The 129,024-nt window shown below is 51.1% G+C and overlaps 4 protein-coding genes and 1 long non-coding RNA gene across 7 annotated transcripts in view; 4 read left to right on the top strand and 1 right to left on the bottom strand.

The window, feature by feature from the left end:
• Positions 1-19,497: 19,497 nt before the first annotated feature.
• LOC117999793 (protein sidekick-1-like) lies at positions 19,498-35,752 on the top strand. Of its 2 annotated transcripts, none has more exons than XM_034989163.1 (5): positions 19,498-19,591; positions 20,553-20,745; positions 23,864-23,999; positions 25,309-25,406; positions 35,677-35,752. In XM_034989163.1, exons 1-4 carry the CDS (start codon positions 19,587-19,589, stop codon positions 25,398-25,400), a joined length of 426 nt encoding a protein of 141 aa, XP_034845054.1. In that variant the 5' UTR covers positions 19,498-19,586; the 3' UTR covers positions 25,401-25,406; positions 35,677-35,752. The 2 variants fall into 2 exon arrangements, with proteins under 2 accessions (XP_034845054.1, XP_034845053.1); XM_034989162.1 differs by having other exon boundaries at positions 24,905-25,406.
• A 4,769-nt stretch (positions 35,753-40,521) lies between these two features.
• On the top strand, positions 40,522-64,938 carry LOC117999794. The gene is made up of 4 exons (XR_004676325.1): positions 40,522-41,246; positions 50,109-50,241; positions 54,062-54,158; positions 64,845-64,938. It is a non-coding gene; the product is annotated as an uncharacterized LOC117999794 (long non-coding RNA).
• Positions 64,939-65,838: 900 nt separating this feature from the next.
• Positions 65,839-72,520, top strand: DGCR6L (DiGeorge syndrome critical region gene 6 like). Of its 2 annotated transcripts, none has more exons than XM_034989161.1 (5): positions 65,839-65,943; positions 66,363-66,523; positions 70,584-70,684; positions 71,455-71,595; positions 72,061-72,520. In XM_034989161.1, the coding sequence occupies exons 1-5, from the start codon at positions 65,936-65,938 to the stop codon at positions 72,142-72,144; spliced, it is 495 nt and encodes a 164-aa protein (XP_034845052.1). In that variant the 5' UTR covers positions 65,839-65,935; the 3' UTR covers positions 72,145-72,520. The 2 variants fall into 2 exon arrangements, with proteins under 2 accessions (XP_034845052.1, XP_034845051.1); XM_034989160.1 differs by lacking the exon at positions 65,839-65,943 and adding an exon at positions 66,034-66,283.
• Positions 72,521-73,153: 633 nt separating this feature from the next.
• LOC117999791 (proline dehydrogenase 1, mitochondrial) lies at positions 73,154-95,385 on the bottom strand. Its single transcript, XM_034989159.1, has 14 exons — positions 95,102-95,385; positions 90,468-90,676; positions 85,138-85,172; positions 84,532-84,681; positions 82,987-83,051; positions 82,668-82,784; positions 82,183-82,262; positions 81,328-81,409; positions 79,811-79,903; positions 79,575-79,721; positions 78,538-78,713; positions 77,298-77,396; positions 73,816-73,904; positions 73,154-73,737 (listed from the first exon to the last, which is right to left on the bottom strand). The coding sequence occupies exons 1-14, from the start codon at positions 95,372-95,374 to the stop codon at positions 73,550-73,552; spliced, it is 1,803 nt and encodes a 600-aa protein (XP_034845050.1). The 5' UTR covers positions 95,375-95,385; the 3' UTR covers positions 73,154-73,549.
• A 30,285-nt stretch (positions 95,386-125,670) lies between these two features.
• The window catches only part of RTN4R (reticulon 4 receptor), a 25,634-nt gene continuing 22,280 nt past the window's right edge, over positions 125,671-129,024 (top strand). Inside the window, exon 1 of the mRNA XM_034989080.1 lies at positions 125,671-125,771. Coding sequence (XP_034844971.1) covers positions 125,750-125,771 — 22 coding nt within the window. The 5' untranslated portion in view covers positions 125,671-125,749. The remainder of the gene's footprint in view (positions 125,772-129,024) is intronic.

Genomic DNA, 129,024 nt, shown 5'->3' with positions numbered 1-129,024 from the left:
TTCATCCCTCCATGGACACGTAGGTTGTCCTCCTATCTTAGCTGTTATAAATAATGCTGCAGTGAACATGGGGGTTCATATATCTTTTCAAATAGGTGTTTTTGTTTTCTTTGGCTAAATGGCCAGAAGAAAAATTGCTGGATTGTAGGGTTGTTCTAGTTTTAATGTTTTGAGGAGCCTGCATACTGTTTTCCACAGTGGATGCACCTACCTACGTTCCCACCAACAGCTCACTGGGGTTCCCTTTCTGCCACATCCTTGCTAACATTTGTTATTTCTCATCTTTTTGATACTAAATATTCTAGCCAGTGTGAGGTGCTATCCCATTGTTGTTTTGATTTGCATTTCCCTGATGATTAATGATGTTGAGTATCTTTTCACGTACCTGTTGGCTCTCTGGATGTCTTCTCTGGATAATGTCCATTTGGATAATCCTCCCACTGGTTAAACACTTTCTTTTTTGTTGTAGTTACTGAGTTGTAGAAGTTCTTTATATGTACTGGATATTAATCTTTTATGAGATCTTTGGATCTGCAAATCTTTTCTTCCAGGCAGTAGTAGGTTGCCTATTTATTTTGTTGTTGATTTTGTTTGCTGGGTAGGAGCTTTTGAGTTTGCTGTAGATGTGCTTATTTATTTTTGCTTTTGTTGCCTTTGCTTTTGGAATGTGAGCCACAAAAATCACTACCAGGACCTGTGTCAAGCAGCCTTCCGCTATGTTTTCTGCTAATTGTTTTAGGGTTTCAAGTCCTATATTCAAGTCATGAATCCATTTTGAGTTAATTTTTATGTGTTTTGTAAGATACACAAAAGTAAGGTTCGTTCTTTAGCATGGGGCCGTCCAGTTTTCCCAGTACCGTTGATTACAGAGACTGTTCTTTCCTCCTTGTATATTCTTGGCTCCATGGTCATAAGGTACTGGACCATAGAGGTGTGGGTTTCCTTCTGGGCTCTCTCTTCTGTGCTGGTGATTTGCGTGTCTGTGTTTAACCCAGTGTGCCAGCAGTCACTATAGGTTTGTAATAAAGTTTAAGACCAGGGAGCCTGATGCCTCCAGCTTTGTTCTTTCTTAAGATTGTTTTGGTTATTCAGAGTCTTTTGTGGTTCCATACAAATTTTAAAGATTCTTTGCCTTATGTCTGTAAAACGTGTTTCGAATTTTGGTAAGAATTGCATTCAATCTCTAGACGGTTTTGGGTAGTATAGACATTTTAACACTTAATTCTTCTAATCCATGAGCATGGAATGTCTGTTTACTTGTGTTGTCTTCAGTTTCTTTCCTTAGCATCTTAACAGTTTTCAGTATATAGGCTTTCACCTCCTTGGTTAAATTTACCTCAAAGTGTTTTTTGGTTTTTTTTGATGCAGTTTTAAATACGATTTTTTAAATTTATTTTCCTATTCATTATTAGTGTATAAAAATGGAACATATTTTTATGTACTTTTTATCCTGCAACTTTATTGAATTTGTTTATTTTAATAGTTTTGTTCATGTTGTTTTTAGGGTTTTTTACATATAAAATGTCATTTGAATATAGTGACTTTTACTTCTTCCTTTCCAATTTGGCTGCATTTTATTTATTTATTTTTCTTGTGTAATTGTTCTCGCTGGTATTTCCAGTAGTATAGTTGATCCTTGTCCAACGTGGGTTTGAATTGTGTGGTCCACTTAATACATTTTTTATTCAGTAAATACAGGCATTACTTGTAAAGGTATTGTCCTTTTGGATTTTCTTTTTTTTTTTTCTTTTCAAATGATTATTTAAATTCTAGTTACTTAACATACAGTGCAATATTGGTTTCAGGATAATTCAGTGATTCATCACTTGCTTACAACCCCCAGTACTCATTATAACAGTGCCCTCCTTAATCCCATCACCCAGCTAGACCATCCCCCAAACAGCTCCCCTCTGTCAAATCTCTGTTTTCCAGCATCAAGAGTTTCTTACAGTTTGTTTCTCTCTCTGTTCTTTGTATTCCCCCTCCCATTTGTTCATCTGTTTTGTTTCTTAAATCCATAGGAGTGAAATCCATAGGAGTGAATGGTATTTGTCTTTCTCTGACTCACTTATTTTGCTTAGCATAATATATTCTAGCTTCATCAGGATTTTTTTTTTTTAAAGAATTTATTTTTTGACAGAGAGAGACACAGCAAGGGAGGGAACACAAGCAGGGGGAGTCGGAAAGGAAGAAGGAGGCTCCCCACAGTCTTTGGATCCAGTGCGGGGCTTGATCCCAGGACCCTGGGATCATGACCTGAGCCGAAGGCAGACGCTTAATGACTGAGCCACCCAGGCGCCCCAAGCTCCATCAGGATTTTCTTAATCACATTCTGTTTCTCTAGCTTACTTTGTTGTTAAGAATACAGTCTATAATACATGTAACATTCAAAATATGTCTGAATCACCTCTTTGTGTTATTGATAACTTTTCTAGTCAACAGTAGGGTATTAGTAGTTCAGTTTTGGGTGACTCAAAAATATTCTCAGATTTTCAACTGCACAGGGGTTTGGCAACCCTAATCCCTACATTGTTCAAGGGCCAACTGTATGTTGAATAAAAGTGGCGAGAGTGTGCATCCTTGTCTTGTTCCTGATCTTAGAGGAGAAGCTTTCGGCTTTCACTCTTGCATAGGACGTGGCTTCTCAGGTATGGCCTTTATTAGGTTGAGTTACATTCTCTGTATACCTGCTTTGTTGAGAGCTTTTATCAAAATGCGTTGTTGTGTTTTGTCAGATGCTTTTTCTGCATCAGTGGAGATGATCATTTGATTTTTACCCTTTGTTTTGTTAATGTGGCCTATTTCTTTGATTGATTTGTGGATGTTGAACCCCTCTTGCATCCCTGAAATAAATCTGACTTGTTCATACCTCTTCGTGTATTGTGGAATTTCGTTTGCTGTTATTTTTTTGAGGATTTTTATATCTGTGTTCATCACAGATACGGGTCTGTAATTTTCTTTTCTTGTGGTATTTTGGTAGGGTTTGATAAGGGCAGTGCTGGCCTCCTAAAAGGAGTTGGGAAGCATTCCTTCCTCTTGTATTTGTGGAAAAGTTTGAGAAGGATTGGTATTCATTTTTCTTTGAAAATTTGGTAGAATTCACCAGGAAAGCCATCTGGACTCCTGACTGTTGAGAGGTTTTTAATTACTCATTTTATTTCCCTACTGGTAATTGGTCTGTTCAGAATTTCTGTCTCTTCATGATTCAGTCTGGGAAGGTTGTGTGTTTCTTGGAATTTATCCTTTTCTTTTCGATTGTCAATCTTGTTGGGGTGTAATTGTTCACAGTAGTCTCTTATGAGCCTTTGTCTATGGTATCAATGGGAACATATCTTTCATTTCTGATTATGTGTCCTCATTCTTTTTTTTTTTACCTTGAGTGTAGCTGAAAATTTGTCAGCTTTTTTCTTTTCAAAGAACCAGCTCTTTTGTTGATCTTTCTATTGCCTTCATAGTCTGTATTTGATTTATTTCTGTTTGATATGTTACTTCCTTTCTTCTATTAACTTTGGGCTTCCGTGTTCTTTTTCTGGTTCCTTGAGGTGGAAAGTTAGGCTGCTTATTTGAGACGATTCTTGTTTCTTGATTTACACCTGTATCACTATAAACTTCCCTCTTAGAACCACTTTTTTTTTTTTTTTTTAAGTAAACTCCAAGGGGTGCCTGGGTGGCTCAGTCAGTTAAGTGTCTGCCTTTGGCTCAAGTCATGATGTTAGGTTCCTGGGATCGAGCCCTGCGTAGGGCTCCCTGCTCAGTGGGTGGAGCCTGCTTCTCCCTCTCCCACTGCCTGCAGCTCCCCCTGCTTGTGCTCAGTCTCTCTCTTTCTGTCAAATAAATAAATGAAATATTTAAAAACAAATATATTGAACTCCATGCCCAATGTGGCACTCAGACTCACAACCACAAGATCAAGAGTCACAATGCTCCACCGTCTAAGCCAGCCAAGTGCTGCATTCTTGGAACCCATTTTGCTGCATTCCATAAATTTTGCTATATTGTATTCCATTTTCATTTGTTTCAAAGTATTTCTTGGTTTCTCTTGTGGTTTGCTCATGGACCCATTGGTTGTTCAGTAGCATGTTGTTTAATCTGCATGTTTGTGAAATTCCAGTTTTCTTCTTGTAATTGATTTCTCGTTCCATACCACTGTGGTTGGAAAAGATGCTTGATCTGATTTCAGTCATCATTTTGGAAAATTATAGGCTTCTTGAATTTACTGACTTGTTGTGTGGCCTAACATGGTCTAGCTTGGAGAATGTTCTCTGTGCACTTGAGAGGAACGTATCCCATGTGCTGCATTTGGACGGAGGCTTCTGTATGTATCTCTTAACTCCATCTAATTACCTAGTTGTCTGAGGCTGATGTTTCCTTATTGATCTTCTGTCTGGGTGGTCTATCCATTGATACAAGTGAGGTATGAAAGTCCCCCAAGATATTGCTGCTTATTTCTCCTTTGAGTTGTGTTCATATATGCTCTACATATTTAGTTGCTCCTCTGTTGTTGGGTGGGTAAATATTTACAAATGTTGCATCCTCTGTTTGGATTGATTCCTTTATCATTATGTAATGCCCTTCTTTGGCTCTTGTTACAGTGTTTGGATTTTTTTTCCCCCTCCGTTAGACTGAGAATCAGAAGATCATGTGTTACCTCTGCAGCCTTGAACAAAACACAGCCCTTCTCTTAGCCTGTTTTTTTTTTTCTCTCTATAAAATAAAAACAATAAATTCTTCTCCTAGGACCATCTCATGACTCAAATAAGAGAATGTGTATAAAAGTTCTTTGTAAACTATAGATAATGCCCAAATATGAAAAGTTACAATGCTTTTGATTATACAACAGCCAACTGTTCGGGATAAGATTTTTTTTGACATATGTATTTACTTTAGAGAGAGAGAGCATGCGCAGGCATGTATTAGAGAGGGGAGGGGTAGGGGCAGAGGGAGAGAGTGAATCCTCGGGCAGACTCCCTGCTGAGTGCAGAGTCCAATGTGGGGCTCTGTCCCAGGACTTTGGGATCATGACCTGAGCCAAAATCAAGAGTCTGCTGCTTAACCTACTGTGCCACCCAGGCACCCCCAGAATAAGATTTTTTTTTTTAAAGATTTTATTTATTTATTTGAGAGAGAGAGTGAGAGAGAGCACGCAAGAGGGGGTAGGGTTAGAGGGAGAAGCAGACTCCCCGCCGAGCAGGGAGCCCGATGTGGGACTCGATCCCGGGACTCCGGGATCATGACCTGAGCCGAAGGCAGTTGCTTAACCAACTGAGCCACCCAGACGCCCCACAATAAGATTTTTAAAAATAATATTTATTGAGGGCTTACTGGTGTAGGAGTATTCTATGTGACTGCTATCTCATTTAATTCTAAAAACAATTTTTTCTTAAAATAAATAAAAAATAAAAGCTATCCTAAAAATAAATTTTCATATTATCCTCAGAGCTGGGGAAACACAGGCACAAGAGAGGTTAAGTAGGGGCACCTGGGTGGCTCATTTGGTTAAGCTTCTGCTTTTGGCTCAGGTCATAATCCCAGGGTCCTGAGATTGAGCCCGGTGTCGGGTTCCCTGCTCAGCGGGGAGTCTACTTCTCCCTCTCTCTCTCTCCCCCTGCTTTTGCTCGCTTTCCCTATGTGTCTCTCTCACAGATAAATAAAATAATAAAAAGAAGTTAAGTAACTTGCTCAATGTCATAGTAAATATTAGAACCAGATACAGATCTGAGTGTGTGACTCTGAGGTTCATGTTCTTTCTTTTTTAAGTTTACCAAATATACACATAGCCCTCAAAATACCGTAGATTAAATTAGTTTAGCCTTTCTCAAAACATTGAGCACTGGAAGATGCTATAATTCAGGTCACGTGGCTGGCTCGGTCGGTGGAGTATGACATTCTTGATCTCACAGTTACGAGTTTCAGCCACGTTGGCGATACAGCTTACTTAATTAAAAGGGAAAAAAAATGATGCTGTAGTTGGGCTTGTTTTCTTTTCCCTTTTAACCTCTTCACCCATTTCTCCCACCTCCAACACCCTACCTCTGGCAGTCACCCATCTGTTCTATCTCAGAACCCATTTTTTTGTTTTTGTTTTTGTTTTGTTTGTTTTAAGGTTCCACAAGTAAGTGATTTATAGAATTTGTCTTTCTCTGTCTGGCCTATTTTACTTAGCATAATGCCTTCAAGGTCCATCCATTTGGCAAGTGGAAAGATTTCATTCTTTATCATGGCTGAGTAGTATTCCATTGTGTGTATCTACGACAATTTCTTTCTCCATTCAGCCACTGATGGGCACTTAAGTTGTTTCTGTATTTTCATTGTTGTACATAATCCTGCCGTGAACATGGGGTGCATATACCTGTTTCAGTTAGTGTTTTCATTTTCTTCAGATAAATACGCAGAAGGGGAATTGCTGGATCCTATGGTAGTTCTCTTTAATTTTTTTGAGGCACTTCTGTACTGTTTCCCATAGTGGCTTCACCAATTTATACTCCCAGTAACAGTGCCCAAGAGTTTCCTCTTCTTCACGTCTTCACCAAAACTTGTTACTTCTTGTCTGTTTGATAATGGCCATTCTAACAGGTGTGAAGTAGTATCTCATTGTGGTTTTGATTTGTGTTTCCCTGATGGTTAATGATGTTGAGCATCTCTTCATATTCATGTTGACCATATGCATCTCTTCTTTAGAAAAATGTCTATTTGGATGTGCCCATTTTTTGGGGGGGGGCTTTATTGTTATGTTAATCACCATACATTACATCATTAGTTTGAGATGTAGTGTTCCGTGATTCACTGTTGGTGTATAACACCAAGTGATCCATGCAGAACGTGCCCTCTTTAATACCCATCACCGGGCTAACCCATCCTCCCACCCCCCTACCCTCTAGAACCCTCAGTTTGTTTTTCAGAGTCCATCGTCTCTCATGGTTCATCTCCCCCTCCGATTTCCGCCCCTTCATTCTTCCCCTCCTGCTATCTTCTTCTTCTTCTTTTTTTCTTAACATATATTGCATTATTTGTTTCAGAGGTACAGATCTGAGATTCAACAGTCTTGCACAATTCACCACGCTTACCAGAACACATACCCTTCCCAGTGTCTATCACCCAGTCACCCCATCCCTCCCACCCCACACCCCACTCAGGCAACTCTCAGTTTCCTGAGATTAAGAATTCTTCATATCAGTGAGGTCATATGATGCATGTCTTTCTCTGTTTGACTTATTTCACTCAGCATAATACCCTCCAATTCCATCCACGTCGTTGCAAATGGCAAGATGTCATTCCTTTTGATGGCTGCATAATATTCCATTGTATATATATACCACCTCTTCTTTAGCCATTCATCTGTCGATGAACATCTTGGCTCTTTCCACAGTTTGGCTATTGTGGACATTGCTGCTATAAACATCGGGGTGCACGTACCCCTTCGGATCCCTACTTTTGTATCTTTGGGGTAAATACCCAGTAATGCAATTGCTGGATCGTATGGTAGCTCTGTTTTCAACTTTTTGAGGGACCCCTATACTGTTTTCCAGAGTGGCTGCACCAGCTTGCATTCCCACCAACAGTGTAGGAGGGTTCCCCTTTCTCTGCATCCCCGCCAACATCTGTCATTTCCTGACTTGTTAATTTTAGCCATTCTGACTGGTGTGAGGTGGTATCTCATTGAGGTTTTGATTTGGATTTCCCTGATGCTGAGTGATGTTGAGCACTTTTTCATGTGTCTGTTGGCCATTTGGATGTCTTCTTTGGAAAAATGTCTGTTCATGTCTTCTGCCCATTCCTTGATTGGATTCTTTGTTCTTTGGGTGTTGAGTTTGATAAGTTCTTTATAGATTTTGGATACTAGCCCTTTATCTGATATATCATTTGCACATATCTTCTCCCATTCTGTCGGTTGTCTTTTGGTTTTGTTGACTGTTTCTTTTGCTGTGCAAAAGCTGTTTATCTTGATGAGGTCCCAATAGTTCATTTTTGCCCTTGCTTCCGTTGCCTTTGGCGATGTTTCTAGGAAGAAGTTGCTTCGGCTGAGGTCGAAGAGGTTGCTGCCTGTGTTCTCTTTTAGGATTTTGATGGACTCCTGTCTCACATTGAGGTCTTTCAACCATTTGGAGTCTATTTTTGTGTGTGGTGTAAGGAAATGGTCCAGTTTCATTCTTCTGCATGTGGCTATCCAATTTTCCCGACACCATTTGTTGAAGAGACTGTCTTTTTTCCATTGGACATTCTTTCCTGCTTTGTCAGATTAGTTGACCATAGAGTTGAGGGTCCATTTCTGGGCTCTCTGTTCTGTTCCATTGATCTATGTGTCTGTTTTTGTGCGAGTACCATACTGCCTTGATGATGACAGCTTTGTAATAGAGCTGGAAGTCTGAAATTGTGATGCCGCCAGCTTTCTTTTCTTTTTCAACATTCCTCTGGCTATTCGGGGTCTTTGCTGGTTCCATACGAATTTTAGGATTATTTGTTCCATTTCTTTGAGAAAAGTGGATGGTATATTGATGGGGATTGCATTGAATGTGTAGATTGCTCTAGGTAGCATTGACATCTTCACAATATTTGTTCTTCCAATCCATGAGCATGGAACGTTTTTCCATTTCTTCGTGTCTTCCTCAATTTCTTTCATGAGTATTTTATAGTTTTCTGTGTACAGATCCTTTGCCTCTTTGGTTGGATTTATGCCTAGGTATCTTATGGTTTTGGGTGCAATTGTCAATGGGATCGACTCCTTAATTTCTCTTTCTTCTGTCTTGTTGGTGTATAGGAATGCCACTGATTTCTGTGCATTGATTTTATATCCTGCCACTTTACTGAGTTCCTGAGTTCTAGCAGTTTTGGGGTGCAGTCTTTTGGGTTTTCCACATAAAATATCATACAATCTGCAAACAGTGAGAGTTTCACTTCTTCTTTGCCGATTTGGATCCCTTGATTTTTTTTTGTTGTCTGATTGCTGTGGCTAGGACTTCTAGTACTATGTTGAATAGCAGTGGTGATAGTGGTAATCCCTGCCGCATTCCTGACCTTAGGGGGAAAGCTCTCGGTTTTTCCCCATTGAGAATGATATTTGGTGGAGGTTTTTAATAGATGGCTTTTATGATACTGAGGTATGTACCCTCTATCCCTATACTCTGAAGAGTTTTGATCAAGAAAGGATGCTGTACCTTGTCAAATGCTTTTTCTGCATCTATTGAGAGGATCATATGGTTCTTCTTCTTTCTTTTGTTAATGTATTATAACACTTTGATTGATTTGCAGATGTTGAGCCAACCTTGCGGGCCAGGGATACATCCCACTTGATCGTGGTGAATAATCCTTTTAATTACTGTTGGATCCTATTGGCTAGTATTTGGGTGAGAATTTTTGCATCCATGTTCATCAAGGATATTGGTCTGTAATTATCCTTTTTGATGGGGTCTTTTTCTGGTTTTGGGATCAAGGTAATGGTGGCCTCATAAAACGAGTTTGGAAGTTTTCCTTCCATTTCTGTTTTTTGGAACAGTTTCAGAAGAATAGGTTAATACCTAATTCTTCTTTAAATGTTTGGTAGAATTCCCCTGGGAAGCCATCTGGCCCTGGGCTTTTGTTTCTTGGGAGATTTTTGATGACTGCTTCAATTTTCTTAGTGGTTATAGGTCTGTTCAGGTTTTCTGTTTCTTCCTGGTTCAGTTTTGGTAGTTGATACATCTCTAGGAATGCATCCATTTCTTCCAGGTTATCGAATTTGCTGGCATAGAGTTGCTCATAATATGTTCTTATAATTGTTTGTATTTCTTTGGTGTTGGTTGTGATCTCTCCTCTTTCACTCATGATTTTGTTGATTTGGGTCCTTTCTCTTTTCTTTTTGATAAGTCTGGCCAGGGGTTTATCAATCTTGTTAATTCTTTTTTTTTTTTAAAGATTTTATTTTATTTTATTTATTTGAGACAGAGAGAGAGAGCACATGAGAGGGGGGAGGGTCAGAGGGAGAAGCAGGCTCCCTGCCGAGCAGGGAGCCCGATGCGGGACTCGATCCAAGGACTCCAGGATCATGACCTGAGCTGAAGGCAGTCGCTTAACCAACTGAGCCACCCAGGCGCCCCCAATCTTGTTAAGTCTTTCAAAGAACCAGCTCCTAGTTTCGTTGATCTGTTCTACTGTTCTTTTAGTGTCTATTTCATTGATTTCTGCTCTGATCTTTATTATTTCTCTTCTCCTGCTGGGTTTAGGCTTTATTTGCTGTTCTTTCTCCAGCTCCTTTAGGTGTAGGGTTAAGCTGTGTACTTGAGACTTTTCTTGTTTCTTGAGAAAGCCTTGTATTGCTATATACTTTCCTCTTAGGACTGCCTTTGCTGCATCCCAAAGATTATGAACAGTTGTGTTTTCATTTTCATTGGTTTCCATGAATTTTTAAAATTCTTCTTTAACTTCTGGTTGACCCATTCGTTCTTTAGCAGGATGCTCTTTAGCCTCCATGTATTTGAGTTCTTTCTGACTTTCCTCTTGTGATTGAGTTCTAGTTTCAAAGCATTGTGGTCTGAAAATAGGCCAGGAATGATCCCAATCTTTTGGTACCGGTTGAGACCTGATTTATGGCCTAGGATGTGATCGATTCTGGAGAATGTTCCATGGGCACTAGAGAAGAATGTGTATTCCGTTGCTTTGGGATGGAATGTTCTGAATATGTCTGTGAAGTCCATTTGGTCCAGTGTGTCATTTAAAGCCCTTATTTCCTTGTTGATCTTTTGCTTAGACGATCTGTCCATTTCAGTGAGGGGGGTGTTAAAGTCCCCCACTATTATTGTATTGTTGTCAATGTGTTTCTTTGCTTTTGTTATTAATTGCCTTATATAATTGGCTGCTCCCATGTTAGGGGCATAGATATTTATAATTGTTAGATCTTGTTGTTGGATAGACCCTTTAAGTAGGATATAGTGTCCTTCCTCATCTCTTATTACAGTCTTTGGTTTAAAATCTAATTTGTCTGATATAAGGATTGCCACCCCAGCTTTCTTTTGGTATCCATTAGCGTGGTAAATGGTTTTCCACCCCCTCACTTGCAATCTGGGGGTGTCTTTGGGTCTAAAATGAGTCTCTTGCAGACAGCATATCGATGGGTCTTGTTTTTTAATCCAATCTGATAGCCTGTGTCTTTTGATTGGGGCGTTTAGCCCATTTACCTTCAGGGTAACTATTGAAAGATAGGAATTTAGTGCCATTGTATTGCCTGTAAGGTGACTGTTACTGTATATTGTCTGTGTTCCTTTCTGGTCTATGTTGCTTTTAGGGTCTCTCTTTGCTTAGAGGACCCCTTTCAAGATTTCTTGTAGGGCTGTTTTCATGTTTGCAAATTCCTTTAGTTTTTGTGTGTCCTGGAAGCTTTTTATCTCTCCTTCTATTTTCAATGACAGCCTAGCTGGATCTAGTATTCTTTTCTATTCTATTCTAGAATAGAAAAATATTCTAGCTGCATATTTTTCTCGTTTAGTGCTCTGAATCTATCCTGCCAGTCCTTTCTGGCCTGCCAGGTCTCTGTGGATGGGTCTGTTGCCAATCTAATGTTTCTGCCATTGTAGGTTACATATCTCTTCTCCTGAGCTGCTTTCAGGATTTTCTCTTTATCTCTGAGACTCGTAAGTTTTACTGTTAGATGTCGGGATATTGATCTATTTTTATTGATTTTGAGAGGGGTTCTCTGTGCTTCCTGGATTTTGATGCCTGTTTCCTTCCACTAATTAGGGAAGTTCTCTGCTATAATTTGCTCCAATATACCTTCTGCCCCTCTCTCTCTTTCTTCTTCTGGGATCCCAATTATTCTAATGTTGTTTCGTCTTATGGTATCGTTTATCTCTCGAATTCTGCCCTCATGATCCAGTAGTTGTTTATCTCTCTTTTTCTCAGCTTCTTTATTTTCCATCATTTGGTCTTCTATATCACTGATTCTGTCTTCTGCCTCATTTACCCTAGCAGTTAGTTCCCCCATATTTGATTGCACCTCATTAATGGCCTTTTTGACTTCGACTTGGTTATATTTTAGTTCTTTTACTTCTCCAGAAGGGGTTTCTCTAATAACTTCCTTGCTTTTTTCAAGCCCAGCTAGTATCTTTAAAGTGATGATTCTGAACTCTAGATCTGACATTGTACTAATGTCCGTATTGAGTAGGTCCCCAGCAGTCAGTACTACCTCTTGTTCTTTTTGTTGAGGTGAATTTTTCCGTCTTGTCATTTTGTCCAGAGGAGAATAGATTAATGAGAGAACAAAATGCTAACAGGGTAACAACGTCCCCAGAAAATATACTCTAAACAAATCAGAAAAGACCTGAAGCAGGGGGGGAAAAGAAAGGGAAAGAGAGAAAAAAGAAAAAGAAAAAGATAAAGATAAAAACAAAGAGAAAGAGAACAAAACAAAAACATAATATGATCAAATATGATCAGGCTGGTACATAGATCAGTGCCACACACTAGATTTTGGGCGTATTTTGATCTGTTAGTAGAAAGTGCCTCCCAAAATTTTAAAGAAAGAAAAATTTATGTATGTACAAAAATAAGGGTTGATATGAAGGGATGGAATATGAGTGTAAAGATGAAAATTATAAAAAATTTTATAAAGGAATTGATAAGAAGTTGTTTGAAAAAAGAAAGAAGAGGGTTTAAAAAAGAAAAGGGAGAGAATGTGATCAGGCAGGGGAGTAGAAAAAAACCATACACTAGAGATTTAGGGTATATTTTGATCTGTTAGAAGAAAATATCTCAAAATTTTAAGGAGAGAACAACATGTATATATATGCCAAAAATATGGGTAACTACTATGAAGTGATAGAATTTGACTCTAAAAATGAAAAATAAAAATTTTTTTTAAAAAAAGGGATTGAGGGGCGCCTGGGTGTCTCAGTCGTTAAGCATCTGCCATTGGCTCAGGTCATGATCCCAGGGTCCTGGGATTGAGCCCTGCATCAGGCTCCCAGGGATTGATAAGATTTTGATTGAAAAAGGGAAAAAGAAAAATTAAAAAAAAAAAGTTAAAAAATAAAATTAACTTTGAAAGACTAAAGACTCATGGTAAAAACGCCATGAATTCTATGTGCAGTATTTCCCTAGCTCTGGAGTTCTGCCGTTCTCATCGATGGGTAAACTTGGTCTTGGCTGGCTATTCTTGCTGATCTTCTGGGGGAGGGGCCTGTTCCCGTGGTTCCCAAATGTCTTTCCTGGAGGTGGAATTGCCCCGCCCTTGCTCGGTCTGGGCTAAGTAATCTGCTCGGGTTTGCTCTCAGGAGCTTTTGTTTCCTGCAAGCTTTCCGTACAGCTTTAGAGGCCAAGAGTGAAAATGGCGGCCTCCCAATCTCCGCCCGTGGAGGAGCCGAGAACTCGGGGCCCCGCTCCTCAGTGCGCCCCCAGAGAAAAGTCGTCAGTCACTCCCGTCTCCCCAGTCTTTGGCCACACTCTGTGCTCATCCGGCCTGTGACCGAGCATTTCTATCTCTGGCACCCGACCCTGTGTGGAGTCTCCAAACCCAGCAGATCCCTGCGATGTGCTCCCAGGGAGAGGAAGGGGAGTCTCATCGGATCTGCCGCTTGTTGGGTTCCTGCTGGAGGAGCAGTGGCCTGACTGTGCCCCGGATCACGGTTTATGGCAACCCCGAGCTGAGAGCCCGTGCCTCGGCTCCATCTCTGCAGCCGGCTCTCCTGCTCCGATACCCGGGAGCTCTGCTGCACTCAAGCACCCCCAGTCTTTCTGTGACCCTGAGGGTCCCGAGACCACACTGTCCTGCAAGGGTTCGACCCCCAGCTTAGCCACTGGAGCGACATCCCTCAGCAGAGCAGACTTCTGAAAGTTCCGATTTTGTGCTCTGCTGCTCTATCACTTGCCAGAAGGGGCCGACGGAGGCCCCTCCCCCGCCGTCTATCCTCCCGAATATCGCCTCAGATTCACTTCTCCGCACGTCCTACCTCCCAGAAAGTGGTCGCTTTTCTGTTCAGAGAGTTGTTGCTATTCTTCTCTTTGATCTCCTGTTGAGTTTGTAGGTGTTCAGAATGGTTTGATCTCCATCCAGCTGAATTCCTGAGACCAGATGAAATCCAGGTCTCCTACTCCTCTGCTATCTTGCTCTGGATGTGCCCATTTTTAAATTAGACTGCTTGTTTTTTTTTTTTATTTTGTGGTTTTGTTTTGTTTGGTTTTGCTTTTGAGTTGCATGAGTTCTTTATATTTTGGATAATAACCCCTTATCAGATATATGATTTGCAAATGTTTTCCCATTCAGTAGGTTGCCTTTTTTTGTTGATAGTTTCCTTTGCTATTTGGAAGCTTTTTAGTTTGATGTAGTCCCACACTTTTTTTTTTCTTAATTGTTTTTACTTTTGGTATCATGTTACATAAATCACTACCAAGACCTATGTCAAGTAGCTTTTCCCTGTGTTTTTTGCTAAGAGTTTTATGGTTTCAAGTCTTATGTTCAAGTCTTGAATCCATTTTGAGTTAATTTTTGTGTATCGTGTAAGGTAGTGGTGCAGTTTCATTCTTTTGCATGTGGCTGTCCAGTTTTCATAGCACCGTTTATTGCATGTGGCTGTCCAGTTTTCCCAGCACCGTTCTTTCCCCGTATATTCTTGGCTTCTTTGTCATACGGTCCTGGACCACTGATGTGTGGGTTTCCTTCTGGGCTCTCTCTTTTGGTGATCTGTGTGTCTGTTTTTATGACAATACTAGATTGTTTTGATTACCCTAGCTTTGTACTATTCTGAAATCAGCCAGTGTGATTATCATTGTCCTTCTTTCCCCAGATTGCTCTGGCTATTCAGAGTCTTTTGTGACTTCATACAACTTTTTGGATCCTTTGTTCTATTTCTGTGAAAAATGGAATTAGAATTTTGATAGGAATTGCATTGAATCTGTAGATGGTGTGGGGAAGTATGGAGATTTTAACACTATTAATTCTTCTAAATCTTGAGCGTGGAATGTCTTTCCATTTACGTGTGTTGTCTTCAGTTTCTTTCCATAACATCTTATAGTGTTCAGTATATAAGCTTTCACCTCTTGGTGAACTTTCTTCCTGGGTATTTTATCCTTTCTGATGCAACTTCAGGTGGGATCATCTTCCTAATTTCTTTTTCTGATGATTCATTTTTAGTGTATAGACACACAACAGATTTTTGTGTATTGATATTGTATCCTGTACCTTTACTGAATTCAGTCATTAGTTCAAACAGTTTTTCCATGGAGTCTTTAAAGTTTTCCTTATATACTCTGCCATCTGCAAATAGTGACAGTTTTTCTTGTTTCTTTCCAATTTAGATGCTTTTTATTTATTTTTCCTGCATAATTGCTCTGCCTAGGTTTTCCAATACTATGTTGAATAAAAGTGGTGAGAAAAGATCAGGGAAGTTCCTAACATAGAGGATCTTAGAGGAACTGAAGAAAGCTGGAACTTTTCACTGTTGGATGGGATGTTATCTGTGGGCTTGTCATATGTGGCCTTTATCATGTTGAGGTATGTTCCCGCTCTACCCACTCTGTTGGGAATTTTGATCATAAATGGATATTAAATTTTGTCAAATACTTTGTCTGCATCTCTCAGGATGATCACATGATTTTTATTCTTCATTTTGTTTATGTGATGGATCACTTTGATTGATGTGCACACGTGAACCCTCCTTGCATTCCTGGAATAAATCCCACTTAGTCATAGTATATGATCCTTTCAGCATTTTGGTGAACTTGGTTTGCTAGTATTTTGTTGAACATTTTTCCCTCTGTGTTCATCAGGGATATTAGCCTGTAATTTTCTTTTCTTGGGGGTCCCTGTCTGGATTTGGTATCAGGGTAATGTTGGCCTCAGGAAATGATTTTGGAAGCTTTCTCTTCTGTTTTCTGCAAATGTTTGAGAAGGATTGGTATGAATTCTTCTATGAATGGTAGAATTCACCATTAAAGGCATCAAGTCCTGGAACTTCGTTTTGGGGAGGTTTTAAATTGCTGATACGATGAGCATTGGGTGCTTTATGTAAGTGTTGAATCACTAACTTCTATTCCTGAAACTAATATTATACTGTGTAGGTCACTAATTAGAATTTATTTATTTATTACTTTATTTTTAAGATTTTTTTTTTTACTTTTTTTAAAAGATTTTATTTATTTGACAGAGAGAGACATGGCAAGAGAGGGAACACAAGCAGGGGGAGTCGGAGAGGGAGAAGCAGGCTTCCCACCGAGCAGGGAGCGCAATGTGGGGCTTGATCCCAGGACCCTGGGATCATGACCTGAGCCGAAAGGCAGACACTTAACGACTGAGTCAGCCAGACTCCCCTAAGGTTTTATTTTCTATGAGAGAGAGAGGGACAGACAGACAGCACAAGCGGGAGGGGCAGAGGAAGAGGAGGAGAAAGAGAGTCTCAAGAAGACTCCATGCTGAGCTTGGAGCCTGACAAAGGGCTCAGTCACATGACCCTGAGATCACAACCTGAGCCAAAACCAAGAGTCCGACGCTCAACCGACTGAGCCATCAGGTGCCACAACGAACTAGAATTTAAATAAAAACTTGAAACATAAGTATAAATAAATAAATTGCTGATTCTTTGAGGTTGTCCAAATTGTTACTGTTCACAGTAGTCCCTTTGAGCCTTTGTTTTGGTGGTGTCCATTGTAACATCTCTACTGTCATTTCTGATTTTACTCCCCTCTTTTCTTTTCTTGGTGTGTGTAGGTAAAACTTTATGAATTTTGTTTATATGTATATATATATATATAATTTTTTTTTTTTTAGATTTATTTACTTAGTTGAGAGAGAGAGAGAGAGTGCACAGGGGGGGAGAGGCAGAGGGAGAGAGAATCCCAAGCCGACACCGCACTGAACACAGATCCTGACACGGGGCTCGATCTCAAGTCCCTGAGATCATGAAGTGAGCCAAAATCAACAGTCAGGCCCTTAATCAACTGAGCCACCCAGGCGTGCTGATTTTTTCAGTCCCTCCTTTATTTATTTCTGTTCTGATCTTTGTTGTTTCCCTCCTACTGACTTTGGGCTTTGTTCTTTTCCTGGGTCACAAGGTGTCACATTAGGGTGTGTGTTTGAGACTTCTCTTCCTTCTTGAGGCAGGCCTGTATCGCTCTAACCTTCCCTCTTAGAACCACTTTTGGTGCCTCTCACAAATGTTGGTATGTGTTTAAATAGCATTGAATTCTATTTTGTCTGATTATAGCCCTTCCAGCTCTGTCTTGGTTCCCACTTATGCAGAACATCTTTTCTGTCCCGTCACTTTTGGTCTGTGTTGTCCTTAGGTCCAAAGTGAGTCTTTTTGTGGGTGGCACATGGATGGGTATTGTGTTTTCAACCACTGTATGTCTTTTGATTGGACATTTCACCGAGTTCATTTTAAATCACTGTCGACTGTTCTGCTCTGGGGTTGCGTAAGCCCGTTGACTTGAATAAAGAAAGCCCAGACACTGGTTTTGTCTCTCCTTTTACTTTCACCTTGGAGTTATTTGTAATAAGAAAGACTGTTTATTGAATCCCTGCTATGTGTGAGGCCATTGCTGCATGTTGACCCACTTGATCCGTTCTGTAACTCTGCGTAAGAGGGACGATCCTTTTCCCCATTGTAGAGGTGAGGAAACTAAAGCTCACAGAGGCTCAGTCTGTGCGTCTAGCAACTATCTATGGAGCTCGGCCTCTGTGCCTGGCCGTGATGTGGGCCTAGGATACAGAAGAGGCCCAGAGGGGTCCTTGGGAATCGGGATGTCCTCTAGCAACCCTTCTGTCCTCTCTGATCGCTGGCCATACTGGGCTGGCTCTGGACACGCACACTATGGACCCTGCTCCTGCCACTCCAGGGCAGGCGCTGTGTGCCCTGTCCGTGAGGGCGATCCATCCTCCCCGCATCCAGCTCATGGTCAGGGGCAGGGTCACTGAGGGAGCGGACGGGAGAAAGTTGGGAGATGACCATGCCTTTTTCTCTTAACAGGAAGGACCTGCTTCTGTCTGAATTATGGAGTCTGGCACTAGGTGGGTACCAGATGGCCAGGGCTGGGGTGGAGGGTGTGGGAGGAGGGCCTGAATGTGGACAAAGAAAGGAGTCCAGTCCATATTTGGTGATATTTTTGTTCACAGAGTTGGGTTTTAATTCTGACTTCCTGCTCACAGCTGTGTATCTTGGCACTTCCTAGCCCTGACCCTCAGTTTCTGTATCTGTGAAAGGGGTTATTTGAGGATTAAATGATGATACGGGGAGGGAATGTAGAGCAGTTAGAATTTTTATTGAGAGACATTGAGTTTGTTTCCTTTGTCTATTTAGTTCTTACATACAACTGTTCGTGAGCACCTTTATGCATAAAGCTCTTTACCAAATACAGGATGATCCTCTCAGGACATATTCCCAGAAGTGGACTTCCTCAGTGACAGGCAGTGACCAGCTTGATATCTGCTGTCAAATTTCTTCCAAAAACCTTCCACCATGACTTTCAGCAGCAAGGACTGAAAGAGCCAGTTCTGCAGTTCTGCATGAAGCCTCTCCAAGCCGGGGTTCTATTTTGAAATAGCTTTGCTATTAAGTGAAAATCGGTTTCTTACTGTAGGAATGTATGCGGCCTTTTGCTTTTTGTTTTGTGTAGATTGGTTCAAATAAATTCAGTGTCCGTGTAATAAAATGAGAGAGAAGAGAACCCACTGCCATGTGAGAAGATTTAAATGAGTGTATTTTGTTAGACTCCCAAGAGCCCCAGCCTTATTTTTCTTTGAACTTTTGACATTAAATATTGCTATTCCCATCCTTTTATAGTATGATTTTGAGAGCTCTGTTCCTCTGTTCTTTGTTATAATCAAAAAGGAGGTTCTTCAGAGTGTAACCTGCATTTACCAGGTACGTCCTACTAAATTAGACACAGTTCACATTACAGTTCTAGGTGGAAACTGTGCCCATAAATGAAGCCTGTTTTTTGCTGGAATATTTTCGGGGGTTGCAGGCATGGGACCCGGGACAGCCTGTGGTGCTGGTGGGCCTGGCCGTACCTCCCAGGCATGTTTGGGAGTGAGGCCCGTGGCCTTCTCCCTGAGGAGCTGAAGCATTTCCCGACTTGCTCTTTTTCTCCCTGGGTCTGTGGACTTTGGTGAAGGATTTGATTCACAGTGTCAGAGCACGCCCTCTGACTGTGTTCGGGGGCCTGCTCTTTCAGAAACCATCAAGGGCTGTCTTAGAAAACATCTGGAACAATTGAAGGCCCCTGAGGGGACTTGTTCGGAAGCCCTTGGAAAACTGCATCTTGACTCCTCGTCAGATGAGTCTGCTGTGACTGCTGGCTCCATCCCAGGGCAGTCCCCAGTCCCGGGAACCTGCCATTTGAAGTGTGTATGTTACGCCATAGGGAACTTTGCCACCTGAGTCCTAGCTAGACACCAGCTCACATTTTTGCTTCTCTTTTTGGAAAAGTGCTAGGTACATCTTTGGATTCTTCTTGATCACCCCCTGCTTTGGTCTTGCACACAATCTGCACACAGATCATTGGGTTGATAGAATTCATTCTTCCCTTCCACAGATTCCCAGAAGACCCTGCTGTGTGTATGACTCTCTGTTTAGCCAAAAAAGAAGTCGTGGTTTTGAATAGCCTCGGTGTGACTGTTCTCAGTGAGAATGAGGTGAGTGGCTTGGGGAAGGGGAGCGGGAAGGCCGTGTGATTGCTGACCGAGGGGGACCCCAGGCTGTGCCCCATGGACGCACCTGCTCTGTAATAGCCATCGTTCCCTCCCACTGCTCACTTGTGTTCGTGCCGCCGGTCACAGGGGACCCGCCAATGCCCCACATCGTGGGCTAGGTGGTGCCCGTCACAAAAACACCAAATGGAACAAATGGCTTGGCCTGAAACCTGTTATATTTTCAAAATTCTAGTGAGAATCCTGTGTCCAGGATCCTCTGGTAATTTCCTAAGCTGGTACTTACTGTTGGTGTTAAAAAATAAAGGGGTACGCAGTCTCAGTGCCTCACATGACGGCTTTCTGGTTGGGATTTACCCTGTGCTAGGGGAGGTCATAGAAGGGGACAGAACATCTCTCTTTGCATGGTAGCCCGGTCACGCATAGGATCTGGCTGTGAGCTGTGGGTAGATCGTGTGCCCTGGGGTCAAATTGTGAGACCTGGAACAAGATCATCTCACCAGCAGGGGCCTGAAGCCAGTGTAGGGACACACCGCTGCAAGCTGCTTTGCATTGCTGGGGGGATTACAGAATGATCATTTGATCCCTGTCCGTGTTCGAAAATGGCCAAGTCATTATTGTGAAACCTGAAAATCAGGCCCTGCTGAGAGAAGAGAATCCTTCACCAGTGTTGGCGGGGACCTGAAACCCTGCCCCTCCATTCATGTCATCTTTCCTGAGTGCCTGCCCTGGGCAAGGCAAGGGCTTTGGGGGGAGGCCAAGATAGATGCAGTCCCGGTATCCAGGGGCCCAGGTTCCCATCAAGGCGTGTGGCCTGTCAACAAGTACGTGGTGAGCAGAACAGAGAGGGGAAGTCACTCCGTGCCATTTGAGGGGCTGGAGGAAGGTTTTCTGTGCCATTTGAGGGTGATGTCACTGACGCATGGCCCTCCTGTCCCCCCCGCAGGACACCAGATCGCCACCGCCTGGCCGGCAGCAGCCCCAGCACGTTCACCACGGTGGAGGTGGGTGCCACGGTGAGGCAGTTCACGGGCACCGAGCTGGCCCCAGAGTCGGCATACATCTTCAGGCTGCCGGCCAAGACGAGGCAGGGCTGGTCGAGCCGCTGGAGGGCCCCGTCATCACCACTGAGAAGAGAGGTAAGGCCCGAGGCCCAAGTCCACTGTCATGGTGCTATGGGGAGGAGAGCTGGGCAGGAAACGGAGCCGGGTACTTGTAGGGTCCACGGCTTCCAGGTCAGGCCCTGTACCGTCGCGTGTCTACACAGCCTGACGTTTATCAGCCAGGCAGGAATGTCCCCGGTTTAATGCTGGAGACTGGGCGCAGAGAGGTTGTGTAACTGGCCCAGGGTGGCTCTGAGTCACCGTGTTGGAGGGCAGCTCCCTGAAGCCAGGCACTTGGTCTCTGATGTTCAAAACCACGTGCCCAGCTGAGCAGGTGCTCAGTAAAGTTTCCTGTGGAGCAGTCCTCGGGAGATCTGTCTTCATGGACGCCGCTTCTGTCCCAAACACTGGCGAGGTGCTTATTGTACATTGTCTTGCTTTATCCTCACCAAAGCCTGGGGAACAAAGCACTGTGAGCCCCAGTTCTACAGAAGAAGTGGGGGCCCAGACAGATTCAGTCAGTTGCCGGGGACGCAGCTGTGGGGCAGTGATGTGAACACCCTCCACACCCCCCCCAGACCCCCTCTTCCCACACCAATCTTCTGTGAGTTCCCATCTCGGCAAGTCCCTGACGTGCCCTTCAGCCTCATTCTGGAATCTGCCTCAGCAGGCTCCCTAACCAAGGCCACCCCAAGTCCAGGTGTGGAGGTCAGGGCCAGGCCCAGAGGTCTGAGGGAAGAGGACGACTGGAAGGCACTTGAACGCAGAGCCGACGGGTGCGCTCGGAGAGATGACCTGTCCTACCTCCCATCTGGGAGTGCCTAGCACCAGGCTCTGGAGCTGTGTGACCTTAGGCAAGGCCCTTCCCCTCTCTGTTCCCTGGCGCCCACCTGGTGGCACTTGGGAAGCACCGAAGGCCAGCACCGTCCACGTGGTGCCATGGCCTTGCTCACAGTGTGAGCCAGTGTCCCCCCCGTGTGATCACTCTAGGACAAGATCTAGAGCAGATGGTTTAAGTGAGGCAGGGGTTGAACCCAGAGTCCATGAAAAACAATCCAAAGGGCTGATTCAAAACCTACCAAAGATAGAAGGCAAAAGAGGCCGGTGTGCACTGAGCTCTTGCCACGTTCTGGCCACCTTCCAGGCATTGCAGCCCATTGCTCTCTCTACTTCCACACATCAGGCCGAACCTGTCCTCTAGGGTTTTTGTGGAGGCTTCATTCCACAGGCTAGACTGATGAAAGCATTGGCCATTGGCCATCGATTGAACCTCCAGCCCCTCTCCCGTCCTCAGAAGTCATGGGTGGGACCAAAACTTCCAACCCTCTGATCACAAGGTTGGTTGTCCTGGTGACCAGCCCACATCCTCATTAACATGACGCGACACCTTTGTCACTCTGGACAAGGACACGTATATGAGAAACAAGTTTTCTCATCTGAATGGCTAAATAGATATTCTTCTTCCAAGTCACAACATTGCAAACATGGCTCCAGTCTCTGCTTCTGTGCTCACAGGACGCCCTCCCAGGGGTGTGTCCAATCTCTCTCCTCTTCTAAGGATGTTTGGATCATCTTATTGCCTCAGTATTTGTCAAATGATTACTGGATCCTAAATTGCTTCTCAAACTATGCCTTTTCTTCATGTTCAGCAACTGATCATGTGGAACACTTGGGCTCCCCGTGTGAATTAGCTATTATAATACCTTGCTCATGCTCATCTGTCCAGACTTTGCAGTTACATTTGCAAGCAGCTTTGCTGTTAGTGACCTTCAAGCTTGAAGGTGGTCCTCTTGACTTTAGGTGTCATTGAAAAGACCCCTAGATACTTTGTTTTGGGGTTTGGGGGGCATCGGTAGGTTTAGCTTGTATTTGTAGGACCCAGGACTCTATATATGCATTTATGTCAGGTAGATCTCTAGAAGTTGTAATTGTTGGGTTAAAAGGCAAATGCATTGAAAACCTTGATAAATAAAACCAAATTGCCTTCCAAAAAAGAAACCAGTCCCTGGATTAGAGTGCTTCCTACTGCACCGTGACTTGCTCTTAACTGCAAGGTCTGCAAAACCCTGTGTCCATATAAGCTGGCATCCACAGGTACCAGGGGTTAGGACACCAACGTATCTTTTTGGAGGACACAGTTCAACCCACAACAGAGGAGTTTTCCTACAACAAAGCTGTGGTCTCTACTCTGGCACCAGGAAAGCATTTCCTAAGACGCTGGCGGCATCCTATAGACAGCGGCTATGTAGGCATAACGGGGAATTCAGCGTGCATCCCTGTCTCTGGACAAGCTTCACCACCCTGCTGCGGCCAGGGGTCCTGGGCGTGCCCTTTGTCCATCTGTCTGGTCACAGCTTGAGCGGTTCTTGTCCTTATTTGCTGAGTATTCCAGAGGAGACCCGGGACCCAGAGCCCCTGGCCCCCTGGCCTGCACTCTGGCTGCTGCAGCCCTCCCCAGACTAATTAACCAACAGAAATTGACGGGAGGGAGAATGTGAGCTGGGCACCCCTGTGTGCATCCTGGTGTGGGTTAAATTCTGAGATTCAGGGCCTGGCTACCACCATTCATGTTCCACAGGGTGTCTAAACATCGAACGAGCACCTACCCTACCCTAGGCCCTTCCTATGCCACCTGACATTGGAGGGACCACGGGGCTTCCAGCTTAGGTCTGAGTCAGGGCAGAATAGGGGTGATCTGGCGTGCAGAGCACTTACTGCCCACCCAGGGTGAGTCGGCCACGAACCTGGGTGGCTGTCAGGGACAGGGTGTGGCCAGCCAGTAGATGATGCAGAACCAGCCCACATGCATAGTTCCCTTAGAGTTCTGGGTTCACTAGGCATTGGGCAGCGTCGTCACCCACCTGCTACCTGGGCCGTAGTCCCCGCCTTAGCCTGGGGTCCTTCAAGTATTTGGGATAAGATGCTCAGTGTCCACATACCACACACCGGCATCAGGAAACCCGGGCTCTCGGGGTCTGATCCTCTACCTGGGGGCCCCTGTGCTCCTCTTCATGAATGTGGCACCTGCCTTTTGTCTGTAAACAACCAAGAACCCCTGTTTGAATTAGTGACTTCCTCCAGCGCAGTTGGCTGATTCAACTTGAAGCGGAGGTCTTGAGACCCCGTGGGCGGGCTGACCTTGATGTATTTGCAGCCTCCAAGAGACGAGAGCCTGAACAGCCTTCTTCAGGAATACCAGATCTACTACTGGGAGCTGGAGTCAGAGGTATCCTCAGCCACCGTGTCCAAGATGCTCAAAACCGCTTCGGCTTTACAGGCTGAGCTCCCAGGTGAGACACTTCCCTGTCCTGACACAAGCGCCGCCCTGAGCACCCAGGAGAGGAACCGTTGTGCATGTTCTCTCTGTGCAAGGCATTGTGGGAGATGCCCTGGAGGGCCAGAGGAGATGGGGCTCACCTCCAGGGGGCACAGCCACTGGGGTGGACAGGTCTCTGTGGCAGCCCAGGTGTGCATGGAGAGGGGTGGCCCATGGAGAGCTCCTGGGCTTTGGGGACTTGCACCCAGTGTGGCGATCAGGGGGGGCTTCACGGAGGAGGAGCCATTTGAGATAGGTTGTCAGGGAAAAGGGATTTCACTGAGGACACAGGGAAGGTACACCAGAGAGTTAGTCAGCAAGAGGCTTCCATCTAACCTTGGAAATCTTTCCTGCCCTTCAAGTCAGTGAATAGAGACAGCAGTAGTTCAGGGGAAGCAGGTGAGTGCTCTTGTGGTTGCTCTTATGTTTTGGAAGTGGGCCTTTAGACAACATTCATTGACCTGGACAATATTCATTGACTAACCAGGACCTGGAGAACACTCTACCTGTCCACACCATCTGGTCTTTAGAATAGAGGCATCTCAGTGAGCCAAGGGATAGCAGCAAGCTGAGTACCCATTACAGCACTTACTCCATCCAGTGTAGTAGCAAGCAATTAGAGAAAGGAGCAGCAATTGCCTTGGCGATATCAGATACTGATTGTTCTCACTTAGCACAGGACCAGAATGGAAGCATGCCACCAACCATTAGGTGGTGACTGTGTGAGTGACAGCTACATATCCCATGAATGTGAACCAAGATCTAGTTGGAAATACTGCAAGGTTATGAGAATGGCTACTAGGAGGGCCAAAGTTCCCCATTCCAATGAGAATGAAATAAGTCTGGGAAGATGTTTAATTTTGTTTCCCTTTGTTACAGAAATGTGGCCCTGCCTACTGACAAACATCCTATGCTGGCATATTAAAATGCCCTATGCCTCCCAATGTCCATATATCTCTGAACCCAAATTATAAGTGATCCTTTGGCCCAACATATTGCTCAGGCCGTAGGACTCAGCCAGACTCGCACTTTAAAGAAGAGAATATTTGAGACACAGGATCCTCTGAGACACAGGATCTGAATGGCCTCAAGGCTGAACCTAGTATGGAAAAAGGGCCAATGGATGGAAATGGATACAGACGGCCAGAGTTCTTCAATAGAGATGAGAATGTGATTATGATGAAAATGAAGTGACTAGGACAATTTCCTAGCGAGCTAACCATTTCAGGAACAAGAAACATGTGTGGGCTTGGGCAAAGGGAACCTTCCTTGGCTACCCCTAGGAACCTTGTCAGCAAGAGGCCTGAATTCTTCCTGCCGAAAGAGAGAGGATCCTTCTGGCCTTGCCTGTTTTTCCTGTCCTTCACATCAGTGAATACAGGTAACAGTGGCTCAGGGACTGCAGGGGGGCTTTGGGGTGAATCTCAAGTGATTTGAACTGGGCCCCGGTGCAGTATTCTACAAATGGGCTCTTTCTGTGCAGGCCATGCCATGAAGTGTTCTGTACATTGGTGAGGTATCTTCTCTTCATAATGAAGGCTTGTCCATCAGCCAGGGGAGGGAGACAAGCTGGCTACTTATCAGCATTCGTAGACTAGCCAACAAAGAACTAAGCAGATGTGTGTGTATGTGTGTGTGTGTGTGTGTGTGTCTGTGTTCAGTATATGTGTAATGTGTGGTGTGGTGTATGTGTGTATGTAGTCGGTGTTGTTTCAGTGTGAGGTAAGTCTGATTGGCGTGTCTTGCTTGTGTGGTGTATGTGTGGTGTGTTTGCAGTGATTGAGTGGTGTGTATGGAGTGTGTGTTTCCTCTGTTGTACGTGTGGCTTGTGTGTGATGGAGAGGTGTTTTTTTATGGTGTCTATTTGGTGTTTGTGTAGTGTATGTATGTGGGGGTATGTGTTGTGTGTATGTATACGTGCAGTGTGTTTGCGGTGTATGTGTTGTGTGAGTGACAGCTTTTTATGTGGTGTAAGTGTGGTCTACTGTGCTGGGTTTATGAGGTGTGTGCACTGTGTATGTTTGGTCCGTTTTTCTATGGTATAAGCATTGTGAGTTTCTGGTATATATGTGGCATGTATTATATGTGATCTGTGCATATGTAGTAGTATATGCATGTGATTTAGGTTGCGTGTGTGGTGTGCGTATATATTGAGTATAGTATCTTTGTGTAGGTTTTTGTGTGTGGTGTGTGTGTGTGTGTTTGGCATATGTCCGGGGTGTGTGTGATAAATATGTTCTATTCCTGTGGTGAGTATGGTCTGTGTGAGGCGTATGTGGGTGGTAGAGGGGTGGAGTGTGCATGGTGTATACGGCGTCTGTGGTGTTGGATATGAGGTGATTTTTGTTGCGTGTGTGGTGTGTGAGGGGAATATGTGGCATGTTTTGGGATAGGTCTGTGTAGTATGTTTGTGATGTGCTTGTGTTTTGCACATGTATGTTTTGTTTTTGAGATACGGGTTAGGTGTGGTATATGTGTGTGCATGTGTTGTGTGTGGCTTATGGGAGGTGTGTAGGCATGTGTGGCATATGTGTCATATGCGTCATGTATGTGTTGTTTGTAATGTACATGTGGTAAATGGGTCAACTGTGTGGTATGAATCCGGTGTGTGTGTCTGTGTTCTACAGATGGTTTAAATGTGGGGGGTAGGTGGTGTTTTCTGTTGTATATTGTGTATTTAGTGAGTGTTTGTGTCAAATGTGTGGTATGTGTCCTATGTGTGGCATGTCCATGGTGTAGGTGTTGTTAATGTCTGGTGTCTTTTTGGTGTGTGTGTGTACTCTACGTGTTGTGTGTGGTGTTCATGGGTTTGCGTGCTGCATGTGTGAGTGTGGTGTACGTGTGGCCCCTGTGTGTCATTTACATGTGGTGGTATTGAACGTGCGCTGTGACTCTTATGGGGAATCTGTGTTCGGTTACTGGGGTTTATTTGTAGTGGTGTGTTCGGAATTTCTGTGTGTTTGTGTGGTTAATGCGTCTGTGAGCTGTAAGTGGGTTCATGAGGCGTGTGCATTGTGGAGGAGGTGGTGCATGTGTGGTGTCTGTGGTGTGCATCGTAGGTGTGGTGAGTATTTCGTATTTGTGGTGTGCATGTCTGCAGGTGTTGGGTGAGTGGCAGTGTGAGTGTGTTACATAAATGTGTGGTATGTGTGAGACGTATATGGGATGTATTTCTGGGGTGTATGAGTGGTGATTGTCTCCTCTGTGAGATATGAGTGCTGTGTTTGTAGTGTATGGGGGTTTTTGTAGGATATCTACTGTGTGTGGCTTGTGTGGGTGTATGTAATTCCCATGCTCTGTGTATGTGTTGTATGTGTGGTAAATATATTGGGCATTTTGGTGGTAACTTTGTTGTATTTGAGGAAAATGAAATCTGTGTGCAGTGTGTGCTTGCTGTGTCTGGTTTCTGGTTGGTGTATATAGAGTGGGTCTGTGGTGTGATTTGTATGTGTTGCATGTGGTGTGTGTGTGTAGTGAATTTCATGTGTTTTTTTTATGTTATGTTATGTTAGTCACCATACACTACATCATTAGTTTGTGATGTAGTGTTCCATGATTCATTGTTTGAGTATAACACCCAGTGCTGCATGCAGTATGTGCTCTCCTTAATACCCATCACCGGGCTAACCAATCCCCTCACCCGCCCTCCTAAAACCCTCATTTGTTTGTCATAGTCCATAGTCTCTCATGGTTCATCTGTCCTCGGATTCCCCCCGCCTTCATTTTTCCCTTCTCCTAATGTCCTCCATGCTATTCCTCATGTTCCACAAATAAGTGAAACCATATAATAATTTACTTTCTCTGCTTGACTTATTTCACTTAGCATAATCTCCTCCAGTCCCATCCATGTTGATGCAAATGTTGGGTATTCACCCTTTCTGATGGCTGAGTAATATTCCATTGTATATATGGACCACATCTTCTTTATCCATTCATCTGTTGAAGGGCGTCTCAGCTCTTTCCACAGTTTGGCTATTGCGGACATTGCTGCTATGAACATTGGGGTGCATAGGGCCCTTCTTTTCACTACATCTGTGTCTTTGGGGTAAATACCCAGTAGTGCAATTGCTGGGTCATAGGGTAGCTCTATTTTTAAATTTTTGAGGAACCTCACACTGTTTTCCAAAGTGGCTGTACCAACTTGCATTCCCACCAACAGTGTAAGAGGGTTCCCCTTTCTCCACAACCTCTCCAACATTTGTTGTTTCTTTCCCTGTCCATTTTGGCCATTCTAACTGGTGTAAGGTGGTATCTCAATGTGGTTTTGATTTGAATTTCCCTGATGGCTAATGATGATGAACATTTTTTCATGTGTCTGTTAGCCATTTATATGTCTTCTTTTGAGAAGTGTCTATTCATGTCTTCTGCCCATTTTTTGACTAGATTATTTGTCTTTAGAGTGTTGAGTTTGAGAAGTTCTTTATAGATCTTGGGTATCAACCCTTTGTATTATCATTTGCAAAAAATCTTCTCCCATTCCGTGGGTTGCCTTTTTGTTTTGTTGACTGTTTCCTTTGCTGTGCAGAAGCTTTTTATCTTGATGAAATCCCAAAAGTTCATTTTTGCTTTTGTTTCCCTTGCCTTTGGGGACATGTCTTGAAAGAAGTTGCTGTGGCCAATGTCAAAGAGGTTACTGCCTATGTTCTCCTCTAGGATTTTGATGGATTCCTGTCTCACATTGAGGTCTTTCATCCATTTTGAGTTCATCTTTGTGTATGGTGTAAGAGAATGGTTGAGTTTCATTCTTCTGTTTGTAGTTGTCCAATTTTCCCAGCACCATTTATTGAAGAGACTGTCTTTTTTCCATTGCATATTTTTTCCTGCTTTGTCAAAGAATATTTGACCACAGAGTTGAGGGTCCATATCTGGGCTCTCTATTCTGTTCCATTGGTCTATGTGTCTGTTTTTGTGCCAGTACCATGCTGTCTTAGTGATCACGGCTCTGTAATATAGCTTGAAATCAGGCAACATGATGCCCCCAGCTTTGTTTTTCTTTTTCAACATTTCCTTGGCAATTCGGGGTCTTTTCTGATTCCATACAAATTTTAAGATTGTTTGTTCCAACGCTTTGAAAAATGCCATTGCTGGGCGCCTGGGTGGCTCAGTTGGTTAAGCGACTGCCTTCGGCTCAGGTCATGATCCTGGAGTCCCGGGATCGAGTCCCACATCAGGCTCCCTGCTCGGTGGGGGGTCTGCTTCTCCCTCTGACCCTCCCCCCTCTCATGTGCTCTCTCTCATTCTCTCTCTCTCAAATAAATAAATAAAATCTTTTAAAAAAATGCCATTGCTATTTTGATTGGGATGGCATGGAAGGTATAGATTGCTCTGGGTAGCATAGACATTTTAACAATGTTTATTCTTCAGATCTATGAGCATGGAAAGTTTTTCCATCTTTTTGTGTCTTCTTCAATTTCTTTTATGAGTATTCCGTAGTTCCTAGTGTTCCTTTACTTCTTTGGTTAGGTTTATTCCAAGATATCTTACGGTTTTTGGTGATATTGTAAATGGAATCGATTCTCTAATTTTTCTTCCTACAGTTTGATTGTTAGTGTATAAGAAAGCAACTGATTTCTGTGCATTGATTTTGTATCCTGCCACATGACTGAATGTCTGTATGAGTTCTAGTAATTTGGGAGTGGAGTCTTTTGGGTTTTCCACGTAAAGTATCATGTCATCTGCGAAGAGGGAATTTGACTTCTTCTTTGCCAGTTTGAATACATTTTCTTTTTGTTGTCTGATTGCTGTTGCTAGGGCTTCTAGAACTATGTTGAACAATAGTGGTGAGAGTGGGCATCCTTGTCCTGTTCCTGATCTTAAGGGAAGGGCTCTCAGCTTTTCCGCATTGAGAAAGATATTCACTGTGGGTTTTTTATAGATGGAGTTTATGAAATTGAGGAATGTTCTCTCTCTCCCTATACTCTGAAGAGTTTTCATCAGGAAAGGATGCTGTATTTTGTCAAATGCTTTCTCTGCATCAATTGAGAGGACCATATGGTTCTTCCCTCTCCTCTTATTAATGTGTTCTATCACATTGATTGATTTGCTAATGTTGAACCACCCTTGCATGCCAGGGATAAATCCCACATGGTTGTGGTGGATGATCCTTTTAATGTACTATTGGATCCTATTAGCTAGGATTTTGTTGAGAATTTTGGAGTCCATATTCATCAGGGATATTAGTTTGCAATTCTCCTTTTTGATGGGGTCTTTGCCTGGTTTGGGGATCAAGGTAATGCTGGCCTCATAGAATGAGTCTGGAAGCTTCCTTCTGTTCCTATTTTTTGAAACAGCTTCGGGAGAATAAATATTATTTCTTCTTTGAATGTTTGGTAGAATTCCCCAGGGAATCCATCAGGCCCTGGACTCTTGTTTTTTGGGAGGTTTTTGATCACCACTTCAATCTTGTTACTTGTTATTGGTCTATTCAGATTGTCACTTCCTTCCTGTTTCAGTCTTGGTAGTTTATAGGTTTCCAGGAAGGCCTCCATTTCTTCCAGGTTGCTTAATTTATTGGCATATTGTTGTTGATAGTAATTTCTAATAATTGTTTCTATTTTCTTGGTGTTAATCGTGATCTCTCCCATTCTGTTCATAATTTTATTGATTTGGGTCCTTTCTCTTTTCTTTTGGATAAGTCTGGCCAGTGGCTTATCGATCTTATTAATTCTTTCAAAGAATCAGCTTTTAGTTTCATTGATCTGCTCTACTGTATTTCTGGTTTCTAATTCATTGATCTCTGCTCTAATCTTAATTATTTCTCTTCTAATGCGTGGCTTAGGCATCGTTTGTTTTTTCTTCAGTTCTTTAAGGTGTAGAGATAGTTGGTGAATTTGGGATTTTTCTTTTTTTTTGATTGAAGCTTCGATGTCTGTGTATTTCCCCCTTAGGACCACCTTTGCAGTATCCCATAGGTTTTGGACCAATGTGTTTTCATTCTCATTGGTTTCCATGAATTGTTTAAGCTCTTCTTTGATTTCCTGGTTGACCCAAACATTCTTGAGCAGAGTGGTCTTTAGCTTCCAAGTGTTTGAATTTCTTCTAAATTTTTTCTTGTGATTGAGTTCCAGTTTTAAAGTTCTATGGTCTGGGAAAATTCAAGGAATAATCTCAATCTTTTGGTATCAGTTCAGACCTGATTTGTGACCCAATATGTGGTCCATTCTGGAGAAAGTTCCATGTGCACTCGAGAAGAATGAGTATTCTGTTGTTTTAGGGTGGAATATTCTGTGAATATTCTGTTCATTAAAAGCTCTAGTTTCTTTGTTGATCTTCTGCTTAGATGATTTGTCCATTGCTGAGAGTGGTGTGTTGTGGTCTCCTACTATTAATGTATTATTATCAACATGATTCTTTATATTAGTTAACAGTTGGCTTATGTGGTTGGCTGCTCCCATGTTAGGGGTATAGATATTTACAATTGTTAGATTTTCTTGTTGGATAGGCCCTTTAAGTATTATATAGTGTCCCTCTACATCTTTTACTACTGTCTTTGGTTTAAAATCTAATTTGTTAGCCATTTGTATGTTTTCTTTGGAGAAGTGTCTGTGCATGTCTTCTGCCCATTTTTTGACTTGATTATTTGTTTTTTGGGTGTTGCGTTTGAGAAGTTCTTTATAGATCTTGGATACCAGCCCTTTATTTGTAGTGTCATTTGCAAAAATCTTCTCCTATTCCGTGGGTTGTCTTTTTGTTTTGTTGACTGTTTCCTTTGCTGTGCAGAAGCTTTTTATCTTGATGAAGTCCCAAAAGTTCATTTTTGCTTTTGTTTCCCTTGCCTTTGGAGATGTGTCTTGAAAGAAGTTGCTGTGGCCGATGCCAGAGGTTACTGCCTATGTTCTTTTCTAGGATTTTGATGGATTCCTGTCTCACATTGAGGTCTTCCATCCATTTAGAGTTTATCTTTGTGTATGGTATAAGAAAATGGTCAAGTTTCATTCTTCTGTATGTAGCTGTCCAATTTTTCCAGCACCACTTATTGAAGAGATTATTTTTCCGTTGGATATTTAACCTGGTTTGTCAAAGATTAATTGGCCATAGAGTCCCCAAAAAACAAGAGTCCAGGGCCAGATGGCTTTCCAGGGGAATTCTATCAAACATTTAGAGAAGAAATAATACCTATTCTACTAAAGTTGTTTCAAACAATAGAAACAGAAGGAAAGCTTCCAAACTTGTTTTATGAGGCCAGGATTACCCTGATCCCAAAACCGGGCAAAGGCCCCACCAAAATGGAGAATCACAGACCAATATCCCTGATGAACATGGTTGCCAAAATACTCAACAAGATCCTAGCCAGTAGTATCCAACAGTACATTAAAAATACTATTCTCCACGACCAAGTCAGATTTATTCCTGGGATGCAAGGGTGATTCAACATTGCAAATCAATCAACATGATAGAGCACATTAATAAAAGGAGAGACAAACCACGTTAATTGTAGGAGATCTCAATACTCCACTCTCAACAAAAGTCAGATCATCTAAGCAGAAGATCGACAAAGAAACAAGAGCTTTGAATGACACACTGGACCAGATGGACCTCATAGATATATACAGAACACTATATCCTGAAACAACAGAATACTCATTTTTCTCGAGTTCACACAGATCTTTTTCCAGAATAGACCATATACTGGGTCACAAATCAGGTCTCAACCTGTACCAAAAGATTGAGGTTATTCCCTGCATGTTATCAGATCACAATGCTTTGAAACTGGAACTCAATCACAAGAGGAAATTTGGAAGGAATTCAAACACTTGGATGTTAAAGAGCATCCTGCTGAAGAATGATTGGATCAACCAGGAAATTAAAGAGGAATGTAAACAATTCATAGAAACTAATGAGAATGAAAACACATTGGTCCAAAACCTATGGGATACTGCAAAGGCAGCCCTAAGGGGGAAATACGTAGCCATCCAAGCCTCTCTCAAAAAAGTAGAAAAATCCCAAATGCACAAGCTAACCTTACACCTAAAAGACCTGGAGACAGAACAGCAAATAAAACCTAAACCAAGTAGGAGAAGAACAATACAGAGATCAAGTTAATAGAAACCAGAAAAACAGTAGCACAGATCAACAAAACTAGAAGCTGGTTCTTTGAAAAAATTAGTAAGTCTGGCCAGAGGTTTATCGATATTATCAAAAAGAAAAGAATGGACCTGAATTAATAAAATCATGAATGAAACAAGACAGATCATGACCAACACCAAGGAAATACAAACAATATCAGGAACATATTATGAGCAACTGTATGCCAACAAATTAGGCAATCTGGAAGAAATCGTTGCATTATGGGAAACTTAGAACCTACCAATACTGAAACAGGAAGAAATAGAAAACATCAACAGACCCATAACCAGCAAGGAAATTGAAGCAGTAATCAAAAAACTTCCAGAAAACAACAGTCCAGGACCTGATGGCTTCCCAGGGGAATTCTACCAAATATTTAAAAAAGAAATAATACCTATTCTACTGAAGCTGTTTCCAAAAAAAAAAAAAAAAAGAAAAGGAAAAAGGAGAAGAAGAAGAAGGGAAGAAAAGGAAAGGAAAGGGAAAAGGAAAGGAAAGGAAAGGAAAACTTCCGAATTCATTCTATGAGGCCAGCATTACCCTGATCCCCAAACCAGGGAAAGACCCCATCAAAAAGGAGAATTACAGACCAATATCGCTGATGAACTGCATGCCAAAACACCCACTATATCCTAGCCAATATGATCCAGTAGTATATTAAAAGGACTATTCACTGTGACTAGGTGGGATATATTCCTGAGATGCAAGGTTGGTTCAACATTTGCAAATCAATCAATGTGATAGAACACATTAATAAGAGGAGAGAGAAGAACCATATGGTCCTCTCAATTGATGCAGAGAAAGCATTTGACAAAATACAGCATCCTTTCTTCATTAAAACTTTTCAAAGTATAGGGATAAAGTGAACATACTTCAATATCATAAAAACCATCTATGTAAAGCCCACAGCGAATATCATTCTCAAAGGGGAAAAACTGAGAGCGCTTCCCTTAAGGTCAGAAACAAGAAAGGGATGCCCACTGACATCACTATTGTTCAACATAGTACTAGAAGTCCTAGCCTCAAATATCAGACAACAAAAAGAAATGAAAGGCATTCAAATTGGCAAAGAAGAAGTCAAACTCTCTGTCTTTGCAGATGTGATACTTTATGTGGATAATCCATGTAAAACCAGGCCTATTCATCCTAATTTCCTGCTTACTTCCTACCTGCTCTTCATAGAGGAAGCTGAGACACTAGGGATTTGGGTCACAGATTCCCTGTGTCTTCCTATAGGTTGTGTGGGAACCATTAGGAAACAGGACATATTGGAAACCCGGCTGAATCCTGACATATGCAGAACCTACTGACATAAGGATCTCGAAGCACAATCAGCTATGGCTTCCCAGATCATCCCATGGGTCCTGGTGTTTGGCTCCAGGTAACAGGTGTTGAACCCAGATCTCAATTGCTGGACCTGAGATCTCCCAAGATTTGGAAGAGATCTCATGAGATTTGGAGTAAAATCTTGCCCAATATCGATGAGATCTTCCGCGATTTCAACTAAGATCTAGAGAGATTTGGATGACAACTCACAAGATTTGGACTGAGGTTTCCAAATTTTGGAAGAGTTCTCACGAGATTTGGATGGAGATCTCATATTTCCCGAAAGATCACATGAGGGCCTGCTAAGGAAAGAGTTATTTTTCCTTTTGTTTCTGTGGTTTTTTGAGGCTAGTACAGACAGCCTTCTTGTTTTGAAAGCCTGAGAAATCCCCTGGGGAGCATGCTTCTGTGATCCCCTGTCCTTCTGGTGGTGGGGGGATTGGCATATTGCCTCTCCTTTCCCCTCCTGCCCTCCAGTTTCTTTCACCACTCCTCCTCATGAATGAGCATCCACCAGGCCCATTCATCCTGATTTCCTGCTCCCTTCCTATCTGCTCTTCATGGAGGATGCTGAAACACAGGGATTTAGGTGTCACCTTGTGTCTTCCTGCAGGTTATGTGGGAACAATTAGGAAACAGGACATATTGGAAGTTCTGCATCTTACAGCTTGTCACAGCTTTAACTTCAGTTTTCTCTGCAAGTAACTGGTGAATGCTTGGGTCCGTTATTTCCTTATTGCTTGAAGGTTAAGTTACTTTGAAAGCTTCCACAGTTTGAATGTAAAGGGCTGGAGAGGATGTGGGATAAAATAAACTCCCTTGCACAGAGAATGCACACTACATTCTGCCAACAGGAGGGCATGCAGGAGGGCCTTCCTTCCAAGGTCAGGGTCCACAGTGGATTCCTGCTGGGTGTCGGCAGCCCCAGATACACTTGGTGCAGGTCACAGGCTGGGAGTGTGGTCCAGAGTTGGCCATATGTCAGAGCACAGGTTTCTGTCTCCTTTTCCCAGCCCAGGAACCCTGTGTCAGCACTGTGGCCTCTGTCCCAAGAGGAGCAGTAATCCTCAGCCTCCTCCCCAGACCAGATCCCTGAGATGTTCAGATCTTGATGGTGCCATAATTGGAACCATTGCATCTGCCTGGGACCCCCTGAGGGTCCAGTACTACCAGTCATCACAGAGTGGGGGGCAGCACCAGGTAGCTATTGATACTGGCCCACAGTATAACTTTTTACATTGCTGCTGCTTGCACTGCAGGAGACGGTGACCCTCTGACCCTGAGACCCTGACACTGAGGATGCTGAGTCACCACAGGCTGCACCCACACAGCTGGAAAGAACAGGGAGAGACACAAATGGAGTGCCTGGAATCTCCAAATATCCTGGAAATCAGGGTGGTCAAAGAGCAAGGCTCCTGTCCCAACCAGACCCCTCCTCCTGACCCTCAGGATCCAGCACCTGGACAGTAAGTGAAGAAGGAGAGAAAAGAGACAGGAGTCCAGGCCATGGAGATGCCCAGGACTGCAAGAGCACAGAGCAAAACCAGAGCAGCTTCAAGTCTGTCATATCACCCCCAGGGGAATGGAGGCACATTATGCAAATTACCACTCCCCAGGCTATCCCACCCCCATGGAGGTCTGAGCACAGGTCCCCAGACAGGGAGACAGGGCTGGTTCTCACTGGTCTCCCAGGCCCACCCCCAGGTGGATCTGTGATGGGGCAGCACCTGGAAAGGATCCAGGGCTTCATCAGAGCCTGTCCACCTACACCCCAGCCTGTCTTCTAGAGGAAGGATAGGGACCAGCATTGGTGGACAACCTGCCGATCGTATCTACAGAGGCATCTTCTGCTCAGTCCAGACCCACCTTCCTGTGTGTAATGTGGGGGGTGGGGCTGTGAGGAAGTCCCTCCCAGGGAACCTATCCTGTGTTCCCCAGAGCAGGACAGAGGACAGAGAGGGCTCAGCCCCAGCAGCCCCATTTAGAAGCTACATGAAGCCTGGCTCCCTCCCATCTGTCCCCTAATTCCCATGTGAGTGAACGAGGTGCTCCTTCCAAGTTCCCCTCTTTTCTCACCCTCTCCCACCCCAATGGGGAGGAGCTTGACCATCATCACAAGGAAGTTGTTCAGAGGCTGACCTCACTACCTGAGTATCCGGCTCATCCTGAGAAAGACCCTCCTCAGGGAATTTGAGGAGCCCCTAGCCCTCCCAGGACAAATCTAGGAGTACAAGGGCCTGAGGGCAGACCCAAAGTGATGACATGTCCCAAACAGGAAGAGAAAGACAGGGACACACAGAACTGGGCACTTAAGGCTGAGGGAACACGTTATAGGAAGAAAGGAGGTGAGCAGCACAGGTGTCTGTGTGAAGGACTCTGATGGAACAAGGCATGTGGTGGTCATCCTCCACTCCTGATGCGTCTCATGAAAGCCATGTGGACTGGTCCTTGAGGAAACCGACAATTGCTCAGTATTCCTCCTGTTGTTTCTGTGAGGGCATTTGGGGTGAATTATCATTTGACTGCTCACACCAAGGTGAGCTGAGGGCCCTCTCTAGGGTGTGGTGTCCTCACCCTTCAACTGAAGGCCTCAATAGAACAGAAAGGCTGAATGAGAGGGAACTCCTCTGCCATAGATCATTTTTCTGGATCAGTTTTACACAGACTCACTAATTATGTCATGAAACTGTACACTTTTAACAATCTTATTTTTATTTCTTTTTGTTTTCTTAATTTAAATTCAATTATCCAACGTATACTACATCATTAGTTTCTGGTGTAGTGATCAGTGATTCATCAGTTCATAGAACACTCAGTGCTCATCACATCATGTGCACAGTTACCCCATCCCCCCACACACCTCCCCTTCTGCATCCCTCAGTTTGTTTCCCAGAGTCAAGAATCTCTTGTGGTTTGTCTCCCTCTTTGATTTCTTCCCATTCAGTTTCCCTTCCCTTCTCCTATGATCCTCTGCACTATTTCTTATATTCCACATATAAGTGAAACCATATGATAATTGTCTTTCTCCGATTGACTTATTTCACTTAGCAGAATACCCTCCAGTTCCATCCATGTCGATGTAAATGGTAGGTGTTCGTCTTTTCTAATGGCTAAGTAATATTCCATGAACCACATCTTCTTTATCAATTCATCTGTTGAAGGACAACTTTATTTTTTAAATGATAACAGCAAAGAAATGTCCGTCAATTTGGCAAATGTAAGATCACAGATAATTTTAATTGATGATTTTGAGAGGATTTTTTTTTTTTGCTGGTGAAAACACAAGTACAACTTTTGAGAGTATTTTAGTGGCTATGATGACATTCAACAAATTACTTCGAAAGATATATTCTATTACAATAGATGCAGAAAAAGCATTTGACAAAGTACAGCATCCTCTCTTGATCAAAACTCTTCAGAGTATAGGGATAGAGGGTATATACCTCAATATCATAAAAGCCATCTATGAAAAACCCACAGCTAATATCATTCTCAATGAGGAAAAACTGAGAGCTTTCCCCCTAAGGTCAGGAATGCGGCAGGGATGTCCACTATCACCACAGCTATTCAACATAGTATTAGAAGTCCTAGCCACAGCAATCAGACAACAAAAAAATAAATAAAAGGCATTCAAATTGGCAAGAAGAAGTCAAATTCTCTTTGCAGACGGTATGATACTTTATGTGGAAAACCCAAAAGACTCCACCCCAAAACTGCTAGAACTCATACAGGAATTCAGTAAAGTGGCAGGATGTAAAATCAATGCACAGAAATCAGTGGCATTCCTATATACCAACAACAAGACAGAAGAAAGAGAAATGAAGGAGCTGATCCCATTTACAATTGCACCCAAAACCATAAGATACCTAGGAATAAATCTAACCAAAGAGGCAAAGAATCTGCATTCAGAAAATTATAAAATAGTCATGAAAGAAACTGAGGAAGACACAAAGAAATGGAAAAACGTTCCATGCTCATGGATTGGAAGAACAAATATTGTGAAGATGTCAGTGCTACCTAGAGCAATCTACACATTCAGTGCAATCCCTATCAAAATACCATCCACTGTTTTCAAAGAAATGGAACAAATAATCCTAAAATTTGTATGGAACCAGAAAGACCCTGAATAGCCAGAGGAATGTTGAAAAAGAAAAGCAAAGCTGGCGGCATCACAATTCCGGGCTTCAAGCTCTATTACAAAGCTGTCATCATCAAGACAGTATGGTACTGGCACAAAAACAGACACATAGATCAATGGAACGGAATGGAGAGCCAGAAATGGACCCTCAACTCTATGGTCAACTCATCTTTGACAAAGCAGGAAAGAATGTCCAATGGAAAAAAGACAGTCTCTTCAACAAATGGTGTTGGGAAAATTGGACAGCCACATGCAGAAGAATGAAACTGGACCATTTCCTTACACCACACACAAAAATAGACTCCAAATGGTTGAAAGACCTCAATGTGAGACAGGAGTCCATCAAAATCCTAAAGGAGAACACAGGCAGCAACCTCTTCTACCTCAGCTGCAGCAACTTCTTCCTAGAAACATCGCCAAAGGCAAGGGAAGCAAGGGCAAAAGTGAACTATTGGGACCTCATCAAGATAAAAAGCTTTTGCACAGCAAAAGAAACAGTCAACAAAACCAAAAGACAACCGACAGAATGGGAGAAGATAATTGCAAATGACATATCAGATAAAGGGCTAGTATCCAAAATCTATAAAGAACATCCTAAAGTCAACACCCAAAGAACAAATGATCCAATCAAGAAATGGGCAGAAGACATGAACAGACATTTTTCCAAAGAAGACATCCCAACTGGCCAACAGACACATGAAAAAGTGCTCAACATCACTCGGCATCAGGGAAATCCAAATCAAAACCTCAATGAGATATCACCTCACACCAGTCAGAATGGCTAAAATTAACAAGTCAGGAAATGACAGATGTTGGCGGGGATGCGAAGAAAGGGGAACCCTCCTACACTGTTGGTGGGAATGCAAGCTGGTGCAGCCACTTTGGAAAACAGTATGGAGGTTCCTCAAATAGTTGAAAATAGAGCTACCATATGATCCAGGGTATTTACCCAAAAGATACAAATGTAGGGATCTGAAGGGGTACATGCACCCCGATGTTTATAGCAGCAATGTCCATAATAGCCAAACTGTGGAAAGAGCCAAGATGTCCATCGACAGATGATTGAATAGTGGTATATATATATACAATGGAATATTATGCAGCTATCAAAAGGAATGAGATCTTGCCATTTGCAACGATGTGGATGGAACTGCAGGGCGTTATGCTGAGCGAAATAAGTCAATCAGAGAAAGACATGTATCATATGACCTCACTGATACGAGGAATTCTTAATCTCAGGAAACAAACTGAGGGTTGCTGGAGTGGTGGGGGGTGGGAGGGATGGGGTGGCTGGGTGATAGACATTGGGGAGGGTATGTGCTATGGTGAGTGCTGTGAATTGTGCAAGACTGTTGAATCACAGATCTGTACCTCTGAAACAAATAATACAATATATGTTAAAAAAAAATAGAAGAAGAAGAAGAAGAAAATAGCAGGAGGGGAAGAATGAAGGGGGGGAAATCGGAGGGGGAGACAAACCATGAGAGACGATAGACTCTGAAAAACAAACTGAGGGTTCTAGAGGGGAGGGGGGTGGGAGGATGGGTTAGCCTGGTGATGGGTATTAAAGAGGGCACGTTCTGCATGGAGCACTGGGTGTTATGTACAAACAATGAATCATGGAACACTACATCAAAAACTAATGATGTAATGTATGGTGATAACATAACAATAAAAATTTTTAAAAAAAGATATCTTCTATTATACCTAGAGATTTTTCTCCTGGAGCAATTTTTCTAAAAACATGTAACTTTATTTATTTATTTATTTTTTTAAAGATTTTATTTATTTATTTGAGACAGAATGAGAGAGAGAGAGCACATGAGAGGGGGGAGGGTCAGAGGGAGAAGCAGGCTCCCCCCGCGAGCAGGGAGCCCGATGCGGGACTCAATCCCGGGACTCCAGGATCATGACCTGAGCCGAAGGCAGTCGCTTAACCAACTGAGCCACCCAGGCGCCCAAAACATGTAACTTTAAACAAGTTTAGGAATCTGACTTTAACTTGAAGTGTCAACTTATATTTTGGCATTTCCATTCTTCCTCTGACGTTTGCCATCACATGATGACATTGTATAAATAACCAAAAGTGGGCCTTGCATTTGTACATAATTCCTGTCCATCAAGAAGTAGATGCTATAAAAGTACCAAAACTTTAATTTGTTAGGGACTTAGGAACTGTCATCTGGGTGACATAGAGTGGAGAGAAATCGGGTGTGCTCCTAATTTTGAGCAGGGAGTGCAGGTTTATGAAGGGAAAATACAGACTTGTTTGAAAGAATTATGGTGAGTGCTCAGTGTTCAGGATGACTGTCAAATACAAGATCGGCTATTTCCTTAACAGTTGTCCCATTGTCTCTATTTCAGTCCAAAGTAGAACAATGTGTTCCAGGAGGTGTCCACTTAAAATTGACCAGTTACAATTGCCAGAAGTGAAAGTTCATGGTGTTCTGGAAATTGAAACAGGAGGTGTGCATATGCCTTACTTCCTTACTGCCCTTTATACTCTAGTTTGAGTGACTCTCTTAGCAATGCTTACTTCATTTCAAATCTTCTTTCACATTCCCCCTACCACCTTTTTTTCAACATCTTTCCAACAGGAAGTAACATGAAGAAGTTTTACGATCCTACAGGCCCCTTTCATTGCTGAAGTGGTTGGCAACCTGCTCTCGGTCCATCATGTCCCCCCAAAGGGTGAGTCTCTTAGTTCATTGATATTTGTTATGTTCAGCAAGAATGCTAGGTGAGTCTTAGGACCATATCTGAGTAACAAGAAGGTTTTAAGAAATAGGGTTGTGATGTCAGTTGGGGCCAGGGTCTCATTTCTAGGTAGATCTGATGAAAGGTTTCTATTCTTTGTGCAACCATCATTTTGACATTTTGAGTAGTAGCACAATGAGAAATGCAAAGACTGAGCAATTGGAAAATTGCAAATAGGGCACAAATTAAAATATTCAACAGTATAACTTATAAACCTGAACACAAGAGAGCCCCAAGTGCTGAAGGCAGCCAGCTGAAAGTATCAGAAACTTGACATTAAACCACTCTGGAATAAAGCTCAAATATCTCTTTAGGGACTTGTATAATGTGAGAAACTCGGTGGTTTTTATTTCTGCTTGTTGAAATGAGCTCATACACATACAGCAAGATGTTTCAGCTGTGGCACAAACTCCTCCTTGGCTGTGAGTAAGTAATCTAATGCAGTTTTGTTGTTGAGGACCTCAGGATCTAGGGAATCTAAAGACTTACATTGGGCTCTGCTGGCTTTGAAAGTGGAGTGAGCTATTCTGTTAAGAGTTCTGGTAAGATTTTGCATCACAACTTGTAGATGGGCTGTGCCTGCTCCAAGCCCTGAGCTAATGATTGTAAGGTGTGGGTTATACTGGTCTCCAGAATATCCTACAGGAAAGTCCCAGCCTTGGCTGTGGCATAGCTATTGTCTTCCAGGCACCACATCCAGGTAATTTTTTATCATTCATAAGGGTCTTGAATTTTGTAAGTGAGGTTTAGGGGTAGCAGCCATTTTGAAAACAGTAAAAGGAGACATTGGCTGTCCTAGAAAACATGCAGCAAGCACCAGGGCCTCTCCAGCTATCAAAACATTCATAAGCCCAGGGCTGGAGATGGAAGATGCAAATGAAAATGTATCCCCTCCCTCCTCCCCCCCCCCCCCCCCCGGTGCACAGAGGATTCCAGACATGTTCTGAGGGCGTTTGGTTTCATCAGTTGGAAAGGACGTTGAGACCAGGAGTGAGTGAGGGGTGATGTCCAAGGTTGGGAAGTGAGGTTCCTTTGACAAGCCCCTAGTGGCATGGGGTGGGATGCTACAGCCATTCACAATGTCAGGTTGTGCCAGAAAGGTGGAACAAAGGGGGTCCCTCTTACTTACTCACGTGGGTCATTGCTCACATGGGGAAGGTGAGGCTGAGAGGCAGGAAGGGAGAATGATGTAAGAATGTGACAGCGTGGGAGTTTCGTGTGGTAGGGTTAGAGTATTTTTGTTAGTGTTTTTGCTAAAATTCAGTAAGAGTTCTCAATTTGTGGGGGTGTTAAGAAACAGCTGGAGACAGGATATTGAATATGTAGATTTGGACAGGATAAGTTATGGCAGATGGTGCTGTAGTATGGCTAGCTGTGTAATCAGGTGCAATTGTAAAATTGGAGATAGGAATGACTGTGGGGTCATTGTATCTTGCACGACTCCCGTGGGAGAACAATGACAGATCCAGCAATCATATGGGTTGCCAGGTGAAGCATAGGATTGTCATCGCTAAACAATAATACCATCTTTCTAGATAAGAGAGGAGATAAGGGCAAAGTGAACAACTGGGAACAACAGTAGGCATTCAGAAACCTTTGAGAGTTTGGTTACCACCATGAAGAAGCCCTGCTAAGTGTAAAAGAACAAATATCACAACAAATCCTACACAGAGAAACCAAAGGGCAAAGATTTCAGCAACTTTAGGAGTTTCCATTAGATTTTTGTGTGATGAAAGTACTATGGAATTGGTCTGGTCCTGCGTCTTGGGAAAGCAGATGTCATCTGCTTCTTTTTCTGGGCTGCAGTCAGTTTGGGGTGTCCCATTGGTTTGGTAGTCCAATTGGATGCTGCGACTTTTTCAAAAGAAATGATAGACAAGAATCTATGAGTCAATGCCTTCTATCTAGCGATTCACAATACCTGGTATGAACCCTCAAGAGGCTTGGTGTAGTCTTTGGAGGTGTGGTGGAGGCCATAATGCTGGATGACTTCGTTTCCCAGGAATATGCTGTGGACAGACTATTCCACCAATTTCTCATTTCTTTGAAGCACCTGTTTACAACTGCCCTTCCTTATGATAAGTCATCATATCACCTTTAAGTTGCTGGCTTCAGAGGCCCCTTGACTAAATCTCCTTCCAGTAATTATTTCAAATGGTGAAAGTTTATGTCTCTCATGGAGAGTGGACCTAAGATTCAATGGTATTAAGGGAAAAGCTTTTGGGCATGACAAATGGAAAGACACCATGGGTTTTGCCAGTTGGGATTTTATGATACCATTGGTTAGTTCCACAAGGCAGAATGTTTGCAGATGATAGGCACATCGGAAATGTTGCGCAGTTGGATCCAACAGGCAAGATGGCGGAAGAGTAGGGGACATTGTTTCATCTGGTCCCTTGAATTTAGCTGGATATCTATCAAGCCATTCTGCACAGCCATGAATTCAGCCTGAGATGCAAGAAAATATATCTGGAACTCTACAAGTAGAAAACCGACTGCTTTTTTCAAGGTAGGAGGTGCAGAGACGTGACTCTGAGGGGAGATATCAGAAGATAAAGAGGGTAGGGAGAGTCTTCCATAAACCGGGTACCAGAAAGTGATATTGCCCTAGAGGGGCCAGAGAGCAGGCATAGCCATTTTTATTCTGATCCTCTAAAGACGCACGGAAAGCCTCCAGGGAACAAAAGCCACACGGAGGACCAGCGGTGCAACTTCCCCCAGGCAAAGACAACTGAGAAACAGCACAGCAGGACCCTCCCCCAGAAGACAAACTGGGAGAACAGGTGCACAACTAGTTTACAGATCCCACAAGACTGTAAAACTCCAGCACCAGGGGAAAATAGTATATTGAGCTAGAGGTTTTTTCTCATGATTCATTTATCTTTCATTCTAAAATTTCCCATTTCGTTTTTTTTTCTTTTTTCCTGTTTTAACTAGTTTCTTATTCTGCCAAAGGTTTTTCTTTTTCTTTTTTTTTTTTAAGATTTTATTTATTTATTTATTTGAGAGAGAGAGAGACACAGCGAGAGAGGGAACACAAGCAGAGGGAGTGGGAGGGAGAGAAGCAGGCTTCCCGCCGAGCAGAGAGCTGGATGCGGGGCTCGATCCCAGGACCCTGGGATCATGACCTGAGCCGAGGCAGACGCTTAACGACTGAGCCACCCAGGCACCCCTCTGCCAAAGGTTTTTAAGTCACTTTTTAACTTTTATTTTTTACATCTACAATTTATAGATATATGCTTCATTTTTGGTCTCTTTCGCTCTATTCAATTATATTTTTGTATATATATATATATTTTGCCTTCTTTGCAACTTTGAAATTTAGGTCTTCTCACACACAGACCAAAATACTCAGGAACAAGGGCATCACCCTGCTTTATCCACCCTGTGAGATTAGTCTCTCTGACCGCCCCCCGCCCACTTTTTTCTTTTCTTTCTCTCTCTCTCTTTTTTTTTTTTCTGTTTTGCTTTGGTTTTGTTTGCTTTTCTGTTTTGGTTTCTGATCACTTCGGATTTGTCTAGGGTGAATTTTGCTTGGGTCGAGGTAGATATTTTGGACTCTACTCACCCACTCACCCATTCTTCCCTGGGCAAAATGATTAGAAGGAGGAATTCACAAAAAAAGAACCTTTGGTCCTTTGCCAGAGATCTAATCTATATGGATATAAATAAGATTTCAGAGCTGGAATTCAGGATAGCAATTATAAACTTAATAGCTAGGCTTCAAAGAAGCATAAAAGACAGTACAGAATCTCTAAGGGCAAAATGAGATCTAATCAGGCCAAACTTAAAAATGCTACAACTTAGATGCCGCTAGGGTGATTGTTCTAACAGCTAGGGTGATTGAGGCAGAAGAGAGTAAGTGATCTAGAAGACAGAAGGCTGATGGAAAAGAAGGAAATTGAAGAAAAGAGAGAAAAACAACTAACAGCCCATGAAGAAAGGTTTTTCTTTTTCTTTTATAAATAAGAAAATTTAAAATACACAAGAAACTAGGTGTATTTGAGCAAATCATAGCTGAGAACTTCCCTAATCTGGGGAAGGAAACAAGCATTCATGTCCAAAAGGCAGAGAGGACCCCTCCCAAAATCAATAAAAATAGATCAACACCCCAACATATAATAGTGAAGCTTGCAAGTCTTAGAGCCAAGGAAGCTCTCCTGAGAGCAGGCTAGATAGGAGGTTCCTTACCTACAGAAGGAGGAACATCAGACTAACATCAGAACTATCCACAAAAACTTGCTGGCATGATATATTCAGGGTACTAAATGAGAAGAACATGCAACCAAGAATACTTTACCCAGCAAGGCTGTCATTCAGAATGAAAGGAGAAATAAAGAGCTTTCAGGACAGACAGAAACTGAAAGAATATTACATTGATTATATATACTACATCATCTTTATCCATTCATCTGTAAATGGACACTTGGTTGATTCTATTTGTTGGCTATTGTAAATAATGCTGTTATAAACATAGGGGTGTATGTATCCCTTTGAATTAGTGTTTCTGTATTCTTTGAGTAAATACCCAGTAGTGCAATTACCAGATTGTAGGGTAGTTCTATTTTCTTTTTTTTATGATCATATACTTTATTTTTTTATTGTTATGTTAGTCACCATGTAGTACTTCATTAGTTTTTGATATAGTGTTCCATGAGTCATCGTTCATGTATAAAAACTGAGGGTTTCAGAGGGTAGTTCTATTTTCAACTTTTTGAGGAAGACCCTCAAATCCATACTGTTTTCCACAATGGCTGCACTAGTTCGCATTCCCACTGAGAATGCATGAGGGTTCCTTTTTCTCCACATCCTCACCAACACCTGTTCAAGAAATTTTTAATCTGAAGTTGATGGTTTAATTTGGCTACAGGCCTTTGGTGACAGGTCATCTGAGAGAAGGTCAGGCTCTTGTGTACATGGAATTGGTGAGTTTATAATTCACATGTAATAGTCAAGGGAAACTTGCCTTTTGAATCTGCAGCTGACTTTTCTGCAGGTCGGCCAGTGGGGGATACAGGAAATAAAGAAAAGAACAAAAAAATATATAAAGATACAGTGAGAAATTAGGTGAATGTCCTACAGGTTCTATTCAAGACAACAGGGAGGAGACACTTAGGGAATAATTTAAAGAAGGAATGCCTGAGAACTGACACTGAAACTGCAACTGAAGCATTGGAGTGCAGGCAGGGGTATGTGTGTAGGTGTTGGGTTGGAAATGAATGATGATAATGGTGCTCAGAGAAGAGATAAAGGCAATGCTTGATTGTGTTTATATGGTCCTGAGGTCTATCAAAGATGAGTTCCTGAATGAATAGCAGAGCCACAATCTAAGATTAGAGACTAGAGGAGAAGTAATTTTTATTTGGGGGAGCAAGTTATTGGCTTCAGTGTGAGATGCATTTCATTTTAAGTGCCTGTTTCCACATGGCATGTATAGATGGTTCCTCAGAAATGAAATCTAGAAATGAAATTTTAGACATCGTCATTATAGAGACAACAATGGAAAACTGGATTGCATGAGTTTTTCAGTCAGGAGTTTGAGATGTCAAAGAATCCTAGGAAACATGAACTTCCCCAAAGGAGGTAGTGGTCCACTTCTGCTTTGATTCCAAGTGGAAGACTGAGAAAAATTCATCTGATTTGATTATGGGAAGTAACTGTGATGTTATGAAGATTTGTAAATATGCAGATCAGTATCCTCATGGAGCTCACCCTTAGTCCTCCAGAGGCTGAGGGGAGGCGTGGACTGTTGCTGAGCGCAGCTCTTTTGGTTCACTTTTGAAGGGGAGGAAATAACTGGGCAGGAACTAGAGATAAACTGGTTCAGAGGAGGATCTGTTTCCAGAAAGAAGAGACTAAAGGAGTTTATAGGGCTGGATTGGGAAGAGGTCCGTAAAGGAGATTAGCTTCTAATTAATAATAAAAAGTTCTCCAGGGAGCGTCTGGGTGGCTCAGTCGTTAAGCGTCTGCCTTTGGCTCAGGTCATGATCCCAGGGTCCTGGGATCGAGTCCCACATCGGGCTCCCTGCTTGGCAGGAAGCCTGCTTCTCCCTCTCCCACTCCCCCTGCTTGTGTTCCCTCTCTCTGTCTCTCTGTCAAAATAAATAAATAAAATCTAAAAAAAATAAAATAAAAAGTTCTCCAAGAACAGGAGAGAAGGGGATACATTTGAGAAACTGGACTTATCCAGGGATAGATATGGCCTTCAATTTAAACAGAAGACTAACAAATGAGGAAGGATACAGGAATGTTTGTAGGGTCATGGCCGTGAGCTGCAGTTTTGCTTCAGATGGTCTAATTCATCTTTGTGGTTGGTGGGGAGCCCATTTTGAAAGTGAAGGAATGGGTGAGAATTTCTGAGATTCAAAAGACAAGGGGAATGTCTAAAATGTTATAAAGCAGGAAGAATAATTTAGTCATCAAGGCCTAGAAGGATGCCATATATTTATAGAATGCATTGGGGCTATGACAGATGCAGCTCCAAGAGGGGGAGATATTCCTGTCATCTGGGTTTGGGGCTGGACCGGCATGGGTACTGAAAGGTCAGGAGGGCTGAGGATTGTCCTGGTGGGGGAGACTGATCTTAGGAACTGAGGAGAGAGGTAGGGCTGGTTTAGGAAGTTGGGTCAGCACCCTGGAGAGTACTCTGTGGTAGGAGAAGTTGGGCACCTGGTGTCAGCGTGTGAACAGTGACGGGTGAGATAAGACAGAAGGTCCCTGAGCTCTGACCTACAGAGGCAACATATCCAGGGAAAACCTAGGTCTGGGATCCACCCCTTGGGACCAGCATGTTTGGGAATTGGAGATAAAGAGACAGGCAGAGCTAAGCTTACATGCCAGCTCTGTCATTTTTCTAGACCTATGACTTCATCATTTCAGTAAAGCTTTCTGAACCTAGCTCTTGTCCTTGTTAAAAGGATAACCAATCCAAAAGGATAACCAATCCATAGCAGGCTTATAATGAGGATTAAATGAGCAAATACATGTAAATCCCAATCAGAGGGCCTCAGCAGTATCAGAAATGGTTTCTCTTGGCATTTCCCAGGTCAAAAGGTTACCATCTACGCCTGTTCCTGACACTCTAACAATATTTGTCCACGCAGTCCAGTTAATGATTAACATTAATTTAGGTAGGACTTTGCAGTCTACAAATGCTTTCATATGCTAGAACAGAACTCCATCTACCACTTCACTAAGATATCTGGAAGAGTGAACTCAATGTCCTCCCAAGCTGAACTTCACTCTATTTGCAGAGCCTGTCTGCCCCATGGGGATTGTGGTACCCAGCAGTAGACTCCTGACGTTTGTCCTCCAGCTTCTTACCTGTGCAAAGGGTTTTTAGTGCCTGATTTGCGTGATGAGAGTCACCAAACCTCCAGCAAGACATGAGTTCTTGGATTGTCCCTCCCACCACTGAATAGATCTAAAGTAGCCTGGCCATGTGTCCAAGGCTATGGAGGGCAGAACTGGGGGCGCTGTCCTACTGCTGCCTGACACCCACATGTGGATGAGCCAAGATGACTGCAGGCAGGTGCACTCAGAGGGTGGGCAGGGCACAGCAGGGAGGGGGTGGCTCCAAAGGCCTAGGGTGGCTGTTAGAGAAGCAATGCACACCCAACCAGGAATTATTAACTCAGAAACTCCAGAGTGGGGTCCTTACCTTGGAGACAAGAATCCCCATGTGGCAAGTACGAGGGTTTCCTAGCATTGGGTGTTAATCTTAGGAATTAAATGGTAATAATAATTCAGAACAGGTCTAATTAAAGTATAAAACCCTATATATATCAATTTCCTATGGCTGCCTGCAACAAAACGCAGCAGACTGGATGGCTTAACAAATATTTATTTCTCACAGTTCTGGGGGTCACAAGTCCAAGATCAAGGTGTCAGCAGGTTTGGTTTCTCCAGAGACCTTTCTCCTCAGCTCGCAGAGATGCCTTCTCGCTGTGTCCTCTCATGGTCTTTCCTCTGTGTGCCCACACTCCTGGTGCCTCTTCCTCTTCCTATAAGGACACCAGTCCTATTGGATCAGGGCCCCATTCTTATGACCCCATTTAACTTAAATTACCTCCTTAAAGGCCCCATCTCCAAATATAGTCATGCACAGGGCTCAGGCTTCAACATATGAAGTCCTGGAGGACATACTTTAGTCCATACAGTCTATGATTTTCATTTTGTTATCTACACAATGGGGATATGGATGTCTTCCTTATGTGAAGAGTAGCCAATCCTTTCTTCCTTTTGACCCTGGGGAGAGGAGAGGGCTCCCTGTCTGTCTGTCTGTCTCAGATCCTTCTGCACATAACCTCTGGGTTGGACTAGAAGGGGGTCATTCCAGGTGAACGTTTGTGGATTCAGGACTAGCAATACTATCTATCTGTGTGGTCCTTTATGTTTTAAAAGACTGGATTCTCCCATGGCTTCTTCCTCTTTTCTCAGCTTTATCTGCTCAGTTTCCAGATGTCCCTGCATGAGAATACAGAGGAGAAGTGGTGGCTGAGTTCCTGACGATGAAATAATGAATAAGGACTTACTCTTACTCCTGAGTTGATACACCTTTGGCCAAATGGTCAGGGTTCTCCTTTGAGCCTGAATATTCTAAGCTCACCCAGGAAATGTCAATAATACCAGTTATGTTCACTGCCACATTAGCTGTATGGCAGGTCAGGGGCTGATGTGGAAATAATCTCTTTCCAAACATTTATGCTCAATTGTTCCAGCTTCCATTAAGCTTATGACTTCACAGAACAAATAGTAGAGATTTTCTTCTTTCTTCCTTTTTTTTTTTTCATCCAGCCCTTGGGTTCAGTGGAGAAATAATTCACCATGTCAGTGACTGCAGTGGCCTTAGGCATGTGGGGAACACAGGAGATAAAGATGAATGAGAGAAGAAGTTTCTAGACTAGTGGGAAGGCAGATGCTTCATCAGGTGAGTCACGGGTGCTGCGGGGAGGCTGTGCAGCCTGGAGGTGGAAGAAAGAAAGGGTGGGCCAGAAAGAACCATGAGGGATTGTTTATTTACTTCCTCCAATTTTAAACATATTAAAGTTTTTATACACTTTACTTGAACATTTTGATAACTTTGAAAAAGATAAATAAAATTCCCTTACCAAACTTGTTCACAACTGTTTCCCTCTGTTATTAAACTTTGATCAAATTTGAAAATTGAATACAATGTATGCAGATTATTGTTGTTTTATTTTTGACTGTGTATTGAGGAGAAAGAGTAGAGTGGACAGAATAAAATGTATGGTGCTGGTCAGGAAATGACAGACTAGGAAGCTCCAAGCCCTCACCCCCTCCAGAGTAACATCAGTAAAACAACCAGAATCTGTCTGAACCAGCTGGGGCTGTCAGCCCAGGGACCCAAGAAGTTGGCAGCCACTGCCTCTTGAAACATTTTCTGCTCCCACTGTTGCTGCCCCCAGCAAGAGTACCAAAGCCCCCCCCCCCTAGGATGTGTGTATGTTTGTGTGGCTGTCTGTCTTTCCTCCTTCTGCATAGCACTTCCAACCAGCCAAAAGCTCCTCTCTGTGTCTTGGGGCTGTTTCATGAGAGCAATAGTGATGAGCAGGCCACTCATCCCTGAGGCCTCAGTTGGTCTCATGTGCAAGACACATGAAGATTGTGTCCAGGTACAAAAGGCTTGTTGTCCCCACCAAGTGAAGGGAATGTCCTTCCCTTGGGAAAGCAGCCCAATTCTTGCAAAGAGGGCTATGATGCAGTAGGTCTGGGCCGCCAGCCTCTGGTTTGGACAGTTGGGCAGTGAATGAATGACTAAGGGTGCCAGGTATGTGGGGTGATGCAAGGAGACAGGGAGTCCAGGCCTGTGGATTCAGGATCCGCCCACCCAGTTTGGCCCTGGATCTGAGTGGAAAGGAAAGGAAGAAGGGCTGGGATGGCACTGCCTGCCTGAGACTGTGGTGGGCAGGGGCGGAGAAGCAGGCTGGGTGGTTCACCTGTGTTTCTGGGGACACTCTTGTTCTGACTCCTGACACCAGATCTCCTTTTATTCCTGTATCTCTCAATGCTCCTCCACAGCACTATTTGCTGCAGGCATAGGCCCTGGGTTTTTAAGTTTGAAGTGCATGATAGATCAACACTGGGCCCTATTCTTTTATAACTATGCTTTAAAAAATAATAATAACCTCTGTGTGATCTAGTCTACTCCTAAGGCATTGATTATTAACTCTGTGCTTACAAAACCCCTAGATTTCTCATTCCATCCAGAATTAGATATACAACAACTTCTTACATTTTCTGAGTTGGAGACCTTACAGATATGACATATTAAAAAAGTCCAACCAGGGGCACCTGGGTGGTTCAGTCAGCATCTGCCTTCAGCTCAGGTCACGATTCCAGGGTCCTGGGATGGAGCCCCAATGTCTTGGGCTCCCTGCTCAGCAGGGAGCCTGCTTCCCCCCTCTTCTCCCCACTTGTACTCTCTCTCTCTGTCACTATCTCTATCTCCTTCTCTCAAATAAATAAATAAAATCTTTATAAATAAATAAGTAAATAAATAATAAAAAGAGTCCAACCTGTGAAAATTAATAAAGGAAAAACTTCACTAAAATGGAGTGGGACGGCCAGAGGGGGAGCTCTCACACCTTACCACTTGTGGCAAATTGGAGGTCCCAGTAGGACTAGACTTCCCTCATATTCCCCAAAGGAAGAGGCCTACTCTACTAACCCGGCAGGCAACAGCCCAGCCAACGAAAGACCATCCCAACTCAGCCAATGAGGAGCCACTGTACTTCAGACTCCCAGTTTACTCCAGCCCTTCCCAACTCTTGTTTCCTCTATAAAATAGCATTCCTGTCCTTCATTCTCCAGACTTGCCCATGGTTTTACTGTAGCTTGGGTGCCCCGAATTGCAATTCTCTGCTATTCCCAAATAAATCCACTTTGCTGGTAAAATAACTGACAGTTTTATTTTGAAGGTTAACAAACCCTTCTTCCTTGCCTTGGTAGTCCCCCAGACATCGCATCTGAATAGATTCTACCACCGTTAACTTAGCGATCCTGATCCAACCTCAACAAGCATTTATACGTCCTGTCTCTCCGCATGTCATAGACAATCCATTGCCCTCTCCTGTCCACTCTTCCTCTGATATGTGTCTGCAAACACTTCTCTCCATTTCCACAACTACCCCCGTGCCCACCCCTTCACCCAACTGTTTAACATTTCACTCCTTGAAGTACCGCTGTGGTCGTTTCTAGTTTGAGGGCTGTGATGAACAGAGCTGCTAAGAGCATTCATGTCCAGGGGTCTGGGGGGCTCAGATGGTTAAGCATCTGCCTTTGGCTCAGGTCATGATCTCAGGGTCCTGGGATGGAGCCCCACATCGGGCTCCCCACTCAGCAGGGAGTCTGCGTCTCCCTCTCCCTCTGCTCTTCCCCACTGCTCATGCACTCTCTCTCTCTCTAGCTTTCCTACATCACTTGGGCCGTCTTCAGCCTGCCTGGTCTAGTTGTATCAAGAATCCTGTTAAGTCACTTTAGAGAGAAGCCCCTACCCTTGATATCTGATTGACCTTGAAACTGATCAAATTCATTGTCCCCTACTCAAGAGGACCCATGAGGCTGGGCCGCAGCAGCCAAAGGGAGAGTGTATTGGGGTACATGTCACAGAGGCTCCTGAGGGCTTGTCCTAAGAGCAATAGGGGGATCTGAAGGTTTAGGGGTACAGACATGATCAGATTTGCCTTTCACAAGTTACTCAGTAGCCACCACGGTGGGATTTGAGATGACAGGGCTTCAACTGGGGAAGGGTGGAGGGAGGGCAACACAGGGAGGTGGGGGGGGGTTCTAGAGCCATCTGGGGTTGTACTGAAGTCTCCACATGGTCCTCACAGTTTTCTCCAGGGTGCTTCCTCAGTCCGGGCAGGGTTGGCTCTCCCTTCCCCACATGTTCTTGTGATCCCTCTGGGCCTGGAACCAGGAGTGAATAGAATGAATGAATGACAAGCACAGGGGAGAGCACCCTGGCACCCTGCACCAGACTCCTGGCTGGTGACAGGAGCCGGAGCTGCCATGTGGGAGCTGAGCCACTGTGAGTGGCTGCAGGAATGGGCTGGGTCTAGGCCTGGGCACTGTCACCTCCCTGGAGATCATAGGCAGTGGGTGATCACAGCATCTGGGTGAGGGTGCCCACCTGAGTCCTGGATGAGACCTAGATGGCGGGAGGTGCTGGGGTTTCAGTCTGGGCCCACCTCTCAGTTCCCCATCTGTGAAGGGCATCTGCATGAAGCCTGGGTCTGAGATAGAGATTCATGCTCTGGCCAGGTGGGTGACCACAAGGCCCCTCTGCCCAGGCAAGCTCGGTGTACCTGGTTGCTCCAAGTCCTGGGAAGTCTGGGTGGGCAAAGTCAGGCAGGTCTGGGTGTGGAAGCTGCTCCACAGCCTTGCTCTGCTGCTGGAGCAGGAGGGCCTCCTCTGGCAACCCTGGTCTGACCTGCGTTAGCAACACTCCTCTCTAGTGTGGACATAAGTGGTGGGTCACTCTGGGCTGTGGGCTTCTGGGCCTCCTCTGGGTTACCAGTGAGGGCCTGATCTGGAGGGAGGGGGTTCTGACTCCCTAGACCCCTAGGGCTGACAGTGTTGGCACCCTGGGAGGTACGTCTGTAGGAACAGGGGGCTGGCATGTAGATGGGACATGCAATGGGGACACATGTCCCGTGTGTGCGTGGACTCAGTGGGGCCACATAACACATGCTGGGTAATGTCTACCATGAACCTTCGCTCTACAGCCACCGTCTGTTTGCTCCACTTGGCCTCCCAAGCTGGAGAAGCTGGCTAATAACACTTCGGTGACTGGAACACACTGGACTGGCTCTTCAACGTCAGGTGGGTACGGCTGATTGTTTTGTGTTTGGGGGAGCTGCAGTCCCTGTCTCGGACTGCACAACTGGACGGGCACAGCTGAGTCTGTGCTGTGAAGGGGTGTGTGTTTATGTGTGGGGCTAAAGGCTTCACTGTGCGGTTTTTATAGCCATTGGTCCTTGAGTGTTGTGTGGGCCTCTGTATCTGTGACTTTTTTTTTTTTTAAAGATTTTATTTATTTATTTGAGAGGGAAAGAATGAGAGAGACAAGAGAGCACATGAGAGGGAGGAGGGTCAGAGGGAGAAGCAGACTCCCCGCTGAGCAGGGAGCCCGATGCGGGACTCGATCCCGGGACTCCAGGATCATGACCTGAGCCGAAGGCAGTCGCCTAACCAACTGAGCCACCCAGGCGCCCTCTGTGACTTTTTTTTACGTGAGGGTCTTGCTGTGTGTATAGAGACATGGTTCTGTTCTGGTGTCCTGGTGCCCTGCACACATCCACATAGGCCATGCAGACAAAGGCATGAACCACAGCTGGTATGTCTTGGCAGAACATCTGTGATCCCTCTAAAACACTGGGGGAGGCCTGTGGAGGCCTCTTTCAAGGCCACTTTTCACTCACCCCCTGATTCCCCTAGGGGCTCTTCTGAGGTGGGTACTCCCTGCCCAGTCCCTCAGAACAGAGTTGCAGCTGATAAAACCCTCCGCTGCCATGGGGAATGGGCTTCTCAGTGATGGGGTGTCCCACAGCCCATGCTGCGCTTCTGGCCCTTTTGTTTCCTTGTCATCCTTTTTGGTGTGTGGGGCAAGGACAAACATGTGATTGGTTTGTCAGTGTGTGCTGTAGATTTTCATGAAGTGAGTATGTGGAGAGTCAGCTCATGTTATTATAGAGGCTGAAAAGTGTGCCATCTGCAAGACTGAGACCCAGAAAAGCTGATGGTGTAATTCGGTGTGAGTCTGCAGGTCTGAGAATAGGGGAGCCGATGGTATAAATCCCAGTGTGAGGGCAGGAGATGTAATGAGTTGTTCTAGCTCAAACAGCAAGTCAAGGAAAAAAGGGTTGAATTCCTCCTTCCTCCTCTTTTTTGTTCTTTCTACTCAGGCCCTCAGTGGGTTGGATGAGGCCCACACACATGGTGGGGGCTGGCAATATGTTTTGGAATCGATTGATTCAATGGAAATGCTGCTCTGACCTGGAAATGCCCTCAGACATATCCAGAAATATTGTTTAATCTGGACTCCCCATGGCCAGTCACGTTGACACATAAAATTACCCATGACAAGTCTACCCCTTGTCAACTTGGCACCCATACACATCTCTTCAAGCCATAAGTAATTACTTATGACCAAATAAAGGGGTCATGATTCTGCCTAACACGATACAACCTTTGTACGGTGGAAAAGGCACTAACTCCTTCCCTAGAAGAGGAGGTAGGTCCTTGAGTGATGTTTTCTTTTCTCCTTGATATCATGTAACTTAAACACTATGATGTGGAATTGGCATACTTAAATCCTATGATAAAAATTGGTACATTTTATGTTACATGATAAGTGCATAAGAGAGGGGAAAAAAAGATACACACAAACATATTCATAGTAAAATAAGGAGGAAATACTCATGATGGTTGTGGTCCTCGTTTCTGTTTCTGTAACTGATCCTGTGGCCGTAGCTGACGTTTACAGTTACCTTCTTTCACTGTCCCTTCTGTATTCCCTTTGCCTTTAGTGAGCGCTTCAGCTGGTCTTATTCTTTACCTGGTGAGTAGACCCAACCCTTCATTCCTGCCTATTACTTGGGTCATCGTAGTTTTACATTAACCTTGATCACAGGGCATGGTAAAACTGAGAGAGGCCCTAAGGGATCTCCTGTATTCCAGACATATTGTACCTTACTTCTATTGTGGAGTAGTAGTCCAATTTTCCCTTGGTAGTCAGGATCAGTCACCCCAGGCAACACCACAATTCCCTACCTTTGCTTATTGATTCAGAGGCACGAAGAGACGAAAGTGGCCGAGTGGCAGTCTTAACCTCCAGGTCAATGGAATCATTGTGTCTCCTTGTAGGAGCCTTTCTCCCTCTTGTGTTTTAAGACCTCCAGGCTGGTAGAACATGAGGTTGTGGGACTAGGAATCAGAAATTTTGCTAGTGGGTGACTTAGGGTAATGGGAGTGGTGCCATTCCTATTTACATCCCTTGCTTCCTGGACCTATGACTTCTGGCTATTGGAAAAACAGCACCATATATGTTGGTCGCTGATTCAAAGAATATACAACCCTCTGGAGACCTTGCCTCATCCCCACAAGATACTGCCACCTAGCTGGCACTGAGATCAAGAAGACCTCCCAAATGAGAACAAGCACCATTTACTGAGAGCTTGCTCTGTGTGGCGCAGGGGTCAGCCACCAGCACTTGTAGAAACTCCGAGGCAGGCAGAGGAGTGGGAAAGCTTTCTGGTGGGGAAACAAAGGAAGGCATTTCTTGATGGGAGGGTCAGGCTGACTAAAAGAGAGGCATGATTTGGGGGGGGGGGCGTGCAAATTTGGCTTTCTCCCATTTGCTGTGTTGGAGGACAGGGTAATATTGAAGGAAACTGTCAGCTGTTGATCAAGTCCTGACTCTTGGGGGCAGTTGTTGCAGAAAGTGTGGTCTGACCTTCTAAGCTGGGTGCTGTGGCTTGTAGGCCAGGGGCCTTGCTAGTTGGAGCAACCAGGCTCCCGGGCTCCTGAGTGGATTTAGAAAATTCTGTGGACCAAATAGAACATTAGTCGGCCATAAAAAAGAATGAAATTTTGCCTTTGTTGTAGCAAGGTCCCTGGATGGACCTTCAGGGTATTATGCTAAGTGAAATAAGTCAGGCAGAAACAGATAAATACTGTATGATCTCACTATATGTGGAATCTAGAAATACAAAACAAAACAGAAACAAGCTCATGGATATAGAGAACAGATTGGTGGTTGCCTGAGGAGGGAATGGAGGCCCCAGGGGGGCCAGAGGGTGAAAGGAGTCAAAAGGTACAAGTTTCCAGTTATAAAAATGAATGTCATGGGGATGCACTATACACCACGGTGACTATAGTTAATAATACCATATTTATAAATTTCTGAGGAACCTCCACACTGTTTTCCAAAGTGGCTGTACCAACTTGCATTCCCACCAACAGTGTAGAGGGTTCCCCTTTCTCCACAACCTCTCCAACATTTGTTGTTTCTTTCCCTGTCCATTTTGGCCATTCTAACTGGTGTAAGGTGGTATCTCAGTGTGGTTTTGATTTGTATTTCCTTGATGGCTAATGATGATGAACATTTTTTCATGTGTCTGTTAGCCATTTGTAGGTCTCTTCAGAGAAGTGTCTGTTCATCTCTTCTGCCCACTTTTTGACTTGATTATTTGTTTTTTGGGTGTTGAGTTTGAGAAGTTCTTTATAGATTTTGGATACCAGCCCTTTATCTGTAGTGTCATTTGCAAATATCTTCTCCCATTCTGTGGGTTGCCTCTTTGTTTTGTTGACTGTTTCCTTTGCTGTGCAGAAGCTTTTTATCTTGATGAAGTCCCAAAAGTTCATTTTTGCTTTTGTTTCATTAGCTTTTGGAGATGTATCTTGAAAGAAGTTGCTGTGGCCGATGTCTAAGAGGTTACTGCCTATGTTCTCCTCTAGGATTTTGGTGGATTCCTGTCTCACATTGAGGTCTTTCATCCACTTTGAGTTTATCTTTGTGAGTGGTGTTAGAGAATGGTCGAGTTTCATTCTTCTGCATGTGGCTGTCCAATTTTCCCAGCACCATTTATTGAAGAGACCGTCTTTTTTCCATTGCATGTTTTTTCCTGCTTTGTCAAAGATCATTTGACCATAGAGTTGAGGGTCCATATCTGGGTTCTCTATTTTGTTCCATTGGTCTGTATGTCTATTTTTGTGCCAGTACCATGCTGTCTTGGTGATCACTGCTTTGTAGTATAGCTTGAAATCGGGCAACATGATGCCCCCAGCTTTGTTTTTCTTTTTCAACATCTCCTTGGCGATTTGGGGTCTTTTCTGATTCCATACAAATTTTAGGATTGTTTGTTCCAGCACTTTGAAAAATGTCATTGGAATTTTGATCGGGATGGCATTAAAGGTGTAGATTGCTCTGGGTAGCATAGACAATTTAACAATGTTTATTCTTCCGATCCATGAGCATGGAATATTTTTCCCTATGACCCAGCAATTGCACTGCTGGGTATTTACCCCAAAGACACAGATGTAGTGAAAAGAAGGGCCATATGCACCCCAATGTTCATGGCAGCAATGTCCGCAATAGCCAAACTGTGGAAAGAGCCGAGATGCCCTTCAACAGATGAATGGATAAAGAAGATGTGGTCCATATATACAATGGAATATTACTCAGCCATCAGAAAAGATGAATACCCAACTTTTACATCAACATGGATGGGACTGGAGGAGATTATGCTAAGTGAAATAAGTCAAGCAGAGAAAGTCAATTATCATATGGTTTCACTTATTTGTGGAACATAAGGAATAACATGGAGGACATTAAGAGAAGGAAGGGAAAAATGGGCGGGGGAAATTGGAGGGAGAGATGAACCATGAGAGACTATGGACCTGAGAAACAGGGTTTTAGAGGGGAGGGGGGAGGGGAATTGGTTAGCCCGGTGATGGGTATTAAGGAGGGCATGTACTGCATGGAGCACTGGGTGTTATACAAAAACAATGGATCGTGGATCACTACATCAGAAACTAATGATGTATTGTATGGTGACTAACATAACATAATAAAATTAAAAAAAAGAAAAAATAATAATACCATATTTCATATTTGAAAGTATCTAGGAGAATGGACCTTGAAAGTTCTCATCACAAGAAAAAAAAAGTCCTGGGCGCCTGGGTGGCTGAGTCGTTAAGCGTCTGCCTTCGGCTCAGGTCATGATCCCAGGGTCCTGGGATCGAGTCCCACATCGGACTCCCCGCTCTGCGGGAAGCCTGCTTCTCCCTCTCCCACTCCCCCTGCTTGTGTTCCTGCTCTCGCTATGTCTCTCTCTGTCAAATAAATAAATAAAATCTAAAAAAAAAAAGAAGAAAAAAAAAAGTCCTATAAACTATGTATGGTTGCAGGTATTAACTGGATGGTGGTGATCTGTTTGCAAAATATACAAATATCAAATCATTGCGTTGTACACCTGAAACTAATATACAATGTTATGTCAATTATATTTCAATTCTTAACAAATTTTGTGGACCAGAACCCATGCTTCATCATTTTAAGTCAATCAGTCATTTAAGTCAAAAACTTCAGTGTTTTTCCAACTACAAATAACCAGAAAAAAACAGTAACAATTACGATAATGATGAATAATAGTAACGTCAGTAGTAACAATCATTCTTATAAATCTCAGGATTTCCATTCTCTATTCCAGTAAACTCCTTCAATCACCTACCTTAATAATGTATTTCTCCTCCGGGTCCGCTACGGGTCCTCCTCCCAGCCCAGCTCAGTATTTCTCAGCAAGGAGTCCCCCCCCCCGCCCCCCACTTCCGGGGGCAGGAGCTGATCCGTGTCCCTGGAGTGAGACTTGGAAAAGTTCCCCGGAAGGGTGCCTCCGAAGAACGGGCCCCAGAAGGTACAACGGCCACGCTGGGGGTTCCCTTCCCAGTACTCAAGGCGGCCCTGTGAATGGGGTCTTGGAAAATTTTCTGAGCAGCACCTCCAACGACTGGAGCCCAGGCAGTACGCGGCCCGGCCTGTGGACCACCTGCGGTGAAGGGCACCTTGCGCTGGTGGACCCTTAAAGCGCCAAGCCAGCGAGCCTCCTGGGACGGTGGCGGGAACGGGCGCTCCCCCGCAGAGCTGCAGGTCCGATCTCCGGGCTCGCTCCCAGTCGGCTCCGGGAGGCCACTTGAGCGACCCCGCCCTCGCTGATGGCATCTCGGGGCTTTGCTTCGGGCATCGCGGCAGAACCGGAGCGCAGGGAGTAAACTATATAAAAGGGGCCGCCAGGTGGCGCAGTACCACAGAGGTGGACCGCACCCGGATGGATCTGGGTCCCCAGAACCAAGAGGGAGCACCGCCACCCTTGTGGGCCTGGCCTCGTCTCGGTCCCTAACGACGAGATGACGGGAAGCAAGACGTGGAGGCCCAGTAAAGCCGTCCGCAGGCCTCCTCGCATCGGTCATCCTGGCCAGGCCGCAGTTCCAGAGAAGGGACTTGGAATATTTGGGGGCGTTCCGAAAACCGGGTCCCACGCAGACCCGCACAGTGGATGGGGCGTCCTACCTAAACTCACCCATAGAGCTCAAGCTGGTCTCCACCTCCAGAGCGGGATTCGGAAAAGCTGATGGGCAAGTCCGGCGACGGGGACCCACGCAAGCCCGTCTCCAGGCCCGGATACACCTTCCCAGGCCATCTGTGTGGGTAGGGCCGGTCCGTGTCTCTGAAGGGGAACTTGGGAAATCTTGGAGGCACCTCCGACCACCGGACCTCGCGAAGGACAGCGGCCCAGCCAGGGCCCCGTTCTGTCCCGCACAGACGGCTCCTACCGGTGTGCCACTACGAATGGAAGCTTGGAAAATAATTTCAGCAGGTGCCTCTGACAGCTGGGATCCACTTGGGCTTGCGGCTGAGCCTATGATGCGCAATCCGGTCCTCCCGGAACTGCCGGGTCCCACCTCCCGGCGGGAGAGGGGGAAAAAAAAAAAAAAAGGAAAGCATGAAGACCAGAAGGCCGGGTCACACGCTTTCCCATTATCCCGCAGCGGCTACGGTTGGTTCTCGAGGGCGAAGGGGCACCAGCAGGTTCTGGTCCATACCCGCACCCGGGAGGACAGCGACGGTCACTCCCCCAAAACCCTGCCTGTCCATTCTCCAGCGAATGGATGATGCGCCAACGCACCGACTCCCGGTAGGACCGGGAAGATTCCGCTAGCGCCACCGGCCTTCTGGAGTTCTGCCTCGCGTCCCTTGGCCAAACCCCATCCTTGCAGATTTCTGCGGAATTCCGGGGGGAAACTATATAAAAGCGGCCGCCAGATGGCTCCCCACAACCGTGGTTCATGTCAGAGGGACGGCACCGGCTCGCCGGCCAGCAAAGGCGCACCGCCGCCACCCAAAGGCGCGATCTCCTTAGGGGGCGCCCCGGATCGCATCTCTCCGCCAGGGGATTGGGTTGGGGGCGGGCGGTGGGCGCGCAACGCATCCAGGGGCGTCCTCCTGGGAGCTCCTAGCCCGCAAGGCGCTACCCAGGAGCACAAGGGGGAACTTGGAACATTTCCCTTAGAGGCTAACAGGCCAGGGAGTGCTGCCTAGGTTCTCGCCGGAGCAGCTCAGGCGGTTCCCGGGCTCCTGGGAGACTTGGTCAATTCTGCGAGCGCTCAGCTGGGCAAGGACTGGGAAACTGAAATGTTGAAAGTACTCCTAGAGCACATGGATGAACATTGTTATTTATAATTAAGCCCAGAAGCCATAAAGCAAACGATCGATAAACTTGGCCTCACAAATTTTAAACAAAACAGGTCTTTGCACATAGCACAAGCAAAGTCAAATGACAATGGGGTGGGGAACATTTGTGCAAATACATGCAGAATACGATACTGATTTCAGCATTACTTATAACAAAACTGGGGAAAAAATACTAGCCCTTAAGAGGGACCGGTTTAGATAAATTCCAGTACATCAACACCATGAATTTGTGTTTTACTTTATTTTTATATTTACTTTTTAGAAAAGGCAGATCTATAGGTACTGACATGGGAAGATTTTGATGATGACCTGCTAAATGAAAACAGCAAATGGTAGAATTTCTCTTGAAAAAAATATGCACTTTAAAACAATACTTGGGTGGGGGCACCTGGGTAGCTCAGTTGGTTAAGCAGCTGGCTCTTGGTTTTAGCACAGGTCATGATCTCATGGGCTGTGGGACTGAGCCCTGTGTGGGGCTCTGTGCTGAGCGGGGAATCTGCTTCAGATTCTTTCTCCTTCTCCCCCGCCCCCGCCCCACTCCTCCCTGCTCTTGTGAGCTCTTTCTCTCTCTCAAATAAATAGATAAAATCTTAAGAAAATACTTACATGGAAAGGCAAAGGAATAAGAATAGCTAAAGTGAGTTTGAAAAACAGGGATAAAATCTCCCCTATTTTAACAGTTATTACATAGTTAATAAATAAAGTGTGTGGTATTGGCAGAGGGATAGACATGTTGATCAATGGAACAGTAGAAAGCCAAACGAATATGTGCAACTGATTTTTGGTAAACATGCACAAGTAATTCCTGGGCTGAAAGATGGTCTCTCTGTCAAATGGAAGTAGGGCAAGCGGACATCCAGAGGCAACCTAAACTACACTAAAACCCAACCTCACACCCCATACAAACATTAACTCCAAATAGATAACACACATTTATAAAATGTAAAACATTAGAATAAAAGTCTGTGGGAAAAACTGGGGATCTAGGGTTGGCAAAGAGATTTTAGACCTGACACCAAAAGTGTGACCCATCAAGACAAATGGATAAATTAGAAGCTTATTAAAAGTAAAAACCAAGGTTCTGTGAAAGACCCCCCCTTTTTTTTTTTTTTTGTGAAAGACCCTTTTAAGAAGATGAAAAACAAAGTACATACTGAAGAGAAATAGTTACACATCCAATTAATCACACATCCAACGAAGGACAGGTATCTGAAGCTACAAAAACTCTCAAAATGCACTGGTGAGAAACAAAAGGTCTGATTACAAAATAGGCAAATGACATGAAGACGCATTTCACTGAAGAGGATAAAGATGATAAAGATGCACATGAAAAAAATTAAGATCACAGTGAAGTATCATGACATATTTACCAGGATGCCTTAGACAAAATGTGGGAAAACAGTCCCAGATGCTGTTGAGGATGTGGAGGAACTGGTCACTCACACATCGCTGGTAGTGGTATAAAGATGGAGGAGGCCCTCCACCTCCCCCCGCTCTACAAATAAGCAAACAACAATGATAAAAACATGCAAGTACTGTATAACCCAGAATCTCAATCCCAGGCATCTATTCCAGAGGAATGAAAATGGATTCAGTGCAGTCAAGGGTTGACTCAGCAGGTCTGGCATGTTTAGAACTTGCACATTCCAAAGAAAGGTCTGACCTTACCTGGCTCCTGGGAGAAAAGCCCTAAGCCCTTGGAATGTCTTGCCTGAGAAGAATGTCTTTGTTTAGTTGGGGCCTTGGATAGTTTAAGCCAATAATGTGATTTGTGGTGGTGGTTGTGTGGGGGGGAACTTGGGCCATGCAGAATCATTATTTTTTTTTAAAGATTTTATTTATTTATTTGAGAGAGAATGAGAGACAGAGAGCATGAGAGGGAGGAGGGTCAGAGGGAGAAGCAGACTCCCTGCTTAGCAGGGAGCCTGATGTGGGACTCGATCCCGGGACTCCAGGATCATGACCTGAGGCTGAAGGCAGTCACTTAACCAACTGAGCCACCCAGGCGCCCCCATGCAGAATCATTTTGACCTCCATGGAGTCCTGTGAGAGTCCTGTGAGTCTTTTTTTTTTTTTTTTCCAGAAATGAACATATTTCTTTTGCCTTTGTTCTCCACATCATTACTATGTTTGGGGCTAAATGAGATGGCACTTCTCAGTGCGGGGCCCAGGATGACTATGTTGCAGATTTTTCCTTTCGTGTCCGTGGTTCTTGGTTACGCCACCTTGAAGAACGAAGAGGTAGACCAGATGAAGAGTGGTGGGCAGCAAAGTTTATTGAGAGATAGCACAAAACTTCCAAAGAGGGAGGGACCCCCCCGTGAGTCTTTCTAGGAAGTGAGGCATCCACCCCGAGGGTGGTCTGGAGGACCCCACCCCCAGGCCCAACAACACTTAAGTCCACACAAAATCCTGGACATGAATGTTCTTTTTCTTTTTATTTATTTACGGAAAGAATGTTAGGGTTCAGGGCGCCTGGATGGCTCAGTCGTTGAGCGTCTGCCTTCGGCTCAGGTCATGATCCCAGGGTCCTGGGATCGAGTCCCACATTGGGCTCCCTGCTCTGTGGGAAGCCTGCTTCTCCCTCTCCCATTCCCCCTGCTTGTGTTCCTGCTCTCGCTATGTCTCTCTCTGTCAAAAAAATAAATAAAATCTTTAAAAAAAAAAGAATGTTAGGGTTCAAAGCCATTGAGTCCAAGAAAGAATTCTTGAGACATCTTTGGTGCATAAAGTTGGTTTTATTAAAGCATGGGGACAGGACCCGTGGGCAGAAAGAGCTGCACTGGGGTCATGAGCAGTGGCCCATTATATACTTTCAAGTTGGAAAGAGGTTAGGGATAGCGTAAGTCTCTAAGGAACTTGGAAGCAAGGCTTCCAGGACCTTGAGGGGGCTAGCTATTGGTGGGAAAAGGTCATTTATTACTGTCTAATAAAACCTTAATAATGAGACCCTTCAGATATATATTGTCAGGCCATATGCTTGGGGCAGGGGTGATTGCCAACACATATCTTGGGGGGGTTTAGAGATAAAGGAAATTTCTAAAGGAATTTTTATATGTTAAAGTAGACTTACAGGATCCTTGGGGGGGGGGGGGGTTGGGCTAGGATTGTTTTTTGCCCTTAGTATTAACATTGAGGCAGTTGAGTCCCTAGAGGAATGAAACAGTCCCTGCCTGTTTCAAGGACTTGTCGATGGGCTGTAAATAGTAAGGAAATTTAATAATTTTTCTTCTGCCTTTGTTTCCCACATCACCAAGCATGAGGCCTAGTCAGAGGAGTGCTCAGAGAAGCCTGCCCCAAGTTTGGTCAACGAGTCTCCGTCAAGGGATCATCAAGGGAAGGCTGACTCCTCTCCTTGGCCCTGACCCTACAGAGCTCCAGGGGGTCAGCACGCCCTCTTCTCAAGAGGTCTGGGCATTCTGTCCAAGGCCGGTTGGATTCTCCTGCTCAAGTTGGCCACACAAGCCTTCTTTCTGGTTGTCTTCTTCAGGAGTCTACCTACTTTTGCATTTCACTATACAGCAGCCCCCTCCCAATTTTTAGCAGCACTGAACACCCTCCCACTGAGATGAGGAAGACACAATGTTGTTTCTCCACGGCGGGAATCCCCTGCCCCCCTGAGCCCAGCAGGATATTCAGCAATCGAAACTTTGTTTTGTAGATTTTTGTGGCTTATGAAAACCGTAATTGTGGATTCCAGGAAATTATTCTCAAGGTTGGACTGAGACATTGGGCCAGGTTTTCTTCCACATGTTGACTACCCTGGTGGAGGCAGAAGCGAGGCGGGAAACGGGACTGTCCTCAAAGTAATGAGGTTGGGGAAGGTGTAGGGGGGAGGAGAGAACCGCCCCTGCCAAGCCAGGCGCTTCCTCCAGCGCGGAGGGCCTGCCTACGTCACCGCTGCTGGAGCTCCCACACCCTGCGCAGGTGTGTGTTTGGGGTGGGGGCTCTCTTGACAGGTAACCCCGACAAACGTCCTATGAATGGAAGACAAGGAGACTGAGGCCTGAAGGTGACGAAAATGGCTCCAGGTCACGCCGCTTGTATTGGCGGAGCTCGGCGATCAGTGACTCAAGCGCTGTTTGGGAGAGCAACGGGAGCAAGCAGGTTACGACAGCCGCAGCACCCCCGGCGCCCCAGCAGGCGCATGCGCTGGACGAGACCCCTCCCCCCCCCCCTCCCCCCCCCCCCTCTCCCCCCCCCCCCGGGACGTAGCCCAGCCCAGCCGTACAGACCCAGTGGCGCTGGGCTTCGGTCCGCCCCCACTTTGTGCGGGCAGGACGGGCTTCTTCAAAATCTCGCGATTTCGACGCTATGGTTACGCGTACTCTGAAGTCGCGTGGGCAAAATGGCATGGTAAGAGGCGGGGACAACGAGGGACCCTCCTAGGAACCTCCGCGGAGGGGCGGAGAGAGCCTCCTTTTGCAGGGCGCAGAGGGTGGGCCGCGCCGTGCTTAACTGTCGTAAAAGGGGGCGGGACGCACCGCGTTCGAACGGTCGTAAAATGGGCCGGACGCGCCGCACTAGGAACTGACGCAGAGGGGGCGCGCGTTGCTCTAGCCGGTGGCTGGCGGGACTCGGGCGCCATGGAGCGCTACACGGGCGCCTTCGAGGAGGCGGTGGATGGGGCCCGGCAGCAGGAGCGGCACTACCAGCTGCTGTCCGCGCTGCAGGGCCTAGTGAAAGAGCTGCCCAGGTGCGCGGCCGCGGGGCGGAACGGGCGGCTGAAGTGGCCCTGGGTCCGGCCCGCGCTCACCGCGCCCCTCTGCCCTCAGCTCCTTCCAGCAGCGCCTGTCCTACACCACGCTCAGCGACCTGGCCCTGGCGCTTCTCGACGGCACCGTGTTCGAGATCGTGCAAGGGCTGCTGGAGATCCAGCACCTCACCGAGAAGAGCCTGTACAACCAGCGCCTGCGGCTGCAGAATGAGCACCGAGGTGCGCGGGGTGGCGGGACGACGCACGCTTCTCCTCCGGGAGTTTAGCTCTCGGTCTCTGTGCAGGCCGAGCCCTGCCCTGGGTGTCGCTCAGATGAAGTCCCTAAAATTGACCAGGTCAAGGGCTCGGAGACTGCTAGCGTTTTTTGGTGACAAAGGGGTCAAGGCAGTTTAATTTTTTTCAGTTGCACGGCCCCTTGTTAGCATAATATCCAGAAACTTCCTGCCCGGACTTGCCCGTGTCTCCACCCTCCCCCAAGCAGAATGGCCCAAGGCCTCCCTGCCTGGTCAGTCCACCGACAGATCCCAGTAGTGGCGGTCAGCGGTAGCCATTGACCGCCCCCAATGATGTCCCGAAGTGTTGACTGTTCTGCCGTGCCCTTTAGGGTCATTTCCCCGTTCGGCAGCGCCGAGGGCCACACCACCCACACATTGAGTTCCCCTGCACTATGCCCTGTGGACCCTTGGGACCTGAAAACTGCCTCACTTGAGCCACACCCTCAGCCAAAGCCTTGTCAGCCTTGGCCCCTCCCAGGCATCCCCACTCAGAGGTCTCCTGGAGCCCCTTCCTGCGAGGTATGCTGGGCTGCTCTCCCTGCCCCATCAGTTTCCCACCTTTGTTATTTTGTTTTTACCCAACTTACTTATATATAAAAAAAAGTTAAAATATTCAGTAAAGTTGAAAGAGTAGCGTAATGTATACCCCTATCCTCTCCAGCTAGATTCAGTAATTAACATTTTGCCAAAGCCTTAATACCCCCAAATATATGCAGCACCATAGGGCTTCACCATGAGTCTTCAGCATTCCTCTAGACTGGGATTTTCAAAGCGCAGCATTGTTGTTTGTGGCTGAACAAGTCTTAATGGTAAGACGGTGTCTTGTGCATTGCAAGCTGTTCAGCAGCATCCCTGGCTTCTACCCGCTAGATGACAGTGGCACATCCCGCCGCAGCCCCCCCCCCCCCCGCAGTGACAATCAGAAATGTCTTCAGACATCCTTGGGGATCAACCTTGGCCCAGGATTGAGAACCAGCGCTCTAGATCAAGAACACTCACCAATGTGAGCACGGTGGACAGCGTCCTGAAAACTTAAATCATTCCAGGGTGTCTTCTGACCTTCAGTCTACAATCACATTATCCAACTTGTCGTAAACTGTCGCTTTGTGAGGCCAGTGTAGGTTTATGCATCGCAGTTGGTTACTTTGGTCTCTGCTTCTGGAATAGTCCCATTTACTATGGGGTTTTTTGAAGAGTCTGGGGCATTCTGCCTGTAGAATGTCTCCATTCTGGATCTGTCGGATTGCTTCCTCATGCTGTCATTTAATCGTTTCTCCACGCTCTGTGTTTCCTGTCAGCTGGACAGCAGGTCCAGGCGTGATGATAGGCAGCTTACATGTTTGTGGCAAAAACTAGTGTTTCTTTCAGGAGTGGACATTGGCTTTTGTTGAATCCCTTTTTCTGCATCTATGGAGAAGATCACATGGCTTTTTGGTTAACTACGATGAATTACACTCATTTTTTTAATTCCTGAGATAAACTGCATTCCTGGGATAAATCCCGTTTGGTAGGATGTATTACCCTTTTTATTATGTTGGATTTGATTTGCTAAAATCTTGTTAAGAATTTTTGCCTCTATGTTCATAATGGACATTGATCTGTAGTTTCTTATAATGTCTTTGGATGGGGTAATAGGGTAAAGCTGGCTTCATAGAGTGAGTTGGGGGAAGTGTTCTCTTCTGTTTTCTAGAAGCGTTTTTATAGAATTGGTATTACCTTTTCCCTGCTGTTGGAGTGGTTGTCTTTGTAAACATTTCTGTTGAGGTGTAGCATGCATACGGTCACAAATCCGAAGTATAGAGCCCGTTATTCTTTGTGATGCTCAAATGGTGCCCCATTTGGTCAGTGGCAGAGCTCTTGGGCTGGCTCCTCTATCCTTTTGATGTGTCCCCATCATTCTTGGAGCACTTCCTTGCTTTCTGGTGCAGGAAGGTGTGTAGGCTCATCTTTTCTTGTTCTTTGCCTGCCTCCTCCCCTCCAGCTTCTCCAGCAGCCTCCCGTCAGGATGCACCTTCCCCTTCGGCCACCATAAAACTTTCCCACTTCTCCTGCCTGTGCTTGAGTCTCTGCCAAATGCAGGCAGTGGTGGTCACTTACTGTCTTGCTGTCAGTAAGTAGTTCTTGTTCTCCTGGGGGTGATCTTTGTTTATCTCCACAGAGGTTACTAGTTCAGGGAGCCAGTAAAGCACTCAGAATAATAAAAGTAGGGGGTGGGCAGCAGTCTCTTCACAGAATCCTGGTTCCTTTTAATGGGGAGTTTTTGATAACCCTCTAGACACTTTGCTACTTGTCCTTTGGAAGTTTCGGGCAGGTTTTAATGCCACCAGCAGTGGGTAAGCACCCTGTGACTTTCTGCTTTTCCTTCCGACTCAGCAGGTGGTGGATTGGCTGCCGTTGCTTTCCTTGGTCATTGCTAAAGCCAGTCCCCTTCTGCCTGGGCAGTAGGCACAGCTCTCTTCTCACTTATGGTTGCTCACTCAGTGGAATTTGGGAGTTGTCTTGGGATTTGCAGCAATGTTTCATAAACGGAGTAAAGGAGATGACACATCCCTGCATTTATCTGTTTCCTCCCATCCTGCCTCCACGGGGTATAAACATTAACCTGGAAGCATCTCCTTGGCCCTGTGTTTATGAAGGTGTCTTAAGTGTGGCTCTTGGTTTCAAACTCATTTAATGTGATAAATGCTTGTTGAGATGTGCACAGAATGCCAAGAAACAGGAGATTGGGAAGGTTCTGGGCACGGGAGGTGCCAAACTACTGGCTAAGAGGTGTCTGCTTAAGACATAATATTGGGTTTGTGATTCCTTATGGCCAGGGACCACTCCTTATAGGGGAGATCTGGCCACTTGACACTGGTCTAGGATTTGGGCTGTGTTGTTTGAGTGGTTTTTTTTGTTTGTTTTGCTTTTGGGTTTTAGTTTTGTGTTTTTGTTTTTGTTTTTTTTGAGAGAAAGAGTGGTGGGCAGGGGAGGGGAAGGGCAGAGGGAGAGGAGAGAGAGAGAATCTTAAGCAGGCTCATGCCCAGTGCGGAGCCTTATGTGGGGCTCAAACTGACAACCCCAAGATCATGATCTGAGCCAAAATCAAGAGTTGGACACTTAACTCACTGAGCCACCCAGGTGGCCCTGGGCTGTGTAGTATTCTGTTTTGTAATCAGTTTCTTTCCATTCCATGCATGGTACCTTTGTCCTCTGTCCAGTCCTATCACAGTAGACAATTTTGCTTCTATTTATGGTATGATTTAATGGCAACTGGGAGCTTTCTCAGTGGCCATGGTGAACCCCACTTGAAGCAACACAGACTCCCCAGCACAGGGCCTCTAAAGGCTCATCTCATCCTTGGGCCTCCCAGGGTTTGTACCCACCTTACCCGCTCTGGGAGCTATGGATGGGGTGGGGCAGCTCTGCCCACCCTCAAGGGCAGCACTGAGGGAATGACACCACCACGCCACCATGGGCAGAGGCCATGCCATGCTTAGGCACAATGACTCCTCTCCTTCCTATTCCAGACTTTGCCTGGATGGTCTCACAGTGGACCCTCAGGTGGACATCTCAATGAACGTCCCATGGGTGATGGGCAGCTCACACCCAGGACTGCTGGCCTGTGGCCATCTGAGCCCAGAAGCCTCTGGACTAATCTCCCACTCCTTTGGGTCTTGTGAGCACTGGCCATAGCTCTGGCCAACCTGCCCTGTCTCAACCTCCTCGGTTGCCTTGCACCCTCCAGAGTCCCCTGGATCCTCACTGCTAGAGAAAGGCCCTGCGCTGGATGAGGGCAAGACTGAGTGGGCTAGGGGACTAGGCGTTCCCCAGAACTCCACCCAGCTTCTAGTGCAGGGCTTCAGATGGGCTGGGTCATCAGCCAGAGCTTCACCTCTGCACCTTGGCCTGGCTGCCCCATGGTGGGACAGCCAGGGTAGGTGCCGAGGCAAGAAGTGTGTCCTGCCCCCCTCCATCTCACCCCCCACCACCTGCTGGACTTCTCTGGTCTCATCTCCTCCTAGTGCTCAGGCAGGCGCTGCGACAGAAGCACCAGGAAGCCCAGCAGGCCTGCCGGCCCCACAACTTGCCCGTGCTCCAGGCAGCTCAGCAGCGTGAGCTGGAGGTAGGGGTGTGAGCTGGGTGGGTATCACCTGGGCTGTGGTGAAGAGGGCTTAGGGTGGTTGGGGAGCTCCTGGCTGCTCTGGGCCTCAACTTGGGTGGGCCACTGGAGGCCTGATGAGTCCCCAAATGTGGCTCTTCACTCTGGGGGTTGGGATGTGGCAGGACCAGGTAGAGAGTGTGATCCCCCTGCTTCCCAAGACATAGCTCTTCAAGGGCTGGGCCTGTTCGGGGCAATGGTGGGTGGTGGGCCAGCCAGCAGAAGCCCAGTCTGCTTCCAGGTTGCTCCAGGACAACCAGGAGACCCGTATGTAACCAAGAAGCCATGGGTGGTAGGGGTGCATGGAAAAGCTTATGCAGGGTCCCAAGCAGCCTGGAGCCAGGGTGCACAGGGAAGAGGTGCCGAGCTGGGATCGGCAGGCAGCCCCAGTGGGGAGGGAACATACACAAAGGCCCAGAGACATTTGGCAAGTTGATAGTAAGCAGAAGTGGACCTGGCATCTGGCCAGCTCATAGTGGTCCCGACACAGCAAAGGAAGGACGCCTGGCTGGAGGTCCTGGAAGGGACAGCATTCCGGGTAGGGCAGCTGAGCCCTTCTGCAGGGTTCAGTGTGACCAAGAAGAGAGCAACCTGGGTGCAGTAAGGGCACCATTGGTGGTCTTGGAGCCCCTGGGAATGGGGAGCAGGCTGGAGGAAATGGCAGGCCACCAGCGTGTGTGAGGCAGTATGTGATGGGCAGGGGGCTGAGCCCCTGAGCCACCCTCACCATGCAGGCAGTGGAGCACCGGATCCGGGAGGAGCAGCGGGCAATGGACCAGAAGATTGTCCTGGAGCTGGACCGGAAGGTAGCCGACCAGCAGAGCACCCTGGAGAAGGCTGGGGTTGCTGGCTTCTATGTGACCACCAACCCACAGGTCAGTGCCTCAGGCCTGCCCTGGCACAGCCCAGGGGGTGGTGGTTCCCAAAGGCCCAGTTCCCTCTGGGGTTTTATCACTGGTCCCTGGGGAGCCAGACCCAGAGTGTGTTGGGGGAGGGGAGGAGGGAAGAATTAGTAAGGCGGGTCCCACTGCCTCTGCCCACAGGAGGGCAAGCCAGCTGGCTGTGGGAGCACTGTCCACCTTCCCCAGGCCCTGCTGCTCACAGGGCCCTGTGCCCTGAGCCAGGACAACTGCAGGCCCTGTTGCGGGGAGACTTCCCTGCTTCTGTCCCTTTCTGGCAGGCCGTGGCCAGGAGTCCCTGGAAGTCAGTCCCATGGGTTCACTGCCTGGCACTCTGTAGGCCCCAATATCTGCCTCTGGGCCCGTGGGAAAGGGGGCTTTTGCCAGGACAGGAGAGACCAGGTGTCATTCTGGTCTCACAGCAGCCCTTCTGCACCCCAGGAGCTGACGCTGCAGATGAACCTGTTGGAGCTCATCAGGAAGCTGCAGCAGAGGGGCCGCCAGGCAGGGAAGACAGCGTTGTGACCAGGTGGGGCCTCTGCCAGTTACCTGCTGCCCGTCATGGCTGAGAAGACAGCCCTGTTCCTGTCACCACAGGCAGCAGAAAGCTGAGTGGAACTTGTCTTCCCAACACCTGGCCACCACCTTCCCAGCTGCCTGCAGGAGGGGTCAACCCTCTGAGGAGGCCAGGTGGACCCTGGCTGCCCCCGAGTCGGGAGAGTGGGGCTGGAGGTCCTAGTACCTTCTCACTCCACTGGGCACACCCCAGCGTTTGCCATGCCCCATCTTCTGGTCTCAGCCCCTTCCTTGGCAGGTGCAGCCCCCTGAGTAAGTGGGAAACACTCCAAGGCCCAGGCCCTGTGAGGCCCAGAGAAATAAAGGTACCTCGGTGTGGCCTGCACGTCCCTTGTGTGGTAACTCTGTGGTATCTGCCGTGACCGGGCCCAACTAGGGCCCTCACCTTGTAGCTCCGTGGCCTACGGAGGAATCAGCAGAGGCCCTCCACCCGCCCCTTTGTCACAGAGGCTCTCCCAGGGGCACCCCCTCTGGGGCTCCCTCATGGCGCAGCAGGCTCAGCCATACCTGGGGAAGCCTGGGGAAGCCCCAAGGCACTAGGACCGCATCTAGTCTGCTCGGGGAGGCTGGAGGCGGGGGCAGGCAGCCATCATGGGTCATGGGGCAGCTGGGGCGAGGGGCACAGAACAGTAGGAAGAGTCTGGGGAAGAGAGTCCCCAGGTAGAGAAGCACCAAGCCCACCCCTAGGAGCATCCTATCTGCACTGGTCCGAGCCCAGGGGTGGGAGTGTCCAGCACCTGACATAGCTGAATCTGTGATACACCCTGGAGGGAGGGATTGGGGGGTCCACCCCACCCACGGTGGGCCTGGCCCCCAGGGACACACGGTGCCAGAGAGGCAGGGCCATCAGCGCCACTCTATCTTTGATGCTGACCCCACATGATGGTGCAAGGGAAAGAGCACTGCAGGCACGAAGTTAAGGGCTGCAGAAATAGTGGTTTATTGACCAGGCCGGCTTCCCCAGCCTGGCGCCTGCCCGCCTGTGGGGCTCGGGGGGCGGGGGGTAGGGGGGGAGGTGGGCTAGATGAACCCTGGCAGAAAGTGGTCCTTCGGGTCCAAGGTCCTGGGGCCTGGCAGAGATGGGAGTCGTGCCCACTTGTTCGGAGGCAGTTCCGGACAGTTCCCAGTGGCTCTGGCAGGCATCAGACACAGCCTGAGTGCCCACATCCTGAGCAGGGGCCAGAGGGGCACTGAGGCCCCACTTCCAGCAGGTCTCAGGGGCATAAAAAGGTGAATCCACGTGAGGCTGGGGTTGGGCTATAGCTGTGCACCGGCCCAGGGGCCACGCAGAGCCCCACAGGGCAAGGGCTGGAGGCCGAGTCTGAAGGTGGAGGACGATGGTAGCCCGCGAACACTAGGCTGGACGGTGGCAAAGGCGGCCCGTGCGGAGCCTCCGCTTGAGCTCCTGCCACAGCAGCTGTCGCTCCCGCCAGGCGCCCTTCACAACGCCACTGTTCTCCAGGGCACGGCGGGACAGGTAGGGCAGCACCTCCATCACAGGGCCATAGGGCACATACTTGTACACGGGAAAGCCTGCCTGGCCTGTACACAGGCAGAAGCAGTGAGTCCCAGCCCTGGACAGCCAGCCCCACCACTGCTCCCCAGGGAGGCCTCGCTCACCTAGTGGGAAGCTGATCTGGTCGCACATGCCCAGTAGCTGTCCAAAGTACACCTGGCGATCGGCAGGGTACAAGCCCAGCTCCTCCATCCTATAGACAGACAGTGTGGCAGGTGAGCCTCGCCACGCCCCCCACCCCTGACTGCCACTCCCAGATCCTCAAGCATACACTCTAGCCTCCATCCCCTGCAGTATGGGCATAGGTGTAGGCTCTGTGCTGCCCAAACCAGGTCTCTGCCCTGGTTCCCACCTTAGCCCGTGGCTACCAAGCTCTGTCCTCCCCCTTCCTCTGTGTGCTCTCTCCCTTCCCTCTTGTCTGTCCTGACCTCTGTTCTGGTACCCTGACCCAGCAAGGCCAGCCTGCCCCAAGGTGTGGCCTGGGGAGGCTCTCAGAGGCCCTCCCCTGCCCCGTTTTGAGCCCCTCTGCTTCAGTGCCACATCCTCAGTCCCTCCACCCGACCGGGTCTCTTGTCCTCCCCTTGCTGGCCCCTCTGCCCCATAGAGCGGCACCAGCCACTGGTGACCACGGAGTCTTTAGAAGTCGGCTGGCCTAAACGGAGACGGGCTGCGAGTATCACACAAACGTGGAATTTTGAAAACTGGAAAAAAGAATGCACTGTTTCTCTGAAATGCTGAATACAGGTAATATTTTGGGTATGTTGGGCTAACCGAAAGGTATTATTGAAATTAACTATCTTTTTTGTGTGGCTAGTGGAACATTTAGAATAGATGAGGCTCACGTTTCTATTAGCACCACTCAGATGTTGGGGTGGGTGGCCCCCAACTCTGTCCAGCATCCTCTCCTATCTTCACACCTCCCCTCGTAGGATCTTACAAAAATTCCCAGGGTTTGAAATGTCTACTTGCTGAGGATTCCTACATTTTTTACCTCCAGCTTCCTGTATCCACGTGTCCAGACTCAACATACCTGCACTAGCGCTCTGGAACCTGCCCTCATCCACCTCCCTCCAGGGGCATGTTCAGCCTGGGTTCTTACACGCACCCAGGCTGTTGGCCAGGAGTGCGCTCCCCTGGCATAAGGGTCATCACACAAGTCCTTTTCTTCCTTCCCTCAGAGTCTGGCTCCAGTGTGGGGGCCACCCAGTCTAAAGCAGGCCACAGTCTCTACCATGTTGTCCTGGTCTCCGATTTAGGTATCTCTGGGCCCCACTGGAACGTGAACCCTGTTAGAGCAGGGCTGCCTCCTGACTACTGGCGGTAGGGACATTCCGGTGGCTCCCGCAGTGACGGCTGCTGACCCCTCTCCGCACCCTCTGCCCTGTGACTGCAGCTCCCCGCCAGCAGATGGGGGCTCTCCACTTGCCATCTAGGCTGGGCCTCCTGACTTCCTCTGGCCAGCAGGACAATAGCAAATGTGATGTGGGCAGAGGCTTGCCCTCTCCAGGGCTTCTGGAAGCCTGAGACCACCATGAGGCAAAGCCTGGCCTGGCCTACTGGAAACTGGACATGTGATGCAGTCCCCTTTGCTGATGCAGACCCAGTCGGGTGGAGGGACTGAGGATGTGCCAATGAATGAAGCCATTTAGGTCCAGTCAGGCCTCAGCTGACCACAGATGCAAGACAGGCCCCAGGCAAGGCCAGCAAAAGCAGCCCCCAGCGAGCCCAGCCCACCCTGCTGGCCCACGGGATACACTGCTGTTCAGGCCTCTGAGTTTGGGGTTGGTTTGCCACTTGGCCAAAGCTGACCCAAGCTGTTCAGACGGAGATCCCCGATGCGGCATCAGAGACCCACACCGCTTCCTCGGGGAGGGCCAGCCCAAGCTGCTGTGGGCTCCACAGAACCACGGACTGGGGGCTGAGCCTTCTCCACGATAGTGGTATTTGTGGAGCCTGGCGCAGGCCCAGGGGGCTATGAGAGAGGAGAGCGTGCTCAGAGGGCACTCCAGATGGGGGGAAGCCGTGTCCACTAAGATGGTGAAAACAGACATGTTGTGGGGGGGGCAGATTGAGAAGACAGGAGGAAGGGAGCCCTTCTGAGGACAGGTTATACCTCTCCGAGTCCCACTGTCCTGTGTGTAGCTGGTGTCTGAGTGGACTGTGATCCCTGCATTAGATGTGAGTGGCCAACAGAGCCGGCTGAGCGCGTAACTGAAACCTAGGAGGGCGCCACTTTCCACACCGCTGACCCACACAGGGGCCTGCCACTGGGCAGGGCTGTGGGTTCCCAAGTGCTGGGCCGGGGGTGCGGGGAGGCTCTCGGTGTGCATCGTCTAGTGGAGGACCCTGGTGCCCGAGGGTTCAAGCTTTGATCAAGTTTCCATCACAGAGTAGTATCTTTAAGTCTAAGGGGAAAACAGGTTTTAAGATTTACAACTCAATCAGGTGTTTGTTTTAGAAGTCAGGCTAGACCTATTTTTTTTTTTCCTTTTGCGCTGAGCACAGAAGGTGCCCCTGGCCCTCTGACATCCAATGACAAGGATGGGGCATCCGAGGCAGGAAATGAGCACCTGGGAAGTCCCTAGGGATGCAGAGAAGGCGGAACAGCCCTGTCCAGCTGGGGCTCCACTCGGCCCCCCACCCGTCCCACGGGAGCAGTCAGACCCGGCCCTGGCAGGGACTCTTGGGAGGGAGCCTCGTCACAGTCTGCACTCAGCCCAGGTGGCACTGGTGGCCTCGGCGCTCTTGTCCCCACCCCATGGCCGTGACTGCTGCGCATGAGAAACCACGGCTGTCAGCTGCAGTTGCGGGCTGTGGAAAGCAGCGCCATCACAGGCGGAGAGGCGGCGCCTCGTCACCGAGTGGGTGCGGAGTGACCAGAGCGCGCTCATCAGGCCGCGCCCCGCCCTGGCTGTTCCTTCACCCCTCCTCCCCGGAGCCCGGCTCGGCCACAAGCCTCGGGCGCCCTGCTCTGCTCCCGGGAAAGGCTGCCCGTGCTTTGTGTGGGGCCTCCGGCCCAGGAAGGTGGCGACTGGGGCTAGGACCCCCCCGCCGTGCGGTGCTGCCTGGGTGAAGATGGAGAACACAGAAACATGGTAATGACACTGGAATATTTAAGAATTTACTTCACCTTAGTCCTATATCTGACTTGTACGGATTCTACCAAAGTTTTGCTCCACAGGACAGGCATTTAAAGAGAAAACAGACTGTGTTAAATTCCAAAAGCAGTTGAAAGCGTTAAGAGAGATTATTGATAAACGAGGTGACACGCCAGAGGCCTCCCGAGGGGCGCTGACGTTACATATTGTATTTGTGCATTTCTGCAAGCACAAAGTTCAGTAAGCGCCTAAGGAAATTTAGCTTTTGAATTTGCAACTTTAATAAGTCAGGTATTAACTTTAAAAAGCAAAGTAACTACAAATCGCCCTTTTGCTCCGGCGGTGTCGGGGGGGCGGGGGGCCTGCAGGACACTACAGCTGCCTCCTGCTCCCCGCACAGACGTCACCCCGCGGCACAGGCTTCCACGGCCCTCGTCCCGAGCCCCTCCCCCAGGAGCACCGCACAGCTGGGGGGGGGGGGCGCCTACCTGTGCAGCGTGAAGCGAACTGTGTCCTCATTGTGGGAGGCCACCATTACTTTGGCCTTGGTGTTGTGCTTCAGCTCCTCCAGGACATAGTTGAGGCACCTGGGGGGAGTGCCACGTGAGCCCCAACCCGCAGGGGCCACAGGCAGGCCCAGGGCCGTCCAGCGCGCCCACTCCTCCCAAGCGTGGCCACAGCAGTAGGACCACGGCTGCACTTGACATTCCTCAGCACCTCGCGGCTAAGAAAGAAAACACGAGCAGCACCCCGGGCTAGACATGCGACGGGACTGGCTGGGGCACGGTGCCCCCGGCACGTGACACGTACGCCTTCGCTTCCGGGCAGGGGTCCACAAGGAAATCAAAGGCCTGGCGGGAGCGGGGGGCCTCCCCCCGCACGGTGTGAGGGGCCTACCGTCTGGCAGCGAAGGTGCATGTCCTGGACCCAGCAACTCGGCTGCTAGGAATGTGCCAAAACCGTGTACCTGCCCGTGAGTACGCGGGGACAGGGTGTGCTACGGGTCGCTACCGTCCTGACGGGGATGGGCATGCTGCTAGCCGCTGGGTTAACAGCGGGGGCCCGCACGCTGACACGGGGGCGTCCCGACGGGTGTTACCTGGAAAAGCAAGGGCACAGGGCTGAGTGCACGATGCCAAAGCCGACGCGGGTACACACATGCATACTCAGAAGCTCTGGGAAAGTAGCAGGGAACTGCCAGGGAGGACGCAGGAGCCAGGCAGACGCCAGGGGTCTGAATTTGCGACACACACACACAACCCCCTAGAGAGAGAGCACACGCTCCGCCTGCCCCTGCTGCATGACAGTGTTGGCAAGACAAACACACTAAAAGCAGATGCAGAACAGCTGATGACCCCGGTGTGTAATATGAAAAGCAAATGGGCTCTATACAAGTCAGGAGGGCCACCGGGGCATCTCCCTTGTCCTAAGTGTCAACAAGAGCCAGCTGGCGGACCTGGGCCAGTTTAGTTTTATTCAGTAGGCTTTTCTGTACTAAAAATGCACCTTAATAGTTTTTGGAAAGAGTAGAACAATAGAGGATTCAAAAAATAAACAGTAAGTTAAAAGCAGAGGAGATAATCAGTTCTGGCCTCAAGCATAAGTCTCACTCCTGCTCCCCCTTCAGATGGGCGTCTTGTGGGGTCAGTGCCAGCACCCCGGCCCTGTTTTCTCATTCCCCTGCCCAGGAAGCCATGAGGCCCTCGGGGCCAAGGAGGGCTGGCGCACCTGTGGTACATGGCATTGGTGGCCTCGTACGTAGGGTTAATGGGGTCCTCATAGCCAATCTCTGCGGCGCGGGTACGTTCCTGGGCCATATATGCACCCCGCACCAGCTTGGCCCCAAAGCACCAGCCCTCGCGGCGAGCCAGCTCCACGTCCAGGGTGACGTTGTCATAGGCGTCCTGTGGGACCGGGGCCAAAAGTTGATGATGACCAGGATGAGGCCCCCTCCAGCCTGTGTCCCCTGAGGCCCGGTGCTCCCAGGGTATAGTCACCGTGGGACACCAGGGCCAGCAGCAGCTGCCTGACCTGCAGGTGCTTAGGGGAGCTGGGAGACAAGTAGGGGTGAGGAAGGCCCCTTGAGCTCTGTCTCTTAGAAATGGGGATTCTTCTGGGTAGCCTGGGACAACCCTGTTGGGGGACAGACGAGGTGCCGGAAGCCATGGTGCACTCCAGAGTCTCCCTGGGCTGATGGTGCTGCATGCTACGGGCACCTGCCTGGACCCCCCCCCCCCCCCCCCCCCGCCCTGCCACCGCTGGAGCCTTGACACCCATCCCACACTATTGTCTTCCAAATACCTGCCTGGTCCCAGAGCAGCCCAGCCCAGGTTCGTGCTCAGCAATCCCACCCTGAAGCACCCCGGGGCTCCCAGAGGTACATGCAAAATCCTGAGCAAGTCTTTCTGTGGGGAGGCAACCAGAAGTTGCCAGTCCCATGAACCATCTGATCCGATGGGACCCGCACTAAAAAATGGCAGGAAAAACCAGTGACGCGTGAGGCCTTCAAAATTTGGGGATTAAGGCACATGAAGCAGACCGTAAAAAGGCTCCTTCACCTTCCTCCTACCCCTCTACACCCGTCTGGGATCTGAGGCCCAGAGAAGGGGCAGGTACACAGCTGGAGACAGGGCCCTGGGCCTTTCTTCCTGCTCGGAGTCCATCATGCTCAGGTAGAGGCCTCTCCCCAACACCAGCACGGGACTTACACGAGGGGCCTCCGCTCACCCGAGGGCCGGCAGGGAGACGGCAGGCAGGGGCTGTACCTTGAGGTAGCACTGGTACGTGTTGAAGATGAGTGGCTTCCCCACATTGAACTTGCGCTGCATTTCCAGGGTCAGGCGGCTGATGGCCGGCTGGAAGTAGGTCTGCTCGGCGTCCACCATCAGCCGCACGCCCATCTCCGTGGCTTTCTAAGAGGTGCAGGGGTGGGACAGAGGGTTTGACTGGGGTCAGGTGAGACACGTGGCCCCCTCTCTGGGCACGCCCCAGGGTCCTCGACCTTGGCCAGGATGTCCATCCTTTGCAGCATCCTCGTCATCTGCAGCTCTTCGTCCTCAGTGAACCGTGACAGCAGAGGCTCCAGCTGTCCTGTCTGGGGCAGCATGTAGTCAGGCCGCAGCAGGGCTCTAAGCCCCCACCTCTCAAAGCCACCACGTCCCCTGCCCAAGGGCACCCTTCCCCCCGCCCCCCGCCGTGTGCAGGGCCTACCAATACCCAGTGCATGGTCCCCAGGACCCGCAAGGCCACCTCATCCCCACCCCTTCCCCATTTTTTAGCAAAGATCAGTGCCCTGCCCTGAGGCCACCTGGCTACACGGCACCCCAGAACCTCGCTGCCAGCCAGCACCCTCTGACTCACAGGGCTAGCTGCCCCAGGTCAGGCCTGCACCCAAGGTATCTGCTCCCACAGCCTCCCAGGACCCTGGAAGGGGATCCCCCTTCTGCCCCCACACAACGGTAAGGAAATAACCCTTGGCCCATCCAATCACCCAGAAGGGTTCAGCCCCTAGCAAGGAGAGGGCTTGGAGGGAGAACGGCGACCGCAGGCAGACAGGGACAGCCTGCAGGAGACTGACAACATAGCAGCGGGGACAGAGGCACCATCCCCAGATGGTGGCTTTCGGGGAGGCAGCAGGTCGGCAGGGGGTACCTATCCTGGAGGCCCACAGGGCACTGGGCCCTCTGCTAGCACCACATGCCCGCCAACCCCGCCCAGGGCACTCCCGGGGGGGCCCGGAGCATGCCCCTCTGTTGGCCCTCAGAGTCTCAGTTTGGGGGCTGAGCCCTCGGTCAGCTGGGCCCAGGTGCTTGTGGGAGGCACTGTTTGCGGGATGTTTTCCCAAGGCGCTTCTGCTGCTTTACATCCAGCTTGAGGGGTGGTTTCCAACAGAGTGCAAAGTCCCGGCACCTCCCCCAGGCAGGAAGGGCAGGGAAGGGGGCTCTCATTCCCTGGTGAGAACGAGAACACAGGCTGGCCTAGTGACTTTTCACACAACTGGGCACAAGTGACGCCATGGGACATCTGGGGTGAGGCTGGAAAAGGTGACCGTGCTTCCGCCCGGCTCTCAGGGGACACTCACCCTGGGAGCCCAGCCCTCGCATGGTGAGGAAGCCCCGCCCCACACAGCCAGCATCCACCGCTGGCCATGTGAGTGGGGCCCCTCCACAATGAGCCCAGCTCCCAGCACCCTCTGAGAACAACTGCAAGGGAAACCCTGAGCTAGAACCACTAGAACTGGTCAGTCCAGAACTGCGATGCGGGACAACAGGATTACTGCCATTTCAGGCCACTGAGGTTTGGGACGACCCAGCATGCAAGGATAGAGGACGTGGGTCTCTGTCCCCCTCTGTGGGGCACTCAGGGACCTGTCCTCCTCCTCCAGACCACAGGGATGTTGTGTGGCCAGGAAGGACGCTGGTCTCAGCCAGCTGTGTCCCCAGGGTGAGGGACAGGGAGCATTTCCTTTCTCAGCCTCACACCCCAGTGCGACAGGGCTCAGGGGTGAGGGGTGGTCACCTGCATGTTAGGGACCACCAGGTGCTTGGAGAGCTCGGTCCTGCTGTCAATGAGGCTGCTCCAGTCCAGCAGGTCCAGGGTGCTGTGGGAGAAGCTGCATCAGCACGGGGTCACTAGGATCTGTCAGGGGGGCCCAGTCCCCAAACCAGCCCATGCCTTAAAAGAGCACCCCTAGCCCAACCCCCGCAAAACCCGCCTCAGTGTTCAGTTTTAAAAGACAGATAAAATGTTAACATTATCCTCTGTTTACAAAATGGAAACCAAAACCAGAACATTCTTGCATTGGGGCGGCGGCAGCTACTAAAAACCCAGGGTGAACACCAAGGACACCATGGGCCATGTCAGGCTTGGGAAAGAACCAAACATGGGAGGCCAGGAAGGAGGCAGACCCTGCATGTAATGGGACAGCTGCTACCCACCCCCCCAGGGGCCCTGGTGATCTCAGTCCCAGCTTCCAGACCCCTCAGAAAGAGGTGTGGGCCCCTCTAGGATCTCAGCTGTCCTGACCCTCAGCCTGCCTGCCATGTGGGCCCCAGGGAGGGCTGAGTGTGGCACCCTTACTCTAGGACCCAAATAATTCTGTGAGCGGCCCTGCCGGTTCAGGGGTGCTCCTACGCAGCTACAGTCTGGACTAGCCCTGGGCTAGCTGCGGCCCGGCCTCGTGGACTCCAGGCCCCCTCCAGGCCCACGACTCCTGCTGTGTGTCTCGGGGCAAAGGTCCTTCAGCACTGTCACGCCAGGCCCATGCTCTCCAGGAGGGCAACCAGGACTGGGAGAAGCCGTTGGGGCTCTGCTGGAACCACGGCTGAATCAGGGCAGACATTCCGGAACTCCCAGCTCGGGGGCTACTCTTACCCAGACACGCCCAGGGTCTCCGCAGTGAACCAGTTCTCAATCTCCGTCCTGGAGGCGATGCCCATCTTTGCCACACTTTCCTTGAGAAGTAAGAAGCTGCCAGTGCCATGAACCCGCCCCAGCCCCATTCGCTAACATTTCCTGCCCACCCCCCCAACATCTGCGTTGCTCTTTTGACTTTATTTTATTACACCATTAGTACGAACAGGATATGGTTCTGGTTTGTGTTTCATTCCTACCTGTCCCTGATGCCCCTTCCTGGACCCAAAGCAGTACTCTGCCACCTGCAGGGCAAACCCCGCTCCTCGAACCCTCGCCCCCAGCATGTCCTTCCCAGCAGACCCCAGCTGCTGCTGTGTGGCGGCGGGGGGAGGGGGGGTTGCTACAGGCCTCTGGGAACCCACCACACACACTAACTGGCCGGGGCTCCTCCCCGAGCCCCCACAGTGCCTACCCACTCACACCCACTGGGCAAGGCTTCACACCTGCAGCACGGCCACCTCCAACTTCGTATCCATGGCAGCCAGACCAGCCTTCCCTTGCTCTGCAGCCATTTGGTGGAAGAATCGTCTCCACTTGGTCAGCACATCTGAGAACTGCAGCTGCAAGTGCAGGCCTGAGCCTCCCTCTCTGGCGTACGCCCAGCTTCCCGCCCCCAGGACCCCCACAGAGCCCCTGGGCCCCCTCCTGGTTCCCTGTGTGCCTGGCTCCCAGCACCAACGTACCAGCACAGGAGCTTTCCCTTAATGCTCACAGCACCCCAAGTTCTCACAAACTCTGCACGTGGAAGGTTCTGGCACTTACCAGAAACTGAGGTCTCCCCAGTGCAGTGAGCTTAATGGCTGAGAAGCCATCATCACTGGCTCCGCCTGTCAGAAGCCACAGGAAGAACCATTAGGGCTCCAGAGGGGGACGAGGAGGACCAGGAGCCTGCGCCCAGAATCTGTGCCCCCCAGGAGTTAGACACATCTCACCAGACTCGTGACAGACTGCGAATGGCTGGCATGGCCCCCATTCCTACCAATTACCTACAGCAACACAGTCCTGGCTCTCCCTTCCAGATGGGCCCCAAGACCACCACGGAGTGGCACCAGCAGATCTCTCCTCCCTTCCCCACCCGGCCCTAGCACGGCACCGCGCTTCCTGGACGGGCCTTCCGCTCCCCAGCATGCCTGCCTTACCCTCCCTGGAAGCAGCCCTAGTGGCAGCTTGGCCATCTCAGGCTAAGGTGGATGGCGCCAGGGGCCCCTGCCAGCCACCCAGCCCGCCCCCCCCCCCCCGCCCTTGAACAGGAGGGGAGAGCCCACCAAGGAGCCACATATCCTGGGCTGGCTGGCTAACCACTTATGGGCAAAAGGACAATGTTCCTACTGAGCCCATAAATACACAGGCACACCCCACCTCGGAGGCGGGACAGGCAACTTGGCAGGATTTATTAGCCACGTGGATCCAGGAAGCCGGTGGGCAAAGGAGCTGGCCCCTTCTGTCCCTGCCCCACGTCCTCTCCCATGCCACCGGCACCCCAGGCTGCCCACGGCGGGGGTGGGGGGGAGGAGGGGGGCAAGGGAGAGGAGGGGGGCAGGGGAAGGGTTCACAGAACGCAGAAACACCCAGCAGAACAGAGCATGGAACACAGCAGGTGCTCAACCCCACTCGCCCCTCTCCTCCCTTCCAGAAACCGACGACCCGTCCTCACTTCCGTGACCTTCGCTTCAGGCAGAGCAGGCACAGAGGCAAGGAGGCGCCCCTGCTCTGGACCCGTGTGGCCGAGTCTCTGCCTGACCACTGCCATCTCCCCAGCACCGCTCTCAGAAGGCCGCTGCCGAGCACCACTCACTCCCACCCCTCCCAGTGTGCAGAAGGTAGAGTCCACGAATGGAAGGGCTGCGGGCCCATGCGGTGGGGCTGCGCTGTAGCTGGGGGAGGCCCCCCCGACTCGCCTCCTTTGGCGAGCGCTCCACCCAGAGGCCAGGTGCGGAGGAGTCCTCCATGGCACCAGCTCCTGGAACAGCGTAGCTGCCAAACCCAAGTGCCACGTGTGGCTAGGCTCGAGCCCCTGACCCGGATGGAAGGTTGCTCAGCCCGCGGACAGCTGGGCACTGGTACCCGGGAAGAGGCAGGAGGCTCCTTGCGCAGGGCTGGACTCAGGCGTGACCCCGGTATGACCTGAGCCCAGCCTATGGCTTCCCCAGTGTCACCCACAGTCATCCTCATGACTGTCCGGGCCACCTAGAGAGGAAGCCCCAGGCGAGTGCTCCAGCCTGGCCTCGCTTTCACCCATCAGCATCTCCACACGTAGGGGCCGGCCCTCCCCGGCAGGTGCACAGCCAGCAAAGCACAGGGCCCCACCTGCAGCCTCGATGCAGCGCAAGAATGTCTCCATGTGGCTGTCACACTTGGCTTCACTGGCATAGAAGTAGGTGCGGGCGCTGACGACACCATCCCTGCGGTCTCCAAAGGCCCGGTGGGCCTGGTACTGCTTCTCCCTCTTACTCGTACCTGGAGGGGCAGGTACACGGCCTGAGCACACAGAGGCTGTGTGCTGTGCTCCGCTCCCACCCAGCTCTGGGCAAACACAGGGCTTCCCGGGCATCCGGCAAGGCCTGCTGATGGCCCACAGCCCCCTGCCCTCGGCGCTGGCTCCTTGGCGGCCACGGCCTCCCTGCACTGTGTTGCCCACCACTCCCTGCTCCTACACTCACTGGTCCTTCTCCCTGGCTGAGCCCTAGTCACATGGGACAGGGTTTGCCCCTGAGGGCCAAGGGGGCCAGGACCCCCGGGAGCAGCCTGAGGATGTCGGCAGACTTGGAGCAATGGCCTGGGTGCACACAGGGAGGAGCCCTGGCCCCAAGTCTCGCCTGTGCCCTTGAACCAAGGTCTCCCGAGGAGGGGTTGGGGTGGGGGAGGGGACAGGTAGAGAGAGTATTTGTTCCTGAATAGCCTTCTCTTACTCACCACTGCCCTCCCTCTCTACAGCGGACGTACAGGACCTGTGTGAAGGAAGAAGAGGGTGAGGGTCAGTCACGCCACCTCAGGCTGCAAGTGACAAGCATGGGTTCCCTTTGAGCAGGCAGAGGTGAGAGGAAGCCAGACGCTGAGCCCTGACCCTGACCTGACAAGGAGGGCTGTAGGAGAAGGGCTGGGTTAGCCCGGGCAGGTGAGAGTGACTCATGTGCCCCACCTCCCTCCTCACCCACCCACCGCAGGCCTGCAGGGTCACCTCCCTTGAGCAGGGTGGGGCAGCAGCCTCACGGACCGGCCTGGCCACAGGCTCTACACCCTGGAGAAGCCTCAGAGTCCTTACAGGTAGGTGAGGAGTGAGTAAAACTAGCCGACAGCCCAAGGCACGGAATAGGTGCTTGAAGAAAGCTGGCTATGGGGGCATTCCTTCTGAAGGAAAGACGGAGCCTCGGGGCCAGTCAGGGCTGATAAGGAATGGACCCGGGCAACAGCCAGCGCACAAAACTCCCGAAGTTGCTCTGCTCTATGCACCCCCTACATCCAGGCCCCTCCAACCACCAGGAGCCCCAGGCTGGGCTCTGGGCTCCTGCCCGCGCACGGCTGGCCCCACCTTCAGCCACTGCCTGCCAGCCCCCTGCCTCCTTCTCGCCCCTTAGGTGTGTCTTCCAAGCAACAGCCAGAATTTTTCTTTTAAAACCAAGTCCTCCCATCATACCCGAGTAACACCCCCAGTCCTCATGAGGACAGGACAGTGAGGCCAGCCTGAGACCATGGTTGCTTCTGCCCCCGCTCAGGCTCAGCCCAGCCGCCCTGGCCTCGCACCTGACACACAGGTAGAGGTAAGTGCACCTGCGGTGGTCTCAAGCCGAGTCAGGGGGCCAAGGCAGCTTTTGACCTCCGTGCTCCTACAGCAAGTCGGGGGCTGCTGGCCACCCTCCAGGGAGCCCTCCCTTGGGACCCTGGCTCTTGTGTGACCCCAGGGCCCATATCTGGCGATTCTGAGCCAGGATGCCCAGGTCAGGACCCAGGAGTCCCAGTAGCTGGGCCAGCCCGCAGAGCTGGGGGCTCCACGTCCTGCTGCACAGCCCACAAGGCCCCAACCCGGGGACAGGGGCCACTTCATGGCAACTAGACACATGCGCTTGATATACAGAAGAAAAGAGGGTGAGGTGGCACTGTGTGACAATATTTGACTCTGTAACATGAGGGAGGGGTCGGCCCACACAACAGCATCCCCAATGGGGACAAGGAGCACCTGTAAGACCAGCCCCCGGCTGTGGCCCAGGTGCAACCAGGCAAAAGCCCGACTCGGGCCCCACCATCTACACTGAGGTGTGGGTCTCGTCAGCAAGGATGGTGGCTGCTGGGGACTCGGGCCTGCTTTGGAACCACAGAGCCCATGGCTCAGAGAAACAGGAGTATCCTCTCCAAGGTTCCTGCCTCCTAGGCAGGCCGCATTCCACTCACGTGGGAAACCATTATCGAAAAGGCCCCCCGTGGCCCAGCCCTGTGTAAGGGTCCTGCTCAACACCCCTCAGCGGGCCTATCCACCGTGCAAGCCCCAGCCAGGCTCCAAAGGCACAGGGAGCATGGGCCACTCGCTCCTCACCGCCAGCAGGCCCAGCAGGGGAAGCAGAGACTGCAGCTGTCTCCATCGCTGAGCCCCCTGACCGGACGGCAAGCACTTTAGCATTGACCGAGCAGAGGAACCGGGCTGGCGGCACTGCCGTGTGGTCAGGGCACAGAGGCCTGTCCCCGGGCAGACGGCACCAGCAAGGATCAGGGTCACACTCTCAACCAGGCCCGGCGGGTGGGTCACGAGAAGACCAAGATGGCAGCGGCCAGGCGCAGTGGAGGGGAGGGAAGGTCATGTCACCAGTGGGGAGAGGAAGAACCCTGGGCGTGTGCGTGTGTGTGCGCGCACACACACACACACACACTTGCAAAGCCCAGGATGTGGAAGAGGGAAGAGAGCGCGCCCAGGGGCGGAGGGCAGAGGAGGGGGAACACCGGAACACCAGAGGCCCAGGGGAGAGGCGGCAGGAAGGCCCCGACCATCCCCTTGGCCGCCTCCAAGCTCAGCTCGCTGCACTGGGGGATTTGTTGGCTGGCTGCCTTTTAGAAAAAAGCAGAAAGTGAGGAGAGCCAGTGAGGGCTCTCCCAGTGGGGAAATGCAGGTGGCAGGAGGGAGTGATGTGCAGAGAAGCCCAATGGAGCTCATTCCCATCGGCACACCTACCTCCCTGGCCCCCCAGGCCCTGACTCCAGGCAGCACCCAAGTCCTCTGCACACTTTGCACCACCAGTCCCAGAAGAGCTGCCACCACCCTGGGGCTCTACCTCCAGCCAGCCCTGGGTCTGCATAGCCAAGACAGATGCACCTGCCATCCACACTGTCCCTGGGTGTCCTCATCAGAGCCAATCAGCCCCTTATCCCCACAGCTCTCAGCCTGCTGCGGAGATCCTGTGGGGCTCCTCTCCTAGAGCCAGGGCCCCGGCCTCTGCCTTCTACCAGGTGTTCTGGGAAACACCATCCCACCCCAGCCCTAGATGGCTACTCTCTCCCTCCAGCACCTACAGCCTCCCGCCTCCTGCTTCCTACCCCAGGGAACCCTCCGTGGGCCCCCTACGCAGACCCTCAGGAGGCCTGCTGGGCGTCCTGTGCGTTCAGACAACCTCCATCCTTTCTGTGCCTCACACGGTTATGCCCAGGGCAGGCCTGGCACCACCTGTACCCTCCCTGCCCCAACTCCTGGGGCCTTCATTTGGGGTGGTGGCCTCTCTATCGCTCCCCAGAGCAGGGTCTATGGGCCTCATGACAAGATTGGCGAGACAGACCTCTGCCCCCCGCCCCCCGGGACACAGCAGCAGTGCTCTGCGCGGGGGCTGCGTGGACGGGGGCTGCGTGGCCTGGAGCCACTCCCGACCAAGAACACCCAGGAAGGCCGGCAGGCAATTGACACTATAGCTGTTCTGCCCCCTCAGCCCAGGCCTCTCCAAAGGCACTGGGCCACCTGGCAGCAGAGCCAGGCATGAGTCTTGGACACCTGCCCCTGACATCGGAGGGTGGTCACCATGTTAGGATGGGAGGGAGCAACACTCACGTCCCAAAGCCCACCAAGCGGGGCTCCTAGAGCATCGGGGGCGCAAACATCAGGGTGGCCCTGGGGCACAGGCGCCTTGGCTCCACTGCAGGGCAAGGCCGGCCCACCTCCCGATGCTCCCCCTGCAGAACAGGCGGGAAGCCAGCCAGATCACCCCGGGAAAGGAGTCTTCCGAGCAGAGGGAGAAAATGCCATTGTGAAACCACTCAGCCCTCACCGGAGAAACACAGCAGGGCCACAGAGCTCATTAGCCATTCAACAGGCAGCCCCACTAGGAATACACAGAGGGGTGCCAAACTGGAGAACCCCGCCTTTAAGACAGCAAATGGCTAGCCAGGGGCTGGGTTCCCCAGGCCAATCCGCTGCCACTGTGGCTGCTTGGCTTGGACATTCCGTTCCCAGGGCAGGAGCCTCATGTGATGCCTTTCTCCTTCCTCCCCCCGCCTCTTGTCCCCAGGCCAGAGCAAACACCCCAGCCTGAGACAGGACAGGTTACTCAGTAGGCTTGTCCCAAGCCTCACGTGGTCAGGCACAGCTGCTGTCAGAACTTAGGGTCCCAAAGGCAAGCAAAGGCCTCACACGGAGGGCTGCAGGTACCAGCGTAAGAACCGGGCATTTTGGGGCACCTGGGTGGCTCCGTCGTTAAGTGTCTGCCTTCAGCTCAGGTCATGATCCCGGGGTCCTGGGATCGAGCCCCGCATCGGGCTCCCTGCTCAGCGGGAAGCCTGCTTCTCCCTCTCCCACTCCCCCTGCTTGTGTTCCCTCTCTAGCTGTCTCTCTCTCTCGGTGTCAAATAAATAAAATAAAATCTTAAAAAAAAAAAAGAACTGGGCATTTTGCAAAGAAAGGGCTGGTATTGCCTGGATCTCCTGTGTGGCCACCTCCCCAGGAAAGCAGAGGGTGGTCTCATTCTCTAATTTTGTTCTGTGGCCCAGAAGGGTGGGTCAGGGAGGTACCCATCTGTCCCCAGGCTCACTGCCCAGAGAACAGGTCCTGCAGCAAGTTGGTGACCTCCGGAAGAGGCCCTAGGCCAGCCTGCCACACTGCTCCTGGCTGTCATTCCCTTCTGGGACCCCTGGGTATGCACCAGGCCTGGCAGGCTCCACACTCACCAGGCAAAGCCCACCTGCTGATTAGAAAACCCTCCCAGGAGGGGCACCTGGGTGGCTCAGTTGGGTAAGCGTCTGCCTTCGGCTCAGGTCATGATCCCAGGGTCCTGGGATCGAGCCCCTCATCGGGCTCCCTGCTCAACGGGGAGTCTGTTTCTCCCTCTCCTTCTGTGCCCCCCCCTCCCTGGCTCATGCTCTCTCTCTCTCTCTAATAAATAAATAAAGTCTTTAAAAGGGGGGGGGGGCGCCTGGCTGGCTTAGTTGGTTAAGCGTCTGCCTTCGGCTCAGGTCATGATCCCAGGGTCCTGGGATTGAGCCCCACATCGGGCTCCCTGCTCAGCGGGAAGCCTGCTTCTCCCTCTCCCACTCCCCCTGCTTGTGTTCCCTCTCTCGCTGTGTCTCTGTCAAATAAAATAATTTAAAAATAAAAATACATTAAAAAAGAAAAGAAAAGAAAGTTTAGAAAATTAAAGAAAATTAAAAAAAAAAAGAAAAGAAAAGAAAAGAAAGAAAACCCTCCCAGGAGCTAGGCAAGGGTGAGGCAGTGGGCCCCTGTCCAGCAGGTTAGCAACCCCTCTGAAGAGATGCTTTAGCACATCAGGAAGCCACAGCACCCCCTACACCAGGGTCAGCAAACATCTTTTGTAAATGCTCAGGTAGCATCTATCTTCGGCCTTGTGGGCCATACGGCACCTGCCACAGCTACTCAACTCTGCCCCTCTAGGGCAAAGGTGATTTGAATTTCATATACTTTTCACATATCACAAAATATTATTCTTGTTTTATTTCAGCCTTTTAAAAAAAGTATCAACCAATCTCAGCTTGCAGACCACACAAAACCAGGCAGGTGGGCCACACTGGGCTGTGGACTGTAGTTTGCCGTCCCCAATCCCTGCCCCTCCTCCAGCCTTGTGCACACAAGACCTTTTGTGAAAGCCCAGAGCTGTCATTCTCACAGAACAAAACTGCAAGAACCCCAGGCAGAACCCAGGAGGGCCGCTGGTAAGCAGGCTGACCAAGCTCTCCTAGCCTTGGGGGGCCTCCGCCCAGCCCAGCCCCAGCTGGCCCCAGGACGCTTTGGGGTGGCGACCAGATGCCCAGGTGGGCCTTACTCCATCTCCTTGCGCTCAGCCTCCTCAGGGCTCAGATCCTCTTCCACCCCGTAGTCCAGGATGGAGCCCACTCCGAACGCCCTGTTGTGCCGGATCAGGGGCCGGATGGACTCCTGGTCCTCGCCGGCCACAAACTGCCCGTAGAAGGTCATCTTCATGAGCTTTTCGAACAGCCTTTGCCCCAGAAGCCTCCTGGTGAGATGGAGCAGCTGAAAGACAGAAGGAAGGGGCTGTCCTGGCTGCCTGGCCTCCCCTGTCCCCAGCAGGACACCCTTGTGCCCCCGCCCCCTTCGCTCCAGCCATAAAGCCTTGACACACGCTCCTCCCCAGGGCCAAACCCGACTCCCGGCCGTGGTTTAACAGTGGACACCAATGGCAGCGGCCTGCTTCTCAGCCTGTAGCTACTGTCAATCCACTCCTCATGAAGGGCAGAGGTCCCCGTGCCCATCCCCCGCCCCCGCCAACAGCCACTCACCTCCCTGCCCTGCACACTCACAGGTGACCCCAGTGGCACACAGTGGCTGCCCGACCATCACTTGATGGATAAAGAAATGAACAGCAGGTCTCTCTGGGAATAGCAGCGGGTGTGTTCATCATGACATTCTCTGTGTCCACACCTCAGTGGGTTATGCCGGCTAGGAGGAGGATTTGGTACAACTTTCTAGCAGGCGAGCACCCAGATTTCTCAATGTTTTGTTCACTGCTTATTCCAAGCTCCTCAAACAGTGCCTGGCAAGGGGCCGGCCCTCCAGTGGCTGCTGAGCAGATGAACACATGCTAAATTCAGAAGGAGTCTAACTTCAGCTGGAGCAAGCCTTAGGCTAACAATAAGCCAGGTGAGCATCTACAGAGTCTGTCAGATGAGAGCCCATTGTGGGACCAGTGGGGACTCGGTACAGTCATCCAGGGCCACAGCAGACCCACAGCTCGAGTGGACGTGCCCCGGGGGAAGACAGCTGCCCATAAACCACTCAGCTTTCTCCTCCAATCACATTTTGCCACATCCCCAATTTCTGCCATCACTCATTCCAAGTCCTGAGCTGCTGCTTTGTGCCCAGTACAATTCTAGGCTAAACAAAACTGATAAGGAGCTTACATCCTAGCAGGGGAGAGAGCAAGGCACCTCCACAAGTGATTCAGAACAGGGGTGAGGGAGTGATGGGTGGGAGATGTTTGCTAACTTAGATCCGGCGGGGAGGTGGCTTGCCAAGGCATGGAGGTGGCATGGAGTCCCTACAGTGCGACAGCCAGGGCAGGAAGGAATGAGGACAGTGGAGTCCCCTGAGGCTAGAAGGGAAGGCTGCTGGGAGGGCATATCTGCCACCTGTCTGGGAATTCCTGTGTGTCCACTGTCCCCCACACTTAGCTCCAAGACAGAAGAAGCCTGAGGTCTGTCAAACCCAATGGATAAAAGAGCCCCTTTTGTGAGGAACATCTCTTGGGATCAGGGCTGCAGGGAACAATCTCTAATCTAAGCAGAAGTATGAGCAAATCAAACACCTTCAACCCCAAACCAATCCCAAGCAGCCCCACACTGGCCAGAAGGGAGACATACCTAGAATCGCAGGTTGGTGCTTGGTGGGGGCACCGCAGGGCGTCCAGAGGACAAGGGTCTCTGGGTCATCCCCTCTGCCTTGCCACAGCCTCTCTGCAGCACCTGGCTTCATTGCATCTCATTGTTTTTATAAAGAGGATGAGAAACGGAAAATGAAAGCCTGACAAGGGAGAACGGGGCAGGCTGCCTTGGCCCCACACAGCCAGGGCCAGCGGATTCCAGTCAGGGAATCTATGGGCCAGAGCGGCCTTGCTAGAGGAAAAGCCGGATCTTGATTAGATCAAAGATCACCCCAAGGGTAGGTGGGGCAGAATCGGACACCTGAAAACCATCATCTGGCTCTGGAAAACCCCTGACATCGAACGGGTCAGCTCTGAGAACTATCAGGAACCACTGCATGTGGAAAGGGGCCAGCCATCTACTCTCAGGCCAGCAAATTTTCCTGCCCGGGGCCACACGGTAAATAACGTAGGCTGCACAGGCCACGTGGTCACAGTCGTAACTACTCAACCCTGCACGTGAAGCACGAAAGTAGCCACAGTCAACGTTAATCAAAGAAGCAGGAGCAAGGCAGATGTGGAATATGGCCCAGGGGAGTCCTGGGCTGGTAACCTCCCACAAAGCCTGCACTTCACACTGACCAGCTCCCCAAGGGGAGGCGGGGCTCAGAGGGGAGGGCAGGCAAGGCCACCCGGGTCACCGAGCCGGTCACTCACCCTCTCACTCTGGCAAAAGGAAGCCAGCCCATCAGAGAGGGCTATGGAAGCACACGGGGCAGGACTGGCAATTCTAAAGCTAACTCCAGAGCAAAGCCACCTCTTGAAAAATATCCTGGCATCAGGTGTATCCCTGGGTAGCACGGCCTAAGATGAAGGCAGCCCCCACTCTTCTCCAGGTGGGGGCATCCTTCGTGGGTTTAGAAACTTGCCCCACGAACACATATACTTGTTTCCACTGTAAAAGACTCAAACAGATGTGTGCAGGGCAAGGAGGGGTAAAGCCAGTTCTCTCTCCTCCCTGTCCCCCAAGGCCACCATCACTATCCATCCTGTCCCCTTCCTTTTCTGTTACCCCCTTCTGCACTGGCCTACACCCAAGCACAGAAGCCTTTGTCATGGAAGACCGGAGTTTTCTAAACCCTTATCTTTTGGCAAGGAAGGGACCCTACCGGGTCCCAAACCAATGCAGCAGCTCAGACAGGGCTCCTTCAGGCTGACACTCCCTGGGAACAGATTTGATGATCCCCAACTGCCTCCGCAAGTGCTGCACAGACCCGCACTGCTCAGCAGGAGGAATTTCCACCCCAGGCCAGAGGACAAGGTAAGTACTGGTTCTGGTGAGCAGCCCACAACCCTGCAGCCGGGCCCCTGCCCCATTTCCCCATTTCCTCCAGTGCCACGCACCAAGGCCACTGACACCAGTGTGACCACTAGCAATGTTGTGGTGGAACAGGTCCCACAGGGGGCACACAGAGCGCCGTTAGTGGGCTCCCCGAAGGCATCCTCAGGGCACAGGTGGGACAGGAGGGAAGGCTGGGAGAAGCCTCCATGCCTCCCAGCACCCATGGTGGTCCCTGCACCCCAGCACTTGCTGGCACTTGGACAGTGGTCACCCACAGTACCCGATGGTCTCCAGCTCTGCTGGCTTCTCCTCTGGCTTTGATCCCAAGAAAGCAAGCTCGGTGCTGAGATGGGAGAAATAGGGCCTGGCTGGCTCCAAGCCTTCACTCCTTCCCTTCCAGCCACATGGTGGTAGGCGGGGCTCCTGCACCACTCCTGCGCCACGCATCCCAGTCCCACCCAGCAGTCCCATCATGCCCGCCGCAGGAGCCAGGTCCTTGTCCTTGCCCTCCACAGAGACCTCATAGCCAGCCATTCCCTCCCCTAGTCGTTCCCGCCCCCCCCAGCTGCCTCCTCCCTCCTGACCACTGCACCTCTAGACCTTGCTGCTCCTTTCAGGCTGCCCCTCAGACGTTGGTGCTCCCCAAAGGGTTCTTATCACGTTCACCCCCCCACCAGGTTCCTTGACCCCTGAGTGTCACTTTCCATCCTCCTCTCCAGTTGGCCTGGGCACTCCACAGCCACAAATTTGCCACAGGGCATCCAAGTCTATCACAAACACAAATGGCTTCCCAGGAGCCTCCACATTTTCAGTTCAGCCCCTTCCTCCTCTGCATTCCCGTCCCACCATCAGTCCCAGGCTGCATCTGAGTAAAACTTCTGGAGACCCAGTCCAACACTCCGCTGGCCTCACAGTCCCCTCAGACCCCTCCCGACTCTGACTTTGTGGACTGTATCCTCACCTCCCACCCACCGTGGTTTCACTTTCACCTAAGCCTGAAGTGTGGCTTGGTGCTCTTCTTTGGACCAGCCTCCCCAGCCTCCTCCAGGGGCCAAGGAAGGCAGTACCATACACTCAGCACAGTCTCACTTGAGAAATCGCCACCACCCACATGAAGAGCCTTCCAGACCCTTAGCACCAACAACTGCACCCTTACAAACTGTTCCCAGGATCACCTTGAAAAACTGTCTTTCCCACACGTCCAGACTGACAGTGGCTGAGACGGTTCTTTTTACTTCCCCAAAGCACTCACACTTTTCACAAGTTACTATGTTGAAGTAATAAAAGTTGTAGTTCAAGTAACTTCCCATTTTCCCCAACACTGTTCCGAACGGCTCTGTCTAGTCACATCTTCTGAGAACTCGGAGTTCCCAGGCCATGAGCCTTTCAATACCACTAAGACTTCCGTCTGGGCAACATGGAAGACACTCCATTTCAATTTCAGGTGGCAACTATGCATTACTGCAAGCAGCATATAGCTTAAAAATTCAGAAACTGGTCTTCGTTTTCAGTTAGTGGTAACTGGCATACAGGAAAATTCACGACACCCAAAAGGGAATGCAGGAAACAACTCCCTCCTGACTTCTCGGCTACCAGCGATGCTCAAGGGGCTCCCGCTCTACAGTAAAACTTCATGAAGGTTCCGGGAACACACAGAGGATCCGGCGCGAGCCCCTGCTTACGCGCCGCGATGCGCACCTACCCACCTGCCGGCCCACCCACCTGCCTACCCGCGCACCTGCTCGTGGTGCGCCAGCAGCGCGGGAGAGGCGCACAGGCGCAGCACCAGCAAGCCGCGCACCAGCTCCCAGCTGCGCCGGCTGCGGTACGCCTCTTGAGTGTTGCCGAAGTCCACGACGGGCACCGGCGGCCGCGCGGCCTCGGCGGCCCCGCATCCTGGCACTGCCTGCCGGCCTGCAGCAACCTGCTCCCGAGCCGCCGGCGCGGTGGACAGCGGGGCGAGACGGGGAGTGCCGGCGCACAACACAGAGAGGATGCGCCTCAGAGCCATGGCGGGGCGTGTGCGCGCTCCGCGGCTGCTTAAGTACTCCCCTCCGGCCCCGCCCCTCCCCGCCCCGCCGGCTCCGCCCCGCGCTCAGCCGCGCCCTCTCCTCGGGAGACTCGTCCCGTCCTACGCGCGCGTCCCCATCCTGAGCCACGCCCCCTCCCCGGTAGACCCCGCCCCACGCCTTGAGCCACGCCTTCCCGTGGGGAGGCCCCGCCCCGCGCCTCGCGCCGAGTCTTCTGAAGAAGTCCCGCCTCGCCCCAGGGCCCGCGCCTTCGGTCCGAGAAACCGCGCTTCGCACCCTGAGCCGCGCCCTCTCCTCGGGAGACCGCACCCCGCGCCCTTGAGCCAGACCCTCAAGTTGGGACGCCCTCAGCTGCGACCTCTCCTTGGGAGGCCCCGCCCGGTCCTAGGATCCGAGCCTCCTTGCTAGGAAAAGCCCGCCCCGCGCTCCGAGTCGCGCCCACTCCTAGGGAGGCCCCGCCCTGCCCCAGGCCCCCGGCCCCCTGCTAGGAAAAGCGCGCCCGGCGCCCCCCGCGGCTCCGTCTCCTCAGGAGGCCTCGCCCCGCCCTGCCTTAGGACCGTGGCCCTCCGCTGGGGAGGCCCCGCCCCGCGCTCCAAGCCGCGCCCTCTCCCAAGGAGGCCGCATCCCTGCGAGTTCCCGATTGCAGCGCGTTCTGCGGCCGCCTCGGCCACACAGCGGCGCCAAGCGCGCCTGAAACCCTCCTTCTCGGCCTGTGGCCACATCCCCGAAAGAGACCCTGTCGCCTTGGCTGCTTATCCCCGGCTCCATCTTTCCCCTAGGAGACCCCGCGCCTCCCGGGACCGGATACGCCACCAGGCGTGCGATCTCCCCCAGGGTGTCCCGGGTCCCTAGGCTGGCCCTGTGGGTCCGGAGCCTGCGCGTCAGCGCCATCGCACACCTGCGCAGCCGGGCTCCCCCGCTGAGGCGGGGAGGGTGTAGAAGTCTGCAAGGCCGGAAGGCGGTGCCCCTTCTCCTGTACAGGGGCGTTTGGGAAGCCGTCCTTCCTCATTCCTAGGCCTACGGCGCGAGCGTGGGAAGGAGGCTCCTTAGGGGCTTGCCCAGTTCTGTTCTCTCCGTCTTCCCAGTCCCACCACCAACCCAACGCACAGGCACGGACCTCCAAGTTCCCCTTGGAACCCCTGCAGCCCCCACGGTTCCTACCCCGAGCCTCCCCTTCAGGCCCTCAGTGCTGCTGCCGTTGGGGCTGACAGCAAAGCCATCCGCTTTGTCACCTCCCTCAGGCCTCCCTTCACACCTAAAAGCCTTCCCGCTCTCTGCCCCTCTGCCTCCGATGCCCGTCCTTCCAACATCGTGGGTGACCTGCCAACGAAGCTCCAGATAGCATCTCCAGGGAGGGACCTGCCTTGACTGCCAACCATAGCACCCTCTTCCCTATCGCTCACCCCTTGGCCCCTCCTACATCTCATCAGGATATTCGGGCACCCCCACAGGCGCTGGGTCTGACTGTGGGTGGCAGCCTCGCTCAGCCTCACTCACCTGGTTCGCCTGGCTCACTATGTGCTTCATGCATTTTGGTGCTTTGGATGCCCTGTTCGGGACATACCCATTCGACACTGTTGACTTTTGGGACTGAATAATTCTTTGTTTTGGGGCGGCTCTGTGCATTGCAAGATACTTATCAGCCTCCTTGACCTCTACCCACCTGATGCCTGTAGCATCCTTCCCCCCAGACCTTATGGTACCCTGGGGGACACCATCACCACTGCTCTAGGTTGAGAGAGGCTATCCGAGGCAGTCATGGTTTTTCTGCCCCGCTCTTGCTCTTGTTGGGGTTGAAGAGGAAAAAAAGGGAGAGACAAAAGAGACAGGTGAGCCAAAGCCTAGAGGCAGGAACTCAGGGGTCCCTTCAGCAGCTTAGAAACTTAGCTCACCAAGAGCAGGTCAGCCTGGCAGCTGGCCGTGGCCACCAGACTCCCCCTTTTTCCTTTCACGGATAATCTTCCCTCCTCCTGAAAACCCTTCAGGGGCTCCCTGCTGCCATCATGACAAAGCTGCATGGCTCAGTCTAGCTCATCCACCATCAGCAGCTGGGTCCCTGCCCACACCCACCATGCCTCTCTCACCCACGCTGGTCATTTTGCCAGCCCCCCCTCTGAGCTCCAGGCCGCTGTTTGCATGTTGCTCTCAGGTACCTGTCCTTCCCCCGCACCCCAGATTCCTTCCTTCTACTCCTCAGGGTCAGTTTGGCAGGCATGTCCCTGGCTACAACTCCCTCTTCTTGCATTAGTTGCTGGCTTTAAATCTTAAAAATAAAGCTTGCAGTTATTTTACAAAAAAAAAAAAAGGGTTTATTCGGGAATAGCAGAGAATTGCAATTCAGGACAGGGAAGATGTGGCAAAACCATAGGCAAGTCGGGAGAACAAAGGAACAGAATGCTCTTTTATAGAGGAGAGGGAGGAATTTGGAAGGAACAGTCATAAACCAAAAAAGTCCTTTGGAGTAAACAGGGAGTCTGAAGTATAGTGGCTTTTCATTGGCTGAGCTGTGACAGTCTCATTAGCTGGTGGTTGCTGGAGGAGGAGAAAAACCTTTCTCCTGCTGGCAAACTGAAGCAGCTAAAGCGCCCGGACTTGCAGCAAGCAGCTGTTCCTGTTGGGCGTGGGAGCTCCCCCTGCTGGCTTCCTGAATCCATTTCTAAACCACTTTCCGTTTTATTAATTTTCACACTGGTGACCCTGCGTGCAGAGTCCCAGCCATCTGCCCTGTTCCCCACACTGCCTCCTTAACGTGTCTTTATTGAATGAAGGAAGGAGCGAGCATGTGTGATGTGGGAAATTTGACCTCAGGCTCTAGGCTGCTGGCTGTGGGTTTGAGACGCCTTCTGGGCCCTGCCCTGATCCCTGAATCACCTTGGACCAAACCCACCCCTTGCCCAGCATCCTGGCTCCTGCTTTCCAGCAGACATCCCTTTGATGCCACATTCTGTCCTTCTGTTGTGCACACCAACTGCCCAGGCTGCGGTGTTCCCCCAAGAGCATCTGTACCCAGGTACCACAATTGGACCCAGCTTCTCAGCACTCAGACTCCCCCCAGGCATTGTGCATCAGGAGAAACAGTGCAACTGAGCAGGAGGCACAGTCCTGCCTCGTGGACAGGTGCACACACCAGTCAAGATTGGTGACATGCAAACCCAGGGCTGGGGAGGGTGGGAAGAGCGGACCCTAACCCTGATCCTCCCCACCAGGAGCCAGTACTGTGCTCAGCCCATTTGGGGGATAATCCTGTTGATTTTATCTGCTCCTGCCCAGCGACCTCTGTCTGATACACTCATATTAGGGGCAGGGAGAAGGAAGTACATTGGCACCACCAGCTGTGCCACCTGTCACTGCCCTGATAACGGAGAAGGCTCACAACTATCTGTATCACGTATACTTTGGGCAAAATGATCGAGCACATGAAATGCCAGGTCAGCCCACAGTCTAACGGTCCCATGCAGCTCTCCCCCGACCTACCAGGCATCTCCATTCCTGCTCCGACTCAGGAAATACCAGAGTGGAGTCTAAGCCAAAACAAAGCTGACAAGGTCAAGGCTAGGTCCAGGCAAAACTCACAGATGAGGTGGCCATTGTCATGCGGTGGTCAGTGATGGGGCCCGTCCTGGCACCGGCACCCCAGCCACCCGGGACTGTCCCTAGGGCTGTTCAGTCCAGCCTCAGGCAGGTGGAAGGTCACATTGGGTTTATCACCTCATGTCTTAGAGTAAAACATTCATTCTGTAGCCTGTGGCTCATAAGCAAAGGATTCGAAGATGGTGGCAGTCAAACAGTGGAGTAGGAAGCTCCAGGAAGTCATCTCTCCACTGAATGAACAATTGAACTGTCTTAGGCAACTATTTGGGGACTCTGGAGCCTAGTAAACCACTTGCAGTCTCCAGGGGACAGCTGGATGAAAAAGCTGGTAAATTTCAGTCCATTTTAGTCAATTTCCACCTTCTTCACAGCATCTACCAAGCCCTCACCCAGGGGCAAGCAGCCTTGGGGACCGTGACAAGTAATCCTGGCTCCTGGCAGCACTATTCACAATAACCATAATGTGGAAGCAACCCAAGTGTCCACTGATGAGCAAATGGAGAAACAAAGTGCGGCCCACTCACACAGTGGGATGTTATTCGGCCATAAAAAGGGAATGAAGTATTGACGCATGTTCCAATGTGGACGAACTTAGAAAACACTATGCTAGGTGAAAGAAGCCAGGCACAAGGACCACGGGCTGTGTGATTCTATTTTTATGAAGTGTCCAGAATAGGCAAATCTATAGAGACAGCAAGTAAATTAGTGGTTGCTACTAATAGGTATGGACTTTGGGTATGAATTGTTCCAGAACTAGATAGTGGTGATGGTTGCTCAACCTTGCAAATTATATTAAAAACCATTCAGTTGTACCCTCAAAATGGGTGAGTTGTATACTATGCGAATTGTTATAAAAGGCAAAGGGTTCACAGTCAGGCCATTTGCTTTAAGGAAGCCTATGACCTGGGGAGAGGACACAGACGCAGGGCACACACAGTGTTCGCTGAGATAGTCCGCTCACCTCCAGGCTGAGGCAGGATGGGGATGAGCATCACAGCGCACCAGGTCCCCAGGGAGGATGAGGATGACCCACCTGTGACTGTGCCTGCAGAGACAAGGCTGGCCTGCAAGATGCCAGCCAAATACGAACATAAGTAAAACAACTGAGTTTTTCACAGGTGCTCAGTCAATGCTAAGACTCCAGATCTACTGGGAGTAGCTGCTGGCACATTTTGAAAGAAGGATGGCCCCTGGTCCAGAGATCCTGGTGGGAGTTTGGTGGGGAGGCAGAGGGCTAGGCTACTGTCCTCCAGCTCAGAAGACCAAGGTGGACCCAAGAGGGCCAGACTTCAGTGGATTCAGTCATGTGGCAGTCACCTGCTGGTCACCACCCCCACCCGCAAGGTTGGGCCAGTCAGCAGGGCCAGGGGATCCCAGGGAGGAAGCAACCAGGGGACAGACCTTAGCAGGCAGCCTGCCCAGCCATCTCAGGACGCGTACAGACCCCCTTTTGGTGCAGTCATGTGCCATCGCTCTTCCCAGACAGCCCTCCCTCTGAATTCCTCCTGTGTCCATTCTCATATGGATACTCGGTGAAATATTTATTTTCACTTCAGCCATGAACTTGACATTGGAACTCTGTCAAAGTTATTATTTTGCCGTGTGCCTCTTACCCATATTTCCTGGAATATCTGTCTACCTGGATCGTGGCCCCCGCATCAGAATTCATTCTGATTTATTGCGTTTTGCCACTTGCTCTGTACCCATTTTTGCTGATATATTTGCTCTGTCAGCTCGCAGAGGAATTCATTCACATTTGTTTAATTTGGGGCTTGTTTTCCCGTTATCGGCCTACACCAAACACTGGCCAGTATTTGCTCCCCCGTCGTGTAAATTCCCTCATCGGCACATTATCCCCTTATCCACTCCACGCCAGCATTCACAGATTCTGCTCAAGCTTTATTTAGCTAAGGGATGTTATTCATTGTTTTCAGAGCTAGTAAAACATGATTGTGTTTCCTGAAGTTAAGATTGTCTGCTAGATCCTTTGTACCATGTTTACATGAATGCAGTCACACTTTGCCACACCAGTGACTTTGTATGGTCACTTTCAATGCATGTGTGAGAAAAGGCACTTAGATCCCTCCCCCACCAGATTCCTTGTAAAATCAGGGTGTACTCCATATGCTGACAAGTGTGGCAATCACAACCTTCCCCTACAGGAGCTACAATTACCGCCCCAGTTTATGCGGGGGAGACTGAGGCTCACAGAGGAGGAGCCACCTGCCCACGGGCCCACAGCAGGATTTGAAACCAAGGTGGCTGCCCCCAGAGCCTCCTATCACCTTTTCCAATTGTCAGGTGTGTGCCAGGTCCATAGAGCCTGCCACCTCCCACTGGATCCCTGGTTGGCGGTGGCTGGGGAAGCAGGAATGTGGGAGCCCAGCATGGGCACAGGCCTTGAAAGGGGGCCAAGCTGGAGGGACGCTCAGCCCCTGGCAACAGAAGGGAAGCAAAAATGACAGGGTTGAGGGGTGCCTCGGTGGCTTGGTCAGTTAAGCGTCTGCCTTCGGCTCAGGTCATGGTCCCAGGGTCCTGGGATCGAGCCCCGTGTCGGGCTCCCTGCTCAGCAGGGAGCCTGCTTCTCCCTCTGCCTCTGCCTCTCTCTCTCTCTCAGTCTCTCATGAATAAATAAATAAAATCTTTAAAAAAAATGACAGGGTTGAGGCTGGATAAACAAGTGCATCTTTGTGGTGGACAAAATAGAATCCTGCACATGAAGAAGGTGGCAGGCTCAGGGCTCAAGATGCCTTTAACAGGACCAAGTAGGTGTGTGCCGCATAAAGACTGGAATAACACAAGGACAGCAGGGGCCACCCCAGCTCCCATTATGTCCTGGGCACAGCCCTGCACCGGGAGCACATGGCTAGCAGAGCCAGGCCACAGATGGCATCTAGGACCGGAGAGAGTCTGGGACTTCTACGGGGAGATGAGAAGAGTAACAGTACCCATCCCTTGGGGTCATTGCCGAGATTCAATGGGCCCCAAAGGTGTTTAGCGCAGGCCTGGCACCCGCTAAGCAGCTGACAAACCAGGCTGTGGCTTTGCCACCTGTGTGGGGCGCCTGAGAGGGACAAGGAAGCCTCAGGAGACCAGGTTCCCCGCAAGCTGGGCGGAGCTTCAGGGGAAAGCTAGCTGCTGCCTTGGAGAGATCCAGGCAGGGCTTGAAGATGAGCAGGTTACAGGTCGGGGACTCCACATGGAAGAGGATACTTGCTGCTGGTGCTAGTCCTGAGGACACGAGTGGGGCAGAGCCGCCCACAGCTTTCCTGTATGGTGGCTGGTTGTCTGAGGGGTGGTGGCAGGTCACCAAGGACCTGGACCTTGGGAGGGGCTGACAGGTTTTGGGTCAAGTCTTAGAGACAAAGCCATCCTGAGAAGCTTGACTTTGGCTTCCCTGCAGCCCTTTCTGAAGGGCCCCCCCACAGAGAGAGACCTCAGAGCTGGGCAGGGTGTTGTAGATGTGCCACCCTTGTCCTGTGGGGTCGACCAGGAGCCAGAATGCAGGCCCAGTAGGGTCTCCTGGGAGGTGTGGTGGGACAGAAAGAGCCACTTGTTACTTGGCATATCTCTGCCTACTTTGAGCTTTTTTATCCCAACAAGCATGAGTGACTTCTGTGATAAAATATATATAATGTGCTTAAATAATAGCCATAGAAAAAAAAGGCAAAGCAGAAGTCCTGGACACTCGTGAGGGGCTGGCCTGAGTCTGGATTACATGACCAGCCTTTCATAGTTTTGGACACTGGTGGAAATGGCCCTCATCCAGCCAGCTGCCTTGCATAGGTAGAACGTCCTGCTCCCTGGCTGGGACAGTCTGTTGTCCCAAGGTGGGTGGCCCCTGGTGTACAGGGATAAGCTTGTCCGTTGTCCCCAGGGCCCAGTCTGGCTGTGTATGCCAAACTGGCTGGTAGCCAGGGCTCAGTGCTGACTGTGTTTCCTGGGTACCCATACAGGGACTGGAGGGCTTCCTGGTGGAGGCGACAGCTGAGTTGAGACAAGGAGGACTCTGGCTTGGTGAGGGAGAGCTGGGGCCTGGGGGGGGGGTCACAGTGAAACTTGGAGATGGAGAAACTGGTACCCCTCCACTATCAGCCAAACTCAACCTGAGTTGCCCCTCTAGCCAGCAGAGTGTCCTGGGGGAGGGGGTGGCTCGCAGTCTCTGCTTTTGATTTCTGACCCTTTGCTACGGGTACCCCATGCCCTTCAGCTCCCTTCAGCCGCGCAGGAATGAGCCCAACCCCAGCAGTCACCATCAGTCCTAGCTCCCAAACTAAGGGTGCCAAACCACAGCCTTTCGTGGTGCTCTGGGCATAGGGGGAGGTAAGGGGCTCCCTACTCTACATAGCATGGCTGAGGGCTCTGGTCTTACCTGCTGCCCCAGTGCCTCCCAGGGCTTCAGGCCTCCTGTAGGGCAGGCTCCTTGAGCTGCTTGGGAGGCATTTCAGCCCAGGTCTTCCTGAGGGTCGCTAGAGGCAGGGGCAGAGTAGGCCTGGCTCACTGGGTCCTTGGGGGTGGGGGGGTTGGACCAGGGCCTCTCCCTGCACCTGCTGATAAAGGTGGTTCAGGACATCCTTAAATGTCACCACTGGGGGCACCTGGGTGGCTCAGTAGGTTAGGCGTCTGCCTTCAGCTCGGGTCATGATCTCAGGGTCCTGGGATCGAGCCCCGCGTCAGGCTCCCTGCTCAGCGGGGTGTCTGCTTCTCCCTCGGCCTCTGCCTCTGCTCCTCCCCGACTTGTGCTCTCTCTCTCTCTCTCTCCCTCAAATGGATAAATAAAATGTTTTTTAGAAAATAAAATAAATGTCACCACTGGGGTTGAAGGGCTCGGAGCACCATGGGGCATCCTCATGATGATAACATGAGCATCTACTTGGGTGTTGGGGTGCGTCACTGATACACAGGGAGGGAACACCCTTACAGGTGAACTTGTGTGCCCACAAAGGCAGTGGGAAGGGGACAAGAACACACGAGCTAAGGAAGGCAAGACTAGGGATGACCCTTGTTTTATAAAAGCAATAACACCATAAAATAACCCTACAGCTTAGTTTTTCAATGTGGGATCATTTGGACCAGTTGGAGATGTGGGCCACCAGGCAGACTCCTAGCCGGTGCCCTTCAGCCCAGGCTCTCCGTAGCTTATCTGAGATTGATTGGCTGGCTCTGTCCAGGATGTCTCTGGATGCTGTTCAAGGCCTCTGGCTGCTCTCTGGGAAACGCCCCAGGGCACAGTCAGCACTTCTGCTCCCTGCGTGGTGGATGGGTTCCCCCAGGGCTGTTCACTGGCTGCCCCTTCTGCAGGTGCCCAGGGTCAGTGGAAAGGCTCTCCAGGCATGTGGAGCCCGGGCTGGTGTGGCGCCCCCTCCGCATCCGCACCCCCGTCCCTGCTCCTGTCGCTGCACGAGTGCGTCTGAAGCCACGGTTAGTCTCTCAGCCCAGCATTGATTTTCATTCCTCGCTCCAGCCACGCTCTGATGTTGGTACACACTGTACCTCCAGGTGCTGAGCGATGCTGACCTTGGCCTCCTTGTCCCCGGCAGAGCACACGGCTGACGTCCACCCGTGCATCCTGCCACTGTCCCGCAGAGGCAATAAACGACCCGGCCCGCTGGCAATCTGTGTTAGATTCTGTGATCACAGAAAGCCCTGCGGCTGGGCCTCCCCCTCCTCCGATTAATGTTTAAACACACGTGGGGTGGGGGGAAAGCAGGGGGTCAGGGGGAGGCAGAGGGGAGGAGAATTGTGTCCCCTGCCAGCCCAGAGGCTGCCAGCTGGTGAGGCTGAAGGGGAAGTAGGAAACCATGGTCCTGTGTCCTGTCAGGCGCCTGAGCCTGGGGCCGGGGGTGGGTCTGGAGGACTGCAGTGAGTACCTTAGGGCAGAGTGGGGCTGTGAGGCCCAGTGGGGAGGTCCCACCTCTGGGCCATAAGGAGGGCAGCCAGGAGGAGCCCTGGCAGAGACTGGCAGCTCAGAGGTTGTGGGGTAGCTGGGGGAGAAATGTAATACACAAACACATGGCTCTAAAACAGAGCCCTACAGGGTCCCCCCCCCACTCAGTGCCACCCTATTTCTGCCTTAATCTCCACCCCAGTTTCCAGGAACCTGGCTCTGGATCACCCAGCCCTCACCCTCAGCCTCTCAGAGGCCTTGGCTTGCTTTGAACACGACCTGATGTTTTGAAAAAGCTCATTTCCTCTCTGATTATAGAGCTAGCAGCATCATCTGAGACCCCAGCACCCAGGGTGGGAAGCCAGAGCCGAAGTTCGGGTGTACCTCTCACCAGTCTCTTCTCTTTGCAGGCCTGACACACATGCATGCACACACATCGGGCAGGTGCACACACAGATCCACGCACACCTACCTGTGCCCACTCAGCACACTCACCCCGCATCATGCATGTGCTCGTGTGTGCACACGCACCTTCCTTTCTGGGACTTCCCACCCCTCCTGGCTCCCAGCTCCCATGCTCCTGCTGCTTTCACAGCATCCTGATCCTCACAGGGGCCTGCCTGCAACCCACGGCAAGTCCCAGTTGGAGGGGGGGCTGTTCCAGGATGAGTTCTCAAGGGACCAGACAGCCCTGTGCCAGCTCATAGTAGCTCGGCGGGTGCAGAGGCCCCAGGAATGCCGAGAGGCCCTTTCAGCACTGCCCCCCACCCAGCTGCCTTCCGGGGATCTGCCGTAGGACTGGCCTCCACCCAGCAAGGGTGGGTGGGATCAGGAGCTGGAGCAATGGGGACCTGTGACACGTCAGCCCTCCAAGAGCAGGGCAGGTTCTGCGCGATGTCCTAGAAGAGCAGGAGCCTCGGGGGTGATAACTACGTGGAAGGGGAGGGATGTCCTGGGGCACCAAGGGCTCCTCAGCTAGTGGGTTCTGTCTGAGTTCCAGTGCCTCCACCCTGAGCCCTTCATGACCCCACCACTGTGCCCACAGGTAAAGACCAAGCCTCGGCTCGGCATCTGGCTGCCGAGAGCCACCGAGCCCCACAGACACAGATGGAGAACAGTGGTTACTACCTCGTGACAGCAGGTGCCAGTCACTGAGGATGCACTGGACCTGGGCACCAGGCTCAGCATCGAAGTCCCTGGACATCTGGAACAGCCCACAGGCCTTTTAAAACTGTGGACAAAACACCATTAAGATTGGTGGAATTTATTTTTTTCATGCATAGAGCTCTGGGCACTCAAACATTCTCCCCTCGATATGCTGCCCTTCACACAGTAGGTCTGGGTGGCGAGCCCTGCAATGCGAGGGGGCTGGAGGAGCTTGGCCCAAGTTCAAGGTGAAGTTGAGGGCAGAAGGCAGGAGGTCCTGACCTTAGCCTCCCTTATAGCCCCGCTCAAGGACCAAGAATGGGGAGCCGTAGTGCAGGGCACACAAGGTGATGTTTCCGGTCCCCCGGCTCCGGCCACAAAGAGGTCCTCCAGCTGCTGCCTCTCTTCAGAGGGCACATGCCAGGTTGGCCCCTGCGGTCTGCCAGAGAGAATCCATCAGGAGCTGCTGGCGGGAGTGAGGCTGGGCACAGGGCTGAGCACAGGTTCCCAGCCCCGTCAGACCTCAGCAGTTCAACCCCACGCTGGCCCCTGGGCTCCAGCTCCAAGGATCCAGGGCCACAGCGGGCAGGGTCCAGGCCCACAATGACAGAGCTGGCCAGCAGAGGGCAGCAGAGGGTTATGGAGTCACCCTGGCAGAGCCCCCTGCCCCCCAGGGACATTGTCCTTCCTCCAGGACATCTAGACCCTGACCCATAGCTGCAGGGGGATGTCAAGGCTCACCTTTTCCTTTCCCCACCCCAGGCAAGCTGCTAGCCTGGGGACTACCTCCCCTTTAGGCCATTCTGCTGCCTGCTCCCATCACACACACATACACGTAACACACACACACGGATCACCCTCCGGGACGCTGTCCTGCCCAAGCCTGGAGCCCCACTCAGGGTCTCCCTCCTGCACTGCTGAGCCCCAGAGGGTGGGGTGAGGCTCCAGAATGTTTCAGGCGGTGCTCATGACAAACGCGTCCCAGGGGCCACGCAGCGCATCTACGTTGCCGTTGTACCACACATCCCGAAGAATGCAGCTTCCACAGCACAGAGACCGCTGCTTGGCAGGTGAGCTGGTGGCACCAACAGTGCTGTTTGTAGACAGACCCTAAGTCCTCCTCCATAGGCAGGGGCGCAACTTCACGGAGCAAGACAGCCTCCGCGGGTCCAACTTCTGCCAGTGAGGGTCCCAACAGAGGTAACCACGGGCTGGGCCCACGTGCGGCTCCCTCCTGCATCTTGAGGGCTGCAGAGCTTAGTTGGCTCAGCTGATGATCAGTCCCTTTTCATCCTTCAGGGAAGGGGAGCTCACCCTTTTGAGGCTGCTGGTTCCAGGACCTTCCATAGCTCCTTCCCAGCAGCCCAAGCTCTGCTCGGTCAGATCCCTCAGCCTCAGGGATGGTGTTCCAGAATTTGCTGTTAATACCCTCAAGCCCTCCTCCTCCCTGCTTCCACTGCTGGCCCTGCCTCGGTCCTAGGCCCCTCCCTTCAACAACCACCTTCTTTCTGTGGTGAACACATCCAGTGTCTTGGCCTTAACTAGGATCTACCACCATCACTAGTGAGGTCCACGGTCCTATCTCTAGCCTGGCCACTCGAAGGACCCACCCCTGGGCCCAGTTGGCCCCACACCGCACCTGACTCTTCTAAAACTAGCCCTGGTCCTGTCCTCCCCAGCCACTAAAAGGCGCTACTGGCCCTAGAGACATTGCCCCCCACCCCATTCTCCTTCAATCATCACCTTTTCTGCCCCCCTCTCCCCTTCTCACTTGGTTGGCCTCTTTTCTGGACAGAAGTTTCTAACTGTCCCACTGCCCCCACCTATGCCTGAGAAACCTCCCAGGGCCACCTGCTGCACTTAGGGTGAGCCTCAGCTTCCCCCTTTCTAGCCACATCAGCACCACCCCTACCCTGCCTACAGCAGTTGTGATATACCTGGGCCTGACCCTTTCCTGTTATGAGGACCAGGGCCTGGCTGGCTCCGCTCATCAGCACAAACTTGTCCCTGCCACAGCAGTTGGTCCAGATCAGGCAGAACCCAGGCGAGCCAAGTCACTGTGTCCTGCCCTGGGTACAGTGATGGTCCAGGTTGGTGCAACAAGAATGGAGCCCAGGGTGGCTACTGGATGGCTAGGTGAGAGATATAGACTGGGGGCTACCGGGATGAGTTGGGCCCACAGGGCAACACAGCTGAGGGAAACCCAAAGAGCAGAGCTAAGCCCTGATCAAGCATCACCTGAAACCCACCCTGCAGCAAATCCTCCCAGTTACATAAGCCCACAAGTTCCTTTCACCATCGTACTCGGTTTCCAGTGAGTTTTCTGTTCCTTGGAGCCAAAAGCTCACTGTGGATGTATCATCACCGTCCACCCCCACCTCACCCCTACCCCAGGCCAAAGCTTCTTCCCTCCGCAGCATGCCAAGTGAGCTCCAACTGCAATACCTTTGCCCTTGTTGTCCTGGTCTGGAGCATGCCCAAAGACCTGACTGGCTCCATGCCCACTCTTCCCCCACTCTGGCCAGGGTCTTTGCTGAGTGCTAGTCATTCCTTATTTATCTCTCACATCCCTCTCAAGTCAGAGGTGACTGGATTTGTCCTGGAGAGCCATGCCCCCCAGGAGGTAGAGTGAGCTGGAGCACTGCACCCCCACCCTGGAGCCCCGGGGTTTGCAGTCAGAGGTTCACCCACCCATGCTGGGATTCACCATGCTGGTCTTCTCTCTTCTTGGGGGCCTGGGGGTGTTGTGACAATTCAGGGGAATCATGTTAGGGGCAGGGGACGAGGGTTCCATCTGTTTTAATAGGAAACTCGTGTTTCGGTTTTTCCTTTTCTGTTTCCCAATTAGGAGCGAGGAGGCCTAGGAGGCAATGTGGCTGCTGGCCCCATGGTCCGCAGGATGAAATGCAAATATCCCCTCCACAGACAAGGGGCTGTTCTAGGCCATGGTGATCTCTGGTTTAAGGACCACTGTAGTTCTCTGAGAAAGAACAGAGTGGAGGCTTCTGGGAGGTAGAAAGGAGAGTATGGGGGTACCGACTTCACTTCCAGGGTCCCCAGGCATCTGATCCGCCACACCTCAGTCGCCAAGAAAATGCCACATCCCTAGGCGGAAAGTGGTACACCAGTGTTCCCAATTAGCCATGGGGCACAGCGAGCCGCTGAATCCCCGAGTCCCAGTTCGGGAGGACGCACGCCTGTGCTCGGTTCCACGGCCTTGTTAAAAGCCTGTCTTCCCAATTATCTGCAGCCCTCTTGCCTTGGGGATAATTGGCTCCCTGCAGCTCTTTGCGAGGTACTCTGCCTCCAGAGGAAGCAGGGGCGGGGCGGGGGCTGGGTGGTGCCCACCCCAGAACAATCACATTGGCCCACAATGAGCCCCAGAGGTGCCCATTGGCCCTCAAGGGCCCAGTGCCAACCAACAGGGATGTGCATCTGGAAGTCATTGCATAGAAGAGAAGAAGGCCCTCAACCCAGACCCTCAGGTCCAGATTCTGGAGGGACCCCTACCGTTCCCCCCATCCTGTTCCATTATCCAGGGAAGGCTGTCCCTCCACGCCCCCTGGCTGTGCCGCACCTGCATCCACACCCTCGTCCTCAAGGGCCCACAGCCCCACAGCACCCTTTGTCCACCCTCCTGGGCCCACATCAAGAGTCTGCAGCCCCCTACCCCACATAGGGAGCACCGGGAAGACAGGCCAGGCCTGATGTGTGGCACTGGGTCTGTGGCCGGGCAGGTCGGCGGAGCAATGGCCTTGGCGGGGTCTCCGATGAGTTTGAGAAGCTGGTAAAACCCATGAGCTCCCTCTAAGAATGGGTACAAACAAATTCCGAAGCCTACCTCCCTCCTCAGGGTGTTGGGATTGATACCCCCTACCCCACGTGGGCCCCCCCACCCCCTGGTAAACATTTGCAGAGTAAGTGACAGCCCATGGTGGTGAATGAGCCCAGAGGTGCACCTCAGGGCCCAGCCCAGGCCCCTGATCCTGGTGATGCCAGGCCTTCTGTCAGCCCCGTAGAGTGAGGGCTCGGCAGGGTGGTCACCTGAAGCTTTCTCCATAGGGAACAGATCTAACCCAGCTTCACCTTGCTCCTTCCAAAGCACAGTGTTTTCAAGGAGAAGGGCATTTTGTAATGAAAGGGTTTGATGAGTAACAGAAACAAATTCTCACTTACAAAAAATTGAACAGAGCCCCCGCTACAGGCTCTGCATGCAAACAGAGGCCTCCTACCTGGCTCTGCTCCCTGGAGGAGGTAAGGTAACCCTGCTGTCCCCCTCTGCGCCTGGTACCAGCCTTGGGCCTCTTAGCCTGTCACTGGGTTTCCCGGACCCCCTCATCTCTACTGTCCCCAGCAGTGGGTCGTTCTCCACAACCCCAGCCGACTGGGGACTCCAGCTGGTGCAGGGCAGTGGTCATGGTCTCCCAGCAGCTGAGAGTATCTCCAGGCAGGGTGGCTTCTGGGAGGGTGGGGAGGAGGCAAGACCGCCCACCCTGGCAGCCTGTTAGCAGCACCTCTGGGAGAGGAGTGGGGGTGGGGGCTGCAGCTGTCCAAAGGAGAGTCTGGCCACCCAGAGGCCAACAGGGGTGTGGCGAGCCCTGGGTGGCATTGACGGCGACACTCCCCCCAGCATATCTGTGGCTGGGACAGGGTCCCAGCCTCGTCACAGGCCTGGCAAGAGAAAGCCCTCAGGGGGATCGGAGAAGGGTGGATGGGAACCGGCAGGGGGGGGGGGGGGGGGGAGCCCCCGGTAGCCACAAGCTTTTTTTTTTTCTGAGCATCAGGAGGAGTTGGGCTTGTCTGGGCTGGAGCCCTGCAGTGGTGGACAGTGGCTACAGCTGGGAGATACCATTTGTTGCTACTGGCAGTGTGGTTTGGGGAACATCCTCTAGGCTCCCTGGGCTGGAGGGTCCCATCTTTGGAATGAACGGGCCAGGGGCTCTTCCAGACACAGTGCCCATGGGGAGAATGGGCTCTGGGCTAGCTGCCCACTCCACCTTGGCCACCTTCCTCCCACTGTGTGCTGATCCGTGCTCGCTGAGCCCGTGTCCCCTAGCCGGTCTGCTAGCTTCTCCTCCCCCTTTCCCCTTGGTCCCGCCTGGTCCCCTGGAGCTCTCCCTCCCCCGCCTCATGGTTCAGACCCCAAAGTCAAACACATGGGAGACCAAACTGACCCACGGGAAGGGAGGCAGCCTAGCTCAGGGCAGAGGTGGGAGTGGGACGGCGTTGTCTCCAAATGTGATAGAATGAAAGCTCTGAGTACCCTAAACTGCTCTGAGGCTGGTGCTCAGGGAGTCCGGAGTTGGGGGGAACACTGTGGAAGGTACCAAAAGTTCAGACGGGTCACACGGGTCTCAGGCTCCAGGCTCGCCAAAGGACTTGCAGCTTCTCAGGAACCCCGAGGCCAGGTCGCAGGTTGGGGGACACAGCATTTCCTACAAGCCCCTCTTAAGCTCCATGATTTGGCTTCTCAATAAACTATGAAGACCATGGGGGTGGACACCCTCCCACATCCCTCCCTCAGCTCAAACCAGAAAATGTGTGTGTGGCTCACTGTATGGTTGGTTTTGAATTTCCAGTGTGGTTCCTCCAATTTCACAAGCTAATGCCCCAGTCGAGACATTTACAAGGAAAGGAAATGGGGCTGTTGTAGGTGGACATGGGGGGAGCAGGTATGGGGTTATGACACTCATCTCTCTTCCTCTCTCTCTGTCTCTGTCTCTTTCTCTCTCTCTCTCTCTCTTTCAATCTGGCTCAGATATTTTTTTAAATGAAAATCTCTGCTCCATGATGGTGGTTTCTGCACTGTGTCCTGGGTCTCTGGGGTCAGAATTCCCCCTCATGGCACCCTATGTGCAGTTTCCTACAATTTGGGGGCTCAGAAGAACTGAGGAGAAGGTGGGACTGGCACCGAGACACCAGGAGTGGGTGACAGCTGCATCTGAAGTAGTCAGGACCCAAGGCACCCGGTGCCCAAGGCCTCTGATGCCGGCGGCATGGAGTTTGCGGCCAGGTGTGGGGGCAGGAGAGGCTGCAGTGGGTGGATCTGCCCCCTCTCACTCCTGGCTTTCCTGCCTGTCCTCACACACTGGCAGCCCTGTCCTGACGCAGGGCCCTTGCACACTGGATCTTCTGCTCCTGTCTGGCTCCTTCTGATCTCTTCTGAGCGATCCTTCTTTAGTACCTAGTAAAGCAGTCCCCCGCCCGCCCCCCCCCAAGTTCTGTTTCTGCAGCATCCCGTTCAGTTGTATTTCCTCACTGCCTACACCTGCCCTAACACCTGGCACGCACCTGCCCTGGCACGTGTGCCCTATAGAGACTGGGGTGCAGTGGAGAAAGGGGCTCCCTTGCCCCCCGGGGGACCTCTGGGGTCATTTCTCAGGCTGGGCGCATGCTGGACTCTTGCCCCTGGCTTTGCCCTCCGTTTGCCCACGTTCCATCCTCCTAACCAGGCAGAGTATCTCAGTGGTGCCGGGAGGGTGCTAGGTCAGGGGCCTGGCTATGGGGCAGAAAGCACAGCCTCAAGATCTTGGCCTAGCTATGGGTGTGGGCGCAGCCCAGCTCCCCGACACTCCCTCCCCATAAATAAAAGATTCCCTTCCTCCTTCTAGCTTTGCGCAGCCACAGCCTGCTTGTTGGCCCGGCCCTTTGTGCCCACGCGTTGCCATGGAGACAGCGATTCAAAGGCCTGGCACTTCAAGGCTTCCCTCCTCTCCTGGTGGGCCGGGCTGGGGCAGGGTAGCTGGAATGGTTGCAGGTGCTGTCCCCTCTCTCTGTCCAGCTAGAGGCCCGGCCCTGACAGGGCTAGGGCACCCACTGCCTCTTGCTGACTGGTCCACCCAGGAACAGGTATGCTCTTACAGGGACCTTATCCAAAGTTGGCTATCATGCCGAGCCCCGGTGAGACCTTGCTCCCCTTGGTCTCTCTGCAGCTTGGCCTGGTGCTTGGCACATGGAGGGTGCAGCATGCCACACGATGGTGGCCAGGTGACTCTGGATGTGCCCTCCCCACCCCCCAGCCCAATTTACCATCTGTACAGCAGGCTATTGTCTGCCTGGGCTCCCAGAGGGTCCTCGAGGCTCTGGGACACAGGCCTGGGGAGATGCTGCCCTCTCCTCCATGCCCACAGCATAGGACGGCCTGGGGCTGGCAGGGGGGCTGGGCTGCACGGGGCCCCTGATCCAGGACCAAGCCTGTCCCTCCACTCCTCCATGTTCCCTGTGTGAAGCCTGTCTCTGAGTCACCCCATCGAGAGCATAGCAGGGTCTTTGAGGCTCTCTCACTTTCTCTACGTCCTGTGCATCACTCATACTTTTTATCTCTGCGCAATCCACCTTTAATCATCTCCTCTGACTCCTGCAACTAGAAAAATCTACAGCAGAATTTGATGGTTGCAGCCACTCCCTCCCACCCACTCTGGCGTGGCAGAGGGAGAGGCGGCCATTTGGGATTCACTGCCACTCAGTGCGGTGTTCAGGCACATCTGGGAGGACTTCAAGCCTCAGTTTCCTCTCCTGCATCTGGAAGTGGCCGTCCACCCTTTAACAAATGTCTGCAGATGGGTGCGCCCAGGAACAGGATGCCCCGTTTATTTGGGGAGACTCTGACCCTTTGCTCCAATCCTGGATCTCTGGTGAGGGTGGCCAGTCAGAGACCTTCCTCTTGCCCCCAAGCCCAGGCAGGCTGGACTAACCAGGCACTTCCCCAGGAGTTTACAGATGGAGAGAAGGAAGCCAGAGAAAGGCAGGAGAGCTGGCTGTCCCCTGGGCTAGATCCCCTGGGCTAGCTCCCCTGGGCCTGGGCTTTGCACCCACTTTCCTTGGCAAGGGGTATGGCCATGAACAAACCCAGTTGTGCAGACCAGGGCCGTGTAACAGGGGACAGCAGGAGCTGAGCAACATTCCTAGACGTTGTCCCAGCTCAGCAGCTAGGTGACCCTCCATGTTTTCCCTTAAGCTCCTGGGAGCAGGTTCTCACTTCTGGAAGGAATTGGGGCTGGTTGGACGTCCCTTTGTAGTACAGAGTTCCCTTATGACCAGGCAGCGTCCAAAACGCAAGCTCAAGGTGTCAGATGACACCACTGGGCCCAATCCTAGCAGACAGGAGACCAACAGCCACCTCCAGACACTGCCCACTAGCGTCTTGGGTCCAAAAATGGGTGTTTAAGTGGACACGGGTGCCTTGGGGCTGGGTCAGGGCTCCAGGCTCCCAAGCGGGCCCCAGGTGAGGCCTCCAGGCCTCATAAAGAGAAAGCAAGTGTGTTAGCTGCCCCACTTCCCAACCTGAGGTTGAGTCCTGGGCTCTGTTGCTTGGTCTGCTGTGGTCTAAATGTATGCCCCCCCATTCATATGTTGGAATCTTAACCCCAAAGGTGACGGTACTAGGAGGTGGGGCCATTGGGAGGTGCTTAAGCAAAGAGGGTAGAGCCCCCATGGATGGGATTAGTGACCTTATAAAAGAAGCTCCAGAGAGGTCCCTTGCCCCTTCTGCCATGTGAGGACAAAGGAAGTCTATGACCCAGAAGAGGGCCCTCACCCAACAGTGCTGACACCTGATTTCAGACTTCAGCTTCTAGAACTGTGATCAATATATTTATGCTGTTTATAAACCAGTGGTATTGGGGCGCCTGGGTGGCTCAGTCGTTAAGCATCTGCCTTCGGCTCAGGTCATGATCCCAGGGTCCTGGGATTGAGCCCCGCATCGGGCTCCCTGCTCGGCGAGAAGCCTGCTTCTCCCTCTCCCACTCCCCCTGCTTGTGTTCCCTCTCCCGCTGTGTCTCTCTCAGTCACATTAATAAATAAAATCTTTCAAAAAATAAAAATATAAATAAATAAATAAACCAGTCTTATTTTGTTATCGGACCCTGGGACAAACTGAGACAGGCTCAGTGCCTCTTCTCCACCGCATGAGCCTCCAGTGGGCCTGCCCCGGGCCCTAGGACATGTCTGGAAGGCAGGAGGCTGGGTCTGACTCTAGGGGCCTCCGGTGTGGTCCATCCTAGGGCCTGGAACATAGCAGGTCATCAAAAGAGCTAGGCCTTTCCTTACCCCACCCCCTATTGCTCCATCACTCCCAGACATAAGCTGGCAGATATCACCAGGGCTAATTGGGGCTCCCCAGCCCAATGAGCAGAACCCCTCTTGGCCCCTCCGTAGGTTAGGCATGGTTGGCTGAGCACCACTGTCCAGGAGCCAGGAGGCACCTCCCCTATGGCTTCAAGGGGGCTAAATGGTGCCTGTTCTACCGAGATCCCTCAGCCGGGTAAGGGTTAAGGCTATAGTGTGGGGTCTGAACCCAGCCTGTCTGACCCTCAGGCCTGGGGGTCCCCCAGCACACTCTACTTTCCACAGAAGAAATGGAAGGAGGCCAGAGAGTCTGGGAGACACCATCACAGCCTCGCAGAAGACAGCCCCCTGGGACTGAGTCCACGGCCCCCCTCCCCTGGGAGCTCAGATGGGCCCCGCCCTCCTTCTGCCATCTGCAAATGGGGTCACCCATGGAGGAGGGCCTGACCTCAGCCCACCAGGAAAGGGACTCACTACCACGTCCAACAGTGTGGGATGGAGGGATGGATTATACCCATGGGGTCTCCCACTGCCAGGAAGCGCAGTCCAGAGGCTGTTCCAGGCAGGGCAGGTGTTGGGGGGGTTGTGCAGAGGAGAGTGTTTTGGGACTAGGCCCCACAGGGTGGAAAATGGGCACATACAAACCGTCTGAGCCACAGTCTGGGTCACCACTGGAGGGCGTGTGATCCCACTGCTCAATTCTGTATATCCCAGATTTTTTCTAACAGACCTGTCTTTTTTTTTTTTTTATAAACTTTTTATTTTAGAACAGTTTTATATTTATAGAAAAATTGAGAAGATCGTACAGGGAGTTCCCATGTATCACACACCCAGTTTTATCTATTAACATCTCACATTAAGATCTGTAATTGATGAACCAATGTTGATACATGATTATCAGCCAAAGCCCATACTTTATTCCTATTTCCTTAGCTTTTACCTGATGTCCTATTTCTGTCCCAGGATCTGCCTGATTTTTAGTCACTGAAACTCCGCAAGAGCAAAGGAACATAGAAGTGTGGTTGGCTGGCTGGGCCTCCAGCCACTTCCTCCCCCAGCACCCCCCATCCCCAGAGCCCCAGGCATCTCAGCGGCTCCCCCAGGAGGCAGGTCTGGACGAAGTAGAGAAAGGGACTCACCACACATCTGGTTTGTTGCCCTTCGTCACTCCTTACTCCTAGGGAGACCTTCCTGGGCCTCAGTTTCTTCATCTGTGACATGGGCCCAGGCTGCTGCCACATCCACACCCTGCTTGGGCATGCAGCAGAGCCTTCCTCCTGATTTTGGTGGTGGCCAGATGCTTTTGGGGCTGGACTCCCTGCTCCCAGGAGTCTGGGTCCCCCAGATAGGGTGTCCCTGTCCTAGGGCCTGGGGCGGGGGGGCACACAGCCTGCTCCTCGAGGGGTACACGGGAGGTGTTTCCTGACCTGGCAGGTGGAGTTGCTCCTGGAGATGCCTCCCCAGTTCTTACTCCCCCAACTACTGCTGCCATCCTCCCACCTCCAGCTCAGCCTCAGCTGAAAAGGTGACTTTTTCCCCAGAAAGCTCTGCCAGGACAAGACAAGCTGGTGAGTTATGGGGCAGGGGAGAGCCACATGCTCTGCCTCACTGAGAGTCACTCTCCCATCACTCTGGTCCCTGAAGCTCAGCCCTAGGGCTGTCCAGAGCTCCAGCTTCTCAGGTACCCCCCTTCCCCGACATGAGTAGATAATGGTTGGGCAGGCAGAGGTGGGCACGTGGGTCCTTGCAGAATGGACACTCAGCCTTTGCCACCTGGCTCGGCGCTTAGGGACTAGCAATGTGGCTCTTCCAGGAAGCCCTCCCTAGATCACTGTCCCCTTCTCCCAACCGATCTATATCTCTGCACCTCCCAGAGGGACATCCCTAGGTAGGCCCTGCAAACTCAGGGACGCTTGGCGCTGCTGTTCCCCCCACGTTCCACTCTTCTTGTCCTCCCTGTTCCTGTTACTTCTCCCTCCTATAAAGTAGGTCTCATCCCATTTTGCCATCAGAGAAACCGAGGCTGGGAGGGACAGGGATGCTCAGGGACACGTGGCCAGTCTGTGGGAAGCCTGGGATTTGCTGGCCACCCGTAACACGTGGGGACAGCAGGGGCTGATAATGTGATATGGGCGAAGTCGACTAGACCCAATGAGGAGGAGTAGAGCGGGCTGGAGTTAACCTGGCTCTGCTCCCCAGAAGCAAGACAAGAGACTAACTAAAGCAGGCCTCTGCCAGCACAGGACCAAATGAAGACAAAGGGGGCGCAGGTGCTTATAGGTGCTTTTCGGCAGCTCGCCACAGGTGGGAGAGCCAGGAGAGCCCCTGCCTGCTGCCTTGTCCGTAGTGGTGGGCAGGAGGAGATGGTGTCATGTGTTTTATTTTAAAATAATGCTTTAGGGGTGCCTGGGTGGCTCAGTCATTGAGTATCTGCCTCCAGCTCAGGTCATGATCCCAGGGTCCTGGGATCGAGCCCCGCATCGGGCTCCCTGCTCAGCGGGAAGCCTGCTTCTCCCTCTCCCACTCCCCCTGCTTGTGTTCCCTCTCTCACTGTGTCTGTCTCTGTCAAATAAATAAATAAAATATTTTAAAAAATAAAAAATAAAAAAAATAATGCTTTATTTCCTATTTTGGATCCCCTGGCCCATGATATGGAATAAAAGGGGCACAAAGAAGCATCTCCCTCCCTCCCCATCTCCAGTCACCTGATACCCTCAGCCCTACCTTCAGGTGTCCCCTCTCCTCCCCCCCAGCAATATAAGTGGGTTTCCTCCTCATCACTCTCAGGACCCTACAGGCAGATGTCCTCTCCCTCACCAACTCCAGCGACACATATAGGTGTCCCCTCCCCTCACCCCCCAGCCATACATACAGTTGTCTCCTCCCTCCTAACAGTAGCTGCATGTGCCCCCTCTCTCACCAGAGCGGGTACACCACCTTGATGAACTCTGCTGCCCTGTCAGGGGGTGGGGGAGCTGCATCTCACTGTAATTTAAATTTGCATCTTTCTCGTTTCAAGTGAAGTTGGCCTGTCTCTATGGGTTCATTTCAGGTCTTGGCCCATTTTTCTCTTGGGTAGTTGGTCTTTTTCTTACCAATTTGTAAAAATTTGTTATAGCAAACTGTGGCCCTTTGAGAAATGAGTTGCCTATATTCCTGGTTTCCTGTGTATCTTTTTATTCTGTGCCCCCCGCCATGCATCTGCCTTTTATTTTCATGAGAGTGAATATATCCATCTTTTATTTTATGGCTTCTAGGTTTTGTGTAATTCTTAGAATGATTCAAAATTACAGACTTTTTTTTTTAATCCTTCTAGTAGTTTTACAGTTTTGTTGTTCCTTTTTAAAGCTTTGATCCATTTGGAACTTATTTTAGTGTCAAGGAGCGAGGTAGGTATCCAAACGTTTCCCCCAAATGTCTGTTTAGTTGTCCCAAGACTGTATATTGAATTATTTATTGAATAATCCATTTTTTTTTCTCCTAGATTTCACCTGCTCCCTTCTCATATTTGCACCAGAGTCTCTTCCTGGATTTTCTTTCCTGTCATCTGACTGTCCATGGGCTGTGTTAATTATTGTGGTTCTAGAACATATTTTAGGATCCCACATGGCTGGTCTACCTCGGTTAGCTTATTTTTAAAATTTTTCCTGGATTTCCTTGCTCACATATTCTTTCATGTGAACTTCAGAATTGCTTTGGCAGGGCCTCTTGATTTATTCAAATAACAAGCAGTTAGGACTTCAGCAAGGCCAGAGAGAACGGAGCACCCAGGGCCCAGCGTTGGGTTCTTCTAGTTGACCTGTGCGCACCCACCGCCCCAGCCCTTGCTCTCCAGGCAGACCACGCCCCCCACGGGTGGAGTGCGCAGGCGCGGTGCTGTCCAGGGTGCTGGACTGTGGTTCGGCCCCTGGCCTTGGAAGGAGAGTGTCTCAAGGGAGTGGCAGAGGCCCAAGACCTACAATCTGGGTGTCTTCACTTGCCTATGGAAAGGGAGATAGTCGTGGGGTTCTTTGGGCCCAAATGTGGGTCGTTCTGTCACATGCACCTGAGCAGAGCCAGCCTGGCCCAGTGGCCAGAGCAGGTGGGCAGCCCTGGGCACGGATGTTGAGGAGAGGATCCAGGCCCTTGGAAGATGGTTATGGTCACTTTCCTGAACGCTCATTCCAGAAAAGGCCTACAGGCAGGTGGGAGGCAGCAGCCAGTAGACTTGTGCATGCTCAGCCCAGAGCCTGGAGCCTGGGGCCTGGGGCCTGGGCATTGATTGGAGTCTTCCAGGAACCTGACCCCCCAGGCTGGTCAAAAGCGGTGTCTAGGATATTTGCATCCAGGACATGGGTAGCCCATGGTTCTATGCCCAGGTTTCCCTTGCCTATTCCTCAGCTGCATCCCTGGAGCCCAGGCTCAATTTTCACAGTGGCTGACCTGGGAGAGCCTCATCCAGGAGAAACCAGCCACTTGGATGGGCTGGTGAGGCAAGGGCACAGAGCAAGGGCTAAGCTGGGGTGGGCAGACCCCAGATGTTCTGATGCAGGCTGGCAACAAACCTGGGCCCGCCTGGACAGCCAGAAGAAATCCTGGCTAAAAATACCCCAGTCTCAGAGGCCTGCCCGCTGCCACTGCCTCAGAGCCCCTCCCCACACCAGGCACCAAAAACGTGCCCTTCAACCTGTGTGCAAGACACTGGCAACAGGGCCCATTGAACAGATGAGAAAACTTGGGCCCTGTGCCCAGTGAGTTCCAGCCCAGGCCCCAGTCTCCAAGACCAGCCATAGAGAACTCTGTCTCACCTCAAGGCCCTGTCTGGTCCTTGCCCTTTTCCTTGCCCGTGACCCTGGGTAGAGGTCAGAGCAAAACTCAGTCCAGAATAAGCTAGGGCATGGGGTGAAAGCTCTGCCATCCTCACCCTGCTCGCTCTCTGTCCTGTGGCTCTTGGGGTGTAGAGCCACTTGGTGGGGGCCAAAGTCCAGAGAGCTTCAGCTGAGTCACCCTAGCAGAATGTGGGGTGTCAGGTGAGTGTCAGGGGCACTCTGTCCCAATTGCCTGCTCCATCGGTGCATCAGTCCCTGTGGGTGACCAAACAGCATAGACACACCCTTTGTTTTGGGCTTAAAGGCTGAGTGATCCAGGACAAATCCGTCCTCCCTGGGGCTCAGTTTCCCTACCTGTATCCTGTGAGGGTGAGGGGAATGGGAATCCAGCTGAGCTATGAAGGTATCTGGAATTGGCCTCCCAGTGTGTCTGTTGAATGACTAAATTACTGAGCAAGAGACAAGATGAAGGCATTGAAGGGAACAAGGTGAAGGGGTCCACCATAGTGCCCTCTGGGTGGGAGCTCTGAGCTCTAAGGGGCGGGGTGGGGGGGGCTGGCCCTTCTCTGCCCTCAAACTCTCCATCTGGGAAATGGAGCACATCTGCATGTCTGTGGATCATGGCAGCCCAGAGGAGGGGCTCAGGGGCCCAGGGAGCCCTAGGTAGAGCAAGTCTGGGCACTGAGTCTGAGCCCAGCAGTAAGCCCCTCACTGTGGCCCCAGAATGGGTCTATGATACCTGTCCTGCCCTTCACATCTTTCCACTCCAGCTGGCAGCTAGTTCCATGCCTAGTCCTGCCTTCCCCAGCCCACTGGGTGCTCCCAGGTCCCCTCACCAGGTGCCCCCCCCCCACCGACCTGGTTTTGACCACCTGCTGGGATCCTAGTGTGAACAGAGAATCACAATTTAGCTGTCACTCCTGGGTGGGTGGCTCTGGAAGGATCCACATTCCCTGCAGGGGTGGAGGAGGAGCATGAATCAAGCGCTGATGCCTTGGGCACAGCCTGGGGACCCCACCTTCCAGAGCTCTGCCCCTGCACCCAACTTCCAGCCCTCAGGGACCAGAAGTCTCTTACTCATCCCTAGTTCAGAGACTACCAACCTGCTGTACCTGCTAGGAGAAGACCCTGCGCTCACCCTTCAGTGACCACCAGGGAGCCCTGGGATCTCATGCCTCCCTTTGGAAGCCAGGAGAATGGGCAAATCTAGCCTTGGGGGCCAGGTGCCATCAATACATGTCCCATTCAGCCTGAATCTCCTCCCGTCTCCAGGCTCAGGCTCCCATCCTGGATTCTGGCCACAGGGGCTCCAGGTCAGCAGCAAGGGGGTGGGGGGGGAAGGGCAAGGTGGTGTGGTGAGAGCCACCACTGTGCAATGTACATGCTTCATCCGCAATCCCCAGCAGCCTCTCGGAGGTGGAAGGTGCACATGGCCTGAGGGGCACACCTAGTATGACAGGATCTGGGGCTCTGTCCTGTAGGAGGAGGCCCCTGTTCAATGCAGAGGTTGGAGGTATTTGGAGATGAGCAGACCAGTGGGATACCTTGGGATGCTGCCAGGGGTCAGGCTGTTGTCCCCTTCTCTATAATGGTTCCGATTGCTACCGTGTGTGGCTTTAAGGAATAAGAGATGAGGAAGCAGATTAATTATGGCATAATATGCACCAAAGTTGGGCAGAGGGACTCCTCAGGGGTACAGGGCTGATGACAGAAGACCAAGACACCCCCTGAAGCCATGAGGCTGGGGATGATGAGGGGTTTGTGGGGGAAGCAGTGGCTTTGGGCAAAGGTGGCCCTGCGAGGGGCTTCCAGGAGGTAGGTCTACCTAACTCCCCTGACCTCTGTTTTCCTGTCTATAAAATGGGTAGTGGTGGTGGTGTCTCCACCACAGGACAGACTGGAACGATGCACTTAACAGGCCTGGCACAGAGTCGTCTCAGGCCTCGGGCAGGCAGCCACCCTCTGTGGTGCCAGCAGATGGCAGGCCGGTGCCCCCCAGCTCCCTGGCAGTGGGACCACATTCCCAGCCGCCCACTCAGAGTGCCGGGAAGGGTCACATTGGAGCAGCGCCTGGGTGGCAGGCACAGGTTTGCTGCAGGAACTTTGGGCTTCCTTCCAGGTCTCTCCTTGCACTGCCCTGGGGTGGCCCAGAATGTGTGCAACAGAGACCATGTCCCTTGCTTCCCCACCCCCTCCCTGGGAAAGCACTGGGGGCACTGAGTGCCTGTGGGTCCCCCTCTGGGCTGCCAGAGCAAAGCCACCACAAGCCTGTCTCTCCAGGTTAGAAACAAGCTTCTGGGAACCTGTGGAACAGCAGCTTTCTAAGGAGGTTGAATTGTGTCCCTGTCAACACAGGACCAGCCGCAGCAGAAGGGTCCCCTTGTCCAAGCTGGATTCTATGAGTAAACGTGGAGGTTTGAGTGACAATCCCACACTGTCCACTAGGGCCCTGATCAGCCCTCTCAAGGGATAGGAGAGGTGGACAAAGGGGAGACAGTGACCAGCTGACCTAGCCCAGGAAGCATTAGCATCTGCCTTGTCTACAGGCTGCACTGAGCCCAGAGAGGCCAAGGGACTGGGCCAAGGCCACACAGCTGGGAGAGCCTTCTCATGCCTGACATGCTGATTATGAAGGCTGGTCCCCAGGATGGGGGGTGTTGGTGAGGCAGCCCCACAACTGTACCAGGCCTCACTGGAGGGGTGTGGTGGACTGGGTGAGCTAGCAGAAGGCCATACCCTATGTGTGGTATATCTGAGGGGGGCAATGCAGGCAGAATTCTAGCCCAGGCAGGAGTGACGGATCTGTGTAGCCAAGAGAGCAGAGCTGTCTAGAGTCTTCAGACCATGCCTACTCTTGGTCCCCAGGGCCATGTGTCCAGAAAGCCTAGGGAACTCAGATCAGTGGGACCCAATGGCCTGTCATCTCTGCACCCCTGCTGGACCTTCCAGGAATTGATTGGTGTAGACTACGTTAAAAGGGCAGTGTATGGCCAAGCTCTTCTCATGGGGTCTCTGGCTTCCCCCACAGGGGTTGACCCTCAGGGCTGGCTGCAGCCCCTGTCAGCCCTCCCCACTGACTCCTCACCAACTGTCATGTGCCCCCTCTCTTTCACCCTTTGGGCCCTGGCTGATGATGACTCCACACCCACCCCCCTGGGAAGTACTTGCACCATCCCTCATACTGTCCTGCACCTGCCCACATCCTGATAAATATTCCTCACCAAACCCTTCCCATGTCTCCAGCCTGAAGAGTGAGCCTTATCCAGCCACCTAGCCCTGCTCAGCAACCTCTCTCTACCTGCCCTCAGCCCCCTCAGCACTGGTCCACACCTACCCACCCCAGTCAACACCTGCAGCCAACACCCAGGAGTCATCCCACAGGCTGGGTAGCCCTCAAGGAGGGTGCTGGCCAAGGTACTGACTGGGAGCACAGGAAACCTGTCCTAAGGCCCATAGTGGTGGGCTCTCCCTGCACAGACCTGTGGGCAGGTGGGAGGCCCAGATGCCAGCTCAGAGCAGCCAAAAACATCCGAGCTTGGCAGCTGGAGAGGATCCTGGTGCCAGAATCCTCCACACGGCAACACTGGCTCCCCGTTCCCTCCTATCTGTACTTGTGCCCCAGAATGATTGTCCCAACTGCCCTCAGGAGGGGACTTTGAACCTACAGGAAAATGGGATCACAATCTTCAGCAGTGGCAGGCCAGCCTGGGGTCCTGGATCATTATAGCCACCAAGGAGCACGAGATCCTGGTCCACACTAGCTCAGACCACAGACCGATGGCCAGTGCCACATGACTTGTCATTTGGCCTGAGGTGGCCTTGTGGAGAGAACTTCTCCTGATCGGGGAGCTGCTGCATGCAAGGACCCTGGAGGAAGGGTGCTAGCACGGGCATAAGCCTCAGCCCCTGGCTGGCTCTGTGAGTTTGGCCTCAGGTTCCCCACTTGTACGATGGGGACACACCTCCGGTGTGGCTGTGGCAAGGATTCACTGGTGGCACTCAGCAACCAGCACCCACTGGAGACGCGACGGTGGGTGCATGGCTGGGGGCAGGAGCAAGTGCACAGGTACTGGAGTGGTCTGGGCTCCACCTCACCTCCTGTGTGTCTGGGAATTAAATGTACTCCACAATGACCTGGTAAACCAAGGCAGGGAGGAGAGCGACAGGGACAGAGCAGGCAGGGCCACAGTGCAGCCTGAGGGATCTGGGCAGTGCAGCCTCTACGCCCGGCCAGAGGGCCAATCCAGCATGGGCACCACCATTGGTTTCCACCCCATGAGGCTGCCATGCTCAGATGGGAGCACTAGGCTCGGAGAGTTACCTGCTTTCCCTTGCAGAGGCTGACAGGCCACAAACCCAGTACTCTGCTGACCTCTCCTAATGCCACCTCTATGGCCAGGAGGCTTGGTCTGGTGGGGAGGCAGAGGGCGCTAGGCTCTCTAGTGCCCAGATCGCTCAGATTCATGTCACCAAGTGACACTGGCTAGGGCTCCCAGGGGGAGCACCAAGCCCTTAGCCAGGATGGTGTAGTCACAGGGAAGGGTCCAGAGCCCGCCCTGGGCACAGGATCCTACAGATTGGTACCAACTTTGCCAGCCAGTCTCTTATCCACCTGGCCCTTGTACCTGCCGGGTGGGCTCAGAGAGGCCCAGGCCAGGCTGATCAGCTCCCAGCACTCCTCCATGTGCAGGGCACCTGCAGGGATGCTGGCCTGGCAGCTGGCTGAAGATTCCAGGATGCACCCAGGAGCTTATCTGTGAGGCCAGATAGATCCCCCACCGAGGAGAGGGACAGAAGGAATTCTGTGCAGGTGTGTTTGTGGAAGGGGCAGGGTCAGTGGTTTCTCTGGCCCTTGAGAGTGGGCTGGCTTTGTGGAGGGTGGGGGTACTAAGCAGGTGGGCTGGAAGGGAATCTCCTGGGCTTCCCCATTCCAAAGGAGGAAACAGGTGGGGTGCACCTGTGGGTAGGGGCAGGACTGTGACTGCGTCCCCTCCCTGGGTTGGTGCATAGAGGGCCACAAAGACGGGTTGGGGGCTTCAGAAGTTTGTTGAGCTTTGAGCCTCAGTTTTCTAACTGCAAAATGGAGCAATCCTACTCCCACAAAGGGTTGTTCTGCGGAGGGGGCTCCAGGATTTAGTGAGGCGAGGAAGCGAGTGCACCTGGCAGAGGTGCCCCCCCTCCCCGGGCCTCCGGACAAAGTCCTTACCAACGGCTGGACCCATCGGGGATCCCCACACCCGGGCAAGTCCCGGCCGCCACGCCCTCGGGCCAGCGCCCCCAGCCGGCTACCGCCGGCGCCGCCATGCCCGCGGCCGCCTGCAGGGGCCGCCGCCTCTTCAGAAATGCGCCGCCTTTGTCTGGGGCCGCGCGGCGCCGGTGCACGGGGCGGGCTGAACGCCTCCTGCGGCCCGGCCTGTGCGCCCCGGGACCGCGCGCTGCCCACGCTCCCTCCCCCTTCCCCCGCCCCGCACCCCCCAACGCACCACGCCCGGCCCGCGCCCAGGTGAGCGCCCCGCCCACCGCGAGGCCCCGCCCCGCCCCGCCCCGGCCCGGCCGGCGGGGGGACCGGGCGGATTCCTCGCGCGTCAAACCACATGATCCCATAAAACATTCATCCGCTCCCGGCCCGCGCCGCGAGCGCCCCGCCAGTCCGCGCCGCCGCCGCCGCCCTCGCCCTCCGCGCCCGCGGCCCCGCCAGCCCAGCCGACCCGGGGAGCGGAGCGCGCCCAGCCTCGTACCGCGGCCGGGCCGGGGCCGGGCCGGAGCGGCGGCGCCTGGATGCGGACCCGGCCGCGGGGAGACGGGCGCCGGCCCCGAAGCGACTTTCGGTCCCCGTCGCGCCCCGCCCGACCCCTAAGATGAAGAGAGCGTCTGCCGGAGGTGAGCGCCGTTCGGCACCCGAGCCGGGCAGGCGGGGTGGGGACGGTGGGGTCGGCCCCTCCTGGAGCCGCAGGGCCAGGCTGGGGCTGCCGAGGCAGGCAGAAGGGTCACCGGGCGGCCGTGAGGGCCACCGCAGTGCCGCGCCGGGCTGGGGCCGCGGGCGCCCCGGCCCCGGGAGGGCGGAGCCCGCGGCAGCAGGAAAAGTTGCCGCTTCCCGGGAAAGTTGGCCGTGGCGGCGGGGCCGGGGGCGGCGGGGCCGAGTGGCCCCGGACGCCGGGCCGGGGCCGGGGTGGGGTCTGCCGGCTGGAAGGGCGGGGTCCAGCCTCGGAGCGCCCCGGCCTCGAAGGAGTTAATGAGCAGGGTTGCAGAAACGTGGGTAACCAAGCAGGGGTGGGGGTATCGGGTCGCTTCCACCCTTGCCCCAGGTCTCCGCTCTGGACCTCTGGTTTCTCTGGGGTCAGGCCGCAGCGGGATGAATCGGGGGCGTTGGCGACAGTAGAGGGCGTGGGGGGCGGGGCTGGCCCAGAGCTGCCCCCTGGGAGGGGCGGCTGGCGAGGAGAAGAGGCAGCCTTAGCAGCCCCCACCCGCAGCCTGAGTGCCCCTGGGGGGCTCCGCTAAGAGGCTCCAGAAGTGGTGGGGCTCGCAGCATCCCCTCCCTGGCAGCCCTCATGGGACCCCTTCCGCTACCTGGTGCAAGGTCCTGAGAGAAGGGTCTGGGGCGGGGGTGACCTCCTGTGAGGGAAGTTGGGCATGCCCTGCCTGGAGGGTGCTCCCTTGGTGCCCACCCAGACTGCCCTGCTGATGTCCACCGTGCCGCAGGCGGCACACACGTTTCCTTGCACGTGCACGTGTCTACAAGGGCTGTACACTTGTACACCGCGTGTGCACATGCATGCCAGGCTGCCCCAGTATGCACGCACACACACGCTGTGGATGCACATCCATGTCCTCGCCCCCACCTGCACGCCCACGGCCACACATGCATGCACATAGCATGCCTGCTGTGGTCTCCACACTTGGCACATGCTGGGGCCCCTTAGTGGGACCTGCTGCCTTGCCTACATGCACATGTGTTGAGGGGGAGGCTCTGGGCAGCCAGAGCTCACAGATGGAGGGGCGAGAAACCGGCTGCAGGAGCATGGCCCCACCTCTGTCTGCCTCCCCGCCGTGTCCTGGGAGTCTCCCCTCCACAGCCCCTTGGGTCTTTGTGTGTGTGTGTGTGTGTGTGTGTGAGAGAGAGACTCAGTATACTTCTGCTCGTGTGTGTCTCTGCACGCGTGACCGTATGTGCTTGTGGTCATATCGGCATGTGTCTCTGCCTCCAGTGTGGGTGCCCCTGTATGCCCAGACAGGCTGTAAGCAGGTTTTACCCAAATCTTTAGCAGAGGCACAAAGGTTGTGTGCTGAGAAGCTAATTCAGTGCACCCAGCCTAAGGTGTGAGGCCAAAGGGCTCCCAGCCACTCTTTGCCGTCCCCCGTGCTAGAGCAATGGTGGCCGATGGGGGCTGGGACTCACCTGGGCAGGGAAGGCCCATTTCAAAGCTCGAGGTCAACACAGTGGCAAACAGGCCAGACCCTTCCTCCATGCTCTGTAGTCACTGCCACTGAGCCCAATGGGGAGCAGGTGTGTGCCCACCCTGAGGTTGACCCAGGGTGACCTCAGGAAGGCCCTGCCCTCGGGCCTCAGTCTCGCTGTGGTAGGAGCCTTATTGGTAAGGTGTTCTATGGTATGTCACCTGCCTCAGGTGTTGTGTGGGGCACTGAGGTAAGGGTGTTGGTGACCCACTCTCACTGTAGTGAGGGGGACCTTGGGCCGGGGCTTGGAGGAGGGGCCATACTGCCTGGTCCCCATCTGTGTCCTTGTCTATACAATGAAGACAAGTGGGTCATCCTTATAGAGTGTGCGGGGGTGCAACAGAGGGGTGGGCCGGAGGTTGGGCCCCGTGGCTGGGCAGGCTGAGGGGCTGGCCACTCCTCTTTTCTAAGCCAGACAAGGTGAGGGAGAAGCAAGCTCCACGGGACGGACTGAGCCAGGTGGTGGCCAGCACCCTACCACCTGGCAGAGGGCTGCTCATAAACCCTGGCTGCCGGGCGTGGGATAGCAGAACATCCTGGATTTGGGTCCTGGTGCAGCCACCCATCGGTGGTGTGACCTTGGGTATGACAGTTCACCTCTGTGTGCCTCAGCCTTCTTGCCCATGACACGGGCCAGTAATCAGGCCTCCCTTCTGGATTGTTGGGGGCACTTCCAGGCCAAGGTCCCCACGGGGTTCTGATGCCAGTGCTTTTGCCTTCAAAATACCCAAAACATCTCTCCCCAACACGCACCACCCTAGGCAGTGGTTCCCACAAATGGAAGTCCTCCTGGAACACTTACACTGCCAACTGGACCTCTTTTCTACTGATTTGCAAATGGGGAAACAAAGGCAATAGAGGTCACAGGGGAGTTGGAAAGGGGTGATGGGCAGTTGGGGGGCAGGAAGTGAGAGCACTGCAGAAGGTGGGAGGTGGCCAGCAACGTGCTTCCCAAGCTGCTGTGCCCCTCACCGGCAGGGAGCCTGTAGAACACTTGAGCCTCAGTTTCTCTACGTGAGGATTAACAGCCAGCTGTGTGTCCTGCAGTTGGGGCTGACCTTCTCCCTGTGGTCGCAGATGGAAAGTAGCAAAGAGGGCCCAGTGGGTCTCAGGAAGCAAGAGGGCTTGTAGGGGTGTGTGTAGACGACCCCCCACCACAGGATGTGCGGGGGCTCTGGAAGGCAGAAGAGGAAGTCTTGCTGTCTGAGGAACCCGAGGGCTGGCCCGAGACCCATGTTTGTTTGCTGTTACCCATTCTGAGTGACAGACCATGAGGGGCTGGCCGTGTGCGGCCCTGGTTCCCCCGTGCTCTCTGGACTCCAAGCTCCCCCTCCCTCTGCTGCTCCCAGGCCAGGGGACTCGTGCTCACCGTGCTCACCGTGGCCAATGCTGCTGCTGGGCTCCAGCCCCTCCTTGCTCCCTGCCCCGGGCCAGAATTCATGGCTTTGTGGCACGGATGCCCGTGGCAGCTGGTACAGCACCAGGAGGGTCCCGGCTGGTGGAGGCAGAAGGAACCCATCCCCCGGGGCTGCATTTCCTGATCTCCTGGGCCTGTGGCCAGAGAGTCTCCACAAGAGCCTCAGTCTGCAGCCTGAAGGGGGTTAGAACAGGAGCACCAGGAAGGAGTTCCACGGTGAATAAGTGAATTGCACTGAATGAGTGAATGGGTGTGTGAACG

Source organism: Mirounga leonina, unplaced genomic scaffold (assembly GCF_011800145.1).
Source record: "Mirounga leonina isolate KUSES-001 unplaced genomic scaffold, KU_Mleo_1.0 Mir_481, whole genome shotgun sequence".
Classification (NCBI taxonomy): domain Eukaryota; kingdom Metazoa; phylum Chordata; class Mammalia; order Carnivora; family Phocidae; genus Mirounga; species Mirounga leonina.
Note: the sequence above shows the minus strand (reverse complement) of the source record. Positions and strands in the feature narration are given on the sequence as shown.

Coding starts and splice junctions, on each gene's coding strand:
- LOC117999793 (XM_034989162.1), top strand. Junction 20,746..23,863: donor CATCACCACTGAGAAGAGAG/GTAAGGCCCGAG, acceptor ATGTATTTGCAG/CCTCCAAGAGACGAGAGCCT. Junction 24,000..24,904: donor TTTACAGGCTGAGCTCCCAG/GTGAGACACTTC, acceptor CCTTTGTTACAG/AAATGTGGCCCTGCCTACTG.
- DGCR6L (XM_034989160.1), top strand. CDS start 66,174: ATGGAGCGCTACACGGGCGCCTTCGAGGAGGCGGTGGATGGGGCCCGG. Junction 66,524..70,583: donor GCTGCAGAATGAGCACCGAG/GTGCGCGGGGTG, acceptor ATCTCCTCCTAG/TGCTCAGGCAGGCGCTGCGA. Junction 70,685..71,454: donor CTCAGCAGCGTGAGCTGGAG/GTAGGGGTGTGA, acceptor CTCACCATGCAG/GCAGTGGAGCACCGGATCCG.
- LOC117999791 (XM_034989159.1), bottom strand. CDS start 95,374: ATGGCTCTGAGGCGCATCCTCTCTGTGTTGTGCGCCGGCACTCCCCGT. Junction 85,173..90,467: donor GCTGAGCGCAAGGAGATGGA/GTAAGGCCCACC, acceptor TCCTTCACACAG/GTCCTGTACGTCCGCTGTAG. Junction 82,785..82,986: donor TGGGGAGACCTCAGTTTCTG/GTAAGTGCCAGA, acceptor CTGCACTTGCAG/CTGCAGTTCTCAGATGTGCT.